The sequence below is a fragment of the Notamacropus eugenii genome, chromosome 1 (assembly GCF_028372415.1).
Source record: "Notamacropus eugenii isolate mMacEug1 chromosome 1, mMacEug1.pri_v2, whole genome shotgun sequence".
Classification (NCBI taxonomy): Eukaryota; Metazoa; Chordata; class Mammalia; order Diprotodontia; family Macropodidae; genus Notamacropus; species Notamacropus eugenii.
Window position 1 is genome coordinate 339,884,285 of NC_092872.1, and position 144,179 is coordinate 340,028,463.

The 144,179-nt window shown below is 37.4% G+C and overlaps 2 protein-coding genes and 1 pseudogene across 7 annotated transcripts; all 3 read right to left on the reverse strand.

Moving 5' to 3' along the window:
• Positions 1-7,024: 7,024 nt before the first annotated feature.
• On the reverse strand, positions 7,025-76,706 carry CATSPER3 (cation channel sperm associated 3). Its single transcript, XM_072629901.1, has 8 exons — positions 76,505-76,706; positions 71,660-71,813; positions 68,012-68,251; positions 22,774-22,956; positions 20,501-20,641; positions 19,011-19,130; positions 11,264-11,421; positions 7,025-7,265 (listed from the first exon to the last, which is right to left on the reverse strand). Exons 1-8 carry the CDS (start codon positions 76,609-76,611, stop codon positions 7,163-7,165), a joined length of 1,206 nt encoding a protein of 401 aa, XP_072486002.1. The 5' UTR covers positions 76,612-76,706; the 3' UTR covers positions 7,025-7,162.
• LOC140525727 (ATP synthase F(0) complex subunit C1, mitochondrial pseudogene) lies at positions 45,073-45,590 on the reverse strand (annotated as a pseudogene).
• Positions 76,707-87,347: 10,641 nt separating the features above from the next.
• PCBD2 (pterin-4 alpha-carbinolamine dehydratase 2) lies at positions 87,348-140,745 on the reverse strand. 6 transcript variants are annotated; one of them, XM_072629905.1, is made up of 5 exons: positions 139,775-139,859; positions 130,804-130,935; positions 112,386-112,562; positions 90,791-90,871; positions 87,348-87,602 (listed from the first exon to the last, which is right to left on the reverse strand). In XM_072629905.1, exons 3-5 carry the CDS (start codon positions 112,422-112,424, stop codon positions 87,507-87,509), a joined length of 216 nt encoding a protein of 71 aa, XP_072486006.1. In that variant the 5' UTR covers positions 112,425-112,562; positions 130,804-130,935; positions 139,775-139,859; the 3' UTR covers positions 87,348-87,506. The 6 variants fall into 6 exon arrangements, with proteins under 6 accessions (XP_072486006.1, XP_072486004.1, XP_072486005.1 ...); XM_072629903.1 differs by lacking the exon at positions 112,386-112,562 and having other exon boundaries at positions 139,775-140,204; XM_072629904.1 differs by lacking the exons at positions 112,386-112,562; positions 130,804-130,935; positions 139,775-139,859 and adding exons at positions 125,785-125,835; positions 126,978-127,013.
• Positions 140,746-144,179: the final 3,434 nt, after the last annotated feature.

The window sequence follows — 144,179 nt, forward strand, 5'->3', positions numbered from 1 at the left end:
ATATATATGTGTGTGTGTGTGTGTGTGTATGTGTGTATACAGAGAGAGAGTAAACTATAAACTAATCTAGAAACAGGAGGGATTGTGGCTCTTTATGAGGTGGGATCTGCCAGCAGTTACTGAGAGTCCCCTTTCCCCATGTATCAAAAGCACAGAGTTGAAAGAGACTTCTGGGTCTATCTAGTCCAGCTGTCCCTGAAACAAGAATGCCTTCTCCCACATATCCAACAAGTGGTCGTCTACCCTTTGTTTAAAGACCTCCAGGGGAGGTTGGTCCATTCCACTTTGGGACAGCTTTGTTTAGAAGACTCTCCTTGTGTCAAACCTAGATTTGTCTATTTACAGCTTCCGTACATTGCTTCAAGTTCTGTTCCCAATACAAACACAATAAATACGATCCCTGTTCTACATATTAACTTTTCAAATACTTGGAAACTCTTATTATGTCCCCCACTGAATGTTCTTTTCTCTAGACTAAACAACCCCAGTCCTCCATTTGCTTCTAATATGGCATAAATTAAAGTGTCCTTACTATCCTGGATACTCTTTAGTTTATCAATGTCATTCCTAAAATGGGGTGCCCAAAACTCAACCAAATGCTCAGGATGTTTTCCAACCCTGTGACTATCTTACTTCCTCCTATACTTCCATTTGTAGGCACTGTTATCCTACCGGTCATTTGCAAACTATTCAAACATTCAGATCTTTTTCAGATGAACTAACCTAGTAGTCATTCTTCCCCCATCTTGTACTGGCATAATGTATTTTTTTAAATCATTATGAATTTCACCTTTTTAGAACTGGCACAATGTTCCTTTCTAGGTGAATTTTCTTGTTGACTGTGTTCTATGGACCTTAGGTGGCCCACATTCCAGATTTGGCCCCCTGTCCAATCCAGTCTAAGAAGTTCCCAGACAGACCACCTTGCCTCATTAGCAAGTTTATCTATTTGCTTAGGGACCTTCCTAGCTCTGTCAGTAGTCTTTGCCTGTTGAAACTCATCCTTTACAGCACATATCTAAAGCCATCTCCTCCATGAAGCCTTCCCTAAATCCCCTAGTCAGTAATTACCTTTTCTCATTGACTAAATAAATACAGTACTTTGTACTATATATTTCTAATGAATTTATCATGTATTAATTTACATTACAGTAGTTCCATGGCAGGTAGGAACTTAATTTGTCTAAAATTTCTATCTCCCTCAACACCATGTTCTAAACACAGGTACTTAAATGTTCATTGAATTGATGAACCATTGATCCAGATACCTGACCCCTTTTCCCATATCCTGATCTCTGTGAACTATGTCCTCCTGGTGCCTGCATCTTTGCCTGGGCCTCTGATGGCCTGTATATAGCCTGGAATATGCTGCTACTCTTTTCTATGGCCCTTAGGCTGCCCACATCCTAGATCTGGCCCCCTCTGGTTATTCCATTCCTATGGTCTTGAATCTTGCCAACATAGCTATTTGTAGACTCCAGCCAGCCTTGACCTCCATTACTGCTGAGGCTTTTGCCTTTGCCTGCTGTCCAGCACCACTTCAGAATTTCTGCCTTCCCTTCTCATTCTCTCTTAGGCTAGCACAAATGACAAAGATAGACTACATGTTCCTTATTGAACAAATTCCATGTCAAGACCGAAACCTGGGAACCCACAAGCAAGTCTCATTTTTGGTACTTAAAGACATTTGTCAGGAGCACAACAAGGACATACTCCTTCACCCCAGTCTTGTTTGTAGGAAAGAACTTATCACTAATGATAAAAATTCTCTAGGCAAGGAACGGAGACAATGTGGTCTGGTAGAAAGAATACTGATCTTGGAGTCAAAGATTCTAGGTTCGTATGGCTCTGGGTGACCGATGGCACCTTGAACAAGTCACTTTTAAAGTCCCAGGGCCTCTAGGCCCTCAACTGAAACAAGGAAGGGGTTGTATTGGACAACTTCTAAGGTACCTTTCAGCTCTGGATCTGCACAAACATTCCCTCTCATAGGGAATGTGAACTTGTTTGGCCTCAGGTTTGGTCCTTTCTGAAGCAAGAAGATTGGATGACTTCTGAGGTCCCTTTGAGTTCTAACATTGTGACTCTAGAAGGAGGTCACCAGTCCCACCTCCCACCCTCCACTCACCATCTATCTCTCCTTCAGAGAGCCTGTTTTAAACAGTGGGGTGTTTCAAAGAGCAGGCCCAGGACATCTGACAGTCACATGTGTTTCCATTCGACTGATGATGTTTTAGGAAGCACTTCTCATAAAACATGAAATTATTACAAATGGGATCATGAAAACTAAGTGGAAAGGGAACTGATGTCACTGGTTTCTCCAGGGCTTTTTATGAGGAACTTCTGCTAACACTCATAAACATCTCCTAAAAGGGTGGTGACTGTAAGAGCATCTGCCTCTACTGAGCTCCCTGACCTGCTCGGTTTCCAGCCAGATCAAAACCCTCTTGAAGAGTAGGATGGAACTTCTATCCGATATCGAGGACATCACTCCTGAAGCCATAGTGGGTTTCAAGGGGGAAGAATTCACAACTGAGAAACTTTTTGCAGCAATCACAAAGCAGTTGGAAGTTAGGTTGAAAAAGCCAAGTAGGAGATAAAATGTTCTCATGAGCAGAGAGAAAGCATAGAGTCTCTGCTGGGAACCCTTAAGTAGGGAGCACCCAATGGGAATTCAAGAGTGCAGAAACCATCTTCTGGAAAGCAATGCTGTTCTGTCTCTATCACTATCCCTTCCACTCCCTCATCCCAGTCAAAGTTCTTCTCTCACTCAAACTGGCATCAACTTCATTGCCTGTGCCTGACTGCCTTGATTTCCCCTCTGATTCTCTGGCTAGTTGTGCTGCTGATATTGACCAATGAAGGAGCTCTCTGGCTTATTAGCCAGAAATGCTCCTTGACAAAGCATTTGAAGGTCTTTGTCACAAGTCATTTTTACCATCGTCTGTCAGATTTGATTCTATAACATAATGACATGGTAGTATGGTGTAGGAAAGGAGAGAGCTAGATTTTGAATCTAAAAAAACCTAGCTTTTAAACCAGGTTTTGCCTGTGTGAATGGGCAGCGTGGTACACCCAAAAGTGTGCTGAATGTGTCAAAAATCAGAGGTTGTGGGTTCAAATCTCAGTTCAACCTAAATGACATTGCCAAGTCATTTAACCTCTCAAGACCTCAGTTTTTTATCTGTAAAATGAAGGAGTCTTTCAATTACAAATCTATGGTCCTAAGTAACTTTCCATCTCTGAGCCACCATTTCCTCATCTGTAAAATCAGAATATTGAGAGTACTGCTGTGGAAAAAACACAACATTAGGAAATCAGTGATCTGAATTCTAGTCTTGACTCTGCTGTTGACTAGCTACATGATCTTGGGTAAGTGTTGCCTCTCCAAACCTTAGGTTCCTCTTTTGTAAAAGGATTGGGTTGAACCAGATGACACTGAAGAGCCCTTCCATCTGTGACATTTTATGTTCTGGTCTCATTACTCCAACTTTCTCATCAAGAAGGATTGATTGAGAAGGATTGAGGCACAAAAAGGATACCTTCTATTCACATTGGAATGGACTGCAGAGCAAAAGCCCAAGAGGACTGATGGTGTTCCTATGCCACAAATTTACCACTTACCCAGGAGACATTGGCCTCTTTGTGAAGCGGAGTGACCTAACTACAGTCTTCAAAGTCTTCAAATCCTCATTCCTAACAGTGTTAAACATCACTCAATCAGCATATCTATCATAGTAAATGGAGTGGGGAACTTAAAATTTGATCATAAATATAAATTCCACCTCAGAAATGTACTAGTTGAGTGGGCATTGGTGGACATCAAAGCCTGTTTTATCACATGTAACGTAGGGATAACATTACAAAAGTTTGTCATAGTTATTTTTCAAATCTTAAAACACTCTATAAACTTTAATTATTAGTATCATTAACATAAAGCTAAATTTGACAATAATAAATGGTCCCTAGAGCAAGAGTTTCATGCAACATCCAATCTTGGGGGAAAAGAAAGGAAATTGATTGGGATGTACCAGGACTCTGACTGGAAGTCCTAGTGTGACTGCATTTTTTCTTTGAGGTTTTGCTTGTAGATATCTGGGGTCATTCTCTTTTATTTTTGTGCCATAACTGTCCCTATCTCCATCACAGCTCCTAAAAGTGGATTTTTTTGTTTATTTTTTCAGGCTGCCTTCTTGACTTTAGAATTTTAGAGTTAGACTTTGTTCATTTCTATACATAATAAGTAAGTCATACTAGATCCTGTTTTGTTTTTCTTGTCATGCTGCTGCTTTCTTGGTCTTGAGTACTGTATTATTCAAGGATCTCAGGATCTCCAGGATCTCAAGTAGCCCAGGCTGGTGACCTGAAAGCTTTCAATGTACTCAGAGCAGTCTGCTCCATGACAAAGTCTGAGCACTGACCTCCTAGTCTGAGATCTGCAAATTTCTGATCTGACTTCAGGTCAGAGCAACACAACTATGAGTTTGCCCTTGGTTGAAGCTCCACTGCTGCTGGACTTAACCACTGTCAACCAAATGGAAAGATCTGCAGGCTCAATGACTAAACTGCAGACTCCTCTTTGATCTGGGCTTCCTCTCCTGGTTATTCTACTGCAGGCTTCAGACTAAGCTGGAGGCTGGATTTAAGATCTCATTTAGTTTCCAGGGACAGAACCACACCAATTCTGCTTTCTTCTGTACTTGTTGCTTGCTCAATACATAGTCTAGGGCTCATAATAGTCCAACCTCAGGTAGACTTTTCATTCAATCTTTGTGCTAGAATGCTCCGCCCAGCAGGCTTCTGGCTTTACACTGTCCTCCATGTCCACAGACCTCTCTATCTGTCCTTCTATGTCAACCTAAGCTGGAAACATGACTCACTGTTATTTTTGTCTTAAATTCCCCAATCAAGACTCAATTTATTGCACTTTTAAAATCTTTGTAGAGTAGTTGTGGGAGAGAGCTGGGCCACTCTTCTTCCTCTCAATCTGCCATCTTGGCTGACCAACCTGTTGATACATTCTATGGATTCTCCAGGCTTCCTGTTCTAGGAGTTCAATGGCCCTTTATTTTAAATAAATTATGCTATAAGATGAGAAGCAGCATAGTGTAGTAAGTAGACAGAGAACCAGTCTTGGATCTACAAAGACATAGATCCATGCAATGCCTCTGACACATATTGGTGGCTGTCTGACCCTGGATAAATCTAATCAGTATTTTAGGCAACTCCCTAAGTAAGACAATAAGTTGCAGAAAAGGTGCCAACTTGTATTTGTAAAGGGATTTTCTTAATACAGGAGTTCCCTGTACCAATAAACTTATTTGGTTGTTGTTGTTCAGTTGTGTCCAACTCTTCCATGATCCCATTTGGGGTTTTCCTGGCAAAGATACTGGAGTGGTTTGCCATTTCCTTCTCCAGCTCATTTTTTATAGATGAGGAAACTGAGGCAAATAGGACTTAAGTGACTTACCCAGGGTCACACAGCTAGTAAACATGTGAGACCAGATTTGAACTCAGGAAGATGAGTGCTCCTAATTCCAGGACCAGCATGCTATCCACTGTACCACCCAGCTTCCCCCAATAAACTTACTAGATTATTTCTTATCCCTATCATTAAGTAAAACCTTTAACAATTTATCTTGGAATTATCTTCTCCCCTTCCCACAAAAACAAAACTTATCCAATACTCTTAACCAATTAGTGGTCTAAGTAAATGAGTAGCAGTTAATGTACATTCCTTTGGATTATTCCTTACCTATAAAATGAGAGGGTTAGATTGAGTGGCCCTTTTAGGTCCCTTTTAACTTTTAGTTCTATGATCCTATGACCATGTGTAATGTTCCACTTGGAAAAATCATTCTGCCCTTTCTTTTTTGCAAAGTAAAACTAAAACAGGACTCACAACCTTGAATGTTACAAGAAGCAACTTGGAAAAGAAATAGCCAATCCAAGAAATGAAAGAAAATGGAAAGGAACCATATGTGCAAAAATATTTCTAGCAGCTTTTTGTTATAGCAAAGAACTGAAAACTAAAAGGAAATTCATTATTTAGGGAATGGCTGAACAAGTTGTGATATATGAATGTGATGGAATGTTATTCTGTCATAAGCAATAATGAAATGGACAGTTTTAGAGAAACTGGGAATTCTGTATGAATTGATACAGAGCAGAACCAGGAGAACAATTTATACAATAACAATGTGTAGATAAATAATTTAGAAAGACTTAAGAACTCTGGTCAATGTAATGACCAACCACAATTCTAGAGGACTGATGAAGTATGTTACTCACCTCCTGATAGGTACAGTGGACTCCAAAAGAAGAATGAGACATACATTCTTGGACATGAATTTTTTTTTTGACTATGAATATTTGCTATAAGGGTTTTTTTTATTTATTTTTCTTTATCATCAATTAGAGTGGGAAGAGGTAAGAAAGAGAAAAAATAATCAGAAAAAAAGTTAAAATTAATTTTTAAAAGTTACATTTTTTTAAGGGAAACAGACCAGGGGCAGCTAGATTAGCACAATGGATAGAGCACCGGACCTGGAGTCAGGAGGGCCTGAGTTCAAATCCAGCCTCAGACATTTGACTCTTACTAGCTTTGTGACCCTGGGCAAGTCATTTAATACCAATTGCTTCGCACAAAAAAAAAAAGGAAGCAGCCCAATAGGTCAAAGAGCACCCCTACTTCCCAACTGTAAATACCTACTGTGAGGCAGTCAGAGGTAAGCTAAAGTTGAACCATGACTTATCTACAAAGTAATTTTAGTTTAACAGATAGTCTTGGTCTAATGGGAAGGATATTTGATTTGGAATTAGATACCCTAATTTCAAATCCATACTCTGCTACTCCTTCCTTGTGGGCCCTTGGGCAAATTACCTCCACTTTGTAAGCTTCAGTTTCCTTATCTGTAAAAAGGAAGTGGACTAAACAGCTTAAAGTCCCTTTCAGCTTTACTTCTTATACTTCTATAGAAAAGGTACTGTCTAGGGTTGCTTATCAGCCAAGGAAAACCAGTAATTTCAGGAAAGAAATTTTTATTTGGATTTGACCCAGTTTTCATCGTTCAATGGGAACATCTTTGAACTGCCCTGTTTTTCTGGGCCCCAGGCCCTGAGTGGACCTCAGATCCAATGGCATCACCACGAAGAAGCACATTTAATATTCCATAGACCTCTCTGATGCTGAACGTTTCTTGGTTGGCATGTCCTCCAACATATGGTTCAAAACATTTACCATTTCATAGTAGAGTACTTGGAGCCTGCAATAAGAAGGATGTGGTGAGGACCAGTCATTGGACCTACACAGACAGACCTCTGAGTTTGTCCAAACCCCAGACTCACTCATTAGAAATACTTTAGATCAAGAAGTTTGACCTCTGGATTCTCTTCTTCCTCTTGGCCTTCACAAACTTAATGCCCTATATCACTCATGAGGCACTCACCACCTGATATTATTTCTGTTGACCACTGTGGTGTCAGGTTAGAGTCTGATCCTCCTGGTTAGATCAAAGCTCCTCTGAGGTTAGAGATAATGTCCATTCTTCCATAGTATAGCTAAGTACAGAACTAGGCCTACATAGCAGGTGTTCATAGCTAGGTGGAACAGTGAAGAGAAAGTGAGGCCTAGAATCAGCATGACCTGAATTCAAATCAAGCCTCAGATGAGTGACCCGAAGCAAGTCGCTTGACTTCTGTTGGTCTCAGTTTCCTCAACTGTAAAATGGGGATAATAACACCACCTGCCTGCCAGGGGTATTGTGAGGATCAAATGAAATATATTTGTAAAGCTTTTAGTACAATGCCTGGCACATGATAGGTATTCTTCTTTCCTTTCTACTTGTGAATGTTGCTATTAACTATGAAAATCTGAGACCTGAAGGAGATGCTCTCTTTCTTCCAGCCCTCAGACTCTCAACTTCAGAACTGCATGAGGGATAAGAAAGAATTCTTTGGATAGTATCCTAGAGGGATGATTGCTTCATGGCTTTTAATCTGACTGCTTACCTAGAGATCTGTCTACACCACACAATCAGGTGCCCTTATTCAGAACTGTGTCCTCCCATTCCTGATAAGATTGGGGATCTTTAAGAGTAGAAGTTCCCCAAAAAGAAAGTGTTTCAGCCTGTCTGCCTCTACCAAAGTGTAGACTCTACCTCCAGTCAATCCACAATCCTTCTTGCTGCAAATGTTCATATTATTGTGTCCTTGGTACAAGATGGTATGTTAGAAGCAGAACATATATCCTTTTCTTTAGTTCATCCTCCATCTGGAGGATGTTCCACAGGCATCTTGATCTCAGTATGATCAAAGCAGTATTATCTTACCCCTGTCTCATTTAGTTTCTTCAGCTGTGTGTGTGTTCATCCTTCATTGTCAAAGAAGACCATGCTACCAGAGAAATAATGACATGACCTGCATTTGACTTTGTTTTGAGTGAGGAAGGGCTGTGCAGGTGACCAGCCTCACTTCTCCAGAGCCATCTGAATCCAGTGACCAGATATTCATCAGGATGACTGGAGATGACCCAGGATGAGGCAATTGAGGTTAAGTGACTTGTCCAAGGTCACACAGGTAGTGAGTGTCAAGTGTCTGAGGTGAGATTTGAACTCAGTCCTTCTGACTCCTGCACTGGTGCTCTATCCACTGCACCAACTAGCTTCCCCCCTATCCCATTCACCCCAACAAAAAAAGAAAGAAAGAAAAGGAAACAAAAAGAAATTTGGCCCTCTTCCAAACTATTCTAACTCTACCATGGATTACACCATCTTCCCATTTAATCTGGTACCCAATCTTAAGAGTCATTCTTGACTCTTTTCCTCTCCTTCACCCCAACTTATCCATTCAATTACCAGGCCAAGTGGATTTTGTCTCCATAAGATTTCTCACCTATACAGATGCAATAGCCTACCTCACATCCTTGATTCTCTCTCTAATGCATCCTCCACACATCTACCAAAATAACTTTCTTAAGGTTTAGGACTAACTGTGTTACTCTCCTACTCAAAAATCTTCAGTGGCTCTTGATTGCTGGTATTAAAAATTACAGATTCCTCAAACTTCTCATTACAATTCATCCCTAATGTACAGAATGTTTTCATATTATTTCCTAGTGTAAGTTCTACATCCCAGTCTAAATGACCTATGGGCCATTCCCCAAACTCAGCACTCCATACTCTGTTTGTGTGCCTTCATGCTGGCAGTCCCCGATGCCTTGAAATTACTCCCTCCTTGCCCCTATGTCTCAGGTTCCTCATCTTCCTCCAAGACCTAGATGCCATTTCCTCCTAGAAGTCCCTCCTGATCATTTCTCTCACTTCAAATTGTTCCTTCTCAAATTATCTGTATATGTGTTGTATTCCCCTAAGAGAATGTAGATTGGAACTGTTTTGTTTTTATCTTTGTATACCTAGTATCTAACAATGCCTAGAACATATATGTTTAATTGGCTTGATTACTTAAGTTGAATTAATTAGTGATCATTCATTTAAATTGAAAAGATGCTCTTAACCCTGAGCTCCAGAATGAAACTACTTCACCTGAGTTCCAAGCCTTGTAGAAGCAAAGACTGACAGTTGGTCAAGTGCCATAGAAGAAGCCATACTGGTTAAAATCCTGACTCTCACCAGACTGCCATAGAGACAGAAATTCCTGCTATTAGAATCACTAATTGACAACAACAGGGGCAAATACATCAACAGAAAAGATCCCAGTTGCATGCACATATGTTACTTGGTGGAAGTCCTCTTCCTCAGTGGCTCTTTGGTTTATCTACTTGGAGATAGAACACAGGTCACTTGAGATTCAAGGGGCAGGGATGACAAGTCCTGGATGACAATGAAGTCTGAGAGGTTGTATTAAATTATCTTTAAGGATTTTTCCAACTTTAAAATTCTAAGATTCTTTGGTACTAGCTGTCCCCCCTGCTATATAATAAACTCCATGAGGGTGGAGCCTGCTTCATATCCCTAACAACTAGCATAATGCCAAGTGCATTTTAGATGATTGATAAATGCTTATTTATTGGAGCCATCTCTTTTACACAGAGCTGCTAGGGAGAACCTACATAGTACATGATTTAAATATATTATTTGTAAATGAGTGGTTTGGATCTAATGGTCCCCTACGGTCATTTCCAACTCTAAATCCTATGATCCCCCACTGCCAAGCATCTTCCTGAATGGCCCTCATTAATCCTCATCATTGAAGAATATAGGCAGGATAAGTCTGCAGGAAAGGACAGAAAGACTTACCACAATGGATTCCTGTCACCCAGAAACCACCAGTGCCCTGGAGATAGAAGGTGAAAATTTCTTGACAAGTTCAATCTAATTCCACATAGTTATTTCCATCCTTCACCCCCAAGTGAAGGTAAGTAGCTGTTAGAGTTCTACACTCTCGCTTACATACACTGACAATCAAAATCAATGATCTCCCTCTACTGCTAAGGAGATGTCGCTGGTAAAACAGGGGAATACTGGATGAAAACTGCCTTTCAGAGGTGGATTATCGTTTTATAGAAGAGGGGACTGAGAAGCAGAGAGTTTAAGTGGCTGGCCTACATTCCCATAATGAGTTGGTGCATGTGTGTTTGCTACCAGCCTAGTCTTTTCCGTTAACACTGAAAGATATATAAGGGAAAAGTAGGGTAATATAAGGGGAAATGGGGCAAATTATTGTCTAGAACTGCCCAGTCAGTCATATTGGGGTAGAACTGGAAAGAATAAAAAGGATGCTTATTACCTCCAGGATCAAATTTAAAATTTGGCATTTAAAGCTCTTCGTAACCTGGCCCCTTCCTACCTTGAAAGTCTTCTTACTCCTCTCTACATAATTTCTGACCCAGCTACAATAGAATACTTGGTGTTTCCAAGGCCTTTCCATGCTCTCCCTCTGCCTGGAATGCTCTCCCTCCTTACCTTTACCTCTTAGTTTCTCTGACATTTCTAATCTCAGCTTTGATTCCACCTTCTCTAGGAAGCCTGAGATCATCCTCTATCTGTATATATATATATACTCTTTTAAACCAATTATTTATGGATTGTCTTCCCCATTAGGATGGAGCTCTTCGTGGAGGGGGACTATTATTACTTTTTCTGCCTCTATCATGTAGCATAGTACCTAGCCTAATGCAAGCACTTAAATGCTTTTTGACCAACAGAAATCCTTACCCCCAAAGGAAGCTCTCTTGAAAATGAAAGGGGTTTAGAAGAAGTAAGTTTGGGTCTAATGACCCAAGTGCTCAAGAACAAGGACTTACTTAGAAATAGTATTATCTTGGTTGTCCAGTGTTGTCAGGTAAATATCAATGAAGGGAAGAGTGGTACAGAAATCTTCCAAGACTATGGGGTCTGAATGTCTCAGAGTCTTCTTAAAATCTTCCACCAGCTCACTGAAAGTTTTATATTCACTCTGTGTCTAGAGAGAGTGGCAGAGAGAAACATTAGAAGATAGTGAAACTAAAGATGAAATCTGTAGCTTCTATACCATGTTGGACCCCTATGACACAATTAGTTAAATGAATATATAAAAAATTCTATTTAGATCTGATTTTATTTCTGTGAAAAGTGTTTTGTAATTGTGTCCACGTAGTTCTTGGGGTTGTCTTGGCAGATAGGCTACCAAGTATTTTATGTGGTCTGCATTTATTTCAAATGGAATTTCTCTTTCTAGCTCTTGCTGCTGGATTTTGTTGGTGATATATAAAAATGCTAATGATTTCTGTGGGTTTATTTTATATCCTGCAACTTTGCTAAAGTTGTTCATTATTTCGAGGTATTTTTTAGTTGATTCTCTAGGACTTTCCAAGTATCATCTGCAAAATGACAGCTTTGTTTCCTCATTGCTTATTCTAATTCCTTCAGTTTCTTTTTCTTCTCTTACTGCTATAGCTAGTACAATTTTTAGTACAATATTGAATAATAATGGTGAAAATGGGCATCCTTGCTTTTACCTTTGATCTTATTGGGAAAGCTTCTGGTTTATCCCCATTGCAGATAATGCTTGCTAATGGTTTTAAATAGATACTATCTATCATTTTAAGGAAAGCTCCACTTATTCCTATGTTTTCCAGTTTTTTAAATAGAAATAAGTGTTACATTTTGTCAAAAGCTTTTTCTACGTTGATTGTTATAATCATAAGATTATTATTGTTTTTGCTTATTGACATGGTCAATTATGATGATAATTTTCCTACTAATGAACCAGCCCTACATTCCTGGTATAAGTCCCACTTAGTCACGGTGTATATCTTTGTGATATATTACTATAATCTCCTTGTTGGTATTTTATTTAAATATTTTGCATCACTATTCATTAGGGAAATTGGTCCATAGTTTTCTTTATCTATTTTGACTCTTTCTGGTTTAGGTATCGGCATCATATTTGTGTTATAAAAGGAATTTTTATTCCTTTATATTTTTGTAGGATTCCTTCTTCATCTATTTTTCCAAATAGTTTATACAGTATTGAGATTAATTATTCTATAAACATTTGACAGAATTCACTTGTAGATTCATCTCATCCAGGTGATTTTTTCTTAGGGGGCTCGTTGATGGCTTGTTTGATTTCTTTTCCAAAGGTAAGTTTAGTTAAAGATTCTATTTCCTCTTTTGTTAATGTAGGTAATTTATATTTTTGTAAATATTCACCCATTTCCCTTAAAGTGTTAGATTTATTGGCATACAATAGGGCAAAATAGTCCCTAATAATTTTAATTTCCTATTCATTGGGACCTTTTCCACTTTTGATACTGGTAATTTAGTTTTTTTCTCTCTTTTTTAAAATCAAATTAACCAATGGTTTATTTTATTGTGTTTTTTTCATAAAATCAACGAAATTTTATTTTTTAGTTTAATAGTTTTCTTCTTTCAATTTTATTAAATTCTCCTTTATTACATTTATCAATTTAATTAATTTTATTAATTACGATTTCTAATTTGGCATTTAATTGGAGGTTTTTAAATTGTTCTTTTTCTAATTTTTTTCGTTGCATGCCCAATTCATTGAAATGTTCTTTCTCTGTTTTGCTGATGTAAGCATTTAGAGGTATAAATTTTCCCCCTAAGTATGCTTTGGTTGCATTCCATAAACTTTGGTATGTTGTCTCATTGTTATTACTCTCTTTAATGAAATTATTGATTGTTTCTATGGTTTGTTCTTTGATTCAATCATTCTTTAGAATTAGATTATTTAGTTTCCAATTAACTTTTAATCTGGCCCTCTATTTTTTTCCATGGCCCTCTATTAAATGTAATTAAACAATTCTATTTAGAACAAAGAGCTAAAATGCTAAGTATAAACTATCCACACCTAAAGGAAGGTAACTGCTATTAAAACTGTATAAAATTCAAGTATCTCTTTTACTTGCCTTCGGAATGCATTTCTGTGACTCTCCCCTTCTCTCCCCACCTTGGTTAGTCCCAAGAATATTTCTTTATTATCATATCTTAGGTTTACCTAAGTTTTTAACATGGAAAAGATGAAACAAATGGCATTTAACCACAGACAAATACAAAAGAATGGAATAAATTTACAGGATGTTGTTAGGACAGGGGGGGAAAGGTTCTATATATGCCAAAATATGTGCAGCAGCATTTTTTTGTGGTAACATAAATAATTGGAATCACAACGAGTATCCATTAATTAGGGAAATGGTGAACAATTGGATGAAATGGAATACCACTAACAAATATAGTCTGAGAAATGACAAATGTGAAGAAGTCAGCAAATCATGGGAAGACTTATGTCCACTGATCTAGAATAAAGTAAGCAGAGCCAGGAAAATAGCATAAAAAGGACTAAATTAATGAAAGGTAATGTAATAATAAACTCAAACCTTAAAGGCAGCTGAAGTCAGATTAAATGCAATGACCAATCTTAGTCTTAGAGAACAGATGACAAAATATATTTCTGTCCTCTAGATAGGGAGGTCAGAACAAAAATGTGGTATGCACTTTCAGTTATAGTTATTTTGTTGGTTGGTTTTACTTAACTGTTTTCCTTTTTTGCAATGAGCATTCAATGGTGGTGGGGAAATAACAGTTGGAAAATAACTGGTAAAAAATCAAAAGCCAAGCAGAGCCAAGATGACAGAGTGGAAGGAAGCAATATGCTAAACTTCTCTACACAAAATTGTTTTAAACAGATCTAGAAAATGTGCCAAACTAAACCCTGATGGGGAAATACAGGAAAAAAAATCACAGTGAGTCATTTGTCCAGCCCTGCTCATCACTGGGAGACTGACAGGAAGAATTATCAGCAGGAAGAAACTGCACACCAGGAAAAGGATTGCCCATGATTTAGCAATCAGCACTATCTATAGAAGAAGTCAGAAGGGAAAGGTGTGAACTGGAAACTTAGTCACCTACTTTCTAGCTCTGGGTACAGATTCAGAGAGGATTGAGAAGAGCCTCAAAACTTGACTTTGTTTTGAGTGAGGGAGGACTGTGCAGGTCACCAGCCTCACTTCCCTAGAGCCATCTGAATCCAGTGATCAGATATTCATCAGGATGACTGGAGATGACCCAGGATGAGGCAATTGAGGTTAAGTGACTTGTCCAAGGTCACACAGGTAGTAAGTGTCAAGTGTCTGAGGTGAGATTTGAACTCAGGTCCTTCTGACTCCTGCACTGGTGCTCTATCCACTGCACCACCTAGCTGCCCCACATTCTACAATTACATTTACATTCAAGGAAACTGAGCCTCAGAAGTTAAAGCCACATACCCAAGAGATCATGGGTAGCAAGTTGGAAAACTAGAAGAGGAACTCAGATTTAGATCCAGTGTTCTTTCTACTACAGCATTTCCTAATCCTATTTAAATATATTTGCGTGTGTGTGTATACACACAGACATAAATGCATTTCAAAGCCAACTATAAACTACTTTAACTTCCACTGTTTTAAATAGTCCATAGAACTGATGCTTTCATCAGCACTTTTATCGAGAAAGGAAGATGTTCAGAAGGAAACAGCAACAGTGTAGCTCAGATCCCAGGCAATAGAGTAAGGTCTCATTTCTACCACCTAGTACAGCCTGCAGAATAGCTAGCAAAAGAATCCAGACCAAAGAAGAGTTTTACAATTCTGCAACTCTGCACCAGCAGAGATTTTCAACTAGCATGTAGGGACTGAGTTCAGCAGAAGTACACTCTTGCTTGGACCCAAACCCAGGTCAAGAACTCGGACCAGAGTGGGCAGCAAGCCAACTTTACCCTGATAGACCACTCGAGGAGCATTGAAAGCTGTCAGGTCCCCTTCTTTTCATGAGATCCGGAAACAACAACATTCAGTGCTGCAAGAAAACTGGAAAAAGATCAGCCCAGACTTTTTCCTCCACAAGTGCGGCAGAGCCCAGTCTTAACATCAAATCTGAAGTCAGAAAGTAGACTGGAAGAATGAGCAATTAGACAAAAAAACAAAAGAATCTCCTAGAAAGAACAATAAAGCTGGAAGGGAAGTTCAATGTACAAACCTAGAAGAAGAGAAAGACTCAAAAATATCTACAAGCAGAGTCTCAGAGAAAAACACAGCTTGGGCACAAACTCAACTAGAATTCCCTGAAGAGATGAAGTTTTCAAAGTTTTTATAAATGGCATGAGAGTGCCTGAGGAAAAAAAAGTGGAAAAAGAAACGAGAGTTATGAAGGAAGGAATTGGAAGGGGAATTAACAACTTGGCACAAGAGGACAAACCTCGTACAAGCAATAAACTCTGTGAAAATTAGAATGGCCTAAATAGGAGCCAGTGACACTATGAGGTAACAAGAAATATTAAAACAAATTCCAAAAGCCAAAAAAATAGAAGAAAATATAATGCATCTCATAGCAAAATCAACTGACCTGGAAAACGGATCAAGGAGAAATAATTTAAGAATCACTGAACTATCTGAATGTGATGACCAAAAAATCCAAAAAAGCTTAGACATCCTATGTCAAGAAATCTGAAAACTACCATATCTTTTAGAACCAGAAGGCAAAGTAGAAATAGAAAGAATCCAACAGGTACCTCCTGAAAGAAACCCTAAAATGAAAACTCCCAAGGACATCTAAAATTCAGTTTCTAGGTCAAAATGCTGCAAACAGCCAGAAAGAAAAATTCAAATACCAATGAGCCCATGGTCAGGATCACATATGATTTAGCAGCCACCACTATGATATACCATCATACAACTTGGAATACAAAATTCCAGAAAGCAAAAGATATAACCAGTAGCCAACAATTTGCCAAGCAAAACTGAGTATTATGCTATGGGAAGGGGACAAGAAATAGATCTTTAATTAAACAGAGGACTTTCAATGATTTCTGATGAAAAAGCCAAACCTGAATAGAAACTGAGGTTCAAACACAGAAGTGAAGAAAAACGTTAAAAAAAGATAAATGATAAGAGGATTAGACAAGGATAAGCTGTTTATATTCAACTACGGAGAGATGATACGTGTCCCTTCTGAACCCTAATATCATCAGTGGTCATAAAGGAAGTGCAACCAGCAAGGCCTGGTAGTGATTCTGTTATGTCTTAATTATCTTAAGGAAAAAAAAGGAAAGAGAAGAAAATAGAAATTCAATTTTGGGAAGTGAAAGTAGACTAGGGGAAATCATCTCACATAACTAGAATGTACATGTAGACATCTCTATAAACAGGGAGGAGGGAGGAGTGGCTGACACTTGAACCTCACTCTCATCTGAACTGGTCAGGAGGACACACATACACACACACACACACACACACACACACACACACACACACTCATACTGGGCACACAAAAAAGTTTCACTCAACAGGGAAACAGGAGGGAAAAGGGAGAAGAGAGGAAGGGAAATTAGAGAAAAGGTAGATTAAGGGAGGGATCAGTCCTAAGTAAAAACAACCTCAAAGGATGTACCAAAAAAAAAATCAATAGCTCTTTTTAAGATGGAAAAGAACAGGAATCTGAGGGTGTACCTATAAATTGAGGAACTAATGGGCAAGTCATGGCAAATAAATGTCCTGGAATACTGTTTTGCCAAATTCTTGGTGTAATGATCCACCACAATTCCAGAGGACTGATGATGAAACATACTCCGCACTTCCTGACAGAGGTGAAGGACTCAGAATATAAATTTTGAGGAGGCATGATCAATGCAGAAAGTAGTTTTGATTGACTATACATGTTGGTAATAGGTTTTGTTTTCTTGTGTTAACAATTGAGGGGCAGGGGAGGTTGGGGTAAGAGAAAGTAGATTTTTGGCTGATTAAAATACTTAAAATAATAAATAAATTATTTTTAAAGGAATCAATAAAAGTTTTTTTAAAAAAAAAGAACATCAGAATAGTCAATTGAGAGTCAGAAGGAACTTTAAAGGCCATCAAGTCCAATCTCAGTATTTCAGATGAGAAAGTGGAAGCACTGAGAAGTTAGGCGAATAGCCCAGCTAATAGACACCTGAGGAGGAATTTGAACCCCAAATCTTCCTAACTCCAAATTCAGTGCTCTATTCTCTCTGCTATGCTACCTCTTTAGGAAGGCAAAATCCCAATCCCAAAATGAGCTGAAGGCTGGGAAAAATTCTAAGAACAATAATTATAAAGGGCTTTTAAAGGCAATGTTGTTTTCTTCGGCATTGATTGACATCAGCCTTAAGTGGGATGAGTAGTGGTATAGTGCAGGTGACCATTCTTGGTGCCTTTTTGTCTAACATTTCTGTCACTTACTTAGATGAAGGAATGAGTGGCATGCTCTTCAGATTTTTGTAGGTGACAAAGTTGGGAGGAATTGTGAATATTTTTTTTTTGTATGACAGAATGACCAGTCAAGGTGACTTTGGCAGGCTCAAATTATATGTGGAAATGAACATCTATGTATTATAATACAGATTTATATATGCATTCATGAAATCAATTTTACAAGTACTAGAACATGATCATGAATATGAACCAATGGTAGAGTACAGTCATCAAAAGGTTAAGAAATACTAGGCTAAATTAACAGTGTTGTTGTCCAGGATGAGTGAGGGGGCAATCCTAACTTTGCCTTGGTCAAAACATGTTTGAAGTATAGAGTTGGGCACCCCACTTTAAAACAGGGACTGTCAAGGTGGAATATCTCCAAAATAAGAACAACCCAGAGAAGAGAATATTAATATGGCATATAATCCATAATCAAAGTGATTAATACTTAAATATTTAAAGGATCATCAAGTAGAATATTAAATGGATTTATTGTTAAATGTTCAGTCACTTTTCAGCAGTGCCTGACCTCGTAACACCATTTGGGGTTTTCTTGACAAAGACACATTTCCTTCTCCAGTTCATTTTACCTATGAGGAAACTGAAGCAAACAGGGTTAAGTGACTTACTCAGGGTCACACAGCTAGTAAGCATCTGAGACCAAATTTGAACTCAGGAAGATGAGTCTTCCTGACTCCAAGCCCTGACACTGTGCCACCTAACTGTCCAGGGTAGAATTTAGAATGGGAGTACAAGGAATCACATATTGACTGAATATAAGAAAAAAAACAAGTTAACAGAGCTGTTCAACAATGAAATCAGCTATGCACTTAAGTTAGCAATTTCTTCATCCCTCAAAGTTTTCAAGAAAGGACTGTCATAGATTACAGAGAGGCTAGACTAGGATCCCTCTCAACTCTTCAGCTTCTAAATTCACTCAGTTACAAGGGATTCCTGCATGCATATGGGTTGGACTAGGTGGAATTTTAGGGCCCTTTCAACTCTGAGATTCTGTAATTCTGTGATCTTTGTATTTTAAAAAAAAACAGCATTAACATTATTATTGTGGATATTATAATTATATTGTAGATATTATAATATATAACATATAATTATATTGTAGATATTATAATTATAAATAATTGTCTCTGATTTCTTAAAATAAAGAACAAAAATTATTCATGTAGATAGTCAGGTTGAAATTACACGTCACAAGCCTTCCCCTACGTTCCTTTTCCACCCAGACCAACCACAGATAATACCATCTAAGCAGATCTCTCCTTCCATTAATGTCACGTACCCCTTTCTGCATGAGTCTGCTGACTTCTGCCTGCTGCTTCATCAGGATGTTTTTCTTCTCTTGTAGAAGAGCTGTATGTCGTTCATTTGCCAATTCCTTTTCAAATTTCTTGATTGAATCCTAATTAGGCCAAGAACAGATTGTATCATTAAAAAATAAAGCTTTAAAGCTGGAAGGGACCTTAGAGAATAAGTAGCCCAGACTCTTTGTTTCATATGAGGAAACTGAGGTTCAAAAAGGGAAATTTATTTGTCCAATGTCACATAGATGATAAGCACCAAACTGTTTTGTTTTGTTTTTTGTCTTGTCTTTTATCCTCAGTACCTAAGACAGAATCTTACACAAAGGAGTTCGTGTTTGATGATGGTCTGCTGACTGTGGGCTTCCCTGAAGAGCTGAGATCTAAACCTGGCTCTGCAGACTCCAAATCCAAAATACTTTTCATTACACCATGGTGGAAAGTTAGGTATGACAATGGCCTTTGTTAGATAAGGGCAGTGACCTTATCACCTACAGCAACGTAAGAGGGTTTAAACTCTGGGGGAAGAAGTGCCTTCATGCCTCTCCTTTCTGCTCACTGGTAAAAGTCCTAGGGATCTCTCTCTGAAGATGGTGAAATCTCTGCACTTCCCATTTCCTTTTCTCCTGCTTGGACCCTAACTCTCCTTATGCTGAGTCTCTATCAGATGTATCCCTCAAAGCATATGGTCCAGGCTAAGCTCAGAAAAGAGAAGGCACTGATTAAGTATATTCTAGTATACGCTGAGTCTTTAAAAACTGCCAAGTTCAGGGGCAGGTAGCTTTGGTGTAGTGGAAGGAGCTCAGCACTGAAGTTCCAATTCTACCCTCAGCTCTACTACTAACTTGTGGACTCAGGATCTTAGTTTCCCCATTTTTTAATCAAAATATTGGACTATAGTTTCTCAGGTCACCTCCATTTTATGATTATGGGTCTATTATGTATACTAACTCCAGACAAAATTATCTCATACTAAGCAGAAGACCCCATTCCCTAAACATACTATATAGCAGAATGTTTACTCAATTACTTACCCTTTCAGAAATGAAGGAGTTAGGAGTGACCCAAGATTTCTTTAGTGCCCAGGCCCTCAGGTCCTTGCATCCCACACCATACCAAGAAGGGTTAGGAGATCTGAGCTGGAAAAGGGCTAGTTGTACACTGTCCACAAACCTTGTCTTCCCACCAAGGTCCAGGACTGCTACACTATTTCCCACTCCTCCCCATCCTCTCTAGGAAGGCAAGAGCTTTCCAAAAAGAGAGTATCCTTTTTATGAGACCATATTTTCACACTTCCAAGTAAGTACCTATCTAACTTCAAGTATCTCTCCAACTCACCCCTAATTTCTTTCTGGGCTTAAGCACCTATGTGAGTGTTCCAGACAGAATTTGTATTCTCTGCCTACTAACCAGGCTCCCCCCACTCCACTCTCTAATATTCCCTGGAGTAGATGATAGGGTTAGAACTCACCTCCGTGTGAATGATCATGACACCAACAAACATACTGAGGAATACAAAGGAGCCCAGTAAGATGAAGAAAATGGTAAAAGCCCTGCTCATAGCAAAGTCTCGCTTATCCAAGTCTTTCTGAAGATCTGTCCAGCCATCCACCTGGAAGAAAGAACATAATCCTATAGTCCCAGAGCCAGAGGAGATTCCAAAAGCTTTCTCATCCAAACCGTTGGCCTCTGGTGAGACCTTCCCTTTCCCTGCCTCTGAATCCCATATCTGAGGTCTTGTATTCACAGAAAAGGATTTTCCCTGAGTCATCTTGAACTCAAGATGGAACCTGTAGTGGAATGGGAAAAAATAAGTCTGTAACAGTCATTTGAATCAATTGAATTTTCTGCAATATTCAAATCTTCAGGTGGACTAATTGTTAGTAACTACATTCTGGGAATTAAGCCCTGGGCTTTGGCAGAATTCTTTGTTCTCATAAGGGTACTTCTGAATCCATTGTTAATAAATTAGGATGACTTAGCATTTATATAGCACTTCAATGTTTATAAAAATATCTGCGAAACAAATATTTTCTCATTTGATTCTCATGACAATTCTGGGAGGTAGCTATTATTATCCCCATTTTCCAGATGAGGAAACTGAGGCAGAGAGAAGTGATTTGTTTAGGGTCACACAACTAGTAATTGTCTGAGGTGAAATTTGAACTCAGAGCCTCCTGACTCCAAGTCCAGTGCTCTATTCGTTGTGCCACATACTGTGCCACTGTACTCTTGAGGCAGAAAATGTTAACCCTCCTCCCAAAATGTCTCAGTACTCAAGAAAAAAGAAATTTGCTTAAGAATTCTGACTCTAGCTGACCAACCTTAGGGACCAACTGACATCAAATAACTTTAAAAAGTCAGACCATGAGTATCAACCTATGACACCCACTTATCCCCATTGGTTTTTATGACATTCATTTTCCTTCCTAAAAAAACAATTTAGCATGCAATTATTTTTTTCAATTAAAGAAAATTAATTGATTCCTTTTTGAGAACTTTTTTTGACAATCTAATATACAGGATCATAGAACTAGAGACAGAAGGTACTTCAGAAGCTATCTAGTCCCACTCCTTTGGTTTATAGGTAGGTAAAGTATGGCCCAAGGAAGTAAGTGACTTGCCCAAAGTCATACAGGGAGCAAATTTCAGAGGCCAGATTTGAGCCCAGATCCTCTGAATCTAAAACCAATGCTTTTCTTTCACCGTGGATCAAGAGGGGAAGCATCATTTTCATTACACAACCTTGCATTTGAGAGATTTTGTCTTTAATTAGATCCAAGGTGATTATGCTGATAATGCATGTTTACAACAGCTTGGCATATATTCCCTATATCATATAAATGCCTACCCAGTCAATGAAGTTAATAGGACTGTGAGAGCTCACTCAGACATTTTTTCAGGTTAACACATTAATTCTTCTCTTCTCTCTTGCCTCTCACCCCAATATTTTCAAAAGAAAGAAACTGGATGCTAAGAGAGTGACGAAAAGAAGTAAGGAACAGAGGCCTATCACAGGAGGTCTCAGTGCCTTAAATTCCCACTGACAGACACTAAACAAAAAGACCTGACACTCTCCCTCCTTCACTCCACCTGTTAAAGTCTTGCTCATCCTTCAGAGTCCAACTCAAATGTCACCTTCTCTAGGAAATCCATTTAATCCCCTCTGGCCATGTTTCCCTTCCATCACAGAAAATTTTGTTTTGTACTTCTCAAATGACTTTATCTTGTGATATTGTATATTATAGACATCTGTGTTGGTGTCTTATTCTCCAAGAGAGCAAAGAGCTTCCCTTATCTAAACTTTGAATCTGAACATCCCCTTCCCTTTTAGGCCTTCCACAGTGCTCTGCAAATAAGAAGGAGCTTAATAAATGTCAGTTGCATTCTATTCAGTGTGTTGCCCAGGAAAGGACAATGTGCCACTGGGAAAATAACACCAAATCACTGTTGCTCCTAAATAGCAAAGCATGAATTAGATTAGTATGTGAGTGCTGGGGAGAACAGGGCCCAAAAGCATGGGAATAGATAGTAAGGAAAGGAATGAGGTATGTGAGGTAGGAAGTAGAGTCTTGTCTTGTAGGGGGTGTTGGGAACATGAAGGCACTAGAAAACCACAGGCAGGCAGAGAGACTCTGAAGACTGTCTATTCCTCAAGTAAGTCTGAGTCCATCCTAGAGGAGGAATCCTCATCCCTGCCCTGGGTACTAGTTTTTTTTTTAAAAAAGCTTCATATATAGTTACCGTAGTCAAGCTGAAAAGGGTGAAGAAGGCCACGGCAAGGTTTCCCCAGTTATTTACATCACCCTTATCGGTTGATCCAAACAGACAAAAGCCTAAAATGGCAAAGATGAACATCAACAGGAACAGCAGAACCATGACAGATGCCACAGTGCAGGTTGTCTGTCCCAATGCAGTGATCAGTGTCTATGAAAAAAGAGAGAACAGAGGAGTAAGGCATGGGAAACCTTCAAGCTAAACAAGCCCCCTCAGAACTAAAAGTAAGACTCAAAAGTTCACGCAGTCCAGGCCCATCCCAGCTAAGGGAGCAAGCATTTCTTGTCTAGGAATCAGGACTGAGCCAACCTTGAGGAAGGGATTCATTTCAGCTGAATTCTTTCATTAAGCACTGATTATGTGCAATAGCACCTTAGTAGACTCTTTGAATAAATAAGTACTGAAATAGGGATGACTTTTATACCTCTGCTGATGAAAATAAAGGTTTAATTAAAAATTAAAACCCAGAATCTGTTCCTGCCAGTCATCTACCAATGGTTTCTAGATTCCTCAAATGTTTATAGTGTGGTGCACTGACTCTGGGATCAGAGGACCTACAATCAAATCCTACCTCAGGCCTATCTGAATTTGAGTAAGTCACTTAAGTTCCATGAATTTCAGTTTCCTCATTTATAAAATTAAAAGGTTGGACTAGATGGTATCTAAAGTCTCTTCTAAGTCCTGTGTAATCCCCAATATTTGAATTCTTTCTTTCTGGCCACTTGCAATATTTTTTCCTTGACCTGATAGCTCTCAAATTTGGCTCTAATGTTCACTGGAGTTTTTATTTTGGGATCTCTTTCCTGAGGTGATCAGTAGATTCTTTCAATGCCTTTTCTGCCATCTGCTTCCAGGATATCAGGGCAGTTTTCTTTGATAATTTCTTGAAATATGCTGTCCAGGCTCTTTTTCTTTTTATCATGACTTTCAGATAGCCCAACAATTCTGGCATTGTCTCACTCGTATCTCTTTTCCAGGTCAGTTGTTTTTCCCATGAGGTATTTTACATTTTCTTCTATTTTTTTCATTCTTTTGAATATATTTGGTTTTTGATGTCTCATAGAATCATTAGCTTCCACTTGTGTGCTTCTAACTTTTAAGGAGTTGTTTTCCCCCATTAGCCTTTGTACTTTCTTTTGTATTTGACCAATTGTACTTTTTAAGAAGTTGTTTTCTTCAGTGGATTTTTGTATCTCCTTTTCCACTTGACCAATTCCACTTTTTAAGCAATTGTTTTCTTTTTCCAAGCTGTTGAGCCTTTTTCCATAATTCTCTTGTATCACTCTCATTTTCTAATTTTTCTTCTACCTCTCTTCTATGATTTTTAAAGTCTTTTTTGAACAATTCGATGAGCTCTTTCTGGGCTTGAGACCACTTTCTGTTTTTCTGTGGGGTTTTGCCCACAGGTATTTTGATGTTTTTGTCTTTTGAATTTGTATAGTGATCTTCCTTGTCACTATAATAACTTTCTATGATCAGATTCTTTTTATGTTGGTTTTGCTCATTATTTTTTTGGCCTTTTTCCTTTTTTTTTAAATTTGAGCTCTGCTCCCAGGGTGAAAGGTGTTCCATTTCAGGCTTCTTGTGCTAGGGGGTACAGGCCCTGACTGTTTACCAGGTGCTGCATTGATGTTGCCCTGAGGCAATCCTCGTGTCTGGTGCTGTTGAAAAGGTGGGGTAGAGGGTGGCTGGTATTGCTGGAGGCCCTGGGGGTCTGGAAGCTTTCCTGGTGCTAAGCCAGGGACTAGTGGTGTCTGATATGTGCTGAGGCCAGAGGGGTTTTTCTGCATTTCCCTGGTGATACACTGGCCTCTGAAGATTGCCTGTTTGTCTGGGGCTACACTGAAGCACATGGTGGTTCTCCAAGCTGGAGTCTGTCCACTCCCCTGGCTATGCTGAGGTACATGGAGGGTCTTGATGTTGGCATTTGCCTGCTCCACCGCACTGGGGTTCAGGATCTCCCACTTGTTCGCTGAGATAGAGCTTGTTGCTGGTTTTCTAGGACACTTCCTGTCCTGGACTATATTCCCCTTTTACCCAAGTGAGACAGGCATTTCCTGCTGACCTACCAAGTTTCTTGGGCTCAAAGATTGTTTCACCCTGTCTTTTTGTTGATTCTGCTGTTCCAGAAATTGTTTGGGGATGCCATTTTATGGTTGTTTTGGAGGTTGAAAATGGAAGAGTTATAGTGATATACTACTTACTCTGCCATCTTGGTTCCTAGAAACCTATCTTTCCCAAGGTCTAAATCTCATGACACATACTTATACCTACCCATTCACCAGGAATAATAAGAAATAATAATAATATTAATGGTAAATTTGGTACCTACTGCATGCCAAGCACTATACTAAGCAATTTACAAATATGGTTTCATTTTATCCAAAGTTCATTTTATCTAACATTTTATCCACAGCAGCTCTGGGACTTAGAGGCTATTGTTATCCCCATTTTACATATGAGGAAACTGAGGCATGGAGACATTGTGGCTTGCCCAGGGTCACATAAGTAGTAAGAGTTTGAGGCTGGATTTGAACTCAGGACTTCCTGACTCCAACTCCAACTCCAATGTTCTATCCACTGTGTCACCTAGATATCTCCAAGTACAAGCTCTTTCTTTATCAAGCTGCAACTTTCAGTCACCTGGACAAGCTGCACAATGACTTCTGGTTGGGTTGAATTGTTGCCCTCAGACTTTCAGCTCTGTCCCTAGGAACCCAAATACTGTAAAATCTGCTCCCTAGAATTAGTCTTCCCAAAAGAAAAGGTGTGTCAACCCTGAAGAACATTCAGTCTCAGCACTATAAGTCTTGTCTTCCACTCTTATAACTACTCTATGTTCCTATTTTCCTTTTCTTTTTTTAAACATGAATATTCAAATATCCATATATAAAATTAACTTCCACATAATGGCTACAAGCAAATTGAAAGAACCACTACAAAAATAAATCAAAAGTGAATGTTACAAAGAATGAACATGACTCAAAAGAAGAGATATGAGGAGACCACCCATTCTACCCCTTTACAGAGATAGAAGGTCCACAAGTATGGTACATTGCGCACATTTTCATAATTAGTGTATTGGTCAGTTATATTGATATCTTATTTTTTGTCTTTAAAAACAGTATATGTTATATGGTTCTCTGGAAAGGGAAGAAACATTAGGGGAAATTATTGTGATATTTTAGAATTATATCAATAAAAACTTGGAAGAAACTGACACTCATTATGTACAGTCCTTTAAACTGTACATTAAATTTAACAGGACAGTAAAAATGCTGGGGGCAGCTAGATGGGGGCAGTGGATAGAGTGCTGGACCTGGAGTCAGGAAGATTCTTCTTCCTGAGTTCAACTCTGGCCTCAGACACTTACTAGTTGTGTGACCCTGGGCAAGTCGCTTAACCCTATTTCCTTCAGTTTCCTCATTTGTAAAATGAGCTGGAGATGGAAATCGCACAGCACTCCAATATCTTTGCCAAAAAAAAAAAAAAAACAAATAGGGTCACAAAGAGTTGATCATGACCGAAATGAATGAACAGTAGCAAAAAAATGTTGGCTTTCTTGTTTCCCTCTGTCCCATTCTCAACTTCCTTCTGCTTCCTTCTATATATTTTAGTGTTTCATTAATACTCTTTTTTCATTTTTGCATCATTATAACTCCCTATAGAAAGTCCTCCCTTGTCACACAAAGGAGAAGTTATTAAAATTAGAAGGTAAATAGATAAATTGGAAACAAAAGGTATAGAAATGATAAATAAAACTAAAAGCTGGTTCTTTGAAAAGACTAATAAAATTGGGAAACTCTTCACTAATGTGTTAAAAAAGAAGCTAAAAAAAAACAGATCAATAAAATAGCAAATAGGTGAAATGACAACAAAACCAGAAGAAATAGAAAGACTGTTCAGAATATGTAATACACAGGCATATACTAGCAGCATAAAGAATACAAATGAAATAAATACCTTCAAAATATAAAATACATAAAATTTCAAAAGACCAGCTAGAGATCTTAAATAACTCAGTCTCAGAAAAGGGAATAGATCTAACTATAAAAGAATGACCAAACTAACAACTCCTTGTCCTGATGGATTAACAGGAGAATTCTATCAAACTTTTAAGGAACAGTTATTACCCATACTTCAAAAATTAAGAAAGTATCCTATCAAAAATCTTTTATGAGACAAATATCATCCTAATAATTATTCTAACAGGGAAAGAAACAACACATAAAGAAAACTATGGGCCAATATCATTAATGAACATTGACTCAAAAATTTTAAACCAAATCTCATCAAACAGACTAGTTATTTGTCCAAGAAATATTTGTGATAATCAGATACCAGGAAGGCAAAGATAGTTCCATATTAAGAAAGCAATCAGATAATCATATTAAGAACTAAAATATCCAAAAGCACATGGTGATTTCAACAGATGCAAGAAAAAGAAACTTTTGACAAAGTATAATACTTTCAATCTAGAACCCTATGAAGTAGAGGTATAGAGTGACCTTCTCTAATATCATAAAAAGCATTTATCTAAAACCAAAAGCAAACAATGTATGTAATGGACATGCACTAGAACCTTTTCCAGTGAATACAGGAGTGAAGCACTATCCCCATCACTATTTTATGTAGTTTTGGAAATGCTAGCAATAATAATAAGATGATAAATAATAATAAATAAACAATATTAATTATTTATAATTTATAATAATTAAAAATAAATAAATAATAAGATGATAAAAATGAAAGGAATAACAATAGGTAAAGAGGAAATGAAACTATTTCTGTTTACTGAAGATATGATGGTTTACTTGAAAAACCCCAGGTAATCAGCAAACCTGACCATTGAGACAATCCAGGAAAGTCGCAGGCTACAAAATAAATCCTCAAAAATCAACAGCACTTCTATATAATAATAACAAAACACAATAATAGAAAAGAAAATCTCCTTCCAAATAACTACAAAAGGTCTAAAATATCTCTGAGGATCAAGTTCCCAAAGTACCCAAAAGACTCGTATAGATTCAATTACAAATTGCTCCTTAAAGAAATAAAGAACAATTTAAATAGCTGGAATGGTATTCAGTGCTTGTGGCTAGGCCATGCCAATATAATAAAAATGATAATACTAACAAAATGAATTTACGCATTTAATGCCATCCCAAACAAAATACCAAGAGGATGCTTTACAGAACTTGATAAAACAATAATAAAATTCATTTGGAAAAGCAAAAGAATATCAAAGGAAATGATAAAAAGAAGTAGGAATAAAGAGAAATAATACTTCCAGAACTCAAACTATATTTATAAAATAGCAGTCACCAAAACCATCTAACACTGGCTAAAGAACAGGCTAGGCGATGGAGATCACGAAACAATAGAACTCAATAACCCAGTTTTTGATAAAGTGGAAAACAAATTATCTAGGGGGGAAAAAAATCTTTATTTTATAAAAACTTCTGGGAAAACTGGAAAGCAGTCCAGCAGAAATTGGGCTTAGACCAACACCTTATACCACTTTCCAAAATATATTCTAAATGGATAAGCAAATTCATCTTATATTAAAGATGATACTAAAAAATTAGAAGAGAAATAGATCATATACCTCTCACAGCTACAGATAGGAAATTTATTTTTACAAAAACATGAGATACAGACAATTATAAAAGATAAAATAGCTAAATTTGATACTGGAAACTTTTCAGCTTTTGCATCTAATATTAATGCATCTAGGAAAGGAAGTTGTTGAATAGGAAAAAAATTGTATCAAATATCTCTGATATAAGTTTGATATCTGATGAACAATATACATACATATAAATATATACATTTATACATATGAACACATATACATGATTTATGTCCATTTCCTAAGAAATTAATGGTCAAAGGATATAAGCAAACAATTCTCAAAAAAAAAAAACCTGCAAAGTATTTGTAGCCACATGCAAAAAATGCTCCAAATCATTAATAATGAAAGAAATGCAAAACAACCCTGAGATTTTACCTCATACCTTGAAAATTGCCAAAAATGACAACAGTTAACGTTGGAGGGGTTGTGGCACACTAATAACATTGTTGGAGCTATGAAATATACAGTCGTTTTGGAAAGCAATTTGGAATTATGTAAATAAAGTGACTAAAACATCCATACCCTTTTACCAGAGACTTCATTACTGGGTTTACACCCCAAGAAGCCATTAATAAGAAAATAGAACCCATATACTCCAAAATATTTATGGTAATATTTTTTGTGATAGCTAAGAATTGGAAACAAAATAGATGCCCATCATTTGATGATATAATTGTAATGTATGACTGTAATGGAATATTACTGTTTTGTAAGAAATTAAGTGTGTAATGAATACAGAGAAGTATGGAAAGATCTATATGAATTGATACAGAATGAAGCAGAGCCAAGACTCTAAAATAGACAGTGACTACAATGTAAATGGAAAGAATAGCAAAAAATAAGAAGAAAATTTAACAAAATTATAAAGATCTAGAAGAACTAGAGTGAAGACAGATGAGAAACCATCCCAAACCTATCTCTTTGTGAACTTTTTCAAGGTACGAATCAGCAGTAGTGACTTTTTTCCCCTCTCTAAAAAAAATACTATTGTCATATGGGATAGTTCTCTTGAAGCGGCAGAGAGGAGGATACTTAGGATGACTGTGGTGATATAAGAAACATAAAATATCAATAAAAACTTTTTAAAAAGCCAAACACTAAAACAAAAGCTATAGAATCACAAGGAGTTAATATTATTCTAAGATAACTATGTGATACTACTTGAGGGATGCAAGTAAGTCCCCTAGCCTCCAAGTCTTCAGTTGTGCCTGAAGCCTACAAATTAGTCATCCCTTCAACCTAAGGTATAGAAGACACTATTTAACATAACAGTAATATTAGCTTACATTTTAACATAACGGCAATATTAGCTGACTTTTAACTTTGTAAAGTCTTTTGCTTCATTTGATTCTTATAAACTCCCTGTGAAGTAGATAATGTGGGTATTTTTACTTCCATTCTACAGACTCAGAAGAGCTGTGATGTGCCCATAGACACACAGCTAGAAAGTATCAAGAAGAGTTTACAATCTAGGTTAATATGACTCCAAATACAGTATTGTAACTACTGTGCCAGGATCCTTCTTGTACACAAGTGGGAACACTTTAAGTCATTATCTGTTATTAACACTTGAACCAGGACAGCAGGTCTCAAAGGGGAACTGGTCAGTTTTGGCAAATGAGGAACAAGTGCAGAGTAGCTACATGGGAAGGCAACTTGGAGTTTGGGGTAATGCGAAGGGCATTATGGGAACTAAAGGCAACATGAAAGCACTAGTGTGGCAATAAGGTTAAGTCATAAAGGAGCCTTAGACGTGGAATGAACCTACTTAGTGTGATTTCAAGAAGGTTTATTATGCCTGTTGGCATAAGAATTCATTATTCAACAAAAACTGCTGGGAAAACTAGAAAGCAGTGAGGTAGAAATTAGGTATAGGCTCACGTGCCATACTGTATGACCTCTAAATGGGAACATGGTTTAGACTACTTCGTAAATAAATTAGAGGAGAAAGGAAGAAATTACCTGTCAGTTTTATGACTAAAGAAAGAGGTCATAACCAAAGGACAGAGAGGATCACAAAAGATAAAATGGACAATATTGATTATATAATATTTTTTAAATTTCGTACAAATAAAACCAATGCAGCTAAAGTTGGAATGGAAACAAGTTAACTGTAAAAAAAAATCTTTGCAGGAAGTCTCTTCAATAAAGATTTCATTTCTAAGACATATAGATAGAGACCTGATTTAAATTTATAAAAAGAAAAGCCATTCCTCAATTGGTAAATGGTCAAAGGATATAATTAAGCAGTTTTCAGAGAAAGAAAACCAAGCTATTGCATGAAAAAAATCCTCCAGATCACTAATAATTATGAAATGCAAAAATAGACAAATATGAAGTTCTACTTCACAGCCATCAAACTGGCATAGTCAACAGCTGGGATGACTAAGAGAAAGTAAGTATATTAATGCATTATTGGTAAACTTATTAACTGGTCCAGCCTTCCTAGAAGGCAATTTGGCCCTGCCTAAAAAGGTATTAAATTGCACATACCCTTTGATCCAGCAATAATACCACTTCTCAGTCTATGCCCCCATAGGGATGTTTGAAAAAGGGAAAAGAACCCTTATGTTTAAAAAATATTTATAGCATCTCTTTTTGTGATGGCAAAAAACTAGAAACCAAGTGAGCGACCATCAATTGGAGAATGGTTGAATCAGAATGATGGCATATTAATTTCACAGAACACTATTGTACTGTAAGAAATGATGATGGTTCGAGAGCAACTTGGGAAAACTTTTAAGAATTTATTCGAAGTGAGTAGAACCAGGAAAAAAACATCTATGCGATATTAACATTGTAAAGACAAACTTTGAAAGACTTAAGAATTCTGATTAATACAATGACTGACTAGAATTCCAGAGGACTCAAGATGAAACATGCTACCCACCTCCTTTCAGACTCAGAATAACGATTATGTGTGTATGCACACACATGTGTATGCATACATACACATGTATGTATATGTTTTGTATTTATATATGTGTGTGTGTTTCATAGCATTTGTTTTTCTTTATTTTTCAAAGGAATGGGAAGGTGGGAGGAAAAGAAAATAGATTTCATTAATTAAAAAATATTTAAGTCAGGATTGTCTTCTACAAACTGAGGGAGAAAAAGACTTTCAGGGGTCTCTGGTTTGAGAGGGAGAAAGAGAAGGAGAGTAAAAAGCAAGGCTTGGCTCAGAGATGATTAACTAAAAGGTAATATGCTCCTCTTTGAAGTGCTGGCTGAGGGGATGTAGTACAGCCCTGTTACTTTCTAAAAATTAAAAGAGAACAAATGTTCAAAGCCTCAAAGTAGAGCTAAGAAATATTTAGCACTTCTTCAACATAAGGAACCTGCTTGTTACTGAAAGAATATAACATTTTCTTAGCACCTTACCAAGTCAGTCATATGCAACGCTTCTTCACCCTATGGACTTATCCATGAGGTTTTCTTGGCAAAGATACTAGAGCAACTTGCCATTTTCTTCTCCAGGGTGTCCCCATTTTCACATATGAGGAACTGAGTCAAATAGAGGTTAAGTGTCTTGGCCAGAGTCACACAGCAGGTAAGTGTCTTTGACTGGATTTGAATTAATATTTTCCTGACTCCAAGTCTGGTGTTCTAGCCACTGTACCACCTACCTGCCCTGAACACCTAGTTGTCCACTGCTAAGGAACTCACTATATTAAGAGAGTTTGTCATTGTTTAAATAGCTCAAGATTAAATGAAATGATTTGCCCATCAGGAGAGCAAAGAAATAGTTTTGCTAAGTGGGAAACACATGTTGCATGATTTTCAAAAGACATTACAGTCTGCCATCCAGAGTCATGATTTGCCTCAGTCACATGAGTTTCCCTATTCATGTGCCTCTCTCCTAGGTTTCTGTAAGTGTGCCCAATTTCCCCTGTGTACATGGTAGAATATGATAGGTTTATGGGCTGACTGTTACATTTTGATTACTTCTGATTTTGCCTTCTATTGATTAAATGTGATTATTTCTGGGGGGGGTTCCTTTTGTTGAGCTAATATTATAATATTATGATATGATATATTGCTTTTGCCTTATTGTTTTGTAAATATTTCATGGTGTCACTATGACTAATTTTGTGTAAATGAGAAAGAGAAAAATGATGGCTCAGGAGCTACACTGGCAAGTAATAGCTCCTCCTCCCAGTGTTCTCTCTAGAACTCTGTTAGAGTTTGAGCCATAGTAACATTGCTACCTCTCTGTGTTCACTACCTCAACCTTCAGAATTGGGTGCAGGTGGGGGGAGTGAGCCAGACCCCCAGTTCCAGGAGAGAGACAGAGACAGAGAGAAACAGAGACAAAGAGAGAAAGACAGAGACAGAGAGTGTGTTCCTGGGGAAAGTAGGAGGTCAGCATCACACCTAAGCTACACAAAAATCACTGGATTCCCTGAAATAATATCCAAACAAAAAATGTGGATATCATATTATTTTTAAAAATCATTTTTAAAAATTGCCCAAATCTAAAAGAAGAAAAGGGCAAAGTGAAAAAAAGGAATATATTGATCATCTCCTGAAAGAGACCCTAAATTAAAAACATTGGGGGATGTCATAACCAAAATTCAGAACTTCCAAGTTAAAAAATAAAAAATAAAAGCAGCCAAAAAAAAGTTCAAGTATGAAGGAACCACAATTAGTATCACATAAGACGGGGCTGAAACTATCATAAACGAGGGAAATTCTTGGAATATGATATTCCAAAAGACAAAGACTTACAACTAAGAATAACTTAACCTATAAGATTAAGTATGATCTTATAGTGGGAGAAAAGGAACTTTAATAAGATAAGAGATTTTCAAACATTTTTCATGAAAAGACTAAAGCTAAACAGAAACTTTGAAACACAAACATAGGATTCAAGAGAAATCTTAAAAGGCAGTGATATATTTGAGCGACAAGAAGGGACTAAATGGTGATGAACTGCTTAGACATTCATTGGGAAGAAGAAAGGGTCCACAGAGCGCCCTTGAAAGAAAGTTAAACACAGAGCATAGGTTTTTTTTCTATTTTGATGACTTTTAGAGGAAAGAAAAGGATGGAGAAAAAGACATACACTAGGGAAGAAATGAGGAAGAAGGGGGAGAAATTTATTATTTTTTTTTACTTTATTTTATTTTATCTATTTACTTTATTTTATTGTTTTATTATTTTATTTTTCACAAGGGGGGGTGCATGAGACAAACATTGTATTTACATACAAACATGGACAATAAGAGGATATCTTTTGAAACTCGTTCATGTATAAACAGGACAAAGGATAACCACATCAGAAAAAAAAATTGGTTTACAAATACATCAGAAATAAAATGAGAGAATGGGAACAGGGAGGAGGAGGAGAAAATTTTTTTTAATATTTTATTTTTTCCAATTACATGTGAAAATCTTTAACATTCGTATTTTTTTAATTTTGAATTCTTAATTCTCTCCTTCTTTCCCTCTTTCCCCTTCATTGAGAAAGCAAGAGATTTGATATGGGTTATAGACGCCTTGTTGCTATACATTCATTTCAGTCACGTCCAATTCTTTGTGACCCTATCTGGAGTTTCCTTGGCAAAGATACTGGAGTGGTTTGCCTTTCCTTCTTCAGCTCATTTTACAGATGAGGAAACTGAGATAAACAGGGTTAAGTGACTTGCCCAGGATCACATAGTTAGGAAGTATTTGAGGCCATATTTGAATTCCAGAAGATGAGTCTTCCTGACTTCAGGTCCTTCAGAAAGCCTTAGATCATTGCATTGTTGAGAAGAGCTAAGTCATTCAGAGATGGTCATTATACAACATACAATATATATACAATATAAAATGTAACAGTGTAACAATGATCTCCTGGTCTTGCTCATTTCACTTTGCTGATCAGTTCATGTCTTTCAAGGTTTTTCTGAAAGTATCCGGTTCATCATTTCTTGTGCACAATGTACTTCATCACAATCATATACCATAACTTGTTTAGCCCAATTGATGGGCATCTTGGGAGGAGGGATTTTTAAGGATGAGAGAAGAGTCAGGAAGAAATAAATGTCAGCAAAACAAACATTAGTTTCTGAGGGTTAATTGTAAAGGGAGGTTTAAAAAGAGGGAAAGAAAATGTAAAAAAAGAGAGAGAGAGAGAGAGAGAGAGAGAGAGAGAGAGAGATCAGAGTCTGGGCTTCATAAAGAAAAAAGTAACAAGAGTAAAGAACAGGTCATTTCAATTGCAGGCTACTAATGTTAATTAGATTCCTTCTCTTTCTCCACTTTCTTCTCTTTTGAAAAGGGAGAGTAAGAAAGAAAAGAGAAGAAAAATATAAGAGGATATCATGAAGGAAAACACATAAATAATACCAAAATAATATTCATAAATTAATATGAATATGAAAGGAATGAACCCACCTGTACAGAAGAGAGTAGCAGAGTGGTTCAGAAAGCATAATCCTATAATATATTGTTTACAAGAAACGCAAAGCATAAAAATTTCACAGTTTAAATGAGGAACTGCTGCAGAATGTACTATACCTCATGCAAATTCAGAAAAGTGAGGTTAGTAATCATGATTTCAAAAAAAGACAATAGTAAAAAAAAAAGTATGGTTTAAAAAGATAAACAAGGAAACTACACTGGGCTTCATAGATAATATAATTAGAGCAACACCAAATATACACACCAAATAACATAGTACCTAAATATGTTAAAAAAAAAGATAATTTATTTATAGAGAGAAACAGATAGAAAAACTATAATTGTTAGTGAAACAATCTCTTCCATTGTCTTGTGGTCAGTAAAGAATATCTCTTCCATTCCCAGACAAATCTAACAAAAGGATAACCAAGAAAGAGGTTAAAGAGGTAAATAAAATTTTAGAAAATTAAGATATGCTAGCTTTCTAGAAGTAACTTAATGGGAATAATATATGTAATATTTATTTTATATATTCATATATGTACACATCATACACACACACATACACACACACATATATAGGCTGCTAGGTGGTGCAGTGGGTAGAGTGCTGCATCTGAAGACCTAAGTTCAAATCCATCAGACTTACTAACTGTGTGACCCTGGGTGAGTTATTACCCTATTAACCCTGTTTACCTCAGTCTTCTCATCTATAAAATGACCTAGAGGAGGAAATGGCAAATCACTCTAGTATTTTTTCCAAGAAAATCCGAACTGGGGTCATGAAGAGTCAGACACAACTGAAACAACTAAACAACAAAATACATACATGCATACATATGTATGTATGTGACACTTTTACAAAAGTTATGTGCTAGGGCAGAAAAACCTCATGAGCAAATGCAAAATAAGAAATATTAAACATATTCTTTACTGACCACAAGACAATAAAAATAATAATCAATAAAGGGCCTTTAAAGAAAAGATTTAAACTTAATTAGAAACTAATTTATTGCTAAAGAATTGGTGAATCAAAGAACAAATCATAAAAACAAGAAATAATTTCAATGAAAATTATAATAATAAGACAGTCTACTAAAACATTTGGGAAGCAGGAAAGAAAAAGCTTTCAAACAACAAGTTGGTTTGGAAGAAACATTCTCATAGAGAAAGGTGGGGTTTTTTTTTACTTTCACACTATTTCTTTTTTTATTTTGTTTTCATTTTTTTACTTTTATTTTTATTATTATTTATTTCACTTCCATAAGATTTTGAGTTCCAAATTTTCTCCCCCTCCATCCTCTCCCACCTCTCCAAGATGGCATGCAATCTGATATAGGCTCTACTTATACATTCATATTAAATGTATTTTCACATTAGTCATGTTGTAAAGAAGAATTTCCTGCAAGGAGAAAAACCATGAGAAAGAAGAAACAAAAAAAAAAGAGCAAATAGTATACTTTGATCTTCATTCAGACTCCATAGTCCTTTCTCTAGATGTGGATAGCATTTTCCTTCATTAATCTTTTGGAGTTGTCTTAGATTCTTGTATTGCTGGGAAGAGCTAAGCCTACCCAGAGTTACTAGAGGAAGGTTCTTAACATAGGTCCACAGATGGTCCATGGAGAGATATCAAGGGTGTCTGTGAACTTAGATTGAAAAAAAATTACATCTTTATTTTCACTAAACTCTTACTGAAATTTAGCATTTCCTTTGATTGTGATATAAAATAAAAACATATTTAAAAGATTATTTTTGATAAAAACAAAGTATTCTGAGCAGAGGTCTATAGGCTTTACCAGACCGCCCAAGGATCCATGACTCAAAAATGTTTAAGAATCCCTGCCTTAAAAAAACCTGGAGTTTGAAAGTTTGTTTTCCAAACTAAAATGCAGATGAACAGAGACAGCATGGCAGTCAGCTAACAGGACTTCTCTGTACAAAATACAACAAGGAAATTATTTCCTTAAGGAGGAGATTTACTGCACTTAGGTGGAAGGCAGAGTGTTGTAAAGGACTTTTTAATTAATAAAGGGAAGGAAGCCAAGAATGCACTGCATGCTGGGGTTCCCAGCACTAAAGACTGTTTCCCTGTTAAGGACTAATTTAAACTTCAATTAATATAATTATAATAAATGTTTAGGCCCCACCACCTCCCACACCTCCAGCCTCCCTGACTGGAGTGAATGACAGCAAATATTACAAAGAGTGTTTTTAACCCAAAGTGGTGTTAGTACCCTTGGGTCATTGACACATCACAGTCTGGAACTGATGGCTGGTTTCCCAATGGTTACAAAGCAAGTAGACTGTAAGGAGAGAGATCAGCATCATTCTCTGACCTTTATCCTAAAGTGTCCCTCTTTAGAAGACAGAGTCATCCATTAAGGACAAGCCAACATTCAGGCCTTAGTGCTTGGGGCCTAAGCAAGCTCCCTCTACGTGGGAGAAATAAATGAGAGGCCAGGCAGTCAAAAGAAAGTCAGACAGTCAGACAAAGAACTCTGGGGGATAGAGAGAGATGGGCTAAAAGCCCAGCTCAAAGGAATCTCTTATCTTTTATGGCTGCTCCCTACTTTGGGAGAACATGAGAAGACAAGTAAAAAGAACAAATGTTCTTTTCTTTATAATGAGCTAGGAACCAGAAAAGGGAAGAACTCTTTTAAATTTTTCCCTAGGTTTGATTAAAAACAGAGCCTGATGGATCTAGATTTCAACAACATTTATCTCCAAGATTTTAAAAATAGAGATGTAGTGTGTACCATTTTCACGAAGAAGGTGAGACCCTCATTATTAATGATGCAAATATCCAGTGTTGAGAAAAGAATGTTGGTTTGTGAAAGTCAGGGGCCCTGATTCCAAGTCCAGTTTCACCACTGAAAAATCTCAAAACATTAATGCTAGAAAGGGCTTTTTTATATTATCTAGTCCAATCCTTTCATTTTGTAAATGGCAAAACTGAGGTCCAGAGAAGGAAAATAATTTGCCTAAAGGCTCAACAGAGAATTTGTGGATAAGCTAGGACTAGAACCTAGGTCTTCTGACTTTAAGATCAGGAACAACCTCTTTGGGACTGTTTCCCTATCTGTAAAATGATAGCGCTGAATTGGATACTCTCTAAGGTACCTTGTATTCATGATCCCTTCAAACCCCTGAAGATACTTAAGTCACTTACTGTGGATGCTGGCTACAAGTTTCCTGCCCAAATGATTTAAAGCCATTACAACTGACACAATTGCCTCCCAATGACTACATTTGGAATGGAAAGCCATCCTCCCAGTTCTCCCCATTTACTCCAGCAAAACTTTGAAGTTTGCAACAATCAAATAATGAACATTAAGTACAAATGAGAAACCACGGTGTCTTCTTCTATCACAGAAACTGCACAAGAGGTTAGTCAGAATTGTGCTCATAGACAATAGAGAAGGAGGACAGATTTACGAAGTGAGCGGGAGAAAATCAGAGACAGAACACACATAGCCTTCAAGGCTCTGTGTCAGGAGGCATAGAGAGCAAAAGGTTCCCCTGAAAAAGCCCAAATGTGGTCAGAAAGTCTCAGGTTTGGGACAATGAAAGCAACAGGGAGCAGCAGTGGGCAGTAACCATGCCACAGAATTCAGGACCAGTCCAAGCCTAGGAGATCTGATGTCCCTAGCACTCTGTCCTGAGACATTAGGAAGGAACTTCAGGAGGTAAGAGGTCAGCACAAGAACCCAGGGGACCCAGGACAAGATGAAATAGGGCTGACCACCTTACCCAAAAAATGCAAAAGGAAGTGGAATCAGTGTTCTGGCACAAAGCCCCAGTTCAGGAACCAAAGCTGGAGAGATTAAGCCAAAAAAATATACCAACTATTATAAAAATTATTACAAATCTAACTATATCAACCAAAAGCATGGATTCAAAGGGGAAAAATGGATTTTTCACAAGAACTACATGAATATCAAGAAGAAATTAAATTAAATAATTTAATTAAATAAATTAAGTAAAAGTTTTTGGGGAAAGCATTGGAAAGAGAATAAATAGCTTAGAAAGTGATAAACCTTATCCATGAAACAGAATCCCTGAAAACTAAGATCAAGCAGAAATCAATGATTCCATAAGACAGCAAGAAATATTAGAACAAAATTGAAAATTGAAAAAATATAAGAAAATATAAATAAATATTACATCAAAAACAACTGATGTGGAAAATAATTTTAAGAAAGATGATTTTGGGGGGATAGGATAGAGAAAAATATAGTTAGTAATAGTAACTGTGAAAAAAACTTTGAAACAAGTTTCTGTGATAAATGCCTCATTTCTCAAACATATGGAGAACTGAGTCAAATTTAGAAAAATAATGGCTATTCCTCAAATGATATATGATCAGTTTTCAGATGCTGTAATCAATGCTATCTATAGCCATATTAAAAAAAATGTTCTTAATTCACTATTGATTGGAGAAATGCAAATTAAAACAATTCTGAGATACTACCTGTAATGTTAATGGAATGGAAAGGTCTCTCCCACCCATTGACAGGCCTATGTGAGCTGCTTTGAGCTCAGGCCCAACTGATTGCTGTGATGGAGCCTGAGTCACATGGCATGGTAGAAGGAGCTTGCCAAACAGGTAGAGGAAGAAGGGTAGAGCAGGAAGTGAGAGAGAGGCAGAGCTGGGAGAGAGTGAGAGAGAGCTGAGGCAGAGCAGCTAGCATGAATGAAAGAAGGAGGAATTTTGCCGAGGGGAGCTTGTTTGTGGGAATGTCTAATGGAGGGAAGGCTTGGGGACGTCAGTGCTACCTGGACTGGTGATGTGTATAAATACCTTTGTTACCATGGTGGAATTGGCTTTCTGGTACCTGAATAAATATTTTGGTTTTGCCTTTGAGGATGAGAATTATTTTTGTTACCATGGTGGAATTGGCTTTCTGGTACCTGAATAAATATTTTGGTTTTGCCTTTGAGGATGAGAATTATTTTTTGTGAATTTACCCTGGAAATATACACGCATATTCATAGTCGCTGCTATGGGTATCATATTGACGTTACACTACCTCATACCAATTAGACTGCCTAATAGGACAGAAAAGGTAAATGACAAATATTGGAGGGAATATGGGGAAAATGAGACCTTAATGCATTGTTGGTGGAGTTGTGAACTGATTCTGTAGAGCAATTTGGAACTATGTCATAGGGCTATAAACCATGCATACTCTTTGACTTAGCAATGCTACTACTCAGTCTGTATCCCAAAAGAAACAAAAAAACAAAAAGGAAAAGGAGCTATATGTACAAAAATACTTATAATAGCTCATTTCTGGGGACAAAGAATTAGAAATTGAGAGAATGGAATATGATCAACATCAGGCATGAGAGGAGCCTTAGTGGCATTCAAAATCTCTTCTTCAGTTGGAAATTTGGCTAGAGAGATATTGAGAGAGGTATACAGTCAACAGCTTCATCATTGAATGCTGATGCTCTGTTGAGAGCGTCAGTCCATCTCTCCAGGATCATGTCCTTATCATTAATCAATGTGGCTCCATCAGCACTGAGTAGCTGAGATGCACCATAGGTCTTTGGTCAAGAAATAGCCTTTAGGGTATCATAAAAGTGCTTTGGATTTGTAATAGCGTAAAACTGAATTTCATCTCCCCTCTTACTGAACCAAGAATACTGCATCTCTCTAAACTTCTTTTGCACTTTACTTTTTTAAGAATATTTTATTTTGGCCCAATTACATGTTAAAATAATTTTTTTAAATATTTTTTAGTTTTGAGTTCTAAATTCTATCTTTCCCCCACTCCCTAAGTTGGTAAGCCATCTGATATAGGCTATACATGTTCAATCATATAAAATATTTCCATATTAGTCATTTTGTACAAGAAGACAGGAAGGAAGGAAGGAAGGAAGGAAGGAAGGAAGGAAGGAAGGAAGGAAGGAAGGAAGGAAGGAAGGAAGGAAGGAAGGAAGGAAGAGAGGGAGGGAGGGGGGAAGGAAGGAAGAGATGGAGGGAGGGAGAAGGGAGAGAAGGAGGGAGAGAAAGAGGAAGGGAGGAAGGAAGGGAGGGGGAAGGAGAGAAATAGAAAGAAAAAAGTATGCTTCAGTCTGTATTCAGACAATATCAGTTCTTTTCTCTGGAGGCTGATAGCACATTTCATCATGAGTCCTTTGGGATTGTTTTAGATTATTGTATTGCTGAGAAAAGCTAAGTCATTCACAATTTTTTCTCATACAATATTGTTATTACTGTGTACAATATTCTCCTGGTTCTGTTCACTTTCTTTTGCATCAATTTATTTAAGTCTTTCCTGGTTTTTCTGAAATCCTCCTGTATGTCATTTCTTATAACACAATAGAATTCCATCACAATCATATACCATAACTTCTTCAGCCATTCCCCAATTGATGGGTATCCCCTCAATTTCCAATTCTTGACCACCGCAAAAATAGCTACTGCAAGTACTCTTGTAAAAATATGTCCTTTTCCTTTTTTTATCTCTTTGGGATACTACTGGATTAATTTTTTTCATTAATTTAATTAACTTTTTTAGCCCTTTGGGCTTGGATCCAAATTGCTCTCCAGAATGGCTGGATAAGTTCACAACTCCACCAATAGTGAACTAGTGATCCAATTTTCCCACATACCCTCCAACATTTATAATTTTCCTTTTTTGTCATCTTAGCCAATTTCATAGGTGTGCAGGAGTACCTCAGAGTTGTTTTAATTTGCATTTCTCTGTCCAATAGTGGTTTAAAGCAATTTTTTCATATGATTATGGATAACTGATTTCCTTATCTAAAAACTGTCTGTTTGATCATTTACTAATTGGGGAATGACTTGTATTCTTATAAATTTCACTCAGCTCTCTATATATTTGAGAAATCAGACCTTTATCAGAGATACTTATTGAAAAAAAATTTCAGTTTTCTGCTTTTCTTATAATTTCCTTATAATTCATTGCCACTCCTGCTTTTTTTGCTTTAGCTTAAGCCTAATAGAGTCTCCTCCAACCTTTTACCTTTGTCCTGTGTGTGTCTCTGTGTTGCAAATGTTTCTTATGTTTTTCTGGTTTTTAATCTATTCTGCCATCTGCCTCTATGTTATAGATATGATTGTTAATTGTGTATTTCCCTCTATTTTATTTTTCCTTTGTTTATCTTTCTCTGTCTCTTACTTTCATGTCCCTCCCTGGAAGTATTTTATTTCTAGTAACTACCTCCCCTAATTTGCTCTCCCTTCTATCAGTCTGCCTCCCTTCTCTTTTCCTCATCCTTTTTTTACTTCCTTAAAGGGTAAGATAATTTGTTTGTTATTCCCTCTTTGAGCCAATTCTGATGAGAGTATGATTCAAGCCTCTGCCCACCACCCTCAATCTCCCTTCCATTATAACAGCTCTTTTATGTGAGATAATTTACCCCATTCTATCTCCTCCCACCCTATTTCTTCTCCATTGCAATCTTCTTTCTCAACCCTTTATATTGTTTTGGGGAAAATCATCTTATCAAAGTCACCTTACATCTATACTCTCTGTCTGTATATACTCCTTCTAATTGCCCCCATAGTAATAATGTTCTCAAGAGTTACAAATATCATGCTGCCATATAGGAATATAAACAGTTTAACCTTATTGAATCTCTTGTTCCTTTTCTACCTTTTTGTATTTCTCTCAAGTCTTGTATTTGAAGATCAAATTTTATATTCAGTTCCAGTTTTTTACTTAGGAAAACTTGAAAGTCCTCTTTTTTGTTAAATATGCATTTTTTTCTCCAAAGGATTAAACTCAGTTTTGTTTGGTAGGTGATTCTTGGTTGTAATTCAAACTTATTTGCCTTCTGGAATATCATATTCCAAGCCTTCTACTTATTTAATATGGAATCTGCCAAATCCTGTGTAATCTTGACTGCAGCTCCATGATATCTGAATATTTTCTTTTTGACTGTCTAGGGTATTTTCTCATTGATCTTGGAGCTCTAGAATTTGTCTGTGATGTTCCTGGGAGTTTTCATTTGGGGATCTCTTTGATAATCAATGAATTCTTTCAATTTCCATTTTGCTCTCTGGTTCTAGAATACGGGGAGGGGAGCCAGTTTTTCTTTATAATTTCTTAAAAGATATTGGTCAGGTTTTTTTCATGGCTTTCAGGTAGTCCAATAATTCTTAAATTCTCTCTCCTGGATCTATTTTCTAGGCCAGTTGTTTTTCCAATGAAAAATTTCACAATTTCTTCTATTTTTTAATTCTTTTAATTTTGTTTTATCATTATCTTAATGCTTCATGAATAATTAGCTTTCATTTGTCCAATTTTTTAAGGAATGTTTTTTCTTCAGTGAGCTTTTATATCTCCTTTTCCATTTGGCTAATTCGATTTTTTAAGGAGTTATTTTCTTCAGTGAATTTTTGTATCTCTTTTCCCGTGCTATTGACTCTTTTCTCATGATTCTCTTGCATTAGTCTCATTTTTTTCCCAATTCTTCTACTTCTCTAATTTTATTTTATAAATCCTTTTTGAGCTCTTCCACAAGTTCTTTTTGGGTCTGAGACCAAACTACATTTTAACCATTTTGACATTGTTTCCCTTTTCCAAGTTTGTGCCTTGGTCCTCCCTGTCACCATAGTAACTTTCTATAAGTTCTTTTGTTGTGGTTGTTTTTTGGTCATTTTTCTGCCTATTTTGTGACTTGTTATTTTTATGTGAGAGTTGAGCTCTGCTCTTGCACTGTCCCAAGCTTTTGTTCTAGGGCTCAGGGTCTTGCTGTTGGCTTTCACTGGGCCTCAGGGCCTGGGTGCTGGCTTGTACTGGAGGGGCACCTCCCTATTGGCTTGTCCTGGGGCAGGAAGTCTCAAGGCCACAGGTGGTCCTCTAGGTCCTCAAGTGTGGCCCCTTGACTGAATCCAAACTTCACAGGACAAATTCACTTAATAAAATGATTTGTTCTGTAAAACTTGAACTCAGTTAAAAGAACCTAGAAGGCCATATATGGCCTGAAGGTCTCAGGTTTCTCAACCCTGTGGGAGATGGGGCCTCCCTGTTGACCTCCCCTGAATTTTTTTCCTGCTGGGGTTTTGCTGCTGACCTGTTCTAGGGGTCGGACTTTGCTGCTAAGTTTTTATGGAAAGAGTTGCTCTGCAGGCTGGCCCTGGGGGAGAGATCTTGCTGTTGGCCCACCCCAGGGTTGGCCTGGCCAAGGAGGGGGGGAATCCCTTGCTACTGGTCAGCAATGGCGGCAACGCCTTACTGGTGACCTGCACTAGGGAAGGAGCCCACTGGGGTGAGGCCTCACTGTACTACAGACTACCAGCTTGCCTTGAGGTTACTGGCTTGCAGGAGGGGAGGCCCCTGGATGACCCTGGGACTCAGAGCCTCCATGCATGCCCCCTGGAGTTTGGTCTGCTGCTGCTGCTGCTCTCAGACCACACTCCTCTCCAACACCAGTGAGACAGACCATTCCTGCTGAACTGGTAAGCTACTTCCCTGCTCTTGAATCAATTTTGAGATAGTTCTCAAGTTGCCTGGAGGGGAATTTGGGAGAGCTCCAGTGAGTTCCTTCCTCATTCTGCTATCTTGGCACCAGAAGTTTGTTGCCTTCTTAGAGACAGATGAACAATCCTGATGGCAAACCCTGTGGAGTTTTCATTTTTCATTTAGTAGCTTCTGAATTTCCCCATCATTTTCATTAAACCAGTCCTGATATCTGCAAGAGTTCTGGCCCAGATGAGCAAATGCAGTGCTGTCCAACAAATCTCTGAAAGCTCCCCATTCCTCTTCTGCTCCACTGCTGCCAACTGTGTGTTAGCTCAGCTTTCTCCTCAAGTTAGCAATGATCCATTCTGGCTTGATGAAGTGCCCCAATGTGTTGACATTAAGCCTTCTAGTAATCATCTTGCCTTGGGGCCTTTTGTTGAATGTGAATATTTAGCTTCAAGAAAATAATTCTAAGATCAGTACAGCACTCTAGATCAACTTTTGTCATTCTCACATCCTGTCTGTCTCTTTTTCTCACAATGACATACTATTAAATGCCAATGCTTGCTGTGCATTTAGGTAAATGGAAGATAGTACTGGTGATGAGAAGGTCATAAGATGCACACGTCTTCAGTAGTAAGTGACCATTGCTGCTGCTGTTTTTTATTCCATTCCTCCCAAGGACTCCCTGCCACATCTGGTAGTCTGTGCCTACTCTGGCATTAAAATCTCCCAGAAACATAAGCTTGTCCTCTTTTGGCACATTGATGATAAGGGTCTCCAGATCTTCATAAATTTTTTTTTTAGAGAAACATGGTGTTTAATGTTAAAGCTCAACACACTCCAGCAAGGGGTTTGGGGCTGGAGTCAAAGCAAAGGGATGGAGGCAGGTGAACCTCCACAGAGCCTCACATGACGAAGAGGATGAGGAAGGCTACCATCAAACAGAAGCGCCCCATAGCTTCAGACAGGGCAAAGCCCAGGATGGCATAGGAGAAGAGCTGTTGCTTGAGGGATGGGTTCCTGGCATAGCCAATGATTAAACTGCCAAACACCATTCCAATACCTGCCCCTGAGTCAGCCACACCAACTGTGGTGGCCCCAGCCCCAATGAATGTGGCAGCTGAGTCAATGTCCCAGGAAATAGCACTGGTCTGGAACTTTCAGCGGGCCAGCTGGAGATGGGTACTGCTAGAAGTGGGATGTTCAAAACAGATCTCTGATCTGTTCAGGATAGATGCAGATACAAGCCTGACCAGATCCCTCGTACAGCAGTGGATCAGGGCCAGAGAAATTAGAAGAGCCCCTGTGGTCTGCATTCTACTCTATTTACTGCATTCTGCTCTCCTTTCTGCTGCCCCGCTCCCCAAGGTCCACCCCACCGCAGTTGCCTCTAGCTCTGCTCAAGGTGACTCACCTCTAAAATGTTTGACCTAATCAAGGTGCATCATGGTGGGAGCATAGGCACTGATGATGGCGGCATAGTGCTTTCCTGCAAGGGGCAATCACATTGTTGTTTGATCCTTTTGATAGGCATACAAGCTTGCTGACTAGAGTATATTTAATCACAAAACTCACATCAGCTTCACTCTGTTCCCCTTCACTGCAGACACTCCAGAAAAATGCGCTTCTAGATCCACTGCAGTAAGCCTGACTTTATTTGTCAGCCTTGTTTCACTCAGGGCTGCTCTTTGGATGTGATACCTACTGAGTTCTCTCACAACACGAGCAGTTTGTCTTTCAGATCTACTAGATTTTGTGTTGTCCATAAGCATGCACACATGCCACACACTGGTGGTGAGTGGAATCATCCTTGCAAAAATGTTGACACATTTGTTTTGTATCTTAACCACAAGGTAGGATCCCTGCCTGCCACAGTAAGCAATTTTTAGGGCACCTTTTCTGGTCCCTTACTCACACCAGGAGGAGAGCAGTGCATTCCTTAAAACAGACTGCTCAGACATGCCAAATTCCACTGCTGTTTCTGTCCAGTGAGATGATGACCCTATGCCTGGGCCACCTGTATACAAAGTTGTGACTACAACTCCCAGGGTATCTGCACCTGTTCCTTCTTCACTGGTCCATCACCACAGGACTTGGAGATAAATAAAAGTGGTATGGGTGCTGTCTTGTGATTTGCACATAAATTAGATTTAAATGAGGCAGATTTGTGCAAAGTTATTGGCCCCACTCTCTCTTCCAGAGTCATCAGACTCCAGTGGCAAGACAAAGTCAAGACAACTGGTGGTGGCTCAAGATGCAGCAGGTGAACTTGGCATCTTTGGTGTCTAACCAGGCTTTAAGCACTCCCTGGTTCCTGCTTCAGGAGCCTTCACGGCTGTGGAAACAAACTGTTTTTATCTGTCCATTTCGCCAGGGAGATCTTCACTGCTTGGGGTAGACATCCACCTAACTTACTCAAGTATTTGAGATCCTTCAGTTACCTTCAACCTAGTTTAACCCATCTGCTGAAATGTAATAATGGGAGTTAAAGATCTTCCCCTCCCATTAATAGACCTCAGCTGGAGCCCATTAAGGAAAGCTTAATTAGAGGAGGTTTGTTTTGTAGGAAGGCCCACATGTTTTATTAATTGTCATGGAGTCGTGATGCCTTCTGACTCTGAAAAGTGTATATATACTCTGAGGTGAAGTTTTGGTTTGGAATTCACTCTTTGAAAGAAGGTTCATGAGCCAGATGAGACTCTGGGTAGCCATTAAGAATCCCCCCAGCTTTGAAAACTCAAATGTTGGTGCTTCTGTCTCTGGTAACTATGTATGTATGGTCAGACAGTTGGATCTGTCTGTTGATCTGTGATGTATGTATAGTTTATGGTCAGACAGTTAAAATCCCTGTCTGTTGGTCTTTATTTCTCAGCTTGTATTTTTTCTGGTGGTATATGTGAATAAAGAAGATTGTTGACCCCTCAAAAGTTACTGAAAGCAGATCTAAGAACCTGTGCTAGCAGGCCATTCTGGGTGTGTCAGGGTGCTTGCTGCTACAGTGTGGCTGCTACACATACTACACCTTCTTGGAATCACAGGTGAGAGTTTGGTAAATCAGGTGGGCACCAAAGATGGAAAGCAGCTCTGAAAAGGGCTCAGCAGCCCTCATACTAGATGTATTAGTCTTCCCTGAACATACCCTACACCCAGTTATAAAGGATGACGAAAATAAACTAGTAGAGCATGGAAGAAATTAGCCACCAGATCTACGAATAAGGGGAAAGCTCATGGCCAGACAAAAGATAGTTTCATGGGAAATAAAATGGATAATTCGAATTATATTAAATTTAAAAAGCTTTATACAAACAAAACCAATAAAGATAAAATTGGAAGAAAAGAAAATTAGAAGAAAAAATCTTTGAAGCATATTTTTCTGATAAAGGTCTCATTTCTAAAATATATAGGGAACTGATTAAATTCATAAGAATAAGGGCCATTCCCTAGATGAAAAATGGTCAAATGATATAAAATAGGCAATTTCAAAGAAAGAATTCCAAGCTATCAATAGCCATATTGTTAAAATGATCCACATCAGTAACAATCGGTTATTGTTGTTTATCAGTTGTTTAGTCATGTCTGACTCTTTTGACCCCATGGGACCATACTGTCCATGGGGTTTTCTTGGCAAAAAATACTGGAGTGGTTTGCCATTTCCTTCCACATTCACGTAAAGCAAACAAAGGTTAAATGACTTACCCAGAGACACACAGCTAGTGTCTGAGGCTGGATTTGAACTCAGGTTTCCCTGACTCCAGGCCCAGTACCCTATCTATTGAACCATCTAGCTGTCCCTAGTTATAAGTAAAGAAATGCAAATTAAAACAACTCTCTTAGAGTGCCTAAGGTGGAGGAAAAAAAGAAAAATGGTAAGTGTTGGAGGGGATGCAGGAAAATTGGTATATGAATGCACTGTTGGTGGATTTGTGAACTAATTCAAACATTCTGGAAAGTAATTTGGAACTATGTCCCAAAATCTATTAAAGTGTACATACTTTTGATTCAGCAATATCCCCTCTACTATACCCCAAAGAGATCAAAGAAAAAGGAAAAGATCCCTTATGCTTTATATAGATATAGATATATATGTATATACATGTATATATTTATAGTAGCTCTTTTTGTGGTGGCAAAGAACTGGAATCTAAGGGAATGCCCATCATTTGGTGAATGACTGAACACGTTATGATATATGAATGAGATGGAATACTATTGTGCTAAAAGAAATGAAGGGAATGTTCAAAAAAATCTTGGGATGACTTATTTATATGAAGTGATATAAAGTTAAGTGAGAAAAACCAGGAGAATAATTTATACAGTACCAGCAATATTGTAAAGATAATAAACTTTGAAAAACCTAGTCATTCTGATCAATATAATTACCAATCAAAATTCCAAAGGACTCACGATAAAATATGTTGCCTCCACTTACAGATAGAAAAGTAATGGACTCCTTTTTTTGGAACATAGTTAATTCAGATATTTGTTTTACATAACTAAACATTTGAAATAGGTTTTATTTTTCTTCCTTTCTCAGGAGGTGAGAGGGTAAAGAGAGAATTTGGCATTGAAAACCAAATAAAATTGGTTTTAAAAAAAAGGAAACAAGCAAAAAGTAACAAGTAAAAGGACTGAACAAAATGTGGTATTCAAAAAAAATTCTCCACATCTAAAGTAAATTCATTATCCTTTCCCCCTAAACCCTCTCTTCTTCCTCACTTTTCTTACTCTCCACAGTACTACCATCCTTCCAGGGGCCAAACCTAAGTTTCATCATCAATTGCTCATTCTCTCTCCCCTCCCCTATTCAATGAGTTGTCAAGTTCTGTCATTTTTACTTTTGTAACATCTCTCCTACATGCCTCTTTCCTTTGACACTGCACCCACCTTGGTATAAGTCATGATCACCTCACACCTAGACTAAGTATAATAGTGTGCTAGACAGTCTCCCTGCCTCATGTCTCTACCCTCTCCAGTTCATTCGCCACACAGCTGTCACACTGATATTCCTAAAGTATCGATTTAATCATATCACATCCCCTATTCAATAAACTCCAGTGACTCCCTATTACCTCTAGGAACAAATACAAAATCCTGTTTGGTTTTTCAAACCCTTCATAATTTAGCCTCTTCCTCCCTTTTCACTATTCTTACATCTTACCCTCCTTCATGTACTCTTTGATCCAGTTCCCTTCTTGTTCTTCAAACACAACTCTCCATCTCCTAACTCCAACTGTTTTCATTGGCTGTCCCTCATGCATGGCTGTCCCTCTTTATTATCTGTTTCCTAGCTTCCCTGATTTCCTTCAGTCTCAGCTAAAGTCTTGCCTTCTGCAAAATGCCTTTTCTGGTCATCTTTAAACTTAGTGACTTTGGGGGCCGAGCCAAGATGGCGGAGTAGAAAGAAGCACATACACATAGCTCCGAACCCACAGCCCATAGAACATCTGTAAAAAAGAACCCCCGGCGAATTCTGGAGCAGCAGAAGCCACAGAACAGAGCAGAGGAGATTTCTGTTCCAGAGAGCCCTGCAAACCTCTCGCAAAAGGTCCATCGCGCTGCGGACGCGGAGCCGAGCCCAGTCCTGCCATGGCCGCAAGGCACTGAGAGGAGCCGACCCAAGCAGGCTTCAGGGACCGAATTTCCAGCGGCCGCGCGGGACCCTCCACCCACAGGTGACGGGGGTGGGTGAGAGGGTCTCTTTGGTGGGTCGAGAGGTGAGTGGGGTGCCCCCATAACTCAGGCCCCCTCAGGAGGCAACAGTAGAGGCGGGAGCAGACCTGGGCTCCCCAAGCAGGCAGGAGCCTGGATCCATTGTTGAAGGTCTGTGCATAAACCTCCTGAGGGAACTGAGCCCATGAGGTGGCCCTGCCCCTACTTGAGCAGCTGAACTTAATCTCACACTGAATAGCAGCCCCGCCCCCATGGAAGCCCTGAGGATGGGAAGCAGCATTTGAATCTCAGACCCCAAGTGCTGGCTGGGAGGATCTGGAGGTGAAGTGGGTGTGAAGAGAATATTCAGAAGTCAAGTCACTGGCTGGGAAAATGCCCAGAAAAGGGAAAAGAAATAAGACTATAGAAGGTTACTTCCTTGGTGAACAGGCATTTCCTCCCTTCCTTTCTGATGAGGAAGAACAATGCTTACCATCAGGGAAAGACACAGAAGTCAAGGCTTCTGTATCCGAGTCCACTCAATGGGCTCAGACCATGGAAGAGCTCAAAAAGGATTTTGAAAATCAAGTTAGAGAGGTGGAGGAAAAACTGGGAAGAGAAATGAGAGACATGAAGTCAAAGCATGAAAAACAAGTAAACACCCTGCTAAAGGAGACCCAAAAAAATGCTGAAGAAAATAACACCTTGAAAAACAGGCTAACTCAATTGGCAAAAGAGGTTCAAAAAGCCAATGAGGAGAAGAATGCTTTCAAAAGCAGAATTAGCCAAATGGAAAAGGAGGTTCAAAAGCTCACTGAAGAAAATAGTTCTTTCAAAATTAGAATGGAACAGATGGAGGATAATGACTTTATGAGAAACCAAGAAATCACAAAACAAAACCAAAAGAATGAAAAAATGGAAGATAATGTGAAATATCTCATTGGAAAAACAACTGACCTGGAAAATAGATCCAGGAGAGACAATTTAAAAATTATGGGACTACCTGAAAGCCTTGATCAAAAAAAGAGCCTAGACATCATCTTTCATGAAATTATAAAGGAAAACTGTCCTGAGATTCTAGAACCAGAGGGCAAAATAAATATTGAAAGAATCCACCAATCACCTCCTGAAAGAGATCCAAAAAGAGACACTCCTAGGAACATTGTGGCCAAATTCCAGAGTTCCCAGGTCAAGGAGAAAATATTGCAAGCAGCTAGAAAGAAACAATTCAAGTATTGTGGAAATACAATCAGGATAACACAAGATCTAGCAGCTTCTACATTAAGGGATCAAAGGGTGTGGAACATCATATTCCAGAAGTCAAAGGAACTAGGACTAAAACCAAGAATCACCTACCCAGCAAAACTGAGTATAATACTTCAGGGGAAAAAATGGTCTTTCAACGAAATTGGGGACTTTCAAGCATTCTTGATGAAAAGACCAGAGCTGAAAAGAAAATTTGGCTTTCAAACACAAGAATGAAGAGAAGCATGAAAAGGTGAACAGCAAAGAGAAGTCATAAGGAATTTATAAAAGTTCAACTGTTTACATTCCTACATGGAAAGACAATATTTGTAACTCTTGAAACATTTCAGTATCTGGGTACTGGGAGGGATTACACACACACACATGCACACGCACCCACACACATAGAGACAGAGTGCACAGAGTGAATTGAAGAGGATGGGATCATATCTTTAAAAAAATGAAATCAAGCAGTGAGAGAGAAATATATTGGGAGAAGAAAGGGAGAAATGGAATGGGGCAAATTATCTCTCATAAAAGAGGCAAGCAAAAGACTTATTAGTGGAGGGATAAAGAGGGGAGGTGAGAGAAAAACATGAAGTTTACTCTCATCACATTCCACTAAAGGAAGGAATAAAATGCACACTCATTTTGGTATGAAAACCTATCTTACAATATAAGAAAGTGGGAGATAAGGGCATAAGCAGGGTGAGGGGGATGATGGAAGGGAGGGCATGGGGAGGAGGGAGCAATTTGAGGTCGACACTCATGGGGAGGGACAGGATCAAAAGAGAGAATAGAAGTAATGGGGGACAGGATAGGATGGAGGGAAATATAGTTAGTCTTACACAACATGACTATTATGGAAGTCATTTGCAAAACTACACAGATTTGGCCTATATTGAATTGCTTGCCTTCCAAAGGGAAGGGGTGGGGAGGGAGGGAGGTAAAGAAGTTGGAACTCAAAGTTTTAGGAACAGCTGTCAAGTACTGTTCTTGCCACTAGGAGATAAGAAATACAGGTAAAGGGGTACAGAAAGTTATCTGGCCCTACAGGACAAAAGAGAAGATGGAGACAAGGGCAGAGAGGGATGATAGAAGAGAGAGCAGAATGGTGACAGGGGCAATTAGAATGCTTGGTGTTTTGGGGTGGGGGGAGGGGACAAAAGGGGAGAAAATTTGGAACCCAAAATTTTGTTAAAATGAATGTTAAAAGTTAAATTTAAAAAAAAAAAGAAAAAGAAAAAAATAATAAACTTAGTGACTTCATTCTGAGAATACCCCCAATTTACCCTGCCTATATCTTATTTGTGCACAGTTGTTTGCATGTTGTCCTTACCATTAGACTACTGACTCCGTGAAAAAGGGTTTTTTTGTTTGTTTGTTTGTTTGTTTAGGGAGGAGTGTTTGGTTTTTGCCTTTCTTTGTATCCCCAGTGCTTAGCACAGTGCCTGACACATAGTAGTCACTTAATAAATGTCAGTTGACTGGCTGACTTCAAAGTGTATTGAGAAAAATTAAATAAGAAGACCAAAGGAACTGGGGAAGGGAGGTCGATTAATTCTGTTTTGAGGATTTTAACAGAGAAAAGAGAAGGGAGGGTAAAATGAGGAATACGTTCATGTAAAAAGAACAAAGACGGGTACACAATTTGCTGGAATTGAAGTGCATGAGAAAAACATACAAATATGAAAAAGGCATAAGGAGACTAACGGCTAGATGAACCTCACTCTTCTTTGAAATGGACAAAAGAGAATTGATTGCAGATGCACACAAACAAAAGATTTGTTATGGAAATACATCCGACTCAAAAGAAGAACAAGTGAGTTTGGGGAGAGGGGTTAGGAGGGAAGAAAATACCAGGAAGGGAATAGTCATAGGCAAAACAAACTTCATGGTCTTAAAGGAGGGATTCAAAGGAAGGGGAGGAAGAGGTTAGGGGTGAAAAGATAAAAAAAAAGACTAGAGTTTTAGGGAATGCCTTTGATTGCCCTTGTCGATTGAAAATTGTGCTATATAAATGTAATGGAATATTATTGAGCTGTAAGAAATCCTCAATAATATGAACTGATGTAGAGTGAAGTGAGCAGAGCCAAGGGAACAGTTTTGTTCATCCAGACCACGCCATCAGAGAAAGGACAACATGACTCGCTCTTGACTTTGTTTTGAGTGAGGGAGGGCTGTGCAGGTCACCAGCCTCACCTCTCCTCCAGAGCCATCTGAATGCAGTGACCAGATATTCATCAGGATGGCTGGAGATGGCCCAGGATGCACTGGGAGACCTTGGCCCCTTTAGACCAAGGTCTATTCAGGTACTCACTTAGGGTGAGGCAACACCCATTCATTGAATAGGCCTGTTTAAGAAGTAGCCAGGGCATGGCCCTTTTAAAGAGGCAAAGAAAAAGAAAGACTTCAAGCTGGGTGGGAAACAGCAACAGTTACTATTGATAATCACTCTAAATCTAGGAGGGTCCAGAGGAGCCCTTAGGCAGGAACCCATTGGAGTCCCAGTTCCAGAGTGCACAGGACTAGAAGGGAAGGGACAGGAAGGGAAGGGAGGGGAAGAAGCCAGTAAAACCCAAATCAACTAGGCATCTTTTGACCATCTAAATTTACCTTCCTTTGGAGAGAAGGAAGGGGAGGGGGAGGCAGACAGGAGAGGAGGAGTTGAGTTACCCAGCTAGCTGGGTCCCCATTCAGCCAGCTGCGTCTTCTACTTGGTGATTTCTCTCAGTTCTTCTCACTTTGGTTTTTATTATTTCATATAGTTCTTACCATGTTTTTCTGAAACCAATCCCTTGGTCATTTCTTATAGCACAATAGTACCCCATCACAATCACATGCCACAACTTGTTCAACCATTCCCCAGTTGATGAGTATCCCCTCAATTCTAATTCCTTGCCATCACAAAAGGAGCCTCTATAAATATTTTTGTGCATATAGGTCCTTTTCCTTTTTCTTTGGTCTCTTTGGTAGATAGATCTAGTAATAGCATTGCTAAGTTGCAGAGTTTTATAGCCCTTTGGGAATAGTTACAAGTCATTCTCCAGAATAATTGGACCAGTTCACTAATCTACCAACAATTCATAATGTGCTTCTTTTTCTTTCCTGCCGTCCAGCATTTGTCATTTATGATAGGTGTGAGAGGGTACAACAGGGGTGCTTTAATTTGCATGTCTTTAATCAATGGTTTTTTTAGAGGTTTTTTCATATATAGCTTTGATTTTCATAGATAGCGTGGATTTCTTCTTCTGAAAACTGCTCATTCATATCCTTTTACCATTTATCAATTTGAGAAAGGCTCTTATTTTTATAAATTTGGCTCATATCTGTACTCAGTATTAACTTATTGTAAAAAATTTTTACATTTCTTCATTGTCTATGGTACCTTTTAACAAAATGTAGTTTCCCTGATTATCTTTTAATTAGAGCTAATTTTGCCCCTGCTTTGTCTAAGATCTTTATTACTACCCTGTTCCCCTTACTTTAGCTGAAGCATATTAGATTCTGCTCCAGTTCTTTATTTTAACTCTCTGTGTGTCTTTCTGCCTCAAGTGTGTCTCCCAGAAACATGTTGCTGGATTCTGGTTTAAAATCCATTCTTCTACCTGGTTCTACTTTATGAGTGAGCTCATCCCATTCACCTTCACACCAACGATTACTGTGTATTTCCCTCAATCCCATTTCTCTTTCTGCTCTCTCTTCTTATCCTATCCCTCCTCAAAAGTCTATTCTGCTTCTAATCATTGCCTCCCCAATCTGCCCTCCCTCCTATCATCTCCCCCCTTTCTTTTATCCCCTTCCCTTCCCTACTAGGTAAGCTAGATTTTTATACACAACTGAGTGTGTGTACATATATTTATATACATATTTCCCTCTTTGAACCAATTCAGATGACTGTGAGGTTCAAGCATTACCCACTTCCCCCACATTTTTCACAAGAAAATTTTCGTCATTCTATCTCTCCCTTCACCCTTTTCCTATTGCATCCTTCTTTCTCACACTTTCAATTTTTTTGGAGATCATTCCAACATAATCAACTCCCATCCATGCCCTCTGTCTATGTAAACTCCTTTTAACTGCCTAATAATGATAACATTCTTAGGAGTTACATGTATCAGCTTTCCGTATAGGAATGTAAACACTTTATCTCTATTAAGTCCTTTATGATTACTCTTTCATATTTACTTTTTTATGCTTCTCTTGAGACATATTTTAGTGTCAAATTTGCTATTCAGCTCTGGTCTTTTCATCAAGAATGTTTGAAAATCTTCTATTTCATTAAATATTCATTTTTCCCCTGAAGGATTATAATCATTTTTGCTGGGAAGATTATTCTTAGTTGTAATTCTAATTCCTTTGCCTTCTGGAATATTCCAAGCCCTTTGATACTTTAACATGATAGTCACTAAATCTTGTGTAATCCTGACTATGGCTCCACAACATTTAAATTGATTTTTTCTGGCTGTTTGTAATATTTTCTGTTTGACCTGGGAGCTCCAAAATTTGGCTATAATATTCCTGGGAGTTTTCATTTTGGGATTTCTTTCATGGGGGGATTGGTCAATTCTTTCAGTTTCTATTTCATCATCTGAATCTAAGATATTGGAGCAGTTTCCCTTGATAATTTCTTAAAATACAATATCTAGGCTCTTTGTTTGATCATGGCTTTCAGGTAGTACAATAATTCTTAAATCATCTCTCCTTATTCTATTTTCCAAGTCAGTTGCTTTTCTGATGATATATTTCACATTTTCTTTTATTTTTTTCATTTTTTTATTTTATTGTTTCTTGATGTTTCATAGAGTTATTGACTTTCACTTGCCCAATTCTAATTTTAAAGAAATTTTTTTTAATTGAGATTTTGTACCTTTTTTTACACTTGGCTAATTCTGCTTTTTAAGGAGCTCTTTTCTTCAGTAAATTTTTGTACCTTCTTTTTCCATTTGTCTAATTTTGGTTTTTTAAACCAAAAATTAAATTTGGTTTCTTTTCCGTGGCGAATTTTGTGCCTCTTTTACCAATAGGCCAATTTTGTTTTTTAAGATGTTATTTTCTTCAGTATTGTGTACCTCTTCAATCAAGCTGTTAATTCTCTTTGCATAGTTTCCTTACATCGCTCTCATTCCTTTTCCCAATTTTCCTCTACTACTCTCTTATATCTTTACATCTATATCTACTACTCTCTTTATATCTTCTAGGAATGCTTGTTGGGCTTAGACCCAATTAGTATTTTTCTTTCAGCCTGTGCTTGTAGTTGCTTTCACACTATTGTCTCCTTTGGGTTTTATATCTTGGTCTTCCCTAACCATGATAGTAGCCTTTTATGGTCAAGTTCTTTTTGTTGTTGTTGTTATTGTTGCTTACTCATTTTTTGAGCCTATTTCTTGACTTTGAACTTTATGTTAAAGTTGGGTTCTTCTCACCTGGAGCTGGGGGAGACACTATCCTAAGCTTTAGATGTTTTCATGCTATTTTCAGAGCTACTTCTTGGGGTCTGCCAGTTCTCAGTGCTTCCAACATGGTGTGATTCAAAGAGAGATGTGATCACTCCTCTCTTGGTTTGTACTCTGGTCTTTGCCCAGGAAGGGCCTCTGTTCCTCTGCAGTCACAATCCCTAGTATTCCTCTTGGCTCTGGAACTGTGACTAGGTCCCCTGTTCCCTTGTGACCAACCATCTGTGCTCCTTTCCAGCATGGAGCTGTGACCCAGAACAGCTTATGAGCAACAGAGTTGCTAAACAGAGCCTAGTTCTATGCCCATTGACAGTACAGGGGGATAGGAGGCTTCCTGTAATCTCTTTTTGACCAGTTGACCAACCCTCTTACCATCTCTGAACTGAGAGCTCCCCAAGCTGCTATTTCTGCTGCCACCAGGGCCACCTCCAGCCTACTGCTGGTGTTGCTGTTCCAGGCACAAAGTCCCTGGTGTCACAGAGTTCTCCTGCCAACTGCCTAAGCTATCTTAGGCTAGAAAAATGGCTCACTCCAACCTTTTGTTGACTCTGCCACTCCAAAATTTTATTTGAGGCATTATCTTAAAGTTGTTTGGAGGGGAATGTTGGGAGTTCAGCTGGGTTGCTGCCTCTAATGCATCATATCAGCTCCACCAGATAAGAAAAATAACTTGGAAAGTTAGAACCCTGGTCAATGTAAGAACCAGACATGCCTCAGAGAACCTACAATGAAGCATATCAAATGAGAAGATAAATGTAAAGCACGGTGCAAATCTTAAAACTTATAAAGTTGGCTACTATTATTACTAACATTATTATTACTGTCCTATCTCTTGATAAAAAAAAAAGTGATAGATATAAGGTGTAGACACATACATTTTTTTCATACAGTCATAGCGTGGATTCCTTTTGTTTAACTATGCTTATCTCTGTTACAAGTTGTTGGATTTTTTCCTCTTTTTTCCTCTTAATTATTAGGTAGGAAAGTCATAGAGGAAAAAGAGGTTAACAATAGTGATGGGTAAAAAAGGGACCACTGAAACATTTATTAAATGCACAGAAGGATAGTATATTGGAAAGGAAGCATAGACAAGCAGGACAGTTTTAGAAGTAGCAAGTAGAATTTATCATATTCTTTTTTAAAGCAAGTGGAATTAAATGGAGATTCATGGATTTACATAGAATCCTCATTTTTGTGTTCTGCTGTGTACACAGTAACTCTGGTGTTTTGGTGTTTAAGTTCAGAATTTTTAAAATGTACAATAATAACTACAACCATGGTCTAGCCCAAACCGCATTTCTGATAGGGGTGGGGAAGGAGGAAGGGAGAGAAGTTGGAACTCAAGGTTGTAAAAACAAATGTTAAAAATTGTTTCTACATGCAACTGGGAAACAAAACATACAGGTAATGGGGTACAGAAATCTCTCTTGCCTCACAAGAAAATAGAAAGGAAGGGGATAAGAGAAGGGGAGTTGTGATAGAAGGGAGGGCAGATTGGGGGAAGAGGTAATTAGAATGTACACTGTCTTGGAGTGGGCAAAGGGGAGATATGGGGAGAAAATTTGTAACTCAAAATCTTGTGGAAGTAAATGTTTAAAACTAAAAATAAATAAATAAATCTAAAAAAAGTTTTTTTAGGAATTTTGATCTTACCCCACTTAGCTTTGAAACAACCAAGCAAAAAAGATTTTCTAGGGGGGGCAGAGCCAAGATGGCGGAGTAGAAAGATGCACATACACATAGCTCCGAACCCACAACCCATAGAACGGCTACAGGGAAGTAACTAACGGCAAATTCTGCACCCAGAGGCCACGGAACATTGGAGCAAGGGAGATTTCTGTTCCAGAGAGACCTGTAAACCTCTCGCGGGGGGGTCCTTCGTGCTGCGGACTGGGCGCCGGGACTGGGAGCTGAGTGCAGCCCTGCCGTGGCCGCAGCACCGAGAGGAAAAGATCCGGCCACACGGGTCCCTCCACCCACAGAGGGACCTGCAAACCTCTCGCAAAAGGTCCGTCAGGTCCGTCGCGCTGCAGACGCAGAGGCCAGCCCAGACCTGCCGCAGCCACGGCACCGAGAAGTACAGATCTGAGGAGGCTTCAGGGACGGGATCTCCAGCGGCCGCACAAGTCCCTCCACCCACAGGTGATGGGGGTTGGTGAGAGAGTCTCTTTGGCTAGTCGAGAGGGGAGTGGGGTGCCCCCATAATTCAGGCCCCCCTGGGAGGTAGAAGCTGAGAGGCGGCTGAGGACCAGGGCTCCTCAAGTGGGCGGGAGCCTGGATCCATTGTGGAAGGTCTGTGCATAAACCCCCTGAGGGAACTGAGCCTGAGAGGCGGCCCTGCCCCCACCTCAGCACCTGAACTTAATCTCACACTGAATAGCAGCCCTGCCCCCGCCAAAAGCCCTAAGGCTGGAAGCAGCATTTGAATCTCAGACCCCAAACGCTGGCTGGGAGGATCAGGAGGCGAGGTGGGTGTGAGGAGAATATTCAGAGGTCAAGTCACTGGCTGGGAAAATGCCCAGAAAAGGGAAAAGAAATAAGACTATAGAAGGCTACTTTCTTGGTGAACAGGCATTTCCTCCCTTCCTTTCTGATGAGAAAGAACAATGCTTACCATCAGGCAAAGACACAGAAATCAAGGCTTCTGTGTCCCAGCCTACCCAATGGGCTCAGGCCATGGAAGAGCTCAAAAAGAATTTTGAAAATCAAGTTAGAGAGGTGGAGGAAAAGCTGGGAAGAGAAATGAGAGACATGAAGTCAAAGCATGAACAGCAGATCAGCTCCCTGCTAAAGGAGACCCAAAAAAATGTTGAAGAAAATAACACCTTGAAAACTAGCCTAACTCAATTGGCAAAAGAGGTTCAAAAAGTCAATGAGGAGAAGAATACTTTCAAAAGCAGAATTAGCCAAATGGAAAAGGAGATTCAAAAGCTCACTGAAGAAAATAGTTCTTTCAAAATTAGAATGGAACAGATGGAGGCTAAGGACTTTGTGAGAAAGCAAGAAATCACAGAACAAAGCGAGAAGAATGGAAAAATGGAAAATATTGTGAAATATCTCATTGGAAAAACAACTGACCTGGAAAATAGATCCAGGAGAAACAATTTAAAAATTTTGGGACTACCTGAAAGCCATGATCAAAAGAAGAGCCTAGACATCATCTTTCATGAAATTATAAAGGAAAACTGTCCTGAGATTCTAGAACCAGAGGGCAAAATAAATATTCAAGGAATCCACAGAACACCTCCTGAAAGAGATTCAAAAAGAGAAACTCCTAGGAACATTGTGGCCAAATTCCAGAGTTCCCAGGTCAAGGGGAAAATATTGCAAGCAGCTAGAAAGAAACAATTCAAGTATTGTGGAAATACAATCAGGATAACACAAGATCTAGCAGCCTCTACATTAAGGGATCGAAGGGCATGGAATAGGATATTCCAGAAGTCAAAGGAACTAGGTCTAAAACCAAGAATCACCTACCCAGCAAAACTGAGTATAATACTTCAGGGGAAAAATGGTCTTTCAATGAAATAGAGGATTTTCAAGCATTCTTGATGAAAAGACCAGAGCTGAAAAGAAAATTTCACTTTCAAACACAAGAATGAAGAGAACCATGAAAAGGTGAACAGCAAAGAGAAGTCATAAGGGACTTACTAAAGTTGAACTGTTTACATTCCAACATGGAAAGACAATATTTGTAACTCTTGAAACATTTCAGTATCTGGGTACTGGGTGGGATTACACACACACACATGCACACACACACACATACATAGAGACAGAGTGCACAGAGTGAATTGAAGAGGATGGGATCATATCTTAAAAAAAAATGAAATCAAGCAGTGAGAGAGAAATATATTGGGAGGAGAAAGGGAGAAATTGAATGGGGCAAAATATCTCTCATAAAAGAGGCAAGCAAAAGACTCATTAGTGGAGGGATAAAGAGGGGAGCTGAGAGAAAAACATGAAGTCTACTCTCATCACATTCCACTAAAGGAAAGAATAAAATGCACACTGATTTTGGTAGGAAAACCTATCTCACAATACAGGAAAGTGGGGGATAAGGGGATAAGCAGGGTGGGGGGGATGATAGAAGGGAGGGCATGGGGAGGAGAGTGCAATTTGAGGTCGACACTCATGGGAAGGGATAGGATTAAAGAGAATAGAAGTAATGGGGGACAGGATAGGATGGAGGGAAATATAGTTAGTCCTATACAACACAACTATTATGGAAGTCATTTGCAAAACTACACAGATTTGGCCTATATTGAATTGCTTGCCTTCCAAAGGGAAGGGGTGGAGAGGGAGGGAGGTAAAGAAGTTGGAACTCAAAGTGTTAGGATCAACTGTAATGTTCTTGCCACTAGGAAGTAAGAAATACAGGTAAAGGGGTATAGAAAGCTATCTGGCCCTACAGGACAAAAGAGAAGACGGAGACAAGGGCAGAGAGGGATGATAGAAGAGAGAGCAGATTGGTCATAGGGGCAATTAGAATGCTTGGTGTTTGGGGGGGGAGGGGATAAAAGGGGAGAAAATTTGTAACCCAAAATTTTGTGAAAATGAATGTTGAGTTAAATAAATAAATTTAATTATAAAAAAAAAAAAAAAGATTTTCTAGTATAATTCTGCCCACATCCAGACCTTCCAGAGTTCCACTATCATAGCCCCCCTTGCCTGAGTGATACTATGATGCCCCAGGGCAACTTTGCCTTTCCTTTCAAGATCATAAATATGATATGGAACCTTAAGTCCATCAAACAAGTGAAGGTAACATGATATGGTTTGAAGAAGATTGCGTTTAATATCTGAAGATCTGGGTTTGAATCTTTTTGTCTACTGCAGCTTAGAGGACCCCTAACAAGTCACTTAAATTATCTGGGCCTCAGATTCGTCATCTGTAAAATAAGAAAGTCATACTAGATAATCTCCAAAATATCTTTCAGATTTGCCTCCTATAATCCAATATACAGAATTAGAAGACCACTGAGCTCTCATCCAATTCTGAAATTGTATGATTTATGTATGACTCCTGGCTCTGTCACTTCTTCCTTTACAAGTCATTGTACCTCTCTAAGTCTCAGTTTCCTCCCCTAAAAATGGGATTAATAGTGGTATTACTACCCCTACAAGGTTGTTGTAAAGCAGGCATTTTGCAATGTAAATGCTACAGAAATGTAAGATATTATTATTAGGTCACTTTTTAGCTTGGATGTTGGGATACAAATGGAAAGAAGAAGGAGAGGAGAAAACCCTTAGGTATAACTCCTCAGTGCTCTCAAGCAATGTTAGCAAGTTTCCAATAATAGATATTCAAGGTTTACAAACACACACACACACACACACACACACGCACACACACACACTTTTCCTTTCCCCACGTCCAACACAAAAACATCCTGACCTTGCATTTGGGAACAGTCAGACCCTCAAAAGGATCTCTGAGATCTTCTAATGTAATGGTCCACAGACAACAAATTAGAACAAAAACCACCTAATGCATAAATAGACAAGGTTAACTTCATCCATCTTAAACAACTAACAGTTCAGCATATTTCTGAAGCAAGTGTAAGTATGGTTTTATGTTTGCACTGGGCAGAGTTCAAGGCAATATATTGTCTATTCATATAAGTGCAGAAGTTTTCATGAAAGGGTAGCATTACTATACTATAAGCTCTTTGAAGGAAGACACCATGTCTTAGCTAAACTCTGTATCACCTCTGGCACTGAGGAAAGGACTCAGCATAATGATCACTTAAGAAATATTTGTTGAATGAAATATGATAGAACTACTTGGAAAAACAAGTTGGCAGTGATCCAATTGTTGCAGCAAGCTTCAGAGACTAGAAATATGGGTGGGGAATTTTGACTTTGCATGCCTTACCTTCCAATGCTAAGCAGCACTTATTATGTGCTTAACATGTGCGAGACCTTGGGAATATAAATACAATAAATGAAACAATTCTTTATTTCAAGGAGCTCAAATTCTAATAGGGAAAACAAGAACATATATAAATATATACAGAATAAATACAAAGAGGATAAATACTTCTACAAAGTAATTCAATACAAGGTAGTTTGAGAGCATCAGGAAAAGCTTCCCATAGAATGTGCTGCTTAAACTGGTCCTTGAAAGGACCAGAGGGATTGAATGAGGTAGAAGTGAGGAGTGGGTGAATTCCAGGCATGCAGGAAAGTGCCAAAGCATGGAGATAGGAGATGAAGTGTAATGTATGAGGAGCTACTCAGCACAGCAGCAGCTCTTCTTTCTCCACAGTGGTCAGCTACGACCCCCAACTCCCCAGCAACCATGTTGAAGGGATCCACAGTTGGCATTGATCTTAGCACCACTTACTCCTGTGTGGGAGTCTTCCAACATGGGAAAGTGGAGATCATTGCTAATGACCAAGAAAACAGGACCACCCCCAGCTATGTCGCCTTCACCAACACAGAACATTTAATCGGTGATGCTGCAAAGAATCAAGTTGTAATGAACCCCACCAACCCAGTTTTTGATGCCAAACGTCTGGTTGGTTGCAGATTTGATGACACAGTTGTACATTAAGACATGGAGCACTGGCCTTTTATGGTGGTGAATGACACAGGCAGGCCTAAGGTCCAAGTGGAGTACAAAAGAGAGACCAAAAGTTTCTATCCAGAAGAAGTGTCTTCTATGGTCTTGACCAAGATGAAAGAAATTGCTGAAGCTTACCTTGGGAAGACTGTCACAAAGGCCATCATCACAGTACCAGCCTTTTCCAACAATTCCCAACGTCAGGCCACTAAAGATGTTGGAACCATCACTGGTCTCAATGTGCTCCAAATCATCAGAGTCTGCTGCTGCTATTACTTATGGCTTGGACAAAAAGGTTGGTGCTGAGAGAAATGTGTTGATCTTTGACCTTGGAGGTGGTACTTTCGATGTCTCCATTCTTACCATTGAAGATGGCATCTTTGAGGTCAAGTCCACGGCTGGGGACACCTACTTGGGTGGGGAGGACTTCGACAACCAAACGGTCAACCATTTCATTGCTGAGTTCAAACGAAAGCACAAGAAGGACATCAGCGAGAACAAAAGGGCTGTTCACCATCTTCACACCACTTGTGAACGTGCAAAATGCACCCTCTTCTAGTACCCAGGCCAGTATTGAGATTGACTCCCTCTATGAAGGTATTGACTTCTACACATCAATCACTCGAGCCCATTTCGAAGAGCTGAATGCTGATCTCTTCTGTGGCACGCTGGACCCTGTGGAAAAGGCCTTAAGAGATGCCAAGCTAGATAAATCACAGATTCATGACATCGTTCTGGTGGGTGGTTCCACTCGAATACCGAAAATCCAGAAGCTTTTGCAAGACTTCTTAAGAGTATCAATCCTGATAAGGCTGTTGCTTATGGTGTAGCTGTCTAGGCTGCCATTTTATCTGGAGATAAATCTGAGAATGTGCAGGACTTGGTGCTGTTGGATGTCACTCCTCTTTCCCTTGGAATTGAAAGTGCTGGTGGAGTTATGACTGTTCTCATCAAACATAATACCACCAATCCCCCCAAACAGACACAGACATTTACCACTTATTTTGACAACCAACCTGGTGTGCTTATTCAGGTTTATGAAGGTGAGAGGGCAACAACAAAGGGTAACAACCTGCTTGGCAAATCTGAGCTCACAAAAATCCCCCCAACACCCAGAGGTGTTCTTCGGATTGAAGTGACATTTGACATTGATGCAAATGGCATTCTCAAAGTTTCTGCTGTGGATAAGAGCACAGGCAAGGAGAACAAGATCACCATCACCAATGATAAAGGACATCTGAGCAAGGAAGACATTGAGCGTATGGTCCAGGAGGCTGAGAAATACAAGGCTGAGGATGAGAAGCAGAGAGACAAGGTGTCTTCCAAGAATTCTCTTGAATCTTATGCTTTCAACATGAAGGCTGCAGTGGAGGATGAAAAACTGCAAGGCACAATTGGTGATGAAGACAAACAGAAGATCCTTGACAAATGTAATGAAATAATCAGCTGGCTGGATAAGAACCAGACTGCTGAGAAGGAAGAATTTGGGCATCAGCAGAAAGAATTGGAGAAGGTCTGCAACCCCATAATTACAAGCTGTACCAGAGTACAGGGGGCATGCTAGGAGGCATGTCTGGTGGATTCCCAGGGGGTGGAGCAGCCCCATCTGGAGGTACTTCTTCTGGACCCACCATTGAAGAGATGGACTAAACAACAGAAGAAGGAGCATTCCACACAGCTTTCCAAAAACCAAAGGACTCAAAATTTGTAGCCGAGGCAAGTAGCAGTTTAAAAGTAATACTTAAGCTGCTCTGTAAATCTGGGCATTCTGAATACTTGAACGTGTGCAGAGGGGAAAGAAGTGAACAACATTGCACTTTATCAGTACTGTAAACAAGTGGAAATTAAATTCTTGTCCTGGAGAGTAAAAACTATTTTAAATTGGCACCATAAAAAAAATGTATGAGGAAGAAAAGAAAGTCAGTTTGGTTGGATTGAAGAATGTGGGGGAGGGAATAATATACAAGGAAGCTAGAAAGGTGAGTTGGGACAAGGTTAAGAAGAATATTAATAACTAAACAGACCCCCAATTCACATCGTCAAAAGTATGTAAATAGTTTCAAAAGCAAGAAATCCAAGCAATCAATAGTCATGTGAAAAAATATTCACCAGACTGGTAAAGTTGACAAAAGAAAATAACAAAGGTTGGAAAGACTATGCAAAAATAGGCACATTAATGCACTATTGGTGGAGGTATGAATTGGTCCATCCATTTTGGGAAGCAATTTGGAACTAAACCCAAAAAGTCCGTAGACTGTAATTTAGCTCTTTAGACATGTGCTCCAAAAAGATCAAAGAAAGTGCAAAAATGTTTATAGCAGTTCTTTTTATAGAAGCAAAGAAATAGAAAATGAGTGGGTACAGGCAAGGGGAATGGCTGAATGCATTATGGCATATAAATGTAAAGGAAATAATAAAAAGTTATGAAAGAGGCAGTTTCAGAGAGACTTATGAAGACTTGTGAACTCATTTGGAGTGAATTGAATAGAGCCAAGAGTTATTCATATAATAATCACACTATAAAGACAAACAATTTTGAAAAACTTGATAACTCTCATCAATGCAGTGACCAACTAGAATGCCAAAAGACTGACAATGAAGCATGTTGCCTACCTCTTGAGACAGAGTTGATGGACTCAACGTGTAGAAAGAAACCGACATTTTTAATATGGCAGACAAATATGGAAATTTGTTTTGCTTAACTATACATATTTGTTACAAGGGTTTTGTTTTTTTTTATCTCTCATTGGGGAAAAACAATAAATGCCTGGCAATTTTTTTTAAATAAAATAAAAGTTGCCAAAAAATTTAAGCTAAATAGAGTTTATATTACTAATGAATTGGCATTTTATTTCACATGGTTGGATAACATTGCTAATGGTCATATGATTTATTAGGATTATTATATAGGAGAGAGACTCAAACAATTAAAAAATGTTTCGTATAACAAGATGCAACAATATTGATGTTTTCCTTTTCCCCCTACCCTCTTCCCAACTGGTCTGATAAAAATGGAATAAAAAGAGTTTTAATTGTTCATAGATTCAAGCCAATATAACAAAAAATGACAATCCTACCTAAATTAATCTACTTATTCAGTACCATCCCAAGTAAATTACCAAAAAAATTTATTAAGTTAGAAAAAAATAACGAAATTCATTTGGAAGAGCAAAAGATTTAGAATGTCAAAGGAATTAGTGAAAAAATGTAAAGGAAGGAGGTCTAGCAATGCCAGATCATAAATTGTATCAAAGGTGGTAATTATCAAAACTATCTGGTACTGGTTAAGAAATAGAATAGTGGATCAGTAGAATAGCGCAAATGTGCAATACGCAGTAGTAAATGACTATAGTTACCTGGTGATTGATAAATTTAAAGATTTAAGCTTTGGGGTTAAGAATTTACTGTTTAGTAAAAATTGTTGGGAAAACTGGAAAGCAGTCTGACACGGTTTATTAGTATAGATCAATATCTTACACCATTTACCACGCTAAGGTCAAAATGAATACATGACCTAGACCCGAAGGGTGATATCACAAGTAAATTAGAAGAACATGGAACATATAACCTATCAAATTTATGAATAGAGTATTGTGAGATATAAAAGTTTTAATTGCATTAAATTTAAAAGGTTTTGTATAGCCAAAACCAATGTATCCAAGATCAGAAGGAAAGCAGAAAACTGGGGAGAAATTTTATATGGTTTCTTGAATAAAGGTCTCATCTCAAATATATAGAAAACTTTGTCACATTCATAAGAATATGAGTTATTCCCCAAATGATAAATGGTTAAAAGATATGAACAGTTCTTAGAGAAAGAAATCAAAGCTATATATAGTCATACGAAAAATGCTCTGAATCATTTATTGAAGAAATGAAAATTAAAACAACTGAAATATCATATCACACTTATAAACTGATTAAAAGGATAGAAGGAAGACATGACCAATGTAAGAGGGAATGTGAAAAAATTAGGACACTGTTAAGTGGAACTCTTCCAACCACTTTGAAGCGTAATCTGGAAATATGTCCAAAGAGTTATAAAACTATGTATTCTCTTGGACCCAGCAATACACTTATTAGGTCTGTTTCCCAAGGTGATTGAGGGAAAAAGGAAAAGAATCTATACGTTCTAAAATATTTACAGCAGCTTTCTTTGTGTTGACAAAGAATTGGAAATATAGGGGCTACCTGTCAATTAAGAAATGGCTGAATAAATTGTGGTATATGATTATAATAGAACACTACACCATGCTAAAACATGCTAAAACAGAAATGCTGAACAGGTTGATTTTAGGAAAACATTGAAATACTTGCATGAAATAATGAAGAGAACACTGTTTACACTACTAGCAATACTGTTCGAAAAGTAAATGTGAATGACAAAGCTATTCTGAGTTATATCAATATTCAGATCAACTACAAAGGACCAGTGAAGGAAAATGCTATCTACCTCTAGGGAAAAAACTGACATATGGAACTATGTATTGTATAGGTTTACACACACACACACAGACACACAGACACACAGACACAGACACAGACACAGACACACACACACACACACACACACACACACACACACACACACACACACACACACACATATATATATATATATATATATATATATATATATATATATATATATATACATATCCATGCCAAATGTTGGTTGACCTTTTCTAATGTGGGATTGTGAGGGAGAAAAGGAAACATCTTGGGACTCAAATATAACAAAAAATAAAATAAATATTTTTAAAAGAATATGCATCGCCAGTGCCCACATAGGGCTATGTACACAATCAACCCCTTTTACCCTTATTCCTCGGCTGTAGGGAATGAGTTTGAGAATTCGAAGAGACTGGATGCCTTCTCCAATATTTAGATATGGGTAGTGCCTTCCAAACAGCTTCCGCATATAAAAAGGAACAGAAAGGATGATGATGATGACAACATTCAACAAATTGTATCCATTCTTCCAGTATCCAATAGGATCCACGTAAAGTTTGATGAGGAATTCAAAACAATAAACAGATGAAAACAGGACCTCTACTACCTGAAAGAGAAAACAAAATAGTCACAGCCACTCTGAAGTTCCATGGCCAAAGGGAACAGATAGATTTTTTTTTTTTAAATCATGTAGGAAAATGTAATGTAAAGGATACACTAGATTACTAAGCCAGACTATAACAGCTCACACTTCTCACATAGGGCATATGGATACCTGCTCACTTTCTAGGCTGGTTCACTCACTCCAATCTGCTCTGAGCCTGGCTGGTCTAGGGTTCTTAGAGAAGAACCATTACCAGATGGTACAGCAAAACTCTCTCAAGATCCTAGGGATAAATCTGTTGTGGGAGAATATAATCCCTAATGTGCTTATATTTACATAAAGTCTGCCACTCATAATAATGACAATTTAGATCTTAATCATAACTATTTACTGAACAATAAAGCAAAAAATTAACATCACAGATATTCATATGTTTAAAGAAAATAGAGAAATAACAGATACATCGTAGTCTGCACATAGACCTAAGTCACACTCTCCCACCAATGCACTCATAATATTTGTAAGGAAGAGTAGAGGCACACAGGAATCTGCCAAAGAAGCATGTGAGTGAGGAAATCCAAGTTCTTGGCAAAGTCACAACTTTGGAACTTAAACTTTGGTGTCCTTTTTCTGTCTCAGGAACTGTTCTTGTAAATCACACTGTTAAGGAGAGTGAACACATTGTGCTTGACGAAAAGCATGGGAGACATGACATCTCATTGAAATTAATGGATCTGCTGGATGACGTCTATGATACTCTGCTTCCACTGTACTTCCTCCTCCGGGGGCAGTTAGGGGGTGCAGATAGAGCACCAGTGCAGGAGTCAAGAGGACTTGAGTTCAAATCTCACCTCAGATACTTGACACTCACTAGCTGTGTGACCTTGGACAAGTTACTTAACTCCAATTGCCTCATCCTGGGTCATCTCCAGTCATCCTGATGAATATCTGGTCACTGAATTCAGATGATTCTGGAGGAGAAGTGAGGCTGGTGAACTGCGCAGCCCTCCCAAACAAAGTCAAGTGCAAGTCATGTCATCATTTCTCTGATGGCACGGTCTTCTTTTGACAGCGAAGGACGAACACACACTTCCTCCTTCACAATAAATGGATACTAATCCATCACTTTCAATTTCAAGTTTAGCTAATGTGATTCTGAAATCTTTCCCTCTTCTTTCTCTTTTTATCTTTCTGGGTTCTGACTCTTCTGGACCAGAAGTAGTATTGAGGAATATGAGGAATATGAATATTGGCATTTCAGTCCATCATGATTATGTATCTCTCATCCTTGGGTATCTCAATGAAATAAAGATTATCAGAGTCAATTTGCTCCCCACTATCACTTCCAGACCCCTTGATCTATGGCCATCCCTCAGCATCACTTTCCTCTTTTGAGGTTCACTTCAACCTCTCTAGATCAGGGTTGTTAAACTCTCCTGGCTCTCAAGTCATTCTCCTTCCCTTATTCAGTTCAGTACTTCTTCTCCACCACAACTCCTGCCCTTGTACTTGGGAATTTAACATTCATGTTAATATTCTGGCTTCCAAGTTCCTCCACTCCCATTATCAGCACCTTCACTTCACATCAGCTACACATAGAAATAGTCATAAACTTGATCTTACCATCACCTGTAACTATTTAATCTTCAAAATATAAAACTCTGAAATTCCTCTCTCAGACCATGACCTCTTACCTTTCCATCTCTTCCTCTCTCACTCCTCCTGAACCTTTTCCTCAACATCATCCTGACTTTGGGTCACTCCATCCCTCCTGCTCTCCTAGTCCATTACTCCCATTCTGGTCTCACTTTCCTCCCTATAATTACCCAGCTCAACTTTGTGCTGTCCTCTTCCCTCTTGACCCCCTGTCCTACCACTACTCATCCTTTTCTTAACTCCAACCTTGGATTACCCAAAAGATTTGCCTTCTCCCCTCCTACTCATGCGCTGATAAATGTTGGAGGAAGTCACATTATCATGTTGACTGGGGCAACAATAAATGTATGCCTTCTCATCTTATATGGTCCTCACTGTTTCAAGGTGATTCCTTTACTTTTCCCTGATTAACTATTACACTTTCTGCAGCATCTACTTCAAAGTTTTCTTCAAGCCACCTCTACTTCCCCTTCCCCACTCTCAGCCAAAGTTCTCACTTCATCATGCTTTATAAAATAATGGCCATTCATTGATAATTTCATCTCTTCCCTACTATTTTACACCACAAATAGCCCTTAACATCACCCATCCCACCCCCATCCTCTCTTCTTTGTTCCAGGATCAGGAGAAGAGTTTGTCCCTCTCCTTGCTAAGGCCAACCCCTCTGCTTGTGCTCTGGATCCCATCCTATCAGGTCTTCTCTGAGTTTATCCCATGAACCAACCATTCCCTTCCCTCTAATCTTTAGCTTCTCAATATCCAGTGGCTCCCTCTTGTAGACATAACCATATCTCTATCAACCTTTAAAAAGAAACTTCAGCTGAACTTCTCATCTTCTCAAACTATAATATCTTCTCCATTTCACAGTCTAACTCTTAGAAAAATCATCTACACTTGTTTACTCCACTTTCTGAATTTCTATGCACTCCTCAATATGTTAAAATCAGACTTCTGACTTCATCACTCAATGGAAACTCAAAAATTACCATCTCAGTCTCATTTGCTAGATCATTATCCATGTCCAACTCCCTAAACAGGAATACACTTTAGGATTCTGTCCTGGGCCATTTTATAATCACAACTTCACTGAACTAATTCTGTGTAAAAAGAATAATGTGAAACTCACTTATCAATGCAAGAAAGGACATCTAAGTATAATTTGGTATTTTGATAGTCTATCCTATATGGTAAGTCTATCTGATATGATATGACACACATATACAATTTTTTTTAAAGAATTCAGGAAAGGGATACATTAAATTGTATCTTTCCAAATGGTGAAATAGTTTTCTGCTAAGAGGATGGCTCATTATCTTCTACTAGAAGTGAAGATTGTCCAGTAAAGTTTTGTTCTGATGCTTTCATGTAGTTATCTCTTATCTTTTAAAGGGCAGACTAATAGTGTGTGAGTTCTGGCAGATTCCAACACTCTGGAAAGGCCTTAAATTAACATGAGGCTCAATGCAGCTGAATGTTGAGACTCATTCATTGTTAGCAAGCATTGTTTTGGCTACAGAAACTCATAATGCTCTCTACAAAGGCATGGAAGGTTTGTGATCCATATGTATATGAAAAGGAAATATCCACCCTAAGGAAATCATAAATCTATTCAAATACTGAAATAAAGGAAAGAGCCTATATTTTTATTAACTCACATTTGGATCCTTTTGAGTCTAACTTCAGCAATTTCCAATTGAATAAAATGACTTTTAAAATCTCTGTACATTTTCAGAAAAGAAAAAGTAATTTTCTTACCTCAAAAATTAAGAACAATTGATTTTTAATGTCGTAATTGGTCTGCAAAACCATACACACGGCATTCGCTGAGATGGTAGTGATCATAAGTACTGAAAAAAAATGACCCTCTATAAATTTTTTCACATAAGCACAACACTCGGTATCTTTCCTCCTGTCAAAAAGTTGCACAAAACAAAATATGGTTTACTTTACTTGTGATGTTCTGTATTCCAATGTTATACAAACAGTTTTACATGAAATGTAATCTTCTTCCATGTACATATTGAATAACACTAACTATGAAATATCAATAAGCCTAAATGCTAATGATTAGATCCCCATTATAAAGACATTCTTATTGATTTTTCTGAGGCTTTCTGAAAAAAGAAACCATTGGTCCTCTAGAAAAGATATGCTTGAAAGTTTATTTTAATGAGATAAAAAACATATATCTGATTCCAAAAGTTAGCATTATTTACACTGAAGAAACACTAGAAGTTTTCTCAATATATACATTAATAAAGCAAGAATTTCTCTTGCCCCCACCATTATTTGATAGTTCTAGAAATGCTAGCAATAGCATCTAGAAAAAGAAATTAAAGACACAGATGTTGGCAAAAAGGAAACAAAAGTGTCCCTATGAACTGATAAAATGATAATTTACTTAGAAAATCCCCCAAATCAGCAAGAAATAAAAGTTGAGACAAAAGCTTCAGGTACAGTAGATGAAAAATGAATCTATTAAAAATCATCAGCCTTTCCACATAATACTATCAAAATCTAGAAGTAAAAAACGATGCAATTCCATTTAAAATAAATACCAAACATAGAAAATATTTAGTAATCAATCTACCAAGATATAGTCAAGATTTATTTTAAAATTATTATAAAAAACTCTTCAAAGAAATAAATGATTGAAGAGAGAATCATTGTTCATGTTTGGGCCAAGCCAATAAAGTAAAAATGGTAATACTATCTAAATTTTATTTATAAAGTTAGCTATTTCAAAGTACCACTGAAACATTTTAAAAAGCTAGACAAAATGAAAAAAAAATTTGAAAGGACAAAATGTTTCATATTTCAAAAGAAATCATTTTTAAAGTTGAAATGGAGGAATAGTAATAACAGATTTTAATTTTTATTACAAAACAATAGTGTTGAAAATTATTTGATATAAGCTAAAAGTAAAAAAAAAATAGATTAGTGGAATAGATTAAATAAGCAAGAATCATAAACAATTAAAGTAAGCCTGAAAACATAGTCTACTTGGTTTGTAAAGGACTCCTTATCTGATAAGAACTTCTGTGAAAACTGGAAAGCAATTCAGCAAAAAGTAGGTTTCGATGAGTAACTCATGCCATTATACCATAGAACATTTCAGATGGATTTTGTTATTCAGTCGTTCAGTCATGTCTGAATCTTTGTAATGCCATGGATCATAGCATGCTAGGTCTTTCTATCTTCAGCTCTCTCCTGAAGTCTAAGTTCATATTCATACCTTCTATCTATATATCTCATCCTCTGCTGTCCCATTCTCCTTTTGCCTTTAATCTTTCCCAACATTAGGGTATTTTCTAGTGAGTCCTATCTTCTCATTATATTCAGATGGATACTGGACTTTAATAAATAAACATCATAGGAATGGAGGTAACTTTCACAAATATTCATAAGGGAAGAACTCTTGACCAAATAAGGGATAAAGAAGATCACAAAAGATAAAATAGACATTTTTGATTAAATGAAATTGAAAAGCTTTTGCAAAAACAAAATCAGTGCAGGTAGGATAAGGGAACTGTCAGTTAGGAAAAAATGCTTGCATCAAGTATTTCTGATGAAAGTTTGATATCCAAGATATAAAGGGAATTAACACAAATATTTAACCAAGAGCCATTCCTCAAAAAATAAGTGGTCAAAGGATATCACTAATTATTTCTCAAAAGAAATGCAAACTACTAACAACAATATGGAAGACTGCTGTAAATAAAAACCAAAACAACTGAGATTTCTCCTCATTCCCAGCAAATTAGCAAAGATGATAAAATATTGACAAAGTCAATGTGGAAGAGCCAAAAGAAAACAGGCATGTTGATACACTAACTGGTAAAGATGTAAATTCATTGGACCAGTTGAAATGGAAAGTAATTTGAATAGGATAAAAAGAGAAAGGGCAGGATAAACAGAAAAAAATGGGATGGAGGGAAATACACAGTTACCAGTCATAACTGTGAATGTAAATGGGATGAGCTCACCCATAAAAAAAGACAGCATAATAGATTAGAAACCAGACTCGAACAATATGTTTTCATAAGAGATACACTTGAAATAGAAAGAAACCACCGAATTTTAAAAAAAAATAAAAAGAGATGGAGCAGAATCTATACTGTTTCAGCTTAAGTGAAAAAAAGGGGGAGCTGGGGTAGCAATCGTGATCTCAGACAAAACAGAAGCAAAAATAGAACAAATTAAAAGGGATAAGCAGGGAAAGAACATTTTGATAAAAGGTACTACTGGGCAGCTAGGTGGTACAGTGGATAGAGCACCAGTGCAGGAGTCAAGAGGACCTGAGTTCAAATCACACCTCAGACACTTGACACTCACTAGCTGTGTGATCTTGGGTAAGTCACTTAACCCCAATTGCCTCATCCTGGGTCATCTCCAGTCATCCTGATGAATATCTGGTCACTGGATTCAGATGGCTCTGGAGGAGAAGTTAGGCTGGTGACCTGCACAGCCCTCCCTCACTCAAAACAAAGTCAAGTGCAAGTCATGTCACCATTTCTCGGATGACATGGTCTTCTTCGGCAACAAAGGACAAACACACAAAAGGTACTACTGACAATGAAATAATATCAAAACATTTCATAGTAAGTTTCTCTGATAAAGCCCTCTTTTCTCAAACATAGGAAACTGAATCAAATTCATAAAACTAAGATTCATTCCCTAATTGATAAATTGTCAATGGATATAAACAGTTTTCAGAAGAATACATTAAAGCTATCTGTAGTCATAGGAAAAAAATGCTCTAAATTACTATTGATTGGAGAAATGCAAATTAAAACAACTCTGAGGTACCACCTCACACCAATAGAAATGACAAAATCCGGAAGGGATGATAGAAAATAGGTACCCCAATGAACTGTTGTTGAAATAGAGAACTTAACCAACCATTCTAGAAAACAATTTGGAGCTACACCTAAATGTCTCTATGTGTATACTCTTTGACTCAGCAGTATCACTAGGTCTGTACCTCAAAGACCTCAAAGAAAAAGAAAAAGGACCTATATGCATAAAAATATTTATAACTTTTTGTGGTGGCAAAGAATCAGAAATTCAGGGGATGCCCATCAATTGGGACATGGCCAAACAAATTGTGGTATATGTTGTGATAGGCTACTACTGTGCTATAAGAAATGACAAGGGAGACAGTTTCAGAAAAATGACCTGTATGATCTGATACAAAATGAAGTGAGCAGAACCCAGAGATCATTATACACAGTAAAAGAAATATTGTAATGATGATCAACTGTAAAAGACTTAGCTACTCTGACCAATACAATGATCCAAGAAAATTTCAAAAGACTCAAAATAAAAAAAAATATTATTCACCTCCAGAGAAAGAACTGATAAAATCTGAGTGAAAACTAAAGCATAATTTTCTCACTTTCTTTATTTTTCTTGCTTTTTTGACACAATATGACTAATATTGAAATGTTTTTCATGTACTTGGTATATCACTTCCTATCTCAGTGAGTTGGGGGGTGGGGTGCAAAAGAGAAGGAGAGAATTTGGAACTCAAAAAACTCTTAATGTTAAAAATAAATAATAAATATTTTTAAAGTAATTTGAAATTATATTTTTTAAAGTAACTAAAAAGTCCATACTTTCTGACTCAGAGATCCTAGTGCTAGACATATACCCTCTCCTCTGACACAAGGAGGCAAACTACAGAAATAAAGGCCCTATATATATATATATATATCTCAAAATAATTATATTTTAGGAAAGCAAATAACTTGAAATAGAATAGGTGCCCATTCACTTGTCTAAACAAACTGTAGTTCATGTATGTAATAGAATATTACTGCACCATGAACAATAACAAACACGGACAATTCAGAGAAATATAGGAAGACATTTTACTCTGCTTAAGTTCATAATTTTCAGAACCAAGAAAACAATATACATAATTACCACAATAGAAAGAGAAAGAATAATAAAATAAAATGAAATACTGTGTAATTCCAACACACAAGACTGACTTCAAAGATCTGAGGGGAAAAGTGCTCTTCATTGAAAAATGAGGGCTCTGTGGGATGTGGTCATTATGTTAATTGGTTTTACTGATTTTTTACTGTTTTAATCTTTTATGTTTGTTGCAAGTGAGTGCTCACTGGACAATGAAGTAGAAAGGAATAGAAATAAGAGCGCTCTAAAAATAAAAGGTATCGATTTTTTTTTAATCCCATAGTAAAATATATTCTTGGTTTGAATTTTAACCTAATCTGAGATGAGATCTGTTTACCCTAATCTGTTGCACCTTCTCAAAAATAAACTTTTAAATTGGTTAACTTGATGACACAAAGTCAGTTATTTAGTTGTCTTGTATATATATGTTTTTTTTAATATGACTGAATTTTAACCTGGATCAGAATCTGTTATAATATGTAATATATAATTTCACATTAAAACCATCACAAGTACACAAAGCGATCAGATTTAGAAAACATATTTTAACCTGTTAAGTATCAAAATATAGCCATATAGAAATAAAGTCAGTTTCACCACTTAGATAAGTGGAGATTTCAAGTCAGTTTGAACAAATACATTTCTTAAAATATGAAAGATGGAGGCATATAAAATTACCTGAAATTTGAGATTCTTGTCCAAATCCCAACAGAACTCAGATTTAAAACTGAACTAGAAATCTCTTTGATGTGCTCACGGGAAAAAAACACAGGTAAATGATCCATATCAACCTTCCAACTTCTTAATTTCAACTATACGCTGCAGGATTTCTCCAAAGAGTCAGTGCTGTCCAGAGGAACAGAAAAAGAATATTCAAGTTGAGAATCTTCTTTTTATGAGGTAATTTTCAAGATATTCTAATATAGTTGAACCACATTCTCTCAGACTTGCACTGTTTTAGAATCATTCTCCTACTGCCTCATACACATATGCCTTGTCTCCTCAATCAGACTATAAGTTTTTCAAGAATGTACTTAAAAGAAACTAGAGACCAGTGCAATGTATGAAATGATGTGATAGGAATGCTATAATAATGTCAAATTTTTAATCACTGAATCTCCAACTTGGAAAAGTACTTCAAAGGGCCTCTATTTCAGCTTATACCTAAGGAATAATCTCTACTGTATCAACAAGTTGGCTTCTAGTCTCTGATTGAAGATCTCCAGTAATGGAAAATTCAATCACTTTTCCCCTCAGATCTTTGAAGTCAGTCTTGTGTGTTGGAATTACACAGTATTTCATTTTATTTTATTATTCTTTCTCTTTCTATTGTGGTAATTATGTATATTGTTTAGTATTTATTTAGTATTTAGTATTTACCTAAAGCCTTTACAAAAGTCTAACAGTTTATAATGTCTAATAATTGCTCCTTGTTCTACTTCATGATGTCAAGGAGAATGAGTCCACAGTCCTTGAAGTGATAATGTACTTCCTATACTCTTCATGCTAAACATCCAAAACTCCTTCAACTCCTCTGCCAATGGTGTGGCTTCCAGTACCATCATCATCTTACCTAAAACACTTTTTATGATGACTTTTTATCCAAACGAAAAAAGGGGCCATGGGACCTTGTTTAAAACTAGAAAAGAAAAAAAGGCTATTTCTTGGGGGAGAGTTCACAGGCTCCATGCAAACCGAGTGGAACTACCAGTATCATAAAACCAATCTTTATGAATATCATCATAACAGGGAAAAGCTATCATAGGAACTACCATGAACATGAGGATGCCAGCATTTCAACCTAATAGACTATCATCAATTTCTCCACAATGATATTCAGACTAACTCGAATTCAGTTACTTTGAATCCAAAGACATGTATATTTGTCCTGCCCTGATGAAACCAATAAAGGTGGTAAAGTGGATAAAGCATTGGCTTTGGAATCAAGAAGACCTGTTTTTTAAGCCTGCCTTAGACACTTACTAGCTACGTAAACAAATCATTTAACCTCTATCCTCAGATATAAAATTAGGAGGTTGGACTTGGTGGACTCTAAAGTCCCACTTAACTCTAATATATGATCTTGTGAAGAAAATATACAAGTTTTCCTTCAGAAAACTGCTATTCATCTTTTGACTCTTTGTCAATTGAAGAATAGTTCTTAAAATTTGACTTGATTCATGAAGAATTCATTTTCTAAAATGGGTTTTTCTCACTTCATCCTGCATCCGTTCATATGACTGGGATTCTTTACAATAATTTCTTGTCATTTCTTATTGCATAGTAGTATTTCATTACATACATATGCCCTAATTTGTTCAACTATTCCCCAATTAATGGGTACCAACCCCCTTAAATTCTGGTTATCTGTATTTCCCCCTTTTTAAGATTGTTAGTTTTATTTGTGACAATTCACTCTCCAATATTACACTCAGCTCTTCTACCCTTACCTGCTTGTTCCCTTTTTAAGGCTGTATTTCTACACCAATTTCTTTGAATCTATGCTCAGTCTTTCTTTGTCCATTTCATATGTGAGGTTTATCTGGCTCTCACTCCTCCCACCCCCTTTTTCCATATTTCTATATCCTCACACACTCCAATCATGAGAAATCAGTTCTACCACCTTATTTACCTTCCCACATAGTCCTCCATTTACCTTCCTACATAGTCCTCCATTTACCTTCTTTTATTTTTTTCTCTCTTAAAACCCTCAGAACAAAACCAGTCTACTGCTGCCCTCCAGGTCCTTAGTTTTCTTATGTAAGTTCTTTAATACCCTCTGAAGTTATTAAAGTTTTGTTAAGGGGTCCCCTGAACTTATCTTTTTGAATTATCATGTTCTCCAGAAACAGACTTGGAGTATGCAGGAGGCCCTGAACATGTCAAGGATGAAGGCCCCCTTAGGCTGATAGAGTTTGTAGTTTGCAACCCAAAGCTGAACTCTCTGTGTGTCCTTGGGAGTCAAGACAGGTGCATAGTCCAGCAGTTCCCAAGGTAAAAGAATGTGGCTTTTGTCATGTTAATTATTCATGATTTTTCCTCCCCTACCACTCCCACATAGGTGAAGATTTCTGTTTCTCCTCTTCTCTTTGCCACAATTTCATAAATATTCAAGCTTCTGTTTGGATTGTGAACTCTTTGCCCTGGCTTAGGGTTCCACATGCATGTTCATTTCTCTTGTAATAAACCTAGTTTTCACATAAGTTTCTTGAAGTTGTGATTGCCTGCTGATATTCTGAAGGGATGACTGTTTTTTCTCTCCCTCTTAGAATGTTTACACTATAACAACATATAGCTCTTTCTAATTACTCAAATAAATTTACTGAAGTTTCACTTGACCTGTGTTTGCATATCAAAGTTCCTACTTAACATTTGATCTTTTCATCAAAAATGCTTGAAAGTCTTTTTTCATTTAAGGTCTACTTTTCCCCCTATAAGATTATATTCAATTCTGTAAGATTATTACTGATCATAAGCCTATTTCTTTTTTGCCTTTTAGAATATTATATTACAAAGTTGCATCTCAAGATCCCCTTGTTTATAGTACAGATTGCCAAGCCTTGTGTGATACTGAGTGACTGTTTGGTACTTAAATTGCTTTCTTTGACACTGCTTTTGGGCTTGCCTTCAGGAAATGATTTGTGAATTTTTTCTATTTTCATTTTGCCCTCTGGTTCTAATAGAGCTGGAAGTTTTCATTTATGATCTCTTAAAATATAGCGTTCAGCTTCAGAAATACCTGGATAGACTTATATGAACTGATGCTGAGTGAAGTGAGCAGAACCAGGAGAACATCATATACAGTAACAGCCACAGTATGCGAGGACTGTTTTTGATAGATTTAGTCCCTCACAGCAATGCAAGGACTTAAAACATTTCCAAAGGAGTCTTAATGCAAAATGCCATCCACATTCAGAGAAAGAACTATGGAGTAGGAATGTAAAATGAAGCAGACTATTTTCTCTTTTGCTATATTTGGCTTTGTTTAGTTTTACTCATGCTTTCTCCCATGCATTTCAATTCTTCCATGCAACGTGAGTGATGTAAAATTGTGTTTAAGATGTGAAATTGTGTTTAATAAGAATGTGTAGAGCCCATATAAGATTGCACGCTGTCTTGGGGAGGGAGGAGGTAAGGAGGGGTAGAAAATTTATAACTTATGGAAGTGATTGATGAATGCTGAAAACAAATAAATTTGGAGAGAAAATATACACATATGTGTAGATAGATAGAAAGATAGATAGATAGATAGATAGATAGATAGATAGATAGATAGATAGACAGATAGATAGATAAACAGACAGATAGATGTGTGTGTATAGTGTCCAGGATTAATTCAGGGTGGAGAAGGGAGACAAAATGTTTTGGGGGAAATCTGATTTTTTTTTAAATTTACTACTATAAGGCACAAATTCTCTCCTTTATTCCTTCCCCTCCCTCACCTATTGAAAAGGCAAAAAAAAAAAAAAAAATACATTACAATTATGTATAGTCATGCAAAATAAGTTTCCAAATTAGCCGTGTGTTTAAAAAGAAGGGGGGAAGAAAGAAAATATGCTTCAGTCTGAACTCTGAGCCCATCAACTTTCCAAGTTGATATTCTTTACAATGGTGTTATTGTATAAAGTGTTCTCCTGGTTCTGTTCACTTAATTTTGAATCAGTTCATACAAGTCTTAGATTTTTCTGAAAGCATTCCTTCATTTCTTTCATCATAATAGCATTTCGTCACATTCATATAACTTATTTGGCCATTTCCCAATTGATGAGCATCCCTTCAGTTTCCAATTCTTTGCTACTACAGAATGTTATGAATGTTTTTGGACTAATAGGTTCTTTTCCTCTTTCTCTGATCGCTTTCAGTATTACTGTAGCAGTATTACTAAGTAAAAGAGCATGCACAATTCAATAAATTTGGGGGAATAGTTCCAAATTGCTTTCCAAAATGGTTGGACCAATTCACATTTCCATATTCCCTCCAACATTTGTCAGTTTCCTTTTTTTGTCATATTAGTCAATCTGATGAATGTGCAGTATCTTAGACCTGTTTTAATTTGCATTTCTCACATTACTGATGATTTTGAGCATTCTTTTCATGTAACTATTTGATTTCTTCTTCTGAAAACTGCCTATTCATTCCTTTGAGTCTCTGTCAATCGAAGAATAGGTCTTATAAATTTGATTCAGTTCACAAACAATGATTCCTAAAAATTCTTTCTCTTTGACTTGTTTTAGAGGTCAGTTGTTTTTTATATTATCTTATGTTTTCTTCTTTTTTTTTCAATTTTTTTGTTTTAGTTCCATTTCTTGCTGTTTGACAGAATCACTGACATCTGCTTAGTCTATTCTAGTTGTTTTAATTATTTATTATTTTATTTTTCCCCAATTATATGTAAAAACAATTTTAACCTTTGTTTTTAATTTTTGAGTTCCAAATTCTTACCCTTCTTACCCTTTCTCCCTCCCCACTCAACTCATCAAGAAGGCAAGCAATTTGATATGGGTTTTATATGTGTAGTCATGCAAAACATTTTCATATTAGTCATATTGTAAAAGAAAACATAAACCAAAAAACAAAAACCTCAAGAAAAATAAAGTTTAAAAACAATGCTTCAGTCTGTATTCAGACACCTTTAATTATTTCTCTTGGGATGGATAGCATTTTTCAGCATAAGTTCTTTGGAATTGTCTTGAATCACTCTATTGCTGAGAATACCTGAGTTGTTCAATCTCACAATATTGCTGTTATTGTGTACCATGTACTCCTGCTTCTACTCATTTTACTTTGCATAAGTTCATGTAAGTCTCTCCAGGTTTTTCTGAGAAGCATCCTGCTCATCATTTCTTACCGTACAATAGTGTTCCATCACAATCATATACCACAACTTGTTCAGTCATTCCCCAATTGAAGAGCATCCCCATAGCTTCCAATTCTTTTCCATCACTAAAAGAGCTGCCATAAATTATTTTCATTATATATATATATATATATATGCACATTCCCTTTTTGTTGGAATTTTTTATTCCTTTTGGGATACAGACCTAGTAGTGGTATTGGTAGGTCAAAGTGTATGCAGGATTTTATAGCCCTTTAAGCATGGTTCCAAACTACTCTATAGAATGGTTGAATCAGTTCACAACCATCAATAGTGCATTAAAGTCTCAATTTTCCCACTTCCTCTCCAACATTTGTCATTTTCCTTTTCTGTACTGTTAGCCAATCCAATAGGTGTGAGGTAGTACCTCAGAATTATTTTCATTTTAATTTCTCCAGTCAGTAGTGAGTTAGAGCACTTTTTTCATATATAGATAGTTTTAATTACTTCATCTGAAAACTGTTTGTATCTTTCGATCATTAATCAATTTGGGAATGGCTCTTATTTTTATAAATTTGACTCAGTTCCCTTACTTTAAGGCCTTTATCAGAGAAATCTGCTTCAAAACAATTTTCACAGTTCTGATTGATAACTGTATTTCCCTGTATCCTATTTCTCCTTCCTGTTTATTCTTTTTTTCTCTCTCCTTTCACTCTGTCTCTCTTCAAAAGTGTTTTGCTTCTGACACCTCCCTCAATTCACCATCCCTTCTATAACACCCTCCCCTTCTCTTATTTCCTTCCACTCCTGTTTTCCTGTAGGGTAAGATAGATTTCTTCTGAGTGTGTATGTTATTCCCTCTGAGCCAATTCTGATGACAGTAAGGTTCAAGCACTCCCTTCTACCTCCCTCACTTTCCCCTTCACAGTAAAAGTTTTTTCTTGCCTCTTTTTTTAAGATTTAAATTTATTTATTTAGTTTTAGTTTTCAACATTCATTTCCACAAAATTTTGAGTTCCAAATCTTCTCATCTCTCCCCTCCCCCCACCCCAATATGGCATGCATTCTGATTACCCCTTCCCTCAGTCGCCCCTCCCTTTTATCATCCCCCCCTCTTATTCCCTTCCCCTTTACTTTCTTGAAGTGCAAGACAGAGTTCTATAACCTATTGCCTGTATCTCTTATTTCCCAGTTGCATGTAAAAACAATTTTTAACATGTGTTTAAAACTTTGAGTTCTAAATTCTCTCCCTACTTCCCTCCCCACCCACCCCTATTGAGAAGGCAAGTGATTTAATATAGTTTATACATGTGGTTATGCAAAACACCTCTATATAATAGCCATGTTGTGAAAGACTAACTATATTTCCCTCCATCCTATCCCACTCCCCAATTATTCTATTTTCTTCTTTGACCCCATCCCTTTTCTAAGTTGCTTCTGACTACCATCTCCCCAAATCTGCCCTCCCTTCTATCATTCCCCCTTTATTCTTTTCTCCCTACTTTCCTGTAGGGTAAGATACCCAATTGAGTGTGTATATTATTCCCTCCTTATGCCAAATCTGATGAGAGTAAGGTTCACTCATTCCTTCTCACCTCCCCCCTATTGCCCCTCCATTGTAAAATCTTTTTCTCACCATTTATGTGAGATAATTTACCCCATTCTATCTCTCCCTTTCTCCTTCTCTCAATATGTTCCTCTCTCATCCCTTAATTTTATTTTCAGTTACCATCCCTTCATATTCAACTCACCCTGTGTCCACTATCTATCAATCTATCAATCTATTTCCTCCATCTACTGAGGACGATTTCGAGTACAAATATCATCTTTCCATGTAGGAATGTAAACAGTTCAACTTTAATAAGTCTCTTATGATTTCTCTTTTAGGTTGACCTTTTCATGCTTCTCTTGATTCTTGTATTTGAAAGTCAAATTTTCCATTAAGATTGGGTCTTTTCATCAAGAATGCTTGAAAGTCGTCTATTTCATTGAATCACCATTTTATAATGTCTTATAACAGCATTCAATACCTCTTTATCAATTCTAGTTTTCAAGGAGTTATTTTCTTCCTTAAGATTTTGTCTTTATCCAATTGGTTAACTTTCTTTTTAAAATTATCTTGGATTTCTTTTTTTTCCTCATTTTTCCTAGATCTCTCTTATTTGATTTAATAATTCCCTTTAAAGTCTTTCCAAGAACACTTTTTGGGCTTGCAACCATTTGATGTTGCATTTCACTATCTTCCTCTGAATATGAACGTAGATCTTCTTTTCTACCAAAGTAGCTATCTATGGTCGTGTTTTTTCCTTTGCTTACTCATTTTTATTTTATTTTTAGAAGCTTACTATTACAATCATTATTATTATAATCAAGTTCTAATCACAAGTTGTGGATACTGTGGTCCTAGCCCTCAGATCCTCCTTACTGTCATTTTCTGAATTCTGTCCAGAAGCTCAACCTTAGGCCCTCCTCTCATGCCTTAAGCCACAATTAGGGCCCCTATCCTCAGTGTCTCCAAAACGTCCCTGCTCCCAGCGGTACCACACTCACCTGGCCTCTGCTCACTCCTCCATCGGCCACAGTCACAGCCCAGGATCATTTATGGTCAGCACGGCCAGAAACAGCAAGGGGCCCCTCAATCTTACCCCACTCAAACCTCTGTTCTTCCTTAGATGAAAGTTTGGGGTAAAAAGTTTCTGATGTTGTGAGGTGAAATTTCTTGAGGCCTAGTCTACTTCCTGACACAGTTGCCCCAGGCTCTGCTGTCCTAGCAAAGTAGGCCTGAAGGAGTCTATACTTTACCCAGGCCAAACCTCAGCTTCTGGAGACCCTGTCTTTTCTGAGGTCCTCTCAAGTTGTCTTAGAAGGACAACTGCTTTACCCCTTCATGTTTGCTGCTCTATGTTCGTTATGTGGTAATTTTCTGTGTTTGTGGAGGAAATCTGAAGAGCCTGGAAAATTTATGACCTACTCCACCACCTTCCCAGAATCACTTATCAATTCTATTTAAAAACAGGACATTGTCAAACATGCCACCCTTGATTTGTTTACCTGTTAGGTCATAGAAGAGGCCAAATTCACTTTTGTTTACCTCTTCTCTGATCCAGATATCATTTTTAAAAGAATAACAGTGGGAAGGGGAAAGGATGAGAGAAGAGGCCATCTTTTAGAAAAACATAGGGAAAAGTCTTGCTCCATACGAGACCAGATCAATTCAAAAGAAGAACGCCACTCAAAGGCACCCAACTTTGACCATATGTCTTCTAAGTTTTAACTTCAATTAATGTGAAGCAGAGTTTGAAAATTCAAAGTCAAAAGTAACTACATGGAGTATTTCCTTGCATACTGGATATGGGACCTCTGATTTCTCTACAGTACAGTCAGTTCAAGGGTTCACAGAGATATTTTAAACATGAACCTAATATAAAATTCACATTGAATTATCATAGTTAATGACTGTTAATTATCAAGTCCTTGTCACTATAACTGTAAAACATTCTCTTAGCTCCACTGGGGTTTTTTTTGTGTTCTGTTTTGCTTAGGAGGAGGGTTGTATAGACCTGAGATTTGATCAGTGTGGGAAATAGAATGGTATGGAAATTCCTTCCACCAATAGTGATCGGTAACTTATCTGTACCTGAGTCTTAGTGGACACTGCCTGGGGAAAGTGTGAGGTTAAGTGACTTGCCCAATCACATAGTCCTGTCAGTGACAGGACCTGAGTTCCTATCTCCAAGTCTGGCAACCCCACCACTTGAATCTGTTGCCTCTCAAAGCTCCACTGTTGAATATGTGCAAACACAAATCTTCTGATACCCTTAAAAAGTTAGTAAAAGAGAATTTCAAACTGAATTAGGATGGTTTTTATAATAAAGGTTACAAAGAACTCCAGCAACTTACAAGATTTGCTATAAATTCTTTGCCACTTCCCTTTGCTAAAGGATCACCAGATCCTCTGAGGATCACTGCTACAGATCTTGGGTTCTGGACCTACTCCACAAATTTCTCGCTCCCCATAATTCAGAGACCTCCAGAAACCATTCAGATTGCCTATTGTTCCCTCTATGACTCAGAATCTGTTTATTGAAGTGTCTTTCCTTCCTCATTTGCTAAATTTTAAGAGAAAGTATGGTAGAGCATAAAGCATTCAACTTGGAGTGCTAACTAGCCATGAACATGGCTTTCCCTCTCTGGGTTTCAGTTGTCCAATATGCAAAATTTAGAAGTTGAAATATGATCTTCCAATCAATGCTTCTGGTTTTCATTTTTAAAGGATGGTCTCTGATACCCTGTTTAGATGTTTATAGCATCCTAAAAGAAAGGACACCATAGCAAAAATGTGATTCTTGTTTTATTATAACATTCTGAAATCTATGAACAGCTATCATGCTTTAGAAACACAACCTAATTTATCTGTGTATCTTTTAGGTTTTTAGCATAAGTGCCTCTGATTTGCTGAATAGAACACTGTCACTGCAATATTCTTTTTCTAATTATGGTAGATATTTAGTCTTTCTACTCTTTCCATTAAGAAAGTACACAAGAAGTGCATTTGATCACTGATACAAAGGGTGTGACCTAGCTTCTGATCTACAATCTGTGGCCACACAGATTTTAATATTTTATTAAGTATTATTGTAATATTTTGGTTTGTAAACCAGACCATTCAAATGAAAAATAAATCTAATGTATTATAGTTCAAATTTAACTCAGTAAGGAACACAGAGAGCCAGGAAGTCAGCTGCTGTGACTGCTAATCATGTTATTTCAAGCTTATGTGCTTATTCACAAGTTCATTTATGCCACAACCCACTTTCTGTAAAAGGGGATACGACAATACCAAGACAGAATAGAGACCAGATCTATGATTTCATTGATACAGAAACTCCTGCCAATGGAAGTTAGCACTCTCTTATAGTCTTAGAAGATTCCCTAGAGGAGTAATGCTAAATTCCAATAGAAACAGATTTCTACTGGTCATATTGTGACTTCGAAAACCACAAATTAACACTATCTAGTTTGTACTGTATTTTTATTTTGTTAAACATCTCCCAATTATATTTTAATCTGGTCCCTGCACTTGGGAGTTTTGCGAGTCAGAGTTTAATACCTCTGGCTAGAGCACTGAGAGCTTTAGGGACTTGCACAGGGTTACACAGACAGTATGTGTTAAAGGGGAGACCTGAAACCATGTCTTCTTGGTTTTCTAACAACAAACCCATATCTAAGGCAATATTAAGGTAACTTAAAAAATATAAAAGGTAATTCAAAACTATCATGTGGGATTTTGTGATTCTTTATGTAAATTCAAGTATTAGAGAAATTTTTAAAAGGTTATCTCAGTGATAGCATCAATAAACAGACTAATAAAAGAAATTCTCAAATATGAAGGTAAATTATGTTATGATCACAGAAGATATTCATCATTAATTATTCAGATGGGGATAATTTCCATTCAAGGTAGATCTTCAATTTTATTAAAATTATGATGTAAGAGTAATATCCTTACCTTAGAAAGTTCATAAATCTTTTCAAATTTTACATAATATTCTCTGGCATACCAGTGTATTTGCAAAAGTCAGACTTCTGGCTTGAGTTTTTTAATGCTCACATACAGTACTTTGAACATTCCAAAAATTATTTCTGATATTCAAGAGAATAGTTTTCACTTTTCATTATAACATATTATAATAATTGATCCAGACAAAAGTTCAAATTATTTTAATATTTAAGACCTTATTGTAAAACATCATTATCTTAGTACAAGGTAAATCAGAAATTTCAAAGTTAACTGGTCATGTAAATTGTCATCAACATATTTTGTAGTCAAGATTTCGGTACTATTTGCCTGTAGTTTGCAAGACGTTAAACAGAAGCAGCAGCTTTATCAATAAACTGAGCCAGTTTTATATCTTTCTTGGTTATTCCACCACAGTCATGCGAAATAAGAGTTATCTGGACCTAAAGGAAAGAAAACAACTTATTAAAGAAAATTCATACTCTTTACTATCTTTCAGCAGGATAGATTATTGATTTAATATTAAATATTTACATGACAATTTAAAGGACAAAGAAGCTTTTTTAAAAAGTGCTTTATATATTTGCTTTATATGCAAATATCTATAGTTCCTAAACACTACAAAACCAAATAAGGAAATTCCAATATAATGTGAAGCCTACCATGCTGCTAACAGTTGACTTGGAATAAAAACCCTTTTTCACATGTGAAGTCACTTTAGTTGTCATAGTCTCAACCATTCCTCTTAAGAAAAAGAAAAGGAATTATTTAAATAGGGTTTCAGATTTCTAAGTTTAATTAGGCCACTGAGGGGAATTAAGTCATTAAAAATGTAGCATCTTAATTATGTTTCTGTATAAAAAGCACATCTCTAAAAAAAGGGGAACAGAATACTTGATAAATGAAATAGAATTTTATCCACTAAGAGGCAGCTAGAAGAACAATTCACCCCAGTATCAGGCTGTCATGAGTGACTCCAACAAAATATATATACTAGTGTAAGACGGGGTGTATAGTTTATGAGCAAATCATTCCTTGCTACTCTTCCAGGTAACCATGTGTGACTCAGCACTTGGATCCTTTGGAGATGACAAACTTCCTGGTTACTTCTGGTAGTCAGTGCTGATACAATGATCCCCCAAGCCCAGCAACCCAATATGATTAGAGAATACCCAGAATTAGGAAAGCAGATGCACTAGAGGAGTGGTAGCCAGGGTCCCAAATAAGCTGCAGCAGGCCACAAGTTAGGAAAAATTCCTTCCTTGCCATCTTCCCCCACCCACCTGTGTGTGTGTAGACACAGACACACAGACACAGACACACAGACACAGACACACACAGACAGACACAGACACAGACAGACACAGACACACACAGACACAGACACACACACACAGACACAGACACACACAGACACAGACAGACACACAGACAGACACACACACACACACACACACACACACACACACACACACACACACACACACACACACACACACACCCTTATCATACCCAGAGGACACCTTAGTTAAGCAGCAATGTCACCATCCCCATCTAACCATTCTTCAAACATGGACCACAGAATCTAAAACAAGGATGGGTCAGGGACTTGCACAAAACCCACCAATGGGTCAGAGACAGTAAAATCGGATCCCAAGGACTGGCTTCTTCCCAAAAGGACTAATAGAGGGCACAAGCTGGGGAAGTGATGAGTGAGTAAAGTAAAACCAGAAAGATGGTGAAATCTAAATAAAGTAAAGCCAGAGAAAGCTAGCAGAGATCCGTAGCGGTTCTGCCATATAAATCTGTAGTGTGATATAGGCACAGAGGTAAAAGACTACCTAGTTACTTCTACTTTCCCTAACCATAGTGGGAGGGAGGAGGGGGGCCTCTTAGTTGATTTTCAGAAGTTCCAGATGGGCTGGTACCTATAGAAAGTGATCCCAGCCTTGTGTCCTGCCATACTATCTGTCCCTCCCAACTGCTCCAGTCACCTTTTATCTTGCAAAGTGAAAGATTAGAGGTCTTGGGGTCCAAATGATCTCAACTAATTCTCAAATATGAAATGGGTAAGAAGCCAGGCTTACTGGGATAGAGAGACTTCCTCCACTCCCTACCTCACCTACTCATCAATTAGTTCTTGATGCATTCTAGGGTCGAGAAAGATGAACTTCACTGACTTTCCACCACTTGGTCTCCAACTCTCTCCTGCAAAGGTCCAACAACTGTGGCCCGTGCCCACCACAAATGCTCTTCCTGAAGGAGTGGACTGTCTGTCCTCAGGACATTCTGACCCCGGAGGGAAGTAAAGAGTCATGGGAAGAGAACGTGGAAGGAAAAAGATTTATTATATAGCACTACATTATATTCATGTTTTATATTATTTATAAATACTACCTCATTTATTTCAACAACCCTGGAAGGTGGGTGCTATTATGATCCCCATTCTACAGCTGATGAAACTGAGGAAGACAGAGGTTAAATAAAGCCCAAAGTCACACTATGATTTATTAAGTATCTGAGGCCAGAACTGAACTGGGGTCTTCCTGCCTCCAGGCCCTGTGCTCTATCCACTGTGCCTCCTAGGGAATATCTGTGTACGCTCTATACAATCTACCTGTATGCTAAATTTTCTCTCATTTTACAAAGATGGAAACACTTTACAAAGGGGAAACAACACCTTGGAAATCTTAAAAGATAAGACTTTATTGTTGAAATCACCATAAAGGAAGGGAAACAGTTTTTGGTTTAAGTCCTTTTAATCATAACCCTGAGTTTCACTTGATGCAAGGTGTCTTCTATGTGGTAATTAAAATCAACTACATCATGTAATTTCTCCCTTATTCAGGAATTTAGCCTTACAAGAAACAATTCAGATAAGAAAGATGCCTGCAAATCAAACATTCACATTTAACAATGGGACCTAATCTGACTATACTTGATTTATATTAATTCCAGTAGAAGAAAAACATAAAATAAAGGAACAAGTAAAAAGGTAACTAAAATGAAATTATACCCATGAACTACAAACTCTGAAGAAAGAGGAGGAGAAAGGAGCAGCAGCAAAGGAGAAGAGCTAGTTATTTATCTAGTGACTACTCTGTGACAGGCACTGTGCTAAGCACTTTATAAATATTACTTTATATCAGTTTTTCCTCACAACAACCTTGGAGAGCAGGTGCAATGATTATCCTCGTTTTACAGACGAAGAAACTGAGACAAGTTAAGTGACTTGTCCAAGGTTAAGTGTTTCAGGCTTCACTGCACTTGGGTCTCTCTGACCTGAGGTATAACACTTCATCCACCAAGTCATTTACTTGTCACTGATACTACCTGTAAAAAAGTCTCTATGTCTACTGACAAAGGACCTAACAGAATTTGAATTCTTGGAAATAATTTCATATTTATTGTGTGTGCACGCAAGTGTACATGTGTGTATCTACATGTGTATCAACATATGCAGATTTATTATAGGTAGATAGGGAGATAGATATCTCTCCTTTTAAAACTAAAACACACTTTAAAAAAGAAACAAAACTGATCCATATAAGGTAAAATAAAGGAATGCAAAAGAAACTCATCACTTAAAGTATGTATTTACAATCACCAAAAAATAAACCAATGAACTGACCTTGTTATATACATTGAACCATTCAGGGTGGTGATTCATCTTTTCTGCTTGTAGTGCAACTCGGGACATAAATCCAAAAGCCTAAGGAGAGACAAAAATGAGGGACTAGTCACATTTTCTCCAGCAGTGAATCAGGTGCGTAACAGAAATTTAACTAGGAAAAAAGATTACCAGAATCCTCACCAAAAAAACCATGAAGGAAACACAGATAACACCAAGTTACCTCCCTCAGGGTTATGGTGATATGGGATCTATAATGACAAAGAGGGATTTTCACTGATGAAAGTTACAAACCAAAAAACCATAATCTCACTCAATGACCTTTCTGGACATTTTAAATGTCTACAGAATGAGGCACTCACAAATAATGCAGCTGCAACTTTCCAACAGCAAGCAGGACCTGATAGGGCCTTAAATCTAACAGTGCAAGCTTACTGCCCGGTCAGATATGGAAAAGGAACTATTTCACTGGAAGTTACGGGTACTTTTTTTCAGTCATCAGTTATTAAACCAGACAAACTATTAAGCCCTTACGCTAGACTTAAATGCAAAATGTCAGTTGTGAAACTGAATGCTTCCTATCTATCTACCAACCTCCCTCAACAATGTTGTTGTGCAAGTACGAAAAGTTTTCCTTTAAAATCATTTTAATGATGTGACCAGTAAAATGGCACATTCTCCAAGTCCCTTTCACACTCTAACCCTCCAGAAAAAAGAATTATGTACCAGACATAAAGTAATTACAGCCAAATCCTTAGGACAAAAAAGAGAGACCCCAACCAGGGAGAATTCTAATCCTTCCAGTGCTCAATCAGTACCCTTCCCCATCAACATCTAGGCCCCACATCATGGTGCCCTCCTTGGGATTCTCACTGGTACGTACTCTTCCAGGACACTTTCACCTGGTAACAAGAAATAGACACCAATACTACCCAACCACTGGAGAAGGAAGGAGAGCAATGAAAACATGCCATCTTCTACAGAAGGCCTTGCTCTAGTCTTGAAACCCATAAGGGTGTAGGTATTCTATACCCAAACACCCTTGCTACATCCTGCAAAAATGGCAGATAACATTTTTGCTGTCATGAGAAAAAAAATGGGGAGAGTCAAGGGAGGAACAGGGATGGGAAGTCAGCATGCATGGCTGTCCTGGGACTAAATAAAAGGAGATCTAAACCCAGCTAATGCCAATCCTATCCCCCCAAAGATCCCTTAAGGCTAGGAAGCTAAACCATCAAACTTTATACCCTTCAACTTGTGAGAGGGTTAAGACAAGTCTGTGGCTTAACCTTGCAAAAAAACCAATTGACAAATAGGAAGGAGTCAGAAAATGACAGATGTAAGAAAAGAAGTCTAAAATACTAAAGATTACAGGAGGAAAAACCCTTTTTAAAAAAAGCCCAGAGAATAAATAAATGAAGGATACAAAAACAAGGATGAGTACTAAATCTTCAAAAAGTTTCTAGTACTCTCTTTACAAATATTTTAAGACAAATAAAAATGATCCATCACCTGATGAACTATACAAACCTTGTGAACTCCTGTACCAACAACAAAAAATTCAGAATGTTTCAAGAGAAATTAAATCGATAATAAAAACTAGAAATGAATATAGAGCCCTAAGTGTATAATTTTAAAACCTAAGACATGAAGTAGTTAAAAATTTCAATGACAACAAATGCTGCAAGCAGGTAAGGGAAAGACTTTCAAATATAATGAAAAAGAAATCTGAATAACACAAGATTATTTCTCAGCAAAAAGAAGTTGCAGAACAAAATGAAAAACAAAGGAGTGTAAGCGCACCTCAAAATGGAATACCAAGAAAACCTGAACTTAGGCATCTACAATAAAAGAGAGACATTCAACAAAAGATATTTAAGGCAATACGGAGGAGAAGGGGCAGGCATGAGCAGAATATTCAACTTGAAAACACCCCAAATAACAGAAGCATAAGAAAAAAAATAAGTACAAGTAATAAGGAAAAAAATAACAAATGAAATAAATTATCCCATATTTAGAGGTTATATTTTTTAAGAGAAAGGCTGGCCCTTGGAATTTATTCAAAAGGGTTTAAAAAAGTATACAAGAAAATATAAACAGAACTTTCTATCATTTTTTAAAATTGTTTTTCAATTAATGAGCATTGATTCTCCTTCATCCCAACATCATTCTTCTCCATGTTCCCCTCCTGATTCTCTGGGCTTCCTCTGCTGTGCCACAGAACCCCCCTCACCCTGGAAGTTCATTCTCCCCCTGAACTTCTCGCACTGGAAGTGTACTTTGTCCCAGCAGACTCTTCCTCTGATTGGCTGGTTTCTTCCAGAACCTCCATCTGAAGGAAAACCACCATGTTTCCACTCACCTCACAGCTCTGTTCCTAAATCTGCTTTCTCTATTATGTCCCCGTGGGGATCCCTCTCCCGTGACCATGTTTTCAGCTTCCTTGTATGTGTTGTCTTCTCCCACTTTCCCACTATTATCTGAGATATTTCTAGAAATGCTAGTCAGCAGTAGCAATAGCACAAGAAAAAGAAAACCAAACTTATAAAGACTGGCGAAGAGGAGACAAAACTGTCCCCGATTAAGAATGGCTGAACAGCTGTGGTATTTGGCTGTAATGGAATACTGCTATGCTATAAGAAATGATGAACAGGATGATGTCATAAAAAAACTAGAAAATTCCCATGAACTGATACAACGTGAAGTGAGCAGAACCGAGAGAACACAGCGCACAGTAACAGCAATGCTGCATGTTGTTCAGCTGTGAGTCGTTTAGCTACGACCCAAGACAACTCCAAAGGACTCATGATGAACAATGCTATCCCCCTCCAGAGAAAGAACTGACTGAGTCTGAATGGAGATGGAAGCATACTATTTCTCATTTTTTTGTGTGGTATTTTTTGGGTCTGTTACAACATGAACTAATATGTAAATATTTTGCATGACTGCACAAGTATAACCTACATCAAATTACTTATTTGTTTTTGTGTTCATCCTTCATTACCAAGAAGACCATGATGAGAAATGATGACATGACTTGCACTTGACTTTGTTTTGAGTGAGGGAGGGCTGTGCCTCACTTCTCCTCCAGAGTCATCTGAACCTAGTGACTAGATATTCATCAAGATGACTGGAGATGACCCAGGAGGAGGTAACTAGGGTTAAATGACTTGCCCAAGGTCACACAGCTAGTGAGTGTCAAGTGTCTGAGGTGAGATTTGAACTCAGGTCCTCCTGATTACTGCACTGGTGCTCTATCCAACTGCACCACCTAGCTGCCCCAAATTACTTACTATTTCAGGTAGGAAGGGAGGGAGGAAAGGAGAAAATTTGGAACTCAAAATTCTAAAATATGAATTGTAAAAACTGTTCTTACATGTAATTGGGAAAAATATAATAAAATATCCAAAAACACTATTCCCATTAGTGGATAGCATGATAATTTATTAAGAAAATCCTAGGGAATCAGCAAAGAAATTAAATGAGATGATTAACATCTTTAGTAGGGTAAGTAGCAAAGTAAACCCATAAAAATTAGCAGTACTTCTAATAATGGAATAATAAAATTCCATTCAAAATATCTGCAAGATACATACAATATCTGGAAGTTAAAGCACCAAAGCATACTCAATACTTGCACTGATATAATTATAAAATACCCCTTAAAGAAATAAAGAACAAGGTGAATAACTAGAGAACAGTAAGTTCTCGTGACTAGACCTGGCCAATATAATAAAAATGACAGTACTGCTGAAGTAAATTTATAAACTTAGTGCTAAACCAAACTGTCAAGGGGATACCTGACAAAGCTAAACAAAAAAATTAAAACTTCATTTGGAAGAACAAAAGGTCTACAATATTAATAGAAATTATGAAAAAACTAGGCATGAAAGTGGGAAAGCACTTCCAGAAATCAAACTATATTATAAGGCAGTAATAGTAAACCATTCGATACTAGTTAAAATTTTAAAAAGTAGATCATTTTACACCTATCTAAATGATTGAAGGGGAAAAGACAAATGTTGAAGAAGATGTGGAAAAACCGGGACACTAATTCACTGTTGGTGGAAGCGTGAACTGTTCTAACCAATTTGGATTATGCCCAAAGAATTATCAAACTGCCTAAACCTCTGACCCAGCAAGGTCTATTTCCAAAGATGATTAGGGGAAAAGAAAAAGAACTTACAAGTTTTAAAATATTTATGGCAGCTCTCTTTGGGGTGGCAAAGGACAGGAAATTGTGGGGATGCCCGTCAGCTGGGGAGAGGCTGAACAAGTTGTGGTATATGATCATGATGGAATACTATTGTGCTATAAGATATAATGAGCTCACTGGCTTTAGAAAAACATGGATAGAATTGCACAAAATAATGACGAGCAAAATAAACAGAACCAAGAGAACGCTGTATACCATAACAGCAATATTATTTTAAGAACAACTTTGAGCAAATAAATCTTTTTGACTATTATAAATACCCAAATTAACTACAAAGAAACTCTGAAGCCACTATCTGCATCCAGAGAAAGAACAGATAAAGAGATCTCTAGAATGAATTTACATATATACATATATTTGTGTCTAATGGTAGCCATCTCTAAGGGAAGGGCAGTGAGGGAAGAAAAAATGGAAAAAAAGTTACAAGATAACTATTATATATTTAAAAGGAATAGCAAGTTGTACATAATAGATTTATAGTTTCATATGCAATTATCTTTTTTTATTCTATGTTATAAAATGCTTGTTTTATTTCATAAGTTCAAAATTAAAAAATAAAGGTATATATGATATGCTGTTAAGTTGGTTTTTTTAATGTGGATAAATGTAACAGACTAGATAAGGAAGTAGGAAATAACTGACTCAAAAGTCTAAAGTTCAATAAAACAAAAAACAACTTATTAAGGAAAGAACTCTCTATTTGACACAAATTTGCTGGGTATAAAATAAAAAGCAGCCTGGCAGAAATTAAATTTTAAACAGTCACCTTATACCATACAATACAATGAACTCAAAATGTATATGTGACTTGGATATTAAAGATAAAAATATCAGAATAAAACTAGTTCAGCTATGGATAGAGGGTAAATTCTTAACTACATAATGGAAAGAGGCAGTTCCAAAGATAAAACAGATGATTTTAATTTTATGAAATTGGAAGGCATGAACAAAATTAACGTCACAAGAATAAGAAAGGAAATAATTCTTTGTCACAAAGGATGGCCTTTGATAGGAGATGGGGCAGGGAGGAAGATTACGGGGGGATATTTAAGCAATGTAAAGACAAAATAAATCAATTTTTAAAATTTCTTAGGAAACCAATTGAGAAAAAAAATCATGTCAAATCACTGATAACCAATAACTAAAATTTCTCAACAAAGTTCTCAAAAGAAAAATTACAAACCATTAATAACAATATAAAAGAATACTCCAAATCACTAATAGTAAAAAATGAAAATTCAAACAATTCTGAGGTTTCGCCTCACACCCAGCAGAGACAACAAAAGTTAGAAATGATGAAAGAAAGGTGAACAAAATAATGTGCTGTTGGTAGAGCTGTGTAATTTATCAACCATTTAGGAAAGCAATTCAGAAATATACAAAGAAAGTAATTAATATATCCATATACCCTTTGACATAGACATTGCACTAACTTTGGGGGTATGCCCCCCCAAAGAGGTCAATGACCAAGAGGCCCCATATACACCAAAATTTTTATAGCAACACTTTTTGTGGTATCAAAAAATTGGAAGCAAAATAGAAGCCCATTTACTGGGGAATGGCTAACAAGATGTGGTACATGAATGCAACAAAGTATTAAAAAACACTGAATAATCAATTAATAAGCATTTATCAAGGGCTTGTCATGTGCCAGACACTATTCTAAAGACTACAGAGAAGAATGAGAAGAGTGCTATGAACTGACTTAAAGTAAGCAGAATAAGAAAAACAATACACATAATATAACTATATTCAGGCAATAACCATTAAGCGCCCTCTAAGTGACAGTCCCTACACTAAGAGCTAGATACACAACAATGTATATGCAAAGAACAGTAATAGTAAAAAAAGAAACTGGGATGCAAAAGAAATGTGACCAATGTTGGTCCAAAAGAAAAGAGAGGAGAAAGCATATCTTCCTGCTTCTTTAAAAAGATGAGGACTCTGCGCGTAATACTTTTCATATAATGTCAGATTTTTTTCAATACATTAGTTAGTTTTACTGAGATGAGGTTTTCCCTCTTCGTTATTCTGTTGTAGGAGAATGGTCTCTGGAAACAGATGGAGGGGATATATTGGGAAATGTAGCTAATATTAAAAAGATAAATAAAAATTTACTTTAAGAAAAAAGTAATGGACCTCTCCCCATTCCTCCTACCCCAATACATTTTAACCATGCATAAACAAAAGGGTATACTTAGCTCAAGACACTTAAGTGCCTAATTGGGGCCTTCCTGCCAATGTAGGGCTGCTGTTATTTAAAAGCAATTGGATCTTTGTACAGAAGAAATTCAAGGAGATGAGAGCTGGACTTCTAAAATCACAGACTTCATCACAGAGGACACAAAGAGAAAGAAGCAGCTGATTTTTTCTCAGCATCACGTGAAAAACAAATATATTATGTCTGCTAAGGAGAGAATAAATTTGGCTTGAGAGAAAAGGTTTGTTTTCAAAATGTTAAGAGAGATGTAATAATAATGAAGTTTGTCCTTACTATGTCTGAAAGCCAGACAGATTTAGTAAGACTTAAATATGATGGCACATTACAGTAAAATTCCCATAGCAGTACCTCTTACATCCACATAAATATTTCACCTCATTTAACCCATGAAGGAAATAAAAGTCTTGAGTAGTATTCTTAGAATTTCACGTTTGTTACTAAACTGAATGCATTTATATCAGCAAACATACCTATTAAAGATTACAAGTAAGAAAAATGACATTTTCAATACCTATTCCATGTCATTTGGAAAGATAGATTATCTCAAAATAAAGTCTTATCATTAATTTTTATTATTACATTTAAGCCCTAAAGGTTTTCCACATTAAGTAATGAGGAAATTTTGATGGCATCCACCTAATAAGTTACATCCAAGCAGAAGAAACCCACATTTAATTAAAATTTACTGAAATTTACTGAAGAGGGAGGAAGGAGGACATTTGCCAGGAAGAAACAATGAAATCAAATGTGAAGACCAGTTTTAGTTGCTGAAGTTGCAACAATTTAAAATATTCAGTGCTCTATATTCATATCATTTGAAAGATTAAAATCTGTTCAGTTTTCAATCTAATCACAAATTCACTGCCAAAAGAATTTAGCAAAAGCCTAACTGCACAAGAAGCTGTAAAAAGGTCAATCTGATATTGCTTTTGACCTCCAAGGAGTACAGGGTCTAACATGGCTCTTGATCATCCTAGAACCTTTTTTCCCCTTATGATATTAACATCAATAGACACGCAGACATTGGTCACCAAGAATAATTTTATTGGCAATTAATTTAGGTAAAAGCAGGTATTTCAAAGGAAAAAAATACACAGGAAATACACACAAGTCATGTTTTCTTTCCCTGAACTTCCTTGATCTGAGGGAATATTATGAAATACTTTAAAGTCCAACTATATGCTTTGAATCTTTTTGATTTTCCAAAACACTGATAAATCAGACTTAGCACTAAGGGATTTAAAGCTGGAAGGTACCTTAGAAGTCATCTAGTTCAACCCCTTGATTTTATAGATGAGTAAACTAAGGCCAACAGAGGTGAAATATCTTATCAAAGGTAACACAGGTAGGATAAAAAAACGCAAGCAAGACTTTGCTCAGCCCATTCCATGATATAGCACAGTTAGCTAAAGATAATAACAACCATCCATTGATAGGGCCTATTTCCAAAAAAAACCAAAAAACCCAAGAAACAAACAAAAAAAAAACAGCTAAAACCAACGCAACATGAAAAAAATAAATGAAGATACCATGTAAGATCCCAAACTTGGGGTTTTCCCTAGTTAAAAGATTCTTCTTCAATATTCACTTAATATTTTCACCTGAGCAGTGATCACAAACATTTCAGTGATTAAAAGAGAATTCATTCCTAACACTTTCTTCAGAAAAGAAAATTAACCTGTGCTGGTAACAAAAAGCTACCTATGAGCCACCTTCCCCTTTAGAAGCACAAACCAATTATAAAAATAAACAATTCTCAAATGAAAAGCATCCTCAACAATACATAGCTTTCAAATTAAAATAAAATAACTTTTATTAGATTTAATTTAGTGAAAATGAAGCAGCAGGAATCTTTGTGGTCTGACTTCTGACTGCCCTGAAGGGACTGGAAGGGTCAGGAAAGGAGGGGCAGATGTTCAAACATCAAGTTCAGCAAAAGGGAAAAAATGTTCTTGCTGAAGAGAACTCCGACTAAAACCTGAAAGTACACAAGGACTGGTGAAAAACTATACAGTGAAGCTGACCTACCACTCAAGAGTAAGAACTGTCAATGGGAAGAGAGAAAAACAAGGTCTGAGGGCTACTTAAGAGTAGCTAAAATTAAAGTGTCAAGTTCCTGAAAAAAGCAATTGCTCATTATCTTCAAAGTAAAAAACTTCCCTGAATCTGTGAACTGAACAATACATGCAAATGAAGTCTCCACCGTAAAATGATTTTGCATAGTTCACAATGCATGTAAGCTGGTTCATATTAAAATATTTTGGCTCATGGTAACTTCTTGACATATGCCTACCTGTTGAGGTGGATTTTTCATACCAGTTTGAAGCACAGTTTGTATATGCTCCATGATCTATTGCGCCCCAGTCATTTCAAACACACATATGGTCAACAAAGAACATATAATGGTTGATAATAGCTTCAGTCTTTCCTCAATGGAAAATTACAAACATTTTAAGAACAAATCAATGATTGCATGATGAAGAATGACTTTTTAAGTCATATGGCCATTCTGAGGAATGTTAGTGTTACAATCATGGTAAATCAGACCAACGAAGTTTGTCATTTGGAAATCTCCAAACCATCAGCAATTAAAAAGTTTTTCCATGAACCTCAAATCAACTCTTCTCTGGAGCTTTCATTCTTGTTCAAATTCCTTTTGATTTATTTTTGTCAATGTGAATAATTACACCACAAAACTTGAAATTATCACAAAAACAGAACCAAAAAAAAAGGCCTGTATAAATCTGAAAAATATTTAACAGCAACCTAAATATAAAAATGCAATACAACTGAAGATTTCTAAGACTTCTTGCACAATTTTTGTGATCTTGAATTATGTCCAAAGTAGTTTTCTTTGATACAAGTTCTTTAAATCTGCTGCTGTCTTTTATATTTTGATTATAGACTATTTAATTATGCACTAAAAAAGAACATCTCCCCCTAAGAAAATGAGCACCGACTACTCCAAAGTCATTTCCCCAATGCAATCTCCATTAAGCCTCTAAATACTTCCTTTACTAATTCGATGAATTAGAACTCTATTGTTTATGAATCACCTTTGTGTTTGAGGGTCCATAACCCTACTTTTATATAATACAATTGCTATGGAAGGAAATGATATTTATGTCTGATTAGAAATGAAAACACTATTACATAAATCAGCCTAGGCATTTCTTCACGTCTTGAAACATGATCGGCAATTTGGTCTAATTGGTGATCAAGGAAACTATCTTATGATCAATTAAAGTAATTACCAGATTCCGGCAACACAACCTACCTTAATTTCAGTTAGAGTCTGCACTTCTTCAACTTTAATTAAAAATAATGAAAATTATTAAGCAGTCTGCAGGGCAAGATCATTGCCAAGCACATGTGTGTCATATGACAGGACCTTTACTTGGTACTAGTGGCTTACCAACATATAAACATTCTTTATGCACCAAGAGTCAGAAAAATGTTTGAGCTACAACAAAATTACATATCACACTATGACCTTAACATAGATACACTCTTTGTTCACAGCTACAATATCAATGCTGGAACGGTATAAGATCTTAATTTGTAAACAATGCCACAAAATTCAGAACAGCTAGGAAACATGGGAATTATTAGGGGCAGACCAAACCTAAGTCTCATTCACTCTATCATGAATTTTTTTCAACATGACCTAAAGCATCAATAATTCAATGCTACTTCTATGGCTTGACAATGGTAATTCCTTCCTGACTCTAGTAGCTAACCAGTTGGAAAACCACTGAAATTCACTTTTGGAAGGTTCAGCCAAAAATTATTTGAAAACTTGTCACATTGTTTTTTCTAAATGTGCATCTTGAAAGTACAAATCCACTAAAAACTGAGTCATTTACCCATGATCATCTTAACTATACATCAGATGAAACTCTGAGACAAGGATAAGAGACACTGTCAGAGGTAACTTCTCCAGCAGGTTAGTGGAAACAAGAGAGTATATCCCTAATCAAATACTTGGCCCTGAAACATCATATCCTTGCTTGATCTCTAACTGGGTTCAAAATCTCAAGTGTTTTAGACAGAGGATAATCGGCTCTGGAAGAACCTTCAATACTGGCTGGAAAGCCAATGCCAAAGGAGAAGGTAAGGAAGTTGCCTCATCTACACAGAAGGCTCTTCCATGCAGCTAGTAGTATACTACATAAGAATGCTGGATCTGGAGTCAGGAAAATCTAAGTTTAAATTTGATATCATACTTACTAGCTGTGAGACCCTGGGAAAGTAACAACTTGTCTGCCTCAGTTTCCTCAACTGTCCCTACCTCTCAATCTCATGGTGAGAATCAAATGAGATAATACTTATAAAACACTTGGCACAGTGCCCAGCACATAACAGGCACTTAATAAATGCTTGTAACCTTCTGTTCTCCCCTTCCATCCTAGATTAACTCTTCTGCCTCTGCTAAGGTCATAAATATACAAGCTTCCAAAACTGGAAATACTACTTAAAAATCTCCCTTCCCCCCCATCCCCAGACTCTTGACATAGTCTTCCTTTAAAAAAAAAAAAAATGTTACATTTTTGGCAACATTGGCGAGTATAACAATTCTCATCAAAATTTTTATAAAATTTTACTTAAGTTTTACAAAGTAAACAATTTCCTCTTGTGGTAGAGAATGTTTTTATTACTTTACCAATTCCTCTTCTATTTTTCCCCCTAGCAGTGAAATCTTAGTAATTTACCATAACAGTGAATTCCCACTGATAATATTTTGTTTTTCTCATGAAGTACAGTCTGAATACAAAATGGCCATGTATTGATGCACTTCAACATAAGGCCTCCTCGTTTTGCTACAAGTTAGCCTAAGTGTTGTATTTAACAGCTGAGCAGACATTTAGATTGAAAGTGAGAGTTGAAGAAGGCAGTTTATTTCTAAATTCTCCTGCAGTAACAAGTTCTCTACTACATTTCTCCATTTGCTTCGTCAGTCACTAGTTGATAGTCCCATATTTCAGCCCTAAGTTATTCATAGTCCTTCAGTTAATGCTAGGCTTGGTATCGACAAAATTTCACTAGCTTACGACCCACTTTCTGCTCCAAATAACATTTAAAAACCTGTTAAAATAGTCATCCCTTAGGGATGTGACTAGCTTTTCCTGTCACGGTTCCTCACTCATGAATCCATCTGTGATGGGCACAAGCATAAGCACATCCACCACTGCCCACAACTCATCTCTTTTCTCTCTCTCTCTGCTTGCTCGCTCACCTCGATCTGCACTCATGCCAACAGGTTAGGGTTTCTCAGAGGGATCTGAGATATGCCACTGGTTAGGGGTAGCTATAGGCTACTAATTCACCAGAGCTCCTGAGTCCCTATGCTTCTCATTCAAACGAGTAAGTTAAAATGACAACATTAATTCAATCATCAAACATTATTCAACCATGCAGAACAAGAATAATCATGAAGTCCAGCTGTAAACCTGGATCACCCTCCCCCAACAATGCACACAGCGTTCACAGAAAAGAGTGAACACAAACTTAAACAGGGAGTGCATGAGGAAGGAAACCCATGTGCCCAGGGCAACACACTATTTTGAACTGTAGATCTTGATGTCTTTGGTTTCCTTGGTACAGTCTACACAGTCTATAACCAAAAGTCACCTGAAGCCTCTTTTTTGCTAACTGCTCTATTCAAATCGCTATCTGGCTGGGCTGCAAGGCAATAATAATCTTTTTTAGTCAAAAGCAGCTCTCCTAAGACTGGAATCTACTGCTCTCTTGGCTGAACTTGGAGGGGTCTTCCTCTGTCAAGTATTAAAAGGCAAGGCAAGGAAGCCTTTCTTTTCCCCAATGGACTCTTTCCTCCAGTAAATTCCTAATCGCAATGTTTTTCCTCAAATTGGCTCAGTTCCCAACAGCAGAAGCAAAGTCTGTCCTCAATCAGTGAATACACATTTGTTAAATGCCTCTTAAGTATCAGGCACTGTGCTAAGGACTAGGAATACAAAGAAAAGTAAAAAATCGTCCCTGCTCTCTAGAAGGTTACCATCTAAAACTGTGATAATAATAATAATAGTAATATAAACAATAATCGGCTCAGCCATGGAACGATGCAGGCTCCAAGCTCTCAGCTCAGCTGCTTTCCTATAAGCTGGACTCTGGCGGACTCAGTTCCTTTCAAGCAGCAGGAAAGTCTCCATTCCTCACCTCCATCTACCTTGTCTCTCCTCTGCTTCTTCGGTCATTGACTGTCTCTTGCCTTGAGCATATAAGTACAGAAAGTGACTCACTTCTACCTTCAAGTGAGAAACCTAAATTCATATTTTTTCAACAATACCATAAACAGGCAATATACAATTGTCCTACAGACAACAAAATTATGGTAATCAGAGTTTCCCAGCTACCAGCCTTAAAGTCCTCATAGCAGTCATAACAGTCATGTAAAGTCGCTTGAGGGAAGCAAAAAACTAAGGCATCTTTATCTTTAGTAACTACCTTTCTCTGAGGACTGTTTTCTCTCAGTCCTCTTAAAACTATATTTCTCCCCAAGGACTTTTCTTTGGGGGACTGCTTTCTCAGAGATTTTCTCAGAATTGTGCATGTTTCCATCCCTTTCCACAAATAAAACTGGTCAAAGCTAAAAGGGGTAGCACCTTACACTGGCATTTGGCATCAGATAGTTAAAACTGTCTTTTGCGATTCTCTTGATCCTGGTTTTATTAATAGCACACACACTTTTTCCACCTCATGGTGGAGTAGTGATACACAAATAATAGTGGGGATGTCTATCAGAGTTCTTCATATAATGATTAAGACTTTACACTTCTTAATATACACAAACACTAGCAAACCTTGCATTCCTCTAATAATGTTTACTCTGGTATAGTTTTTGCACTTTTCAACAAGCTATATCTGGGACAGAATTGTTTCAGCTCTGTGCTATCATAGGTACAGAGACTAGACCCATGATTTCATACATACCCAGAACTCCTGGATAAAGAAACTTCCTCTACCAATATAAGTCATCATCTTTTCTGCAACTTACAGTCTTAAAGAACTACCTAGAGCAGAAGTGTCAAACTCAAGCTTGCCAGGTACCAAATTAAAATGTAACTGGGAAATACTTGACAAATTAAATAAAAATATAATACAACACAGATAACATTAACTTGTGGTTTTCTAAGTCAATATGCCAGCAGGGATCTTTTTCTATTTGAGTATGATGCCACTGGTCTACAGTATTGAAAAGCTAAGTGACTCACCTTGGTGCATACAAAGAGTAGATGTCAGAGATGGGACTCGAACCTAGGACTTCCTAGTTAAGGCCAGATCTCTGTCTACTACTCCATGCTGCCGCTCCATTCTGCTATAGTGTGACTAAACTGAACCTGAGGTCACTAAAATGAACAAAAACATTGTTCAGAGAGATGTTTACCAGAAAACAACCAAAAAAAAAGGGGGGGGGGAGGGGTAGTGAATGATGAGGGATACTCCAATACATGTTACAAATATAGTCATTTAGATATAGTTTCTATCTGACATGCCCTGTTGCAGAAAAATTCAAGGTTTGAGTATCACTCCATACGGAGAGCTTATTCTCAGATTGGGTCAGCATTAAAGTGAAGGAAAAGATACTATATCCCCCTCAGCCTCAGCATAAAAAAGATATTGGGTCAAAGGATTGAAAAAAAAATAGTCAAGGAAATTAAGTAGTAAGTATTTGGCCCCAGACTACCAACATCAAATCTGTATTCATAGCACATATGTAGATTTCCTATCAATTCCATCTACTTACAATCTAGTCAATGGATTTAAGAGGTCTATATAACTTTTTCAACTAATTTCAACTAATCCTTCTCTCATATCTTAACCTGGGCCCCATTTCTTCTTTTAATCATTTCTAAACATAATTTTGATTCATATTTCAATATTACCTTGATAACCAATATATCACCAAAGCAAATCTAATGAAAAGACTCTGATAACAGAATACTTCAATGCATCTCTAGAACAAAATGGTCTGACATTATACTACTTAAAAGATGGTGCTAGTTCGCCCCCCTCCCAAAAAAAACCCCAAACATCTCAGCAATTTAAAAAATCTTTTTTTTATTTATGTGTTTCAAAGTGCCCAGGTTATGAACTTAGAAAGATCCCTAGTCCTGTTAAAACATTCTTGGATTCAACTGAAGCAAATCACAAATATATTAAGTATTTATTCCAAATCTGTCAAGAAACTTAAGGAAAAACATCTTCACCTCTATGGAAAACAGATTTTTATTTTAAACAACATTAACAAAAGAACAATCTCAGGGCTCTGGACTAGTAGAAAAATTTAAAAGTGTACCATGCTTTGACTCAGTCACCAGCTTCAATATCAATGGCTTTACTTTAGTCTCAAGAGTATCTGCTAATGGGGCCATCACACTGCAGCAAACCAAGAACTTCAGAATTCTATGATTTCTGACTCTGTGCCTTTGACCAAGTCACTTAGCCTCTTTCATCTCAATTATCTCACTTGTAAACCTAAGACACTATACCTATTGTCTTCAAAATTCATTAGAACTTCTAAAATGCGCTGCAGAGGCAGCTCCCAGATGGCATTATATTTTAACAAAATCAACTGGTTTTCAACTTCCATCAATCCTCCAAAAGATAAACAGTTAACTTAATATTTCTGAAAATCTCTACAATCTATTTTATGTAGTCATATCATAAAGTTAGTTATCGACTGACTGTGAATGACAATTTACTTATCTGTGTGCTTAAAATACATCAACTATATATTGACCACTGGGAAAACTGCAACAAAATGAAGAGGACTTAACAATAACAAACACTGATGGAACAAACACTTTCCCCAAACAATCTAACATGCCTGGTCTAAGGCGCAAAATGCAAAAACCACTTGAATTGCTGATGTTAATATAGTATTATCATAATTTAAGATAGCTCATTAAGAAAATCAAAACAACAAACTAAATTTATGCATAAGTTGTTTTTAACTCCTTCTTACCTAAAATAAACTTCTATTAGTATCCATACTGGAGTAATGAATTCATTAGCACAGGTTATGTCTATTAGAAAATCTACTAGATGAAGCAAGACTAACTGCAATGCCTGTTTACGGTTCTATCAGCAAGGAAACTAACAGTACTGGATCTATCTAAAACATTTTGACAGAAAAAGCACACAAACTGATATATTTGAAGTACTTTGCCACTTAAAGTAATTGCTGAAAAGAATTATTGCCTTTTTTTAAAGTTTGTATTTTATATATTATACAAATAGCATTTTATATATTAAGAAATAACATAAGAGGCACTCAAGTAAAAATAAATTCTTCAATAACCTTGCCAAAAGCCCTGTGATTTTCCTATAAAAATTATTCCAATTTGTTGATCTTACATAGGATGAAACATACTGTAACAATCTTCATAATTTATGTCCTGTTGGGACACAATGATTTAAAGTAACATAATACAGAACAGCATCACTGCTAATCTAAACCACCTGACCAGATAAACAACAGTTTCCCTTCTCTCTTCACTGAGGGCATTTCTGTTTATTGTCATATCATTTCCTAATTTTAGGAACACGAAAAATAAATGCAGCCAACTTACATTTCAGTTGAAGGCAGAGCCTTTCTAATGTCAGGAAATTTGCACACACAGGTAGCGGTACAATGTCAAGGGCTCCAGGAGACAGAAAATAACCCAAGAATTCCATCTTCAAAATCATTTGCAGTGATGCAAATGTGGACTCATCCCAGGCAATCGGGACCAGGTGTAGTTTTTGTAAACTACACATTTTTTGATGTCACTAAAAAAGTAATTCTTTAAAACACATGATAGAGCCTTACACCCCAGGAGCCAAATGCTGTAAATGCCTCGGTCGAGTTTTCGTGTTCCGAAGGAGGAAGGCAACTGTGTCCTCAGTATCAGTAATGATCTGATTAACCAAGCCAGAAACTCAAAATGAAACAGTAGGAGTTGGGAGAAGAGAGTTCATAGGCAAGTGGCTGGCACTCTCACCGAGAAAACCCATTTCCTATGGCTGCTCTCCCCTCTCTGTCCTCTCTCTTCTCTCCCTCCTCCCTCCCCCGACTGATGTGCAATATCCTGCCTCTGTGCCTTTGCCCAAGAGAAAACCTGAAATGCCCACCTCTCCTTAGTAGAATACCTGGCTTCCCTACAAAACTCAGCTCAAGACTCACCTCCTACTACAGGACTTTCCTAACCATCCTCCAACCCACAGTCATTAGCACTCTTAGCCTGTTGAAATTACTCTGCATTATTACTTTGTCTCTGCTTTCCTTGTATACATGCTGTGTTGCTCCAGACAGACAGCAAGCGCCTTGAGGGTTTATCTTCGTCCTTTTATTCCCTACGCCTTGCACACAGTAGGTGCTTTTTACCTATGCAAATACCAAAAACATTGGGAGAGGGGGACTAGGGCCTTTTTAGGAGAAATAATAGAAGGGCTTAAAGTTGCAAGAATGTCTGCCTACCAGTGGTGGCCCACACCTGTAACCCCAGCTACAAAGAGGCTGATTGGCTGGGCTCTCAAGCTCAGAAGGTCTGAACTACAGTCTACAGGGGATCAAAAAGCCACACTAAGTTTGGCATCAACAGAGTGAGCGCCAAGGAGGAGGATATGGGCCACCTGACCGCCTAAGGAGGGGCAAACAAGCTCAGGTCAGAAACAGAGCAAGTAAATCTTCCTGTGCAAATCAGTAAGGGGGTTGGGTCTGTAAGGAGCCCCTGTACTTCCAGGATCCAGCCTTCAAATAAATAAATAAATCACAGTAAGAAAGCTCAGGACCATATGTGCATTCAGCAGATAACAATTCACTAAAAATATTCCAAATCAAAACAAAATGCTTGTCTGACCAAATTTTTATAAACTTGGTTGGGAATACGAAAACAAACAATTGTTTAAGGGTGATTTGAAATACTACTTTCTGCTATGGCTGAGAACTTTCAAAGCTCTGCATGCTCCATTGGAAACTGCTCTGCTTTCATAAGCTGTTCTGTCCCTGCCAAGTAAACGGTCCGATACACTTTATTACAAATTTATCAGTTTGCTTACACAGGCAAATATATCTAATTATTTTACCATAAAGACCTGTGTAAAATAAGTAAGATTTCTACCCTAAAAAGAGCAGGATTACTAAATCACCACTTAATGAATGTGAGGGTGTACCTGGCACAGATCTCCAACAAGAGACATCTGTTACCCAGGACTGTCCACTTTGAAGTCTACTGCAATATCCCCACACAGCTCCAATGACTCTTCCTGAATGTGCAAAACCAAGACCAACATTACCAGCAGTCCTTCTGTCTCTTCCATGGGATCTGTACAGGAATCTCAGTAGTAAATGCTCATATTTCTATCACAAGATGAAGGGTTTTTTTAAGTTTTTTTTTTAATCTTACAGACTGAATTGTATAAAAATGTATTATAAAGCACCTCTTTTCAAAAAGCAGGGAGCTAACATAAAAATGAGATTTTGCAGCTTATACTTAACATACTATCCCCTAAGAAAAAAACTTATGCTGAAAGCCTATGAGAATCTGCAACAAAATCTGGTGAATTTCCAAATTGTTGATGTGAATAAGTTTTGGGTTGGGGTGAAGTACTTTTTTTCCTAAAAAACTTTCTCTATACAGAGCGAGACTTAAGTGGCAAATTTATTTCAACACATTCTACACACTTCGAACAAGTTCTCAGATTTCTAGAACCACTTCAAAATCAGCTTATGTTGCTTTAAAGTCAAAAGAGCTTACATCATCATGTGTTACACTAAGCATCATGGGTAGAGCCATCTAATGACACACCTTTTTCCATTAAACAGCAATATCATCTGTCAAGTATTTGTCACTAAGCATTGACCTTCTCTGAATCATTCGACTTCTTCTTCTGATTTATTAACTTGGATCACACAAGAGGAATATCCTACCTTCAGCAAACCTAAGATATGAAAACTTAAGACAACCAAAAAAAGGAATTAGGCTGTTGTCATTCAATTAATAAAAGGATTCATCATAAGATCATCTAGCTCTGTTGGTAGACTTAAACTATATTCAACAACAAGAAAGCCTTCTTTGTTTTAATTGAAGGGAAAGATGCCTGTTCTACAAACACATCTTTTTGAGCTATCATGTATGTACGTACTCTATACTTTTTCTTTTAAAAATGTAGTAGATAGCTATCTTTTGTTTTTACATCACCTTCATTTTCAATCATGATATATAGTCCCCCAAAGAAGAAACTAAGTTCAATAACATCTCAACGAAGTGGAATGCTCTAAGACTAAGGTAGTCCTAGTTAACTGAATGTTCTGCTTAACTGAGGATTAAGGAGACAACTCTGTTTCAGACCTTATCACTGAAAATCTTTCTAAAAATCCATCAATAAAAATCTACCCTTCATTGTTCAAATAAAATAAATTATTTTACTGAGGATCATACAGTACCTCATGGTTTTCATTCTGAACTTCAATACTTAACTACTACGTGACAAGCAGAAGGTTATATGCCTAGGAAAAATCCAGGGAATTTTTTTAAAAAGCAAAAATCCTTGATATAGAACTCAAATCTTATTATTTGCTTTCTTTCTCTACGAGCAAAAGGAACCACCAAAAATTCTTATTTCTGTTTTAGTAGTTTTTACATGATTTTGTTCAATTAAGCAAAAGAAAGAAAAACTTGTAAAAATGTAAAGTTTCTCCCTTATAGCACTCTGATTCCTTTAACCCAACACATTCTAGTAAAGAGTTTCATGGATAAAAACGGCAATGGAAATGGTATAACTTAGAGGTGCTGCATCAAACAAAAATCCTGGTTTTATTTTTTTTAATGTATTTTTTCATCCAACCAAAACATTAAATAATACAATGAAGCCCTCACTTGCTGAGCACCTGTTAAAGCAATCAAGTCACTTAAAATAATAAACTCTGCTGTGCAAAGAACAATGATAATTGGACCAGTTAAAATAAATGTTCTAGCCACCAAAGGAAAACAGTAGAAATACTGTAATAAAAGCCTCAAAGAGCATGCTTACATGTATAGAACTAGCAACACAGTGCAATTCACTGGACTAGAAAATCAAGACTGGGTTTCTTTCTAGTGCTGGCTATGGTAACATCTGGGAATATAACCACAAGCCAATCATTTACCTTCTCTGTGCTTCAATTTTGCTACTTTGCTGTCACTGGAACATACCACCCGTCTAGCCCTACCTCTTTCACATGAATGTAAAAAATCTAGTCACTCTGTAATGTAAGGTGCTATCACAAGTATTTCAAAGCACAAATCAATTCAAACATCTTTTGGGTTTTGCGCTTTTTTCTTAGTTCTGTCCACCTGAGTCTACTATGGCAAAGCTCTGGTACAAAGGACCTGATCCAAGGAGAGGCTTCGCTAACAATGTTTCTCTTTCTCTATTGGACTGCAAATATGTCCAGATTCTATAGCAGCTCTGGGGAATTTTGTTTAGGATAAATCTTATGGAATGACATGAAGATGCTAACAAAATCTTATACAAAACCCTGTAACTGCCCCTTTGTCAAAATCCACCTTGTGTGCAGATACAGCAGCCTAAAACATCTTATGTACATGCTGGGCTAGCAGAAATGATGATTTAGTTCCTTCAGAATGACCTCTCTACTGACCTGAACTTGGAATATTCTGTCAATAGTAAAGAGCAAACTTAATTTGGTTAGCATTAGGAACACAACACATACTCAATCTCTGGCATAACACAACTTCTCTGGAGTTGACCAAATTTATGGCATGTCTCAAAACATCTTTTCTTAAAAAGGATAAATATTTTGTATGACTTTAGGCAAGCCATTTTCTAGGCCTGATTCTAATTCTGCTAGTTTGTCTATCTGAAGGATAGAAAAATGTACTCCCGATGGCCAATCCAACGTTGTGAGGGGCAGGTTACTCACCCTCTCCTGCCAGAGCTCACTTTCTGTGGGCACAGCCTTAGAGCACCCAGCATAGACTATGCCATTCAGAATGTGTTCTATAGTTGGAAAGGATCTCAACATCCATTAAATACAATTGCTTCTTGAAAAAAGAATCCCTTTGACCATCCTGCCTGACAAATATGAATTCATTTTTTGCTTAAAAGATCAGGAAATAAAATGTATTCTGTATGCCAAGGAGATGTTATTGCTATTCAGTTTTCTCAGTCATTTCTGACTCTCTGTGACTCTATCGGGGTTTTCCTGGCAAAGACACTGGAGTGGTGTGCCATTTCCTTCTCCAGCTCATTTTACAGATGAGGAAACTAATGCAAACAGGGTTAAGTGACTTGCCCAGGGTCACACAGCTAGTAAGTGTCTGAGGCCACATTTGAATTCAAGTTTTCCTGGCTCCAGGCCTGGCTCTGTATCCACTGAAGCACCTAGCTGCCCTAAGGAGATGTGGCCTATGACTTTGCTAGTATATGGAATTCTCAGGGTAGAAACTGCCTGTACAAATGGTGGTTATCTATTCGCCTGTAACATCAATTTAGAGCTGCCTGAGGTTAAAGACAGTTTCCAGTCACACAGTCAGCATGTATCAAAGGCAACTTGAACCCAGATCTTCCCAATTATGACTTTTATCCAGTATGCCATATTATAGCTTCTCACTAAAGAAATACTTTAATAAATCTGTATCCTTCTACTGCCATTTGACAGAGCAATTCCTTTTCAAAGGAAGTAAGAGACTAAATTTCTAAACCTTTCTATAACCCAAATATCTCAAGACAGCAATGGCTTTGGTGATGTGCAGCAGGATAAATAGAAAAAGATGTTTACATCATTAGACAGGAGAATGGGGTAAAACGGAGACACAGAGATTCCAGTTCACCAAATGAAAATTATACACACACTCAGAAAGCAAAAACATTTCCTTGTGTGAAAAAACACCAAACCACCACTAACAATTTTTGGAAATAATATTAGAGCTTTGGCTCCCAAATGAACAATTGTGTTCTACAACAAAAACAATTTCACTCAAATCCCTAAAAGTCTTCAGCCAGCTTCATGTTAATTTAAAGCTATAAGCAAATTTCCTTCCAACCCCAAAAATGAAAGGCAGAAACCAATACATATATATACACGTATACATCACAAAAAAGCATAAGCTGGTTTGCCATTTTATGAAAAACAAATGAAAAATTATACTCACATCATACTGATAAACTGAGGAACTGCCAGTGGTTTTCATAGCAGATGTAACATTTTAGCAAATGTGATTGTTTGTGAAAGAAATAATTCTGATCAAAAACTAAATTGCAGCCAAAGTGAGTCCTGCGCTTTGTCACTCTAATCCATTCTGACAGGATGCAGTAAGTGGAGATTCCTACTGTGAAAGGAGCAGATGTGAAAGGTCAGCTCTGGCCTGGAACTTCAAACCCGTTAACGTGTAAAACAGTGTGCATTAAAGCCTGAAACAGCTAACCACTGGATTAACGGATGTCCGCTATGTGGCTCTGATGGGCTTTTGGCAAGTAATGGTTAATTTTTAAATAGGTTCATTGTAATCTTTTCCTTTTCTTTTTCCCAACTTTTGCCAGTCAGTCCATTCTTAATTATAGACATAATATCATATCAGAGAAATATTTAGGCCATACTTTTGTTGCTTTGAAAAAATTATTACAAAGCAATTTTGTGGGGTTTTTTCTTCTTTTTAAAAACAATCCACCTTTGAAATCATTTATTCCTCCAATCAGATAAAAAGAAAGTCCTATATATATTATTTAAGAAAAATGAGTCACAATTCTTTCAAAAGTGGCATAACATGCTTATTCAAAAGTGAATCTAAAAAATATGGCAACCCAAATCTGCAGATGGATAGTTTTGTTCTTCATGAAAGTTCTAAATAATTGTGGGTTTAGGTGCTCTAAAAGGTTACAATTCACTCAAATATTAAAAATGGAACGATAATTAAACCAAGTTCAATTCAAGCTGACTAATTCGATAACTTAAAACAAGATCTAATAATGTTTTTTGCTTCCCCTAAGAGAGAATGTTATTCCAAAAGGCCAAAGTCATATAACTTTGTCTATATATACATAGACAAAACTCTGAGTTAAAACATCATTAGTAGTTCAAAATAGCAATCTGCTTTGTGTTTCACTCCAAGTATCATTTAAGCATTTCAGTTCTAAGCTGAAGAGAAATGCAGAAAACTGCCAGTCTCTGAAAACTAACAGATTTTCTCAGACAGGTTATAGCTACATATTGACAAATGCATCATTCTAATCGCTGTATTTACAAAGGCTAACTTCACAAGGGATCACTTCTGGGCCCTTTAGTAATCTAGCTTAGATCCAAAAAAAATCCATGCAGTGAAGGACAGAAGCAACCACATAATTCCTTTTCCTTTTTGAAAGTATTTCCTTGAATCTACGATTCTTTATCAGTATGTATCTACACTGGGAAATTCAGAGGAAAACATTGTTATACCATTTTCAGGAAAGTCCTAATCATGTTTAACTTCCAAAGGAAGCAGTTAAGGAAGTTCTGATGCTATTTTTCTCATAGAGAAATCAAAGAACTCAAATATTCTTCAGAGGAGAAAATTACATCTCCTGATGCTGTTGCAAGAAACTAGAGTCCAGAGATATATTATACATCTTCCTCCAGCAAAGACCTCCAAGAAGTTACTGAAAGCAGAGGATACCAAGTATTCCTCATGTGCATTTCCTTCAAAAAGCTCAACATATATCTCACTCATCTAGTTCTCATATCACTAGTAAGCAAATAGAGAAAGCTCTAAATTCATTATTGGTCACTAGTATAAGATATTAAAGTATAAGTTATTATATTATAAGACATTGAATTTATCATTAACAATATTCTCTAACTGCCAATAGTATGAGGTTCATTATTATCTGAGAGCACACTAGGTATACAGAATCTGCAACATGAATTTAATACTTCTTCCATTTCAAATCATTATGACCACTGCTACCACAGTTAAGTATATGTACTCATGGACACATATCCCCTCGTGTCTTTGATGTTTTTCTTCTTCCTTACAGAGGTTAAAAGGATCTTTTAAACTTCCATCTGAAAAATCAACAGAAAAGAACTTGCCTCTTCCCTTTGTGTCCCTACCTAAAAAGAGGGTAGCACACACTTACAGATCTAGTTCCAGGCAGCTGGAACGTGTCCTGACTGCTATGCCAAAACTTGACCTTACAACTTCCTAACTCAGAAATAAGATTGTTGCTAAGTCAATTAAAAGTACAAATTAAAGAACATGTTAATCAATAATGTATGTTGAAAAAAATGTTAAATTTCCAGGTATTTGAGCTAGCACTTCAAATTCACTTCTGGACTCTGAATTAATTTTCTCATGGCATGGAAATTTACTACCAGCTTCTAGCAACAACACATGTCAAACTGGTAGATACTGTAGGAATTCATACTCCAAACCCTGTTAAATTATTTTGATTTACAGTGAATCACTTATTATATTCATAAATGCTAGGAAGTTAGTGAATAACATGATAAAATGACACCCCAAAATAATTTTAAAACTATGCAGGTGCACAAATCATAACATGTGGGAGATGACTCAAAGGATAATGGGAAATGAAGCAATTTTTGTAAGGACCATATAAAAGGGGGAGGAGGGAAAGCACCTACCAGCCCAGCCTAGACTTCAAAATCAATTCTTTCAGGCAGAGTATAGCAGTCAAGCACAGGTCAACATAGTCAACAGTTACATTAAAACAAGCAAATGCAAAATACTTTATAATTTATAACAAGCAAATCACGTTGCTCATTCTTTTGAGGTTAAATGCTACTGACATAAGCTACACCTGAATCCAATCAGTGCAGAGACGTTGAGAAGATTCACACTCAAGGACTAAATTTGTCACAAATGGGTTGGTTTCCGATCTTAATGTAGCCAAGTTGCTTTACTCTGACCTCCATTGAACAAATCAACTTAATGGGCACTAGGAGTGCTATAAAACTTAACAATGGAGTGATTTTTAACTTTTAAAATATAGTTATGAAGCAAAATGTTGGATAGCTTCTACAATACTGGAAATCAAATTAAATCTAGACATTTTTTAGCAGTCATGACAGATATAATCCTAGTTACCATGTAAATTTATGGTAAGCTGCTGTGATATTAGCCACAGGTGCTATTTTTAATATATGGGCCGCATCTGGCTGGGAATAGAATTTCTCAGAGGACTGAAAATGACCTCACTATCAGACAATGGAAAGGAAAAAACAAGACCACTGTGGCATATAAAAAGCTGAAGATGTGGTCCACAACTGAATATTTCACATAAAATTCATTTTAACTCTGCAGTTGTAGTTTAAAGGATATTATGTTTTCAATATTTAAAAGGCGTGGATGTATTTCAACCAAATAGCCAAAAGATTAAGAATGTAAGACAGCTATGAAATACCCTGGCTACACATATAAAACAAGCTTTCCAACCTTTGATCAATGCAAGGAAAGAAGTGATGTACTAGGACTTGAAAAGAAAGCATTTGTGGGGATTCATAAGCATGCCACGATATTAGATACTGTACTGTGCTCCAAACCAAGACACAACAATTACTGAGAATGATACAGCACAAATTCATTAATGAGAAGCAGTTTTTCCACAACTCAGCTTAGTGTCATTAGTCATGTTTTTTAAAGCTCTTTGGGGTCATTCATCATGGCAAAATTTCCTAAAGAAAACTTACATTAAATGACTCTCACCAGACAAATATCTTAAAAGAGATTACAGCATATTATCACTATTTAAATTTTATATCCAGTGAAAACTACTTGTTACTGTTATTAAAAATAATAATAATAAACAGGAAAAAATATGTTCTAAACTGTCCAAAATTAATCAAAAAAAGATACACAAACACAGAACAGATGGAAATCTTAGTTTTAAGTCATAGTTCCTGTCCTACTAGAATATGCCAAAATAGGGAAACTACTTGGCAAGTGTGGAAATGTGATAGACAAATATTTAATTTACTATTAAAAAACTCATGCTAAGTTAAAAAACCTTCTATACCTGAAATAAATTTCTATGAAAATGTTCTCCATACTATTGTTCCCATTCTTAGATCTTAGTGCTGCCTAATCATATTTACATTTTTTTCTTGCCTCCTTGGATAATTTAAAAGGCTTGATTTACTAGGATCAATACAGCCCCTCCATTTTTCTAAGGTAGGCAAACTGCATTCTACAAAGTTCTCTTTTACACTTTCAAGTGACCCTATAAAAATCAGAACTTCGTGTACTCTACATGGCCATGAAGATATTCTGCAGTTCTTTACTAAAAGTGGTGTTTACTCCGGGTCTTTGATAAATTAATGAAAAAAATGATCAAACGAATACTGAAAAGTAAAAAACATCATACAAACGTAGTGATATTACTGTTGCGGTGGCTGTGTAGAGACCTGACTGATCCTTGCAACGTGTGAGCAAACCTACAAAAGTTAAACTTAGTGAAAACATGCAGCTTTAAAAAATAAAAAAAGAGGAACAGAGGGTTGAGAGTGTAGTTTATGCAAGAGTCTCTTACTCACTGACACATTCAATTTAACACAGATGCTTTACTATCAGTATCTCTTTGTATTTGGTTCCTCATATTCAGTGGCTAACAGGCTCTTTCAGAGCCACCTATTTCTAAGCCTCCAAACAAACTTATAAGGTATTTAGTAACTGGAGGAAACACTTAAGAGCTTAACATTAACTCTTTCAGGCTATGAAGGAATTACTTACTACTTTTTTTGTTTCATTTTGGTGAATGGCATCTCCTCATGTCCTGTGAGACTACCTGTCCTGTTGATAGTTTCATTAAAAACCTCCAAAGAATACAAAGCCTTCCTTAAATCCTTTTTAAAGCCTCCTTTCAAAAAAAAGAAAAAGAAAAAAAAGGTGGAAAAATAACCTAGGACTAGATTTCAAATAGCATTTCTCTTGGGTAAAATGAAAGTTGTGCTGAAAAGCTCTCATCTACATTCTACATTTCACATAGAAATAGATTTGGGAGCTATCAAACATTTCCTTAAGTACTGTTGCTGTCTTCTCCTTATTTGGAAGATAATGGAGAAAATCATCCAAAAGCTGACATTAAAATGTCTGTCCCACTTCAATACTGTAATCAATGTCTTGAATTTACTCTACCTCTATGCCATGGCTAGGGAAAATCTGATCAATTCAAACACCTCATCATTCTCAACATCTAATCACAAAACTGCAAGCGTGTGCTTCAGCTCAATTAAACCTCTTACTAAACCAGATTCTGTCTATAGAATGACTTTAAAGCAATACTTCTTTAAGTCTGTTATAATTTCCCCAAAATGCATCAGATACCTATTTAATCTGTACATTCAGATAAACAAATATCAAAGAAATCAGTCAAAGGATGGCAGGATCATAACAGAGCTTCTATAACGTTACATTAAAAGAAAAAGGAAGCAAAGTAAAATAACCACAATTAATAGAATCTAAAGATAAGACTTTGTACTAGGTAATTCTGCTTAACTGAAATAGGTTCCTATACATGACACTTTTGTAAGAGTTACAGGACTCCACTAAGAGGTCTGCCTGGCAATAAGACTTGAAAAGAGCTTTATTTTGTATGTGTTAAATGTCATGGCAAAAATAGTCTGAGAGTCCTACAGCCTTCTACTAAATAGTATACTAGAGTTGCACCAAGACTGATGGCTTCCATCACAAGCATAATCAATGTTCTAAGTCTTGCACTTACAGTACTAACAATTTAAAATTCTACTCCTCATGTAATGTCATCAGATGTACACAACAGACATGGAATGTTTAATTTTACCTAGTAGAAAAGAGTCTAGCCTTTGTTTGTGTCAAGAATCACTTCTCAAAATAATAACTGTAAAGGAAATAAAGTATACTGAAATAAATGTCATTTTTCCCTACCCAAATTCACACCTTGAAAACTAGCCACAGACCACATGTTAAAAATCAAATCCCTGCTCTAAGAAATGGGAAGGTAGAAACCAGTGGGAGAGAAAGGTCTTTATACAATTTGCTGAAAACTGAAATATGAAAAACAACGATGTTACTCTCAAAGGTATTGACAGGGATTGTCCATGGTATTTAACAGTCCTACAAATATTTAGGTGGCAGCCTTTACCAGCTGACTCTGTGTACAATACTGGATGCTGCGGGAGAGACAAAATGTGTGTGTGTGTGTGTGTGTGTGTGTATCAGATTTCTTTCTTCAAGACGCTCCACAACATAATAATACAAAAGCAATACAAAAGATGGCCTAAAGCAGTGTTATTAAGCTACAAATGAATGATGCCAACAATAAGAGCTAATAAGTTCAGAAGATAGAGATATGACTATAAATTGTGCTGCTGAAGAGGAAAGAGCACAAACAATGTGAACCAAGATATATACAGAAGAAAGTAAGTAAAACTGGCTCAAAAAGAAGGTTCGGATGAGTAGGAAATAAGGCTAAAAATATGGGCTGAGGTCAAATGGTGAAGGGACTTGAATATTAGGTTAAGAAGTCTGGACTTTCTCCTAACAAAAAAAAAAAAGGAGCCACTGAGGGATTCTAAGCAGGGTAGTGACACTATGAAAACATTCTATAAGGAGATTAATTTAGTAATCAATGTAGAACGAGTCAGGGAAAGTCTGGGAAGTGTGGGACCAGACTAGGATAACAGAAACGGGGACTGGAAAAGAAAAAGATGTTCATGTAAGAGCTTCAATAGATCCATGATCTCCTCAATCTACTCCCTGGATCCCCACTCTCACAACCCAGATCCTCATGACCACCACAGATCCCTGCTCCCAGGTCCCTCAGATCCCCATCCCAATCTCCCAGATATCCCACCTACATCCCTGCACCCCACTCACAGAATCCCACCAGTTCACAACTTCTCAAAAAGAATAATTGATAATACAAGAATAGACTTAATAACTAAATGAGGAAATACAACAGGATTCTGAGGTTTGGTAGCCCAATGATGAAAATATGAAAAACAGGAAGAAACAAGTTTGGATCAAAAATGGAAAGGACTGGCGGAGCCAAGATGATGGAGTAGAAAGACGCACATACACATAGCTCCGAACCCACAACCCATAAAACAAATACAAAGAAGTAACTCACGGCGAATTCTGCACCCAGAGGGCGCAGAACATTGGAGCGAGGGAGATTTCTGTTCCGGAGAGACCTGCAAACCTCTTGCAAAAGGTCCTTCACGCTGCGGACTGGGCGCCGGGACTGGGAGCTGAGTGCAGCCCTGCCGCGGCCGCGGCTCCGAGAGGAAAAGATCCGAGCAGGCTTCGGGGACGGGATCTCCAGCGGCCACGCGGGTCCCTCCACCCACAGAGGGACCTGCAAACCTCTCGCAAAAGGTCCGTCGCTCTGCAGACGCCGAGCCCAGCCCAGACCTGCCGTGGCCACGGCACCAAGAGGTACAGATCCAAGCAGGCTTCAGAGACGGGATCTCCAGCGGCCGCACAAGTCCCTCCACCCACAGGTGATGGGGGTTGGTGAGAGAGTCTCTTTGGCTAGTCGAGAGGGGAGTGGGGTGCCCCCATAATTCAGGCCCCCCTGGGAGGTAGAAGCTGAGAGGCAGCTGCAGACCAGGGCTCCCCAAGTGGGCGGGAGCCTGAATCCATTGTGGAAGGTCTGTGCATAAACCCCCTGAGGGAACTGAGCCTGAGAGGCGGCCCTGCCCTGACCTGACCACCTGAACTTAATCTCACACTGAATAGCAGCCCTGACCCCGCCAAAAGCCCTAAGGCTGGAAGCAGCATTTGAATCTCAGTCCCCAAATGCTGGCTGGGAGGATCAGGAGGCGAGGTGGGTGTGAGGAGAATATTCAGAGGTCAAGTCACTGGCTGGGAAAATGCCCAGAAAAGGGAAAAGAAATAAGACTATAGAAGGCTACTTTCTTGGTGAACAGGCATTTCCTCCCTTCCTTTCTGATGAGGAAGAACAATGCTTACCATCAGGCAAAGACACAGAAATCAAGGCTTCTGTGTCCCAGCCCACCCAATGGGCTCAGGCCATGGAAGAGCTCAAAAAGAATTTTGAAAATCAAGTTAGAGAGGTAGAGGAAAAGCTGGGAAGAGAAATGAGAGACATGAAGTCAAAGCATGAACAGCAGATCAGCTCCCTGCTAAAGGAGACCCAAAAAAATGTTGAAGAAAATAACACCTTGAAAACTAGCCTAACTCAATTGGCAAAAGAGGTTCAAAAAGCCAATGAGGAGAAGAATGCTTTCAAAAGCAGAATTAGCCAAACGGAAAAGGAGGTTCAAAAGCTCACTGAAGAAAATAGTTCTTTCAAAATTAGAATGGAACAGATGGAGGCTAATGACTTTATGAGAAACCAAGAAATCACAAAACAAAACAAAAGGAATGAAAAAATGGAAGATAATGTGAAATATCTCATTGGAAAAACAACTGACCTGGAAAATAGATCCAGGAGAGACAATTTAAAAATTTTGGGACTACCTGAAAGCCATGATCAAAAGAAGAGCCTAGACATCATCTTTCATGAAATTATCAAGGAAAACTGCCCTGAGATTCTAGAACCAGAGGGCAAAATAAATATTCAAGGAATCCACAGAACACCACCTGAAAGAGATCCAAAAAGAGAAACTCATAGGAACATTGTGGCCAAATTCCAGAGTTCCCAGGTCAAGGAGAAAATATTGCAAGCAGCTAGAAAGAAACAATTCAAGTATTGTGGAAATACAATCAGGATCACACAAGATCTAGCAGCCTCTACATTAAGGGATCGAAGGGCATGGAATAGGATATTCCAGAAGTCAAAGGAACTAGGTCTAAAACCAAGAATCACCTACCCAGCAAAACTGAGTATAATACTTCAGGGGAAAAATTGGTCTTTCAATGAAATAGAGGATTTTCAAGCATTCTTGATGAAAAGACCAGAGCTGAAAAGAAAATTTGACTTTCAAACACAAGAATGAAGAGAACCATGAAAAGGTGAACAGCAAAGAGAAGTCATAAGGGACTTACTAAAGTTGAACTGTTTACATTCCAACATGGAAAGACAATATTTGTAACTCTTGAAACATTTCAGTATCTGGATACTGGGTGGGATTACACACACACACATGCACACACGCACACATACATAGAGACAGAGTGCACAGAGTGAATTGAAGAGGATGGACTCATATCTTAAAAAAAAAATGAAATCAAGCAGTGAGAGAGAAATATATTGGGAGGAGAAAGGGAGAAATTGAATGGGGCAAATTATCTCTCATAAAAGAGGCAAGCAAAAGACTCATTAGTGGAGGGATAAAGAGGGGAGCTGAGAGAAAAACATGAAGTCTACTCTCATCACATTCCACTAAAGGAAAGAATAAAATGCACACTGATTTTGGTAGGAAAACCTATCTCACAATACAGGAAAGTGGGGGATAAGGGGATAAGCAGGGTGGGGGGGATGATAGAAGGGAGGGCATGGGGAGGAGAGTGCAATTTGAGGTCGACACTCATGGGAAGGGATAGGATTAAAGAGAATAGAAGTAATGGGGGACAGGATAGGATGGAGGGAAATATAGTTAGTCCTATACAACACAACTATTATGGAAGTCATTTGCAAAACTACACAGATTTGGCCTATATTGAATTGCTTGCCTTCCAAAGGGAAGGGGTGGAGAGGGAGGGAGGTAAAGAAGTTGGAACTCAAAGTGTTAGGATCAACTGTCGAGTAATGTTCTTGCCACTAGGAAATAAGAAACACAGGTAAAGGGGTATAGAAAGCTATCTGGCCCTACAGGACAAAAGAGAAGACAGAGACAAGGGCAGAGAAGGATGATAGAAGAGAGAGCAGATTGGTCATAGGGGCAATTAGAATGCTTGGTGTTTGGGGGGGGAGGGGATAAAAGGGGAGAAAATTTGTAACCCAAAATTTTGTGAAAATAAATGTTAAAAGTTAAATAAATAAATTTAATTTTAAAAAAAATGGAAAGGACTCCATTTTAGAAATGCTGAGTTTGAGGTTATAGTGCCGATTTTCCAAAAGGCAGAGTACCCCAGAAGAGCTTCCCACTTGTCAAAGCCCCTTCCCATCTCTTGTATATCCCACCATACCTATCCAATCATAAGTCCCATAATTCTCAATAAATATTCTCCACTTCGATCAGACCAATATCCTCACTATCTTTTGGCTTCAATACTCTCAATTTTCATCTATGCATTTTTACTAATGGTATTTCCCTGCTCAGGAACACTACTTCTCCAAATTTTATTTATCTCTTAAAGTGCAGCTCTAAGCCTACCTCCTGAAGGATGCTTTCCTTGATAAGTTCAACCCATATTAACCTTTCAACTCATTCATGATCACCCCTAGAATACACTTCCATGTATTGTGCTTTTTGCTATCTGCTTTTATCTTACCGTTGTATTAGCGATTCTTTCCTATATCCTGACTCCCCAACAATATGGCCTTCAAAGTAGGTGCTAATTTTATGGGAAACTCAGTTCAGGTCTATCAGGTCAACAAGTATAAAAACCACAACTTCGTTTGGTTTTGCATTTGAACCCTGAGCCTTGTGTCAGAAGACCCTGATTCAAATCCTCACTCTAAGTCATTCCACATTTTTGTGCCTAAGTTTCCTCATCTGTAAGTATCTTTACTGCTTACCTAAAAGGTATGTGAGGAAAGCCCCTGGTAAGCAGTAAAACAGTGAATGTGTTGCCTTTGCATCATCAGCACCAGCACTAGTTATAACATGACAGCAGCACAGGGGATCACAATGACAATATGTTGCTTTTGGATACAGGGTTAAATGGATTGGGTTGAGGCATCTGCTGCATGTCTATATTCCTAGTTTACTTATCGCATTATATTTGTATAGTCAGGTTGAAGATATTATGGCAAGGTGGCTCAGTTATATATACTTTGCTGGATGTCAATACAGTCACACAATGGAGATTCATTAGCAATGTTTGCTGATTAGATAGGACTGGTTTCACAATACAAGTAAAGGACAGATGATTACTCAATAGCAGTAAATGAGTAACTCCTAAATTAATATAGTTTGGGGTTTTTTTGTAGGAGAGAACTCATGGAAAAGTGATCCAATATGAATCCAATATGGACACATAGCAGATCTTCTAAACAGGTTTCACTGTAACATAATATAAGAAATATTGTGGTTATCAAGAAATCCTGGGTTTTATTTCCCTATCTCAATTTCTCTACTTCTAAAAATTGCCTGCTACAGTATATTACAATAGCCTACTAGTGGATCCACCAGCCTTAAGTCTCTCCCCACTCCAAACTATCCTCCATTTTGCCACCTAAAGTGCACTTCAGATCATGTCACACACACCCTTACTCAAAAAACTCCAGTGAACCTCTAGCATCAAATACAAAATCCTGTTTGGCATTCAAAGTTCTTCACAAACTGGCCTCCTCCTATCCTTCCAGTCTTCTTACACCTTGCTTCCTGCCATGTACTGTTCAGTCCAGGGACACAGAACTCCTTGATGTCCCATGAAACAAGACATTCCATCTCTAACCTCTGGGCGTTTACTCTGGTGCCTAGAATGTTCTCCTTTGTTTCTACTTTCGAGCTTCCCTGACTGTTTTTATGTCCCAACTAAAATCCCATCCTCTACATTTCACAACTCTCTTTAATTCTACTGCCTTCCCTCTTTTAAGTATTTTCTATTTGCCCTCTATACAGCTGGTTTGTACTCATTTGCTTGCCTGCTGTCTCCACCACCAGACTGTGAGCTCAAATACAGGGACAGACTGTCTTTTGCCTCTTTTTGTATCCCCAGTATGTAGCTCAGTGCTTGGTATATAGTAGGTGTTTAACAAATGTTTATTTACTACCTGATTAATATTTGTCTATCTGACCTGCCACAGGAAGGCATAGTGAGAACAAACATTCACAAAATACTATTTCCTTGAAGGGGTAAGAGAAAGTGCTAGTAATTTATCACTATTGGAGAACAAGAAAAGCCAAGTCCATTATATATATCTACTAAGCTGTAAGGATACAAATACAAACAAAGAAACAATCCCTCCTAACAAAGAGCTTACTTTGGGACTTCTAGTCTCTGCTTTAGAGCAGAAAAAACAAGGCAGCCCCTCAGCCTCTTAAAAAAAAGGGATGATGTCTTTCACCACAGAGGATCTTGCTGAATTACCTGTTATTTATGTTGGTGTTCTGAAACAGACAAAAAGCAAATAACTAGATTCAAATATACTTAAACCTTTTCCAAAACTCCGACTGTGTAAGTCAGCAGAGGAGCTAGTGCAATAGAACAAATTTGAAATAGAACTGAAAAGAACAAGGAAGAAATTAATTTTTATTTAAGTTCTCTATTAATAGACTATTTTCTGTAAATAATGGGCCTATATTTTAAATTCACATTAAACAAACTTACACAGCACAAGCAATGCAGTGCCTGAGCAATATAACTCAAGAACTATTTTTCTTGTCACTTAAATTTAAGGTAACTAATTTGTGACTGCATTATACCAAGCTAATCTCATCTACAATTTCTTACAAATTTAAACCATTCACACTAAAGTTTCTTATTAAAGATAGCAATTTACATAAATGAAATTTATGTCCATACATTTCATAAACATTTCTTGATCTTACAATAATTATGGTACTCATATGATAACATCTGTTGATATTCATAGTCTCTAAAACCTGGCACAGATTTAACCCACATAATTTTCCATGCATCAAGTACATTATCTGTAAAAAGCAATAAAAAGCAATGAATGCATTAATCACACAATATCATCTGTGATGCATAAATCTGAAATATCTTTCACGTCAACTCAACTGCTTTTTATTTTTTACACACCTGATTTTACACCATCTGTAAAAGGGCAAGACAAAGACCACTGAGGAAATTATACTTCATGACTGCTGGACTTCTACTAAATACTCAGACTAAATCCTGTAAACAGAAGATTTACAACACAACTAAGAAAAAATGATGCAGTTAAAAGTCCATTTTTATTAAAGAACAGTATAATGACCACAACAATTTCACACTGCAGTTGGGTTTCATATTTGCATTTCTGGCACCTGTTTTACATTTCCCAAAGTCTATCCAATGCATATGTTTTTGAAAGTACACGTCAGATCTACATCTTGAGTAGTATATAAACAAGGTAGAGTAAAATGAATAAAAATGACAATGCTTTTAGCCTTCATTTCTTCCTGAATACTACCATTCCCTCGAGAACACAGACACTGATACACCAAACTCCAGCTGTGGAGCTCCAGATGGGTCCTACAGAACCTAAGAGTCCCACCGGAGTCTCAGAATAATAGTTCACCAATGTACCTACCAGCCTGAAGTCTACCGTGAGGTCCTAGAGGGAATATGGAGGAGTGGAGGAAAATGACGGGACTTCTCTTAAATTCTGGCTAAAATCATATTACTTCTCAAACTTACGCAAGTTACTGATAATGTCTCTCACATGTTCTATATACCTATCACATTTTGGTTATGTGGACTATATGAAAAAAATTAATATAAATTTTCAAAAAAGAAAAAATTTAATATATACACTAAAACAGTAATAAAAATCTACCTTTTCACTAACGACAGGACAATAGGTAGTGTCATATTCCACAACAGTTTCCTAGGGGGACAAAAAAGAATGGGATAATAGTATCTGCCAAAGCACAAATATTCATTTTATTTGGTACACACAGATATGCTAAACTATATAATATGCATAATGATGCTTTACAAGGCATGAGGTAAGTGCTCCTTAGATAGAATTTTACACTTAATGTCTCACCAATCCTTTTTTGTGTTTTAGAATTTCTAGTAGAATGTCATACATATTCTATATATGGTTTCTCATATCAAAGAGATATTTTACACATACGAAATAAGGCCAAAACATAAACATCAAGTCAATTCTGATAACTGTTTCAGAGCTGTCTACTACTTTTAAAGACTACCAACTTTTAAGATGTTAATTACCAGCTTCCCATAGTATTAGCTTCTCAAAATGTTGCTGTGAAAAGGTAGCCACTTTCAACCTTTTTAAATCCATGCCCATTAAAATTTTTCCAATATATACTCCCTGCAGTTGCTAATCACCTAAAAGTAGATTTATATGATAACTACAGGGCTTTATCCTTTATATATTTCTAGATGACCAGAAAATCCTAACTCATTTACAAAAGCCAAGCACCTTTGGGACCAGGCATTCTAAGCATTTCAATTGCTAGTTACCATGTCATCAGATCACAATGTTTTATTTTTATTATAGCATACTATGCTCTTCACTGTTCTCAAAATACAGTATAATTTTTTGCAATTCATTGCTCTAGTACTAACGGCAAAGGCTAAGAGGAGCTCCTTAAAGTACAATGACTACTCAACACATCTATAACTGACACTTAGATTCAAGTTTGTCCTCATCTGGTCTTCAAAGTGAATGCAGAGCCTTTAAAAATAATCACATCAGAGACCGCAACTTCCAGACAGAAAACCAAATCCTTATGAACTATCAAAAATTATCTTTAAAAATAGTTTTTAAGAGAATTACAAACTATTAGCAACAGTATTAAAGAATGCTCCAAATCACTAATAATAAGGGGAATTCAAAGGAAAACAGCTCTGAAGTTTCACTTCACATTAAGCAAATTGGCAGAAATGGCAAAGACTGGAAATCCACTACTGCCTCACTGGTGGGGCTACAAATCAGTACACCCATTTTGGAAAACAATTTGAAAATATTCAAATACAGTGCAAATAAAATGCCCATACCTTTTGACCCAGAGATTCCATTACTAGGCTTATACCCCAAGGAGGCTATTGATAAAAACAAAGTTCTTGTTTATGCCAAAATATTTTCAGAAGCAGTTTTTGTAACATCATGATATCAAAGAATCACTAATAAAAATAGACACCTGTTGACTGGGGGATGATTGAACAAACTGTGGCACATGAATGCAGTGGAATTACCATTATGCTATAAAAAATGACAAATGTGATATAAATACAGAGAAGCATAGAAAGATTTATAAGAACTAATGCAGAGTGAAGTAAGCAGAGCCAAGAATAAAAATGTACGTAGTCACTACACCAACGTAAATAGAAAGAACCACCACAAAAAAATACAGATCAGAAGTGAATGTTGCAAAATTACAAAGAATAAGCATAATTCAAATGAAGAAGTATGAGAAGAGAACTTCACCCCATTCCTTTGCAGAGGGAGAAGGTCCATACTTGTTGTACAATTACACACATTTTCAGACTTTTTCTACGTATCAATTAGCTATGTTGACTTTTTTTCCTATTTCTTTTTTTGTCTTTAAAAAATATTTGTTATATGAGATAGCTGTCTGGAAAGGGGAAAGGTACTAGAGGAAAGTATGATGATATCAAAAAACAAAAGACATCAATAAAAATTTATTTTCAAAAAAAATTCTCCAAGATACTAATAATAAGAAAAATACAAATCAAAATAATTCTAAAGTTTCACCACACCCAGCAAATTGGCTAAGATGAAAAAAGATGGAAATAAGTAATGTTGCAGGGGTACTGGAAAGACACCCACATAACATACTGCTGATACAGCTGTGAAGTAGTACAACCATTTGTAAAATAAATTGAAATTATGCAAGTAGCTAAAATGTCTATACCCTTTGACTCAAACAGACCCCAAAAATATCCCAAGCAGGTCACTGATTAAAAAAAAGGCTTCATTTACTGTACACTGAAATATTCATAACTGAACTTTTTATGGTAGCAAAGAACAAAATAGATACCTATTGACTGGGGAATGCTTGAATTGTGGAACATGAATGAATTGGAATATTACCGTGCTAGAAGAAATAACAAATGTAAACAAATAAGAAACATGGAAAGACTTACATGAACTAACGCAGAGTGAAGTGAGTAGAGGTGAGAAAACAATGTACACAATGAACACAACAATGTAAATGAAGAGAAAAATCACCACAAAACAACGAAAAAAGAAAGATGTAAAATTTTAAATAATAAATTTGGCCCCAAGGAAGTGATGAGAAAAGATATCACCTCCTATCCTTTGTAGAGGTGGGAGGCCCATAGTATATGAACACTCAATATACTGTCAGATTTTTTCAATGTATTGATCAGCTTTGCTAATTTTTTTCCTTTCCTTCCTCTTTCTTTTCTTAAAAAAAAAAAAATTATTATAAGGGATAGCTTTTGGGGAGCAGGCAGGAGAAGTACAGGGGCAAATTTATGCAATGTAAAAAAAAATCAATAAAATTTTATTTTAAAAAATTGATCCAAAATATTGTTCAAAACCTTAGTAGTCAGAAAGCTAAATGCAATTTTATTTTGTAACCCATTTATCTTAATGGTATAGGAAAATAATACTATCATATAGATGTAAAAATTTAAGTATCAAAAATGCTTAAGGTACAGGGGCTTGATGGTTCCTAATTAACCTGAAAAAAAAGTTTTGTTGTTGAAAATGTTTCTAAAATATTCGTCTAGTTTTCGGCCTTTTAGCCAGTATATTCTACATAACAATCATTTTTTGCAAAGCCCTGAAGTCAATATTCTGGACATCAGTTATCACTGCAGAATCCCATATGCATACAAAGTGTAAGACAGAGATGCTAACACCAAGATGTACCGTTGAAGTTTGTTTATTGTTAAAGCCAACTTCTTTACCAAATCTCTGATCTTGATTTGGATTCTTGGAATTTGCCTCTTCTTCCTAAAAATTCAGTGAAGAAAAGGATTCTGGCTAATTAAATGTTCCACTCCCTTGGATTCTGGTTAAATGAAGTTTTACTTTCTTTTTTTCCTTCAGGGTTTTGGTTTTTGTGGTGGTGGTGGTGGTGGATTTTTAAAGCTTAGCACAAGCTAAAGAACTATGGAAAAGCAGTAACTTACCAACAGACATCTTGGGTCACAATCCTCAAATGCACTGTCACAGGATCAAGTCTATTCAAAACTCTTCATGGTACAAGTACATGCAAAAGCCAAAAAACTTTGAAAACACAATGCCCAACTCCTAATTTACTGCTGATGAACTGCTCCTGGTGACCAGATGCCAAGTTCCATGACAGTGAAAAACATTCACGATAACATGAATTAGTAGTAACTTCAAGGGGTAAGTCTCACACCAAAAAGTCAAGAGTAAGACACAATTAAGATCTCCATCATAGCTTATCCAAACAGGCTGTAATAACCAGGAAAATGAGATGGGGGAGGGGCCAAGAATACAGTAAGAGTATACCTTTAAAGCAGGTATCACTAACTAGCATCCTCATCAAGAACATTTTTTCTTACCTATTTTTACCTGGTGGCATTAGGAATTATATTAAGTGACTTAAATGAATGAAGTCCTTGGCCTCTTACACAAATATTTTTATTTGTTTTGTGTTAGAAAGACATAAAAGTAACTGAATATATATGTAATAGATTTCATAACATAACAGTATCGATTCTCTCTTTTGTGAGCTGAGTCAAAGGATATCGTGAGCATTATACATACAAAGAGGAAAAAAAGCAAAAATTGTCTCAAAAATCATAATAATAATGGTAATAGTGGCTTACATTTATATAGCCTTACTATGTACCAGGTACTATGCTAAGAACAGTATCTGATATGACAGGAGACAGACACTATCATTTCCATTTTACAGATGCAAATAGAGGTTAAGTGATTTGTCCAGGGTCACACAGCTAGTATGAACTAAATTTGAATTCAGGTCTTCCTGACTCCAAGCCCATTACTTTTATACCCTGTATCATCTAACTGCCAAATAAAAAGTTAAAGAACTGCTCAAGGTAGAGTTTTTGAGCTTGGAAGGACAAGGGAACTCTAATACCAAAAAAACCTGGAAGAAGATTAAGAGATGGTAAAGGAACAATTACATGGAGGGAAATTTGAGCAAATAGGAAAAGTAGATTACAGGATGGATAATAAGAAACAATGGAAGTAAAGAACTCAGATGAGTCTAGCATGGGGTTTTGAAGAAGAGATCTTGACTCAGGATGGAGAACATGGGAGGCCGGCCAACTAGGCCCAAAGCCTAACCAATCAGCTATTTGCATTCACTCTGTATATATTCTACATTTACTTATCTATGAGGACAGCAATGGTTTTAAATTTTTATCTTTGTATATCCAATACTTAGTACACTGTCTGGCACTTAGGAAGCCCTTAATAAATGCTTGATAAACGAATGAGCTGAGAAGGAATACAATGTTTTCAGTCTACAAAAATGCCAACAAGTCAGTGACAAATGAGATTAAGGAAGGAACACAGCCTCCAAAAAAGATCAAAACTTTGGAAAGTAGGTTAAATAAGAGCCAGCTCTTCCACACTCCTTGTGATCTGAATTATCTCCCCAACTTGACTCTCTATTGCTGCTCCTTGTTTCCTACTAGGAATCCTACTGGATGGATCGTCCAAGAGAACTGACCCAGCACAGTTTTGGCTTTCATACTAACTTAAAGACTAATTTTGACTCGTTCCCCAAGAGGAGATTTCCCAATTACATCCCCACCAGTATATGTTGTGAAGACCAACAGCATTTGAAATATTCACAGTGCAAGATGACAAAAATATAACACCTAAACTTACCTGATTAAAATTTTTGAAACAAAATTCTTTATATAGAGCATCTCTTTCGCTTAATTCTGACCATCCTGCAGCTTTGAGGTCACATATAACTTGATTCCTTTCTTCTGTTGTTAACCAATGAGACTCTGCCGACTAATAAGAGAGAAGAAATATAACCAAATGAGAAACTGGCTATGCCTTTAATTTACCAGTCAAATTTATAGCACTTTGTATTGACATTATACGAAAGTTTTATTTAAAGATTCATGTTCAGTCAAACTAAGAAGCTTTAAAAATAATAATATCAAACATGAACCACTCCCCAATTGATAAATGGTCAAAAGATATGACCAGGCAGTTTTTCAATGAAGAAATCAAAATTATATATAGTCTTTAAATCACTACTGATTACAGAAATGAAAATTTAAACCATTTTGAGATATTAACTTAACACCTATCAGATTGGCTAAAATGACAGAAAGAGAGAACAACAAATGTTGGAGGGGATGGGGAAAAACTGGAACACTAATTCATGGTTGGTGGAACTGTGAACTAATCCAACCATTTTGGAAAGCAATCTGGAATTATGCCCAGAGTTACAGCAATACCACTGTTAGATCTGTTTCCCAGAGTGATGAGGGGAACAGGAAAAGAACTTATATATTCTAAAATATTTACAAAAGCTCTTTTTGTAGTGGCAAAGAACTGGAAATTAAGGGGATGCCCATCAGTTGGGGAATGGTTGAATAAGTTGTAGCACATGATTGTAATGGACTGCTACTGTGCCATAAGAAATGATGAGACGGTTGATTTTCATGGGGAGAATTGCATGAAACAAAGAAGAGTGAAATGAGCAGAACCAAGAGAATGTTGTAAATAGTAACAGCAATATTGTTCAAAGAACAACTTTGAATGACTATGTCATTTTGAGTATCATAAATATTCAAATCAACTTCAAAGGATCCATGAAGGAAGATGCTATCCACATCTAGAGAAAGAACTGGTAAACAGAAGGGCAAGGAGGGAGGGAGAAAAAAAGTTTAAGTATAGAGAAGAGAACAAAAGAAAACTTAAAGCGAAGCACAGAAAAGCACAGTGACTGAAAACGATATGTAGTATCTATTACATAGTTTTTCAAAAAAAGTAAACAGTGTGAAATGGAAATTCATAGGTTTATCTTGAATCCTTTTTTTATGTTGTGCGGTATATGTGGAAATGTTCTTTTTTAATCTTATTGTACTGTAGTTCAAAATACATAAAAATTTAAAAAAAGAAAATAACAGTATTCTCTAATACATAAAAGGATACTCTTATGCATGAAAATAATTCTTAGTAATTTGCTCTTTCACAAGCATTCAGCACTACTTCCCAAAAAGTATATGGGCCAAAAGCAAGATGAATTCATATGTGATTTATCTTTCAAATAGGCAAACTAAGTATTCCATGATAGGACACAATTTCAAGGGACACAAAAGACCCTCCTACTCAAAAAAATTCTTCTTCTACTGACTCATTGATGAGTGATATTTCACAACTGAGTCTCTTCCTTTAAATTCAGACCTGCTAAATTCCTATCACTCATTTATACCTTAACAAGAATGTCTCCTATTCTTCCTCAAAGCAAGTTGATAAGGGAAACATATATATGTTCTAGAAGGTGGGACAGAAGGGGATTTATCAATAAAAACAATATGACACTAAGGACACAAAGTTCCACCATTTGATTTGATGTTAAAGGTGCTGCTTTTTGTGGCAGCAAAGGACTAGAAGCAAAGTAAATGATCTTTGACTGGGAAAAAGCTAAACACATTGTGGTTGCAAGAATGAAACAGAACATCCCTGTGCTGTGTGAAATGACAAACACAATGAATACATAAAAGCATGGAAAAACACATAAAATGGTGCAAAATGACTAAGTAGAGCTAGGGTAACAATGTATACAAGGACGACAATGATGAAACTGGAAAGAACAACCACAACAAACTGAACATCACAAAATTATACAAAACAAGCTGGCCCTGAAGAAGAGTTCTGCTAAGGTATCTCTCCCTGTCCCGATCTTGTGTAGAGGTAGGAGTCCACAGATGTGTCCCAATAGAAAGTGATATTTGTGCAATGTGTTGATTGGTTTGCTGAATTTTGTTTTCTCTTCTTGTTTCTGAAAAACTTCTGTTATAAGGGCTCACTCTCTAAGAGGGGGCAGAAAATAAAAGTTATCAATAAAAATGGATTTTTATTTATTTTAAAGATACTGAAAAATGTTACAAAAAGATGCAAGTAGGAAGTGGCTGAAACCTAAATCAGGGTCTTTCAGAAGTTACCTGTTTACTTTATAAAAGTATTACCCATAGCATATCCATTCTCATCAAAATACATGCTCAATTTTTTTTCCCAGAGTGGGGATGAATGTACTTTGTATATTGCCACTCAATTTTGAGAAACCACCTGGGACCAAGAATCAGAGATCCCTCCCTCTAGCTGGATACCTTACAGACATCTCAAAATCAACAGGTTAAAACAGAATTTATGATCTTTCCTTAGAAATCCTCCTCTCTTTCCAATTTCCTTTTCTTGTCCAGAGCACCACGATTCTCCCAGTCATCCAGGTCAGCGGTGTCAAACATGCCCCAACCAGATTAAAATATAATTGGAAAATAGTAATATAAAAATATAATAGAACATGGATGACATTAATATGTGGTTTTCTGAGTAAATATGCAGCCCTCATGCATAAGGGACCCTTATGTATAGACTAGTGGCCCCTGTTTCTATTTGAGTTTTGATATCCCTGATGCCAGCTCCCAAACCCTGTATCATTTTCACCTCCTCTCTTACAGAACTCATGCCACATATCCAATCTGTTGAAAAGTATTATTTTTTCTTCCTCCACAACACCTCTCATTTATGTCCCCTCCTTTCCACTCATCCTGCCACCACCTTGGTGCAGGTCCTTATCAACTCAGACCTAAACTACTACACTAAGCACACTGGTTGGTCTCCCTGCCTCAAGCCTCTCCCAACTCCTGTCCATCCTCCACTCAGCTGCCAAAGTGAGCTTCCTAAAGCACAGGTCTCACCATGTCACTCCCTTAGTCAAAAACTAGTGGTGTCCTATTAACTCAAGGATCAAATAAAAAATCCTGTATTTAGCTTTGAAAATCCTTGACAACCTAGCCCTTTCCTCTCTTTCCAGTCATCTTACACTTTACTCCCCTCCACACAATCTACAAATCTATTACATGGACATTTCTTGTAGACAACATTTCATCTCCCATCTACAGTTCTCATGCCTGCAATGTTCTCATTCCTCACTTCTGCCTTCTGGATTCTCTGACTTCCTTTTACATTCAGCTTGAATCCCACCTTCTGCAAAAGGTCTTTCCCAGTCACCCCCTCCCTTCCACTGCTAGTGACTTCTCTCTGACATTACCTTCCATTTTCACTACATATGTGTGTATGTGTATATACACATATATATACATAGATGTGTTGTACACACATAATTGTTTGCATATTGTCTCCCCCATCAAGATGTGAGTTCCCTGAAAGCAGTGATTTTATTTTTGCCACTTTCTGACTTCCCAGAATTCAGCTCAATCCCTGGCAGGCAGTAATTTTGTTAACTGACTTACAAGATTTTCTCCATCTAAAGCTAAAAGGGTCACAATTCAAGCACAGCCACAGCAGCAGTAGTATGCATGGTAACAAACCTGCCACTTCTCCAAATATTGAGCAATTATTTTTATTAGAGAACATGAGAGGCAGTCATGACAGAGTGAAGAGGACCAGCCTTCACAAAGTCTGGAACTAAAAGTTCTGTCTCTGATTTACTGTCAGAAGAGGAAGTTAAGTAATTACTTAACTTTTCCTTCTTAGAAGAAAGTAGTAGTAATAAGTTCTGAATTCACAGACCTTTTGTTTTATCACAGCTAACAAGCCACAGTACTACAAACAAATGATGTAGGTGGCACAAGTTCATCATTCATGCACAATACCTGAAGTATCTATGATTTCCTGCAGTGAGTTCCCCTCCCATTGAAGCACTCTGCAAAGATTTACTAGCAGGTCTTTACGACTTACTATGACCAAAAAAATTCACCACTCACTGGCCAACCACCAAGTGTGTGCATCTCTAGATTTAGCCAACCTAGTCCTTACACAAAAGCTATAAAGTGAAGCTGTAAAAGCATACTCAGAGCCTTTCCAACTTGAAGTTTTTTAAATATTAGAGCTTATACTCCACTAGAATAGCCTTTGAGTTCCCAACGTCCTCTCCATGCCCAATGAAACACCAGAGGAGGTAAACAATATAGCAACTGTAAATACTTTAACAATGTCACCTAGATGGGATAAGAACTCATTGAAAAAAAACTGCTGGAAAAACTGGAAAATAGTGTGGTGGAAAATGGGCATAGACCAATGCCTGACACAGCACACCATAATAAAGTCCAAATTGGTACACGATCTAGGTGTAAAGGCTGATACTATAAACAAATTAAGGGAGGAAGGGATAGTGTATTTGTCAGATTTATGGAGAATGGAGAAATTTATGACCAAACAATATAGAGAACATTATGAAATACAAAATGGATAATTTTAACTACATTAAGTTGAAAAGTTTTTCCACAAAGCCAAAGCAACAAAGATTAGGAGGAAAGCAGAAAACCAGGAAAGAATTTTTACAACTAGTGTCTGTGAAAAAGGACCCATTTCTAAAATATATAGTGAACTGAGTCACATTTACAAGAATACAAGCTATTCCCCACTTGATAAATGGTCAGAGGATATGACCAGGCAGTTTTCAGAGGAAGAAATTAAAGCCATCTATAGTCATATGAAAAAATGCTCTAAATCACTATTGATTAGAGAAATGTAAATCAAAACAACTCTGAGGTACCACATCATGCCTGTCAGATTGGTTAACATGACAGAACAGGAAAATGATAAATGTTGGAGAAGATGTAGGAGAGCTGGAACACTAATTCATTGCTGGTGGAGCTGTGAGTCAATCCAAACATTCTGGAGAGCAATTTGGAACTATGTGCTATAAAAATGTGCATATCTTGACTCAGCAATAGCGCGTCTAGGTCTATATCCCAAAGAGATCATAAAATGAGAAAAGGACCCACATGTACAAAAATACTTATAGCAGCTCTTTTTGTGGTGGTCAAGAAATGGAAATTGAGGGGATGCTCATCAACTGGGGAATGGCTAAACAAGTCATGTATATGAATGTGGTGGAATACTGTTGTGCTATAAGAAATGATGAACAGGCAGACTTCAGAAAAACCTGGAAAGACTTATATATGAACTGATGCTGAGTGAAGTGAGCAGAATCAGGAGAACATTATACACAGTAACAGTTACAGTGTGCAAGGACTGTTTCTGATAGACTTAGCCCTTCACAGTAATGCAAGGACCTAAAATATTTCCAAAGAACTCATGATGCAAAATGCCATCCATAACCAGAGAAAAAACTATGGGGAGGGAACATAGAAGGAAGCAGACTATTTTCTCCTTTGCTATGTTTTTTTTGTTGTTTTTCTCACGGTTTCTCCCATTCACTTTAATTCTTTTATGCAATATGAATAATGTGAAAACGTATTTAATAGGAATGTATGTATAGAACCCATATGAGATTGCATGCTGTCTTAGGGAGGGAGGAGTAAATTTGAAACTTATGGAAGTGATTGTTGAAAACTGAAAACAAATAAATTAATAAATCTGGGGAAAAAAATGTCACCTGGAAAAAATTAATACAGAAAACAATACATGGGTTCTTACCTGAGACGTTTCAACTAAATAGTACACTTAAATGATATATTGTGATGGGTCTGTTCTTTTTCTTTTTACAACACAATTCACCCAGGTCTTTTCATCCTGTCTACTTCTTATGTCCACCTGCAAATTCTCTAGAAGGCGCCCACCCACTCTTATAACTGCATGGATACCAATGAAGTATGAGAACTGTTCATCAGTTATCCTTTGCTTTAGTGTAGGTACATGACTGAGTCACCTCCTTTTCTGGTTATACCTCTCTGCCAAGACATCCTCTACAATCACTTCTGCACAATTCTTTCTGATTGAGGCACACACACACACGTATATGTATATACATATGCATACATATACATACATATCTCAGAAATATATATATACATCAGATATATAACAGATTGATAGAGAGATAGATCTGATGATATAATGAAGCTTTTTCTCCACTACCGTACTCATCTTTGTTACAATTTAGATGGCTTACAATTTAAGTTAGTTGTAGACTGTGGCATTCCATGACTAGGAGCATTAAGTATTCACAGAAAAATTTTTGTTGTTCAGTCATTTCAGTCACAGCAAAGTTGCTGGAACAGTTTGCTATTTCCTTCTCTAGTTCATTTTACAGATGAAAAAACTGAGGGAAACAGGGCTAAGTGACTTGCCCAGGATCACTCAGCTAGTAAATATCTGAGGTTATATTTGAACTCAGGAAGAAGAGCCTTTCTACCTCTAAGCCCAGAGCTCTCTCCACTGCACTACCCAGCTGCCCCTCACAGAACAACACAGATTAAAAGCCAGCCAGTGTTTCAAAAGCAAACATTAAAGCATTATATAAGGTGGGGGACTATTAATGTAAAACACTGCATAAGATGTAAGAGTTGATTAATAAGTCACTTAGTTTTGCTGAAGTAGGTTCTTTTCCTCTTTTTAATTCTTTTTCATAAAAGAGAGTTCTCTAGGAGGGGGACAGGAGAGGACCGTATGTATTATGAAATGTAGGTATTTTAAAAAGAAAAGCCATTAATAATTTTTAAAAAGCAACTGTACAACTGGAAACAAAGTAGATATTCCACTGACTGTGGAATGGCTAAATAAACTGGTATGTGAATGTAACGGAATATTATTATCCTAGAAGAACCAATTAATATAGAGAAGTATAGAAAGACTTACGTGAACATTGATACAAAGCAAAATAAGCACAGCCAGGAAAACAATATACACAATGATTACAACAACGTAAATGGAATGAACAACCACAAAATAACAAAGAATTGCAAAATTAAAAAGAACAAGCTTGAGCTCAAAGAAAAGAATCTCCCCGCTCCTTTGTGGAAATGAGAGGATGGACAGGTGAGAGCCCTACATATAATGTCAATTCTTTTTTATGTATTCATCTGTTTGCATGTTTTCTCCCCCATATTTATATCTAATGACTGTGAGCTCCTTGGGAGCAGGGACTGTCATTTTCTGTTCTTTGTATCTTCAAAGCTTAGCACAGTGCCCGGCACACAGTAGGCACCTAATAAACGTTTGCTGACTGACTGGAAGGGCAAAGACACTGAAAGGCATCTAGACAATGAGAAACAAGTTATCCACAAAAATCTATGTCTTTTAAAGGACCATGCATCCCTCTCCTCCTCTTCAATTCTAGGCCCAATTCATCATTTATCTAGTACCTATCTAGTTTACTTTATAACATAGTCTAGACAAGAGGAATTCTTCACACATGTGTTTTTTCCTAAGACAGTTATGCCAATCTCTCTTGAGACACTATGGATCTTATTTAGTGACCAGCACACAATTATCTCCAAACAGGAGCATCTCATACATAATAACAATAACTCCAGAGAATCCCTCTTCCATGTGGACTCTATGTGGGACATTCTCTGTGACAGTGGAAAGCATTTGTGTCCCTATTTTACTCTTCAAATGAAATGAATACTCCAAGAATCATCAAAGTTCTCACTGTTTTAACACGTTTTAAGGAATCATATAATTTTAACAGGCATTAAACATGTCAAACATGCAGGAGGCATGTTGGTATTTTGTTCTACATAATGGAATGCTCTTTTTTATAATCAACAAGCAATAAACACGATGGTATACTGCATTCTCTACCCTTCTGTTGGCTATGGAGAAACAGTTTGCTGAATACTCTGTAAAAGAGCACAAGGTCTGCAACGTCTAAGTTATTTTTCACCACTAGGTGGTGGTATAAGTTAAAGTCTGGTTTGGGGAACAATTGTTTAACTGAGTAAAAGGAAAAACTTTAAGAACAGCTTTAGATAACTGAAAGTACATTGACAGGAAGGGGATGGATGGATGGATGGATGGATGGATGGATGGATGGATGGATGGATGGATGGATGGATGGATGGATGGATGGATGGATGGATGGATGGATGGACGGACAGACAGATGGAAGGACATATACATATAAATGTGTGTATATGTGTAAGCATAAGTGTATATGTATATATCTCTTAAACAATATTCACATTAACCCTCAAATGATGCTAAAAAAAAAACCCACAAGTGAACTGAACCACACTGAATAACCAATCACTAATGTCAAATACGTAGACGGACTCACAGAAAGTAACTGCTTTTATAAGGCACGGATTTTCACACAGAACTTTCTAATTCGTAACGTTCTACATCAACTGAGGTATAACACTGATAAACTGGTCATAAAACGGGCATAAAACTGATAAAAATCTTAAGTATGTTCGGAAACAGTTTCACAGCAAGTGCTCCGATCCTCCCGAACCTACATGAACCGGACTTCCAAAGCTCCTCCAACTTAGTTACGGAGAGGGGGCTGGCGGGTCGGGTCTCTCTGGGGAGCCAGCAGACCTGGACAAATCAGTCCTGACCTGACCGCAGTAACTGACGGGGACGGGGAACGTGGGACGTAAGCGGCCCTAGCGGCCCAGCCCCGGGCGCAGGAGTCACACCCAGCTCTCCGCTCACTCCCAGGCCGGCCAACTCTGACCCCAGCCCCGACCCGCAGGCTAACAGGGGCGGCGCTTCCCGCGCCTGACACGCGGACTCTGCGGAAGGGAACCCGGACTGGACTCCCGGAGGACTTCGGGGAAGATAGGGCCCGCCCTCCGGACGCCCCGGCCCCGCCCCGGACTGCCCGCGCCCGCACCTCGAGCGAGCTCCCCCGGAGCCCGGAGGCCGCCCGCCCGCCCTCGCTGCCGCACTCACGCACCATGACTAAGAGGCTCCAGCAGCCGCCCGGAGAGAACCGCGGCGGCCGAAGGAGCGCGGGGAGAAGCCGGCCCCGGAGTCCCAGCGCCGCCGCCGACATAGGCTCGCACAGCGCGGCCCCGCCCCGAGGCGGCCACCGGGCTGCCTGAGCCGCGGCGCCCGCAGCCCTGGCCCCCAACGCCACGCTCAGCCCCGCAGCCCACCCTCCGGGAGCCCCAGCGGCTCTCCCGCTGCCGGGTCCGCCCCGGCTGAGCCCTGGTTTCCTGGGCCGCTCCGACCAAGAGGCCCCGGCGGGCGGCGGGCCTGGCGGCGGGAGAGCTAAACAAGGCCCCTTCGGGGGCTGGGACCATGCACGGAAATAACTTTATTGGCAGCGGAGGAAGCAGCAGCTCTCCCCAGCAGCGAAGTCTGCGCTGTGGGCCGAGCGCGCCCGTCTGCGGCCCCCGCTGCACCTGCGCAGTGCCCCGGCTGCCTGTCCGGAGCGGCAGGAATGCGCCTTCTCGCAACTCTTCTCCTACCTGCACCCCGCGCTGGGCCCTAGAAAAACTACTTAAGGATTCGATTTGGGCTCGTTAATGTCATCTAGGGTCCCGCCAAAAAAGCTTTGAACTATTTTGTGTATATTCATTATTCTCTTTATTCCATGTGTACTTTTATAAAATTATATACTATACTCACATAATTATATAAACATGTTTCTATAAAATATATACATATATAGAATTACGTTTATGTTATATACCACATATACTGATAGAAAAACGATATTCTGGATATTTGTACTTATTCTCTTTATTTGTGTATATAAGGAATCTATACTTTTTTACGTGGTGTGAAATCTGGCATATTCTATTTATTGGTAAAGACATTGTGCCTGACAGTTTAAATTCCTTATTTTAACTCTAAATTCTACGTAAAGAGGTCATTCTTACCACAAAATTAAATTAAGCTAAAATAAAATGCTTTGCATTTTTTAATCAAATGGTTCCCCAAATATTCAGTCAGACATTTTAGATAATTGCTTAAATTTTTCCTAATCTATACACCCTTCTAAAAGTCCCTCTCTCCCTTTCCCCGTCCCCCTCCCTGTCTTAAATCTTAATCTTACAAACCCTTGTAAATGTCCCTCTCCCCTCTCCACGAATCCAGAAGACATCTACACCCTTCCAGGTATATACATTGTTTCCTCTTCAAATAAGAGTAAGGTTGCAACATTAGCAGCCCTCCACCCCTATCTGCTTCCTCTCTATTACCTTTTCTTACCCAGTTTTAGTTTTTTAGAATCATGGGATCATACACAACTCAGCCCCAACCTTTCTTTCAAAATATTCTAGTAATGATGACAGTTTCAAGAATACTTACAACATTTTCGTATATAAGATGTAAAAAAGTTTGACCTTAATGAGTGCCTTATAATTAGTCTAATGTTTTCCTTATATTTCTTCTGGATTTTTTATATCGAATTTTCCATTGAGTTTTTTTGTCACAAATACCTGAAAGTCAGTTCATCAAACATCCATTTTTTTTTTATTCAGAATTATACTCAACTTTGCTAGGTAAATTATTCTTGGTCGCAACCTCAGGTCTTACGTTCTTTGAAATGTGTTCCAAGACCTACAGTGTTGGGTTTTGTTTTTTTTTTACTGTAAAAGCTGCTAGGTCTTGTGAAATCCTGACTATTTATGCAGTATTTAAATTGGCTTTTTCTTGTTGCTCTCAATATTTTCTCCCTAGTTTGGGAGTTTTGAGTCTTGTCTATAACATTCTTGTAAGTTTTCCTCCTGTGATCTCTTTCAGGTGAAGAGTAGATTTTTTTTTTCTATTTCTACTTTACCCTCTTGTTCTAGAACTAAAGGGCAATTTTCCTTAATAGTTTCTTGTAATATTGTATCCAGATTCGTTTTTTGATAATAAATTTCAGTTTGTCCAACAATTCTTATGTTTTCTCTCTTGATCAGTTCTTTTTCTAATGAGATGTTTCAGATTCTCTTGTTTTTTTTCTAGTTTTATTATTTCTTGCTGTCTTACAATATCATTCCTTTTGCCCAATTCTAGTTTTCAAAAAGTTATTTTCTTAAGATTTTGGACCTCTTTTTCCAGCTGGTTAACTTTATTTTCATAATTTTCTTGGATTGCTTTTTTTCCCTAATTTTTTCTTTATCTCTTTTATTTTTTTAAATTCCTTTTTAAGTTCTTCCAAGAACTCTTTTTGGGCTCGTAGCCATTTGACATTACTCTTTACAGTAGGAGTGGCCTTTTTTGCCACATTAATCCTCCTCTGAAAATGAACCCAGATATTAGTTTACACCATGGTTGGTTTTTGTCCTTCGTCTTCAAAGAGGACCAAAATGACATCACCATTGTAAAGTGAAATTTCAGTGTGTCCAACTGTGGCTGATCAGACCAATATGAGCTCAGAATGCTCTACCACAGATAGTCCGTAGGAATATTTGGGGTGGATATCCCAAATTTGCACATCCTGTGTTTACTTTATACTATCTCAATTCTGCTTTGCTCAAAGAGCACAGCACCTTTTCTTATGTGGGCACGCCATGCTGAGCCAGTATCTCTCATGTTGCACAGTCAAATCCAAAGTTCTTGAGAGAGACTTTGAGAGTGTCCTTGTATCGTTTCTTCTGGCCAATATGTGATCGCCTGCCCCATGCAAGTTCTCCATAAAATGGTCTTTTTGGCAAGCGTACATTTTGCTTTCAAACAATGTGGCCAGCCCATTGGAGTTGTGCTCTCTGAAGCATAGTTTGAATACCTGGCAGTTCAGCTCGAGTAAGGACTTCAGTGTCTGGTACCTTATCCTGCCTGGTGATCCTCAGAATCTTCCTAAGACAGTTCAAATGGAAGCGATTCAGTTTCCTGGCATGATGCAGGTAGACTGTCTATGTTTCACAAGTATAAAACAATGCAAACAACAAGCAAATAGCAATTTAGTGTACAGTTCTGCATTTGCTCATCTGGGTCAGAATACTCACAAACATCAAGACTGGTTTGATGAAAATGATGGGGAAATTCCGAAGATGCTAAATGAAAAACGAGAACTCCACAAGATTTACCAGCAGGACAGTTCATCCACCTCTAAGAAGGCAGCATTTAATTCCATCAAAAGCAAAGTACAAGCAAAGTTTAGAGAGATGCAGGATTCCTGGCTCAGTAAGAAGGCAGATGAAATTCAGTTTTATGCTGATAGTAACAATCCAAAGCGCTTTTATGATTCCCTGAAAGCTATTTATGGACCAAAAACCTATGGTACATCACAACTACTCAGTGCTGATGGAGTCACATTGATTAGTGATAAGGACATGATCCTAGAGAGACAGGCTGAACACTTCCATAGTGTTCTCAACAGACCATCATCAATCAATGCTGAGGTCATTGACCATCTACCTCAAGTTGAAGTCAATCCCTCCTTAGCTGAACTTCAAACTGAAGAAGAGGTTTTGTGGGCCATTTGGCTCCTTTCATGTGGCAAAGCACCTGGTGCTGATTCTATTCCAGCAGAGATTTACAAGGTAGGGAGACCACTGCTCATACAAACTGAAATTTTCCAGGTTATATGGCAAGAGGAAGTTATCCCCCAGGAGTTCAAGGATGCCTCCATTGTCCCTCTCCATAAGAGTAAAGGGAATAGATTATCCTGCAACAATCACAGGGGGATCTCTCTCTTAAGTCTTTGCTGGCAAAATTCTTGCTAGAGTCCTCCTTAATAATTTACACCATAGTAGTTATATATACGGTCAGGTTCTTCTTCCTTTGCTTACTCATTTTTGTTTTTGTTTTATTTTGTTTTTAGCAGCTAATTACTATGTAATATTATTAAAATCAGACATTACCCACAACTCAAGATTAAAAACTGATTGTAATAAGCTGCTAAAAGAATGCCTTTAAGAGCTATGTCTATTGCATACTATATAAACTTATATAGACATAGTATACCAAATATTGATATACTTCTATACAATTATTTTATATATTCCTTGCCAACTATGTGAGATAGATACTTTTCGCTTCCATTTCCCTTCCTTCTCCCTTCCTTTCTTTATCAGAACCACTCCCGAGTCTTTTATCTACTTAGATTCCCTCTAAGACTTCTGGTGATGATAGGGCTTCCTTAGAGTGCGAGCAGTTTATCCTTGTTTAGTCTTTTATGGTTTATTCATTGTTTACATTTTTATGGTGCAGTGGATAAAGTGTCAGGTCTGAAGTCAGAAAGACATCTTCCTGAATTCCCATCGGCCATAGAAACTTGGTAGCTGTGTGACCCTGGGCAAGTCACTTAACCCTGTCTGCCTCAGTTCCTCAACTATAAAATGAGCTGAAGGAAATGGTGAACTACTCTAGTACCTTTGCCAAGAAAACTTCAAATGGGATCATAGAGTCTTAAAAAAACTGAA

Excerpts from the sequence above, each read along its gene's own strand:
- PCBD2 (XM_072629902.1), bottom strand. The coding sequence starts at position 139,873 with ATGTCGGCGGCGGCGCTGGGACTCCGGGGCCGGCTTCTCCCCGCGCTC. Across the intron at positions 90,872-130,803 it reads GTTTCAAAAATTTTAATCAG|GCTTTTGGATTTATGTCCCG; the intron begins GTAAGTTTAGGT and ends GTCTCTCCTTAG. Across the intron at positions 89,449-90,790 it reads GGTTCAATGTATATAACAAG|AATGTCCTGAGGACAGACAG; the intron begins GTCAGTTCATTG and ends CTCCGGGGTCAG.
- CATSPER3 (XM_072629901.1), bottom strand. The coding sequence starts at position 76,611 with ATGGATCATTTACCTGTGTTTTTTTCCCGTGAGCACATCAAAGAGATT. Across the intron at positions 71,814-76,504 it reads ACAAGAATCTCAAATTTCAG|GAGGAAAGATACCGAGTGTT; the intron begins GTAATTTTATAT and ends ACTTTTTGACAG. Across the intron at positions 20,642-22,773 it reads CCCTTTTCAGCTTGACTACG|GTGGATGGCTGGACAGATCT; the intron begins GTAACTATATAT and ends TCTTTCTTCCAG.